The following is a 140603-nucleotide window of genomic DNA, read 5'->3' on the forward strand; positions in this document are numbered from 1 at the left end:
GAGCCCTCGCGTCCCCTTGGAGGAGCTGGGGGCTGGTGGAAGAGGGCGAGCCCCTGCACTGCACCCCAGCGGCCTCCGGCGTGGACGTGTGGCGTCTCAGGGAGTCCAGGGCCCGCGTCCCCCTCTCACTGGCCCCGATGCCCGCGCCTCTGCACTGCGGCCACTACCTGCTGTGGGCCGCGGGCCTGGGCCACGCTGGGCCTCTCTGGGAGACTTGCGGCAGCCTCTGGGCCGTCTCCGCCTGGCTCGCCGCGTCCCTCCTGGTCGCCGCTTGGCCCGCTGTGGGGCTCTCCTGCTCGCGGACCCTGGTGTACGCCTCCCCGCGCGTCCAGCTGCAGCGTCTTCGTCTCAAAGGCGTCCTGCAGGCAGCCGAAGACTCCGCCGAGCTTGGGCCGGCCCGGGCCTGCCCGTGCCCCGCATCCCCGGGCACGCGGGCAGAGCCTCTGCTGGCTCCTGCGGCCGCCGGCGAGGGGCGGCGGGTCCTGGAGCCTCCTGTGGCGGGGTCTGCGAGGTCGCGTGGCCTGGGCGGAGCCGGGCCTGGCGCTCCCCCTCCCCCATCCCCCCAGCCCTCCCCCCACCCCTCAGCCCGGCCTGGCGTCCGCTCGGAGCCGGCGCTGTCCACGCAGGGAGTGCTGAACGCGCCGGATCTGGGCCGAGGGCGCGCATTCTGTCCCAGCGAAGCTCTGCAGTTCGCCCCCGGGGCAAACCGGGGTTCCGACCTCCCGCTCAACCCGCAGAAGGGCAGGCGGGGAGCACGCACGGAAGAAACCACAGTTTTCCGGAACTCCAGCCACATTTCCAGGCCCTGTGGGCGGTCTCACGTCAGGGAAGAAGGCTCTGACTCTGAAACATTTGGCGAGTCGGGAGGGCCAGGGCGGGGGGGTGGGGGGGAGGGAATGCGCCCACGGGAGCTGCTCCTGACTGCCCTTGAAAACAAGTTCAGGGCTTCCCTGCTGGCGCAGTGGTTAAGAATCCGCCTGCCAATGCAGGGGACACGGGTTCGAGCAGGGGAACAGGGGACATGTGGTCTGGGAAGATCCCACGTGCCGCGGAGCAGCTAAGCCCACGCACTGAGCCTGTGCTCTAGAGCCCGTGCGCCACAACTACTGAAGCCCGCGCACCTAGAACCAGTGCTCCGCAACATGACAAGCCACCACAATGAGAAGCCCACGCACCGCAACGAAGAGTAGACCCCACTCGCCGCAACTAGAGAAAACCCGCGTGCAGCAAAGAAGACCCAATGCAGCCAAAAATAAAATTAATTAATTAAAAAAAAAAGTTCAAGGTTTGGGGTGAGACACGGTAGGAGGACTCTCAGCCCACCCAGAGTCATAGGGCGATGCTGTCACTCAGTCGAGCCCTGCAGGGACTGTTTTTTAAGGAAAAGACATCCCAGCCTCTCCGTTCTGTTAGTGCAGCCGGAATTTCAAAGCGTAAGTTGCGACAGTGAGAGTCAGTGCGAGGACACTCCAGTACTGGCTGGCGTGAGAACCCCTGCAGAGCTAAATCAGCACTTTCCCATCCCCTCGTCCCGGTCCCACCTTGGTTTTCCACTCCCCCAAAGAGATCAAACAGGCTTTAATCACCTGTGTGGGATCACTGTGACTAAAATGTGTTCTTGTTCATTCACAGAAATCCTCTCGCCATTCTCAGAGGTCTGACTTTTCTTTTCTGGTTCTCATCTGACAAACAGCTACAGGAGCAGTCCTCCCTGGTGGATGACCTCAGCCAGGGGCTGCCAGCACCTCTGACTTCAGAGCCTGTCCTCCAGAAGACTCCCCACGACTTAGGATGAGGCTGTATGTGAGACCCCCGGCAGCCCCTCCCCAGCGAGCGGAAGGCCCAAGTTCCCTTTTTGGTGTGGAAAGAGGCATTGTCGTTCAGAGAGTGGACACGGAACACAGCAGTGGCTAACATAGCCGATACGTCTAAACTTTAACACTTCGTGAGGAGGAGAACTTTGATATTCTAAGCCTTAAAACAACCTTTTATTAAAAACTGTACAATAATTTACAAATGAGTAAAAATTCTCTGGTATATATCATAGGAATCACAATACAAAAATACGTGTAAAATTTTGTAGTTGATCACCATACAAACCTATGTTAGGCCTCTGAATACTGTTTAGCACTGAACAGAGTTATCAGGTGTTTAGAGTGTGGTTATTAAGGAATTGCTTCACGGAACACAAATACCGCCTGGCACGTTGCTGTGAGAAAAACAAGTCCTCATTCGTTTTTGCATAAATTTACAATAAAGCTTTTTAAAAATATACAGTAAACAAATATATGATTTGATACATAAGTTACAGCTTGATTTTCCTGAGCCTAAACGTAAATCCATTACTGTGTTAAAACACACAATCCATCTTAAGGTCAATGATGCAGTAATGGTCAGTGTAGATTAATGTCACAGCGCCTCCAAACCCACCCCCGGCACACCCTCCTTCCTGACTGCCAGAGTTGGTGTCCACAGCCCCGTAAGGCACTCGGGGCCTCCTGAAGGCTACAGGTTCCTCGAGGGCAGAGCCCTTTAAGGAAGAGCCACGGTTCTTCAGCGACTGGAGCTCTAGACCATGGAAGCGAGGTACACACATCGGCGTCAACAAGGAAGCTGAAATTTACATGGATTTGTAGTTTAGACAAATGAACACCTTTGTGTTTTTCTGGGTATTTTGCACACAGTGATTATGGTGATAACTGTTATGCTGTATATGTGTCCACATCCCGGTTACACAGTAAACACTTCTGTGTTTTAACCTTTCAGGGTCCCTCCTTTTGCTCCATTAGGGAGTGACACACTTACACACACGCTTCCCCTGTTTGAAGAGCTAGCAGTAAGAGAGCCCAGACACTCACAGGGAATTCAGTCCAGCCCACTGGTTTTGAAACAAGGTACACTCTAGAATTTAGAAAGCGCATGTTATTATAAAATACTTGAATTCTTCAGATGCTCACCAGACCAGTAGGAATCAGTGACAAATGCTCATATTTGCCCCTTTCTCTCTCTCTCTTTTCTTTTCTTCTTCTTTTTTGTTTTGCAAAAGCCCAATCCTGAAATGCTGGATTTTGTAATCAGATGAAAAGAAGGTGCCTATGATACACGAATAAGAACAATATCTGCAGAGAAGAACTGGCATTGCAACTAAATGTGTGCCTTCCTGAATGTACCAAATGCAATTTGGTATGTGAAGTATCATTTAAAACATTCATTGAGCCATTTTCCCTTTCCAGTGCACATCCTTTTTTACATACAGACAATAACAACTTCATAAGCATTGGTACATATTTACATGCTTCTCTTTCCTGTAGAGTTTGCCTTCTTTTAAAAATTACAAAGCTGTGCTTAAGAGTGTCCGGGGTGTGGGGGTTGCATATGAAGAACTCCAGACATATGTACGACACGCAAAATCATGATGACCCAAATAAACTCGAGGGGTGTGAATCTGCGTTTCACACGCACATTCTGGGATCTGAAATGGCCAACCTGCATCGCTGCTGTCCCCGCGCAGGTACACATGGGGCGGGCAGGCCCACAGGGAGTGCTTGGAGCTGCGGAGTGCTTCTGCATGTTTCCATCCTACAGTCCATCAGGCTTCCATCTGGGAGTGCATCCATAGCTCCACGGTGGCTTTTGTTCACACAAGACTATTGTCTACCGTTTGGTTCTGAGTACGGCAAGTGTGCCAAGATGATGCCGTCATTAGACCAAGACTAAAGTTTGCAGGAAGGACTCAGCCAGATTTCGGACTTGAGATACAAACCCTGACTTCAAGCTCAGCTGGAGAAGCAGTGAACTGGCCCTGTTTTTTGTTCAAGTGACTAAGTGCCTGTGGCTTTAATGACAATGGAAAGGATGTGTCCTTCTTGGACAAGTGTTGATTAACAATGCATTGCCCAGCGGAAAACCTGCACCCTCTAGAGAAAAAAGCACGTCTGTCTGATCCTATAAGCTTTCTCCCAATTCATCCTGGTCTGGCTGCCACTGTCATCCGCACTGTAGTTGAACATTTCTTCCAAGACATATAAAGTGAACCTAACACTTCCAGACAACACAGGCGTACCTCCCTCCAGCCATTGGGCAATGCAGTTTGTGTTTCTTGTATACAATGTTGTCCATTACATTCTCATTGGGCTGCACTCTCATTGCGCAGCAGGTCAGCTTCTAGGTGCCTCAGAAAGCCCAGTCCTGTGCTTTGTCTTCTGATAGTGTGCACACACACTGACTCATGCATGCGCACACACATGCACACGTACCCCTTGCAAATTCAGCACTGACAGCACAACCTTAGGCCCCCAAGGGTGCGAGGTCCACAGACGAGCCACCTCCAAGCCGCGTGTTGGGCTGTGTCCAGATGCGGGAAGACTCCCCCGGGCCATGGACCACGACGCTCGGCGGCATGGAAATCACGCTCTAAGTAGGCTTCGGCGACGTGCTGCTTCTTCTCTGAAAAAGAGCGAAGACAGATGCTCTCTGTTAGTGTGACACATCTGAGCCACCGGCGGGGACTCCCGGCGGGGAAGGTCTGGAGAAATGACCAGGCGCTGGCTCTGTACGTGGACATCCGGTTACGGCGGCTCCGGCCCAGGCAGGGCACCACACTTGAGCCTCGCAAACGGCTCTTCCCAGGGGACGCGAGGCCACAAAGACGAGTGCCCGTGCCCCATGAGAGCGTGTGCAGAAGTGGCCTCAGGGCTCCCTCCCACATGTGGGAGACTGCTCACGTTTCTGCCCAGTTTTCATTTCTTCTCAGCACTCAGAAAGTGGGCCTCTGTTAGGTACTAATTCTTCCTTTTCACCTTTTACATCTTTAATACTTAGAAGAAGTTAAGAGGGAGCTTCCCAGGCTCTTTCTAACATGGAGGGCGGACCCTGGAGCAGCCGCTGGGGCAGCAGCATAGGTGGGTGAGAGGGGAGGGGGAGGGGAGGGGGAGGGGAGGGGGAGGGGGAGGGGAGGGGGAGGGGGAGGGGGAGGGGGAGGGGGAGGGGGAGGGGGAGGGGAGGGGGAGGGGGAGGGGGAGGGGAGGGGGAGGGGTGGTGGGGCACACCACCTGGGGTCACAGGCATTAGACACTCCACAGAGATTTTTTGGTTTTTAACTTTAAAACGAACTTCTCAGAGGACATTCCACCTGGTAGAATGAACGCTAAACGCATTAGAATCGCACGTGTGCTTACTTCACCAAGTAACGCACACATCATGGTTGAAATCTGCTGCGTTAAACTCACATTGTTCCTTATGCCTGTAATCTGATCCATCTCTAAATAGGTTCTAGTCAATTCATCCCCTTCTAGCGTGTTAGAAAGGACCCTCTCATTTTGCAGATGGAAAAGCTGAAGCTTGGCGATTAAAAGGCGTTTCCCGAGCTCACAGTTCTAGGCTGGCCAGAGCCAGGGCCCGGACCACGTGCTCACCGCCCTCCACGCGTCACTGCCTTCCTGAACTAATGTGATAACTGTCTGGGGTACGAGCTGCACACACGCAAACACAGAACAAGAATCTTGGTGAAAATAATGTGCAGAATTCTAAACAGTCACTCCCCAGTTTGAACGGACAAGACGACGACATTTGGCTGCCTGAGGTCACTTGATCCTCTCTTGAGCCAGTCCCACCCTACTTTGCTAATGTTCACCAACACTGTGTCCAGGACGGGTGGCTTTCTGCCTTTCTCTGGGACCGCAGCACTACACACGCACACTTACATGCACACACACACACACACACACACACACAGAGGCATGCTTCTGCTTCCAGGCTTCCAGACCTCCCAAGTCCCTACAGACCCCTCAGTCCCATGCCCTCCGATATGGTGTCCTCCACCCGTCCCTTTTCGGCCGCTGGCCCAACTTCCTGACCATCCCCCTAGTCAGCCCGAGATCTCACCACGTTGAAGCCGTGCGAGACCCAGGACAGGCGAGTGTGGGGTCACCTGGTGGGTCTGCCCTTGGTCCCCTGGCCCTGGGGGGCTCCTCATTCAAGAGCGCCTCTTTGGGCAGAAGCTGAGCTGCAGTCTGCACAGGGGCCTGCCTGCCAGGTTGGCCCTTGATTGGCATCTGGAAACCTGGCCTTTGAAACTCTCCCGGAGAGGAGAGGTTGTGCTCGTGGGCTGGCCTAGATTGTTTGTACAAATGATGTGATTTATGGCAAACATCTGCCTCCTTCTGAGGGCCGGCATTCTAACGGGCAGGCGGTGCCCAAATGAGTAGCCCCAGTAGCAACTCTGAGCTCCGAGTCTCCAGTGGACACTGCCGGCTCCCCGGCAGAGACAGCGCGCGCACAGCCGCGTTTTCAGGCTGGGGAGGGTGTGCGCCGTGTGGCCTCCGCAGGCGGGAGAGAGTGTAGGGAATCTGCCCCTGGGTCCCTCCAGCCTCCTCCTGTGTCTTCTGCCCTTGCAGAGCCAGCTGCCTAGCTTGATGACATCACCGCAATAGGTCTGAGCCGCAGCACCACTCTGTACTGAGTCCTGAGAATCCTGGTGGGCCACTGAGCCTGCGGGTGGTCTTGGGAACTGGGAGCACCCACTTCCACTGTTTTCTGGACCCTCAGGAGGCCGTGAGGCTGCAGATGGAGAAGACATGGCCTTTGGCCTTCGTGAGCGCGTCGGTCCACTTACCGGGTCGTCATTTATTTGACTGTGTGTTAGTGGCCAGGCGCGACCTGAGTGTGTACCGGGGTCCACACAGAGGATTCCACAGTGAGCGAGCTGGGCACGTCCCTGCGTGTGCAGCGTTTCACGGAGAGGCGGGAGGACAGGGCGCTGATGGAGACGAGGATGAACGCTGTGTGGGAGGAGGGATGCAGGGCGTGGAGGGAACCATGGCACGTGGTGGCGTTCCCAGCCCAGGGGGGCAGAGTCTGGTGGACTACTGCCTGGTGAGGGGTGATGTCTCGATAACGGTGGGCACCGAGGACCACACCCTTACCTTCCTTCTGGAGGGAGAGGTTACGTGATTTTACATTGGGCTGCGCTGAGGATGGGTGATGGCCCGCGGCCCAGAGCGTGGACAGGGGGTGGCGGCCAGGCACCACCACAGGCTGGGCCCCGGCTGGCCAGGTGGCGGGCGCACCACTGGGCTCCTAGTGGCGCACGAGGCGGCGGCCCTGGGGCTCCGGAGGGCAGGGGGGCGCCGAGCGCAGGGTGACGGGCCTCGCGCATCAAACCCCGGGGCTCGGCTCTCCTGTTCACGGCTGCTCAGCCTGCTGAGGGGCCTGCCCTCCACTCCCGTGGCCTCACACGCCCCTGCCCTTGGGTACCAGGAGGACCGCTCCGGTGAGGGGGTTGGGGCGGGGTGGGGGAGGAATTCCAGTGGGGCCAGGAGGGAAGCGTCTGGTGCTGTGTTCGCGGTGAAGGACCGGCCGAGGCAGGCGCTGGGCTCCCCGTCTTCCAACCGCCTGAGCACACAGGGCTCCACCCAGCCTGCATCAGCCCAGGTTACAAGGGCCAGGGCGCGGCCCCCGGCTAACGGCCAGAAAGGTACACAGAAGCCAGCTCAGCCCCTCCCTCCTGGAGAGAAGGGGGACTTGCTCTTGTTCACGTGCTGTGCGCACACCCGTCTCGTGGCTGGTGTGGGCGCAGAACCCGCTGCCCAGGCTCCCAGGCCTCCACCTGACCACACGTGCCCACCACACGCACAGACCCGCATGTGGGTGGGAGCACACCCTTTCTGTCTTCTTTCCGCTGGTTCTTGTTTTGTTTCCTGCCTGGGTCTCTAGGAGCTGCTCTCACAGCCCTACAAGGGGGCGTCCAGCTCTCTTTTGCGGCACCGACTTCTCTAATAACGGCATCTCTTATTAATGGCCTCGTGGTCGTGCTAGTGAAAAGACGCATCATTGCTTTAACCAAGATGGTGACATTACAGAGCACTAGACAGCTGGCCGCAGGCCACGAGCTGTCCCTGGACAGAACAGATTAGACAGGCACAAACCGGGGGAGGGGAAACCGTCGGCCTCCAGGCAGTTATCCCACTTCTGTCTGAGACCGTGTGCAAACCTCTCAGTAACGTCAGAGAACGGCTTTTGCCACAAGGTAAACACAGAATTCTAAACAAAGAGCAAAAAAAAAAAAAAAAAAAGCTCCAAAGCCAACATGAGCTGGAGGAGTTAGTCAGTATCCCCTGAGGTTGAGCGCTTGTATTTGGATGACCCCTGATGACCCCCAGGCGGACACCCAGAGGAAACTCCTGCACCAGCACATCCACAGACCTTACGAGAACGTTCATGAAGCATCGTTCACAACAGCAAAACGCAAACGTCCATTAGAGGTGTGGTGAAGTTCCACGAGGGAGCCCCAGACAGGGGTGAGGGGACACACAGGTCACAGGACGGGCGAGTCTAAGCACAGTGATATTAAGTGCACAGTGCGTCCAAAAGACACGGACAGCGTGACACCTCTTATGAGGACTTAAAACACAGTGACAATTGTACCTCCTAGAAACATACGCGTCTGCCACAAAGCTCTGCACAGGGCAGTTGCCCCGGGGTCCAGAAGGCAGCTACTTCCTGGAGGAGGGGCAGGTGACGGTACGGGGTCATAGGGTTAGAAGTCAGTGTAGCCAAGAAACAAGATGAGCACGTGGGCCATTGCCAGACCAGTGGCAGGAATGAGCCAGTGTCAGGATGAATGCAATTCTGTGCACCAAGAAGCCAAGAGGAAGAAAGCCCTGTGATGAGGGGCTGCGAGGGGCAGGCAGGGATGCGAATCACCACGCGCCCAGCAGTGGCCCTTCAGGCAGCATGGCCACCATGCTCCGTGCATGGGCTTGTCACCTGCCATCAGACGAGCACGTGTCTGACCTCAGCCCCGAGCTCCCCTCATCCCGCTTGGGGCTGGAGCCCAGGCTGACGAAGCCGCCCTGGCAGGGCCCCTCAGTGCCTGGGTCTGGGGGCTCCACCACCCGTCCCTCCTCCCAAGATGGAAAGGCAGCGCTCGTCCCCCACACCCCCCCACCCACCAGCACGAATGGCCTCGAGAGCTGCTGTTCACACTTGGGTGAGCCTTCTACGAGGACCAAAAACACCTTGCCTTTTATTCCTTTGCTTAAACATAAAACAATATACACAAATTAAAAAGACAATTTCATTAGGTTATGATGGAAAATATTACGGATATTTTTTTAACGAAGGTTCCCCTTCCACGTGTGCACAATGCTCGTTAACTGTGGACGTGTTCTGAGCAAGCAGCTCGTCCCTGAACCTCAAAACAGCAGCAGCTGTCATTTCTGGCCGCCTGGCCTCGGCACAGCGTGAGTAATCTGAGACCAGGCTCAGAGCAGAGGGGACTCATCGGTATTCAGTGCCTGCTCCGCCGAGAGCTGTAAATCTGAGCCGCTGACAGTTAGTCTCACACATCTTGGGCTTCCAGGCCCCGAGCTAGGCAGGCGAGGTCCCTGGAGACCCAGCCCATGACAGATAGATGACAGATAAATGATAGATGATAAATGATAGATGATATATACATAGATGATAAATAGAGATGACAGATGATAGATAATAGCTATATAAATACATAGATAGATGGTAGATAGATAGATGATAGATGACAGACGGTAGATAATAGATGATAGATAGAAGCAGAAATAAACAAAGAGGGGGGGTATGCATGCATTAGCACACAGATGTCTGTTTCCAAGCTCTGCCCCTGAGAGGGCCTAGAAATACTATCACCCCAGAAGTAGCAAACACACCCAGCCCAGAGATGTTGGTTCCTAAACACCATTCTCCAACAGAAGGAACCAGAGCTCCTTGGAGAAGTGGTTGCTTTCAGGCTTGGGGCAGGGAAAATACAGATGAGCTTGAGCATCCTGAGGGGACAGAAAGTAAGAAAGGGCTCAAGACACAGAAGGGAACTCAAAGGACAGAGGCATCAACCTGCTGGAAAGCTCAGTGGCTTAAGTTGGAACAATCTGAGCAAGAAAATAAGTAAAGATGGTGTTGGATTATAACCCATAGAATAAATTAAATACCCATGAGCCCATACTGCTATAAATAATTGGATAAAGAAAGAAATGAGAGAAGGGGGACAGGTCTTTTCCAGAGAAAAATTCTAACAAAATAGAAGGAACGTAGGGATAGAAAACCACGAGAACAGGCAGTAATCACTGTGGCAGGAAAGACCCACTCATGTCCACTAAAGTTATTGGGCAAAAGTTTGAAGAGGCTCAGGGTACTTGCTTAGTCTCAAAGTGTCTCTCCCCATCTATTTATAGTTACAGATGATACCTTTTCAGTGGAGAATCTGGCAGAACCTTGATCAAGGTTCACATCAGAGGGATACAGTGTATGGACGTCATGCCACCCTGATCAAACACACTCAGAAGGGGTCACCTGGGCTCAGTCTCGCCAAGAATGCATAACCTCAGTCCAATCATTCAGACACATCAGACAAATCAAACTAGAGGACAATCCACGAAGTAACCCACCAGCTCCTATTAGGGTGCCAAGGTCAAGGATGACAAGGAAAAGCTAAGAAAACTGTCGCCCACTGGGAGGGACCAGGAGAACGATTCAACAGAGTATGGGGTCCTGGAGCAGAAACACTTGTCTGAACTGAGTGGGTGGACCAGCTAGGCTTGGAAAGTGCGCTGTGATTACATGAGATGTGAACAACGGGGAAGCTGGGTGAGGGGTGTACAGGAACTTTATACTATAATATTTTTGCAACTTTTCTTTAAATCTGTAACCATTTTATTTTATTTTATTATTTTAAGATTTTTTTTGATGTGGACCATTTTTAAATTTATTTATTTATCCATTTTTGGCTGTGTTGGGTCTTCGTTTCTGCGCGAGGGCTTTCTCTATTTGCGGCAAGCGGGGGCCACTCTTCATCGCGGTGCGCGGGCCTCTCACCATCGTGGCCTCTCTTGTTGCGGAGCACAGGCTCCAGACGCGCAGGCTCAGCAATTGTGGCTCACGGGCCTAGTTGCTCCGCGGCATGTGGGACCTTCCCAGACCAGGGCTCGAACCCGTGTCCCCTGCATTGGCAGGCGGATTCTCAACCACTGCGCCACCAGGGAAGCCCTGTAACTATTTTATAATAAAAGGTTTTAAAAAAGCTGATGGGGTCTTCCTGGAGGTCCAGTGGTTAAGACTTCACCTTCCATTGCAGGGGGTGCGGGCTCGACCCCTGTTCGGGGAGCTAAGATCCCACATGCCTCTCGGCCAAAAAACCAAAACATATAACAGAAGCGATATTGTAACAAATTCAATAAAGACTTTAAAAATGGTCCACATCAAAAAAAAATCTTAAAAAAAAAAAGCTGATGGGAGAAATAAGATGGTTGCTTAGGAAGCTGTTAACGTCTCGTGTTGCACGCACTGCACCAGATGCACGTCTGGCCCCAAGGCTGCTGTGCAGTGTGCCGAGCCGACACGTGCAGCACAGCTCTGTCCCCGAACTGTGACGCCCACTGCCCCCCACCCAGGCCACCCCGACGTGAGCACCTGGAAGTTGGTCTGAACCACCTCTGGGTCCCCAGACCCACAAAATGGCTCTGTCCAAGGGGGACCCCATCGACGTGCAGGTCCTGGAGGTCTCCTGGCCCCCAGGGAGCCCATGCCTGCCCGGCGCCCCCTGCCTCGGGACCTGTTCTCACGCCCTCAGCCATCCTTATCTGGCTCTGGCTCCTCCACAGGCGAGACCTGCTCACGGCTCTGCGGCACGGAGCAGCCTCCCAGCCCTGGCAGGTCCCCGTGCTGGGCACGTGGCAAGGCAGACCCCAGAGCCAGGCTGGCTCGGCAGGGGGAAGGCTGCGGGGATGATCCCGATGGGGCAGACGCGACCCCGCCTCCCGTGCGGCCCCTGCGGCCCCTCCGGGCAGTGCGTTGTGATACAGGTGTTGCCGTGGCCATGTGCGTTGTTCATTGTCCTTCACCGGCTACAGGTGACCTTTGAGGTCAGGCCGTGACAGTGGACCGTCCTCGCCAAGTAATCGGAAACGCAGTGCTGGTGCGTTTGGTACTTTCCTCCACACGATACGGCGCAGCCCAAGGACCCCAGCGCAAGTTCTAAGAGGAGACCCTGAACTCCAGGAACCCCGAGCTCCGGGGACCAGGCGTGTTCGGATTTGAGGGCCCACGTGTGGACCGGGCCGGGGACCAGGCTCCACTCCAGAACCAGCCTCCAGAGTGATCTTTCTAGCCTGAGGCTGTGCCCTGCACCCCTGGGGACGCGGGAGCAGATACTGCCGAGCCTGGGCCCTGCACCAGGCTAACCGCATGCGGTTTCCGGAGATGAGCCCCTTTCGAGGAACACATGCCCAGACATGTCGCGTGAAAGAGCAAAGTGTCCCGAGGCCCCTTTGAGTGAGCGGGTGGTGGTCTCACTCTGGCCTCTGTCTCTGCATCTGCTCTGCCTCACTCCCTTCTCTGCCCAGTGGTGCATCTCCTGGGGCCCCTGCAGCCCCACTGTTAGAGGTTCAGGTGGCTCTGTGATGGGGAGGGGCGGGGGACACGGCACCCCACATCACACCCTGCAGACTCGGATACAGAACTGCATCCCCACCAGAGCCTCACCACGTCCCACAGAAACACGCTTGCCGAGGCGATTCTGCCTGGAAGGAAAGCTCACTAGCGGAGCGTGATGCCGCGTCCAGATCCTCCGTCCCCGCCGTGGGGATGACCCACCCGGCCGCCCCAGGGATGCAGGGAGAGGAGGTGACGACCTGGGGACACAGGGGGGCCCACTGAGCTGGGAGTCAGTGTCAGCGGGAGGGATGGCTCCACAAGAAAAAGTGGGACGCTCTCTCGTTTTGGAGTTTCTGGGAGCAGCAAGACGGGGGTGGGCGGGGCAGGCCAGCAGAACTGGGGGTGCAGGGCCAGGGCCCGAGTTGGCACCCCTGGTCGGGCACCCTTGCGGAGTTCTTCTCTGCCAGGAGCTGAGAGAGGCTGCCCTTGTAGCTCAGAGATGTACCCTGGGACCCACCACTGGGCACCTCTGGAGGCCTCGGCTGGCCTTGGCGGGGGGTGTCCTGGGTCTGGGCGGAGAAGACCTGTAATGGGTTCAGCGCCTCAGACCAGGGAGAAGCCCATGCCAGATGCCCCCAGGGAGCAGACTCCGGTCCAGAGGCCATGGAGGGAGGTGAGCCGCCCTCAACCTGCCCCCGCCCACCTGTATAGACCCCAGGGCTCCTGCTGCAAGGCCAGCGTCCCAGCAAATTGAACCCACATCTCAAACGGGGCCAACCTCGCCGCAGAGGAGGTGGGATCCCACAGACCAGAAGGAGGTGTGCTGGCGCCCACAGGGCCCACAAAGGGCGGGAAGGAAGACGCCATGTCCCAGGGATGACGGCTGAGCCTCACCTGCTGGCCAGCTGGGCGTCGGGCCCCCTTCTCACGTCCGCAGAACCCCGGGGCTCTGTCATCCTCGCCGGGCACTGCCCCTCGAGCGCGCAGGCTGGAGCTCTGGACGGGGTGGCTCTGGCCTCGCCTGCAGCCTGAGGGCCTCTGCGGTGCTGCACAGTCCAAGGTGTCCTCTGGCCCCTGCATCTCCGATGAGGTCAGGTCCCTTCCCAGTCGGTCCACTGCTCGGGTCCCAGCTCCCACTACCAGGCTCCCCAGTCACCCCTTCGGTCAGTCCCTCGGCGCAGCTCAGGGCGGGAAGCTGCAGCCAGAGTTCTGTTCCCACGAGTGACAGCGTCATCAATGAGGCAGGGTGGCAGGAGGTGTCGGTCAGTAAGTGCTGAGGACCCCAGTCAGTGAGTCGCAGCGTCTTCATAGCCCGTCCGTCCTGGAAGACGCGGGGCAACGGTCCTTGAGATGCTCCGTGAACCGTCCCCATTTCCCTGAACGAAGGTCACCACCGTGGCGGCAGCTTCATTGCGGCATTTTGCGGGGTGCCTGCGTTGTTTCTGGGAATCTTCCTTTGAGACACCTTTTGTCATCAAGGGAACAAAGGGAGGTGGGGGTTTGGGGCTCCTGCACAGAAGCAGCTCTTACACCTGTGCAGCAGGGGGCTCGCACGTCCCTGTAAGTAGGATTGGGAGGCTGCGTCCCAAGGAAGGAGCCCAGGGTCCACAGCCAAGACAAGGTCTTTTCAGAGGAGCCCCAGTCAGAGAACTAGTTCTAATTCTGGCTCATCAAAATGGACAGTCCCCCGCAGAGGTGCTCAAAGACCCCCTTTCTCCCTCTTCCTCGACGGGAGGGGGTATGCAGAGCCCAGATCCTCTTGAGTCTTCAGGAATGAGATGCGGCGTCTCTCTCTGCCACTGGGGCACCTGCTGCTCTCTGGTCCAGCTGGAGGAAAGGGGTCTGGCTCCTCGGAGGGCTGGAAGAAAAGAGACGCAGGACAGAGGTCAGGGAGGCTGCAGGGCGAGAGGGAAGGGCTGGAGGGATGGGGCTAGGAGGAAGAGTGGCCCTGCTCCCAAGGGGAAGCCCTCTGAGGGCGGGGGCCACAGACGGAGATGGGATGGTGAGGCCACGCCCTACTTGTCCTCTCATCTTGTTTGGGAAGGAAGCGGTGGTCAAGCTTTCACGTGCGGCCTCAGCCTGAAAGCCGCGGGCACGGGCACGATGCCACGGCTCAGCACGACTGTGACGTCGTGAACGAGCCCAGCTTGTCGGGGAAAGTGGGCATCTCTGGCTGAATCTCCAGGGTCACCCAAGCTTGTACTTGATACACGGAAAAGGCAAAAAGACACGAAACCACCAGCGCCGCTCCCTGCCGAGTTGCCCGGAGCAGAGAACAGGGAGTGGTTTTGCGTGCACATCTCTTCCCCGGGGAGGTCCCGTGGGAGGGGGTCCTTTGCGTTCCTTCCTTCTCAAGGAAGGCAAGCGCCCCTTCCCCTCTGACGATGGCCGACCCCTCCCCTCTAGGACCTGGGGGACCCCTGGCTGTCCCCTTCCGGAAGCACCTCCTGCTTACGGAACAGCAGGGGCCGTGCTGGTCGTTATGATGCAGACAAAATACTCACCACGCCAGGGTGCCCAGGAGAGCTATGACCACAGAATGAAAGCTAAGGAGAAAAATAAGAACAAAAATAGAAACTAAAAAGGAAAGGGGAGGGTGGAGACATGGAAGGAAAGAAAGAGAAAGAAGAGTTTGTAGAGTTTTTGGCAAGAAATAACGTGATCACAGACAGCGACGTGGAGATGCCAGCTGGGGGTCAGGAGCAGATCCTGGCGCACTGGTGTCCAGTGGTTTAAGGGTTGCACTGCCAGGGGCCTGAAGTGACGGCGCTGTCCCCTCCCCAGGGACCCTGCACCGTCCAGAGGCCAGGCTGCGGGTGACAGTCAGGAGGGAGGCTCTGCTGGTCACTTCGCCTCTGGGGGAGTGGCGGGGACCTGCCATCTGGACCGGTCACCAGGGCTGATGGTGAGGGCGCTAAGTGGCTATAATGATGACAGGAGTCTTACGGAAAGACGATCCAAGTGCCAGGCAAACACCACACTCCGTGACAATATTTTGGTCTCAGTCCCATTATAAATGATAAAGTACAGCCAACTTGCTGAATACATTTCACACTTGGAGCCTCACTTTGGGTCGGGGGAGGTGTCCAGCCAATTTAGACACAACAGAAAATCTGACGGTGGTACAACTGCTTGGAAAAGCAGAGCTCCTTCAGCTAGGTTAAAAGGATAAACACCCAATTTTTAAAATTCTAGTATTTAATACAAACAAATGCTCTCACTTTAAGATGCAAAAGGAAAGAGAGGTTCATTTTGGGGGAGAGACTGCACCGCTTCGAGGTTGCGCGTCCCGCCGGCCTCCCCAGGCGAGCCAGGTGTGTGTCGCCCACGGTCTGGCGCCCACGGGCAGGCACATACTTGCTCCCCAGCTGCCTGTCTGCTTTGCAGGTCTTGCTCTGCACGGTTCTAGGGGCCTGTCACCAGCTCTGGATTTGCAAGTTACCACCGAGACCGCTCGGCAGATGGCAGTAAAGTGCCCAGGGAAGGGGCTGGGTTCATCTGGAGGAGGGGTGGGCAGGGCAGGGGGAGGACAAGCTGCAGGGGCTGCCGTGGGGAGGGGTCCCCGTGCCCCGCGAGCACAGACCCTCTGCTGGCTCTTCCTAGGCAGGGCTGAGGACGTGTGGCCCATTGAGGGTGGCGGGTCCTGTCCAGACCCCAGCCTCCCGTTCTCTCTGGCAGGGACAAGCCAGGGAGGCTCAGAGGGGAGCCGGCCTTTGGTGAGATCCACCCCACAGGCAAGACCGGTCACAAGATGTGAACAAGCAGTCTGCCTGCTAGAAGCCATTGAAACAACCTAAATCACAGACCAAAAGAGCCCAACTGTCCTAGAACGAAGCACACCCTGCAGGCTTCTCTCTGAGCGTGCTCTGTGCACCCTGATTTGGGAGTTGCAGAGCCAGCCGTCGGGAGAAGAGCTGGCCAATCCTCCCCGACTCCAAGCCACACGGCCCCCAACCAGCTGCACCCCAGCACCTGCCGTTTCCAAACTGGGGAGCCACCGTCAAGGAATGACACTAAAGGGACCGCTGGTCGCCGGTCTGCAGGCACCCCGACGGCCGGGGAAACTGAGGCCATGAGAGGCACGGCCCTCGGGGTGGCACGGCTGGGTTGTCACGGACGGGGTGTTCCCAGACCCTGGGCTCCGCCTCCTTGTCCCGAGCAGACACATCCCTGAAGCCTCTTTCTGTCCAAAAATACCCCAACCTCAGACCTAGCGCTACATGGCATCCTGAGTTACCTGTTCTTCCCTCTTTGTGTGAGCTCCGGCAACAAAGCAAGCCCCCAGATTCGTATTTGTCTTACCTTTTCCTCCAGTTCCTTTATTTGTCTCTTCTGAGCTTCTATTCTTTCTTCTAATTCTTTAATTCTCTGCAATGTTAAAAGAAGGAAAATCCTCAATAATCAGAATATTTGGGAAACCAAGTGGGCAAAAGCCTTTCAGGATTTTCGCACAGGTACTTGGTGGACCAGTCGTCACAGAGCAGCTGCCGCGCTGGCCACGGCGAGGGGGCCAGCGGCCTCGGGCTGCCCTCCCTGCCGACTTTGAGGAGCCTTGGCTTCGGGAGGAGAGCCAGTGTGCCTGCCTCAGGTGCCGTTACGGACACAGCCTCCCTCCGTCTGCTCTTGGCAACAGCAAGAGAGAGGAGGACAGCTTTCCCCTCGGCCACGCTCCCTGTGCCGGGAATGACACCCTCCCACCTCCTACATCTCCAGATCATAAACCATGATGCTCGAAGCCCAAGGAAATGGTAAGGGCCCAATTCACAGTCCTTCCCAAACGCCGTTCCAGCAGTGAGAGGAGCAGCCAGAAGGGTCACAAAGCCAGTCACGGGGAGGACTTTCCTGGCAAGGCTGACCTCACGTTTGGAAACGCTAGTCTTCACTTTGGTGCACACTGCCGGGCAGATGGACATGTGTGTGCCCACGCCGGACCTGGATGCCTGGCCTGGACCCTGGAAGCAGCTGAGCTCTGATCACAGCCCGTCTGACGGGAGTGAGGGGCTGCAGGTGGCAGTCCTCACACTGACCACCCTGGATCTGGCAGCGAGGGTCCTGGTAGCTGACCAATCCTCTGCTCAGACATTAGCCCTGACATTCACAGTAAACCTGGATTCACTAGTGTAACTGAACATGGAACACAGCCACAAAGGCCATGCCAGCACACACAGGGGAGCGGAGGCATGTCTTACACACCAAGCCTGTCTAGTCTGCCAGGATCCCTCACTCCCAGTTAGAAATGAACTGGCCAGACTGGCCTGAGGGCCCCAAGTGCCTGTAGGCCAAGAGAAGGTCCCCAAGTCCCTAGCCCATGAGCCTCTGCTCCCCAGATGACACCTTCACTAGGATCTTGCCACTGAGGGAGGAACCACAGAAGAGACCCAGAGTTGGGAGGACCCAGGAGGGGGGCTGTGTCACCCAGAGGCCTGGGCGGGACAGCCCAGGAGGCTGGTCTGGAGGGACAGGCAGTCCAGCAGGAGGGCCCCCCATGGGCACGGCCACTGGAGAGCATGGCCATCGGGGGGCACGGCCAGTGGAAGGCCCTGGCCTTGGGGGCATGATCATTGGAGGGCAGGGATATGGGGGTGTGGCCACGAGAGGGCATGACCTTTGGGGGCATGGCCACGAGGGGGCATGGCCTTTGGGGGCGTGGCCACTGGAGGGCATGACCTTTGGGGCGTGGCCACGGGAGGGTACTGTCATTGGAGGTGTGGCCATCGGGGGCCAGGCCTGGGAAGCCCCGCCCCGCCCGGAGGTCGTGCGCCTGCAGCGCCCCTGCCGCGCACCTGCTGCGCCAGCTGCAGCAGCTCCATGCGCTCCCGCAGGATCTGGGCGTCCCGCTCGCGCAGCTCGCTCATGACCTGGCGCTTCCACTGCTCCACCGCCACCCTGAGCTTCTCGCGCTCCTCCTCCGACAGCGTGTCCGCCACTTTGGCCCCGGCTTCCTGCTGCAGGACGTCGTACAGCATGGCTTCCAGCTCCAGGATGTGCTAGGGGCGGGAGGAGGCGCGTCAGTCCTCGCCGCCTCCCCCGGGGCCGGCCTGGGGGACTGGGGCACCCCCCTGGGGTCACGACGCCTCCAGGCCAGCCCACAGAGGGGACTGCTTCCGCCTGGGCCGGTTAAATGATGTTCTGGAGGGTGGAAACAGTCGGGGAGTAATTATTTCAAGAGCATTCCTTCCACACGATGTTTAACGTGCAGTGAAACATTAGGGACATCGAGGTCAGCAGAATTTGAGGCCAGAGTCGGATGAGGGCCAGAGGGGCAGTGGGCCGGGCGGGTGTCCCTTGAGGAAAGAAGAACACAGGCTTCTTCCTTTGCTCTCAACCTTCGCCAAACCCTGGGCTTCTGAGTCGCTAAGAAGGAAGAAGGGCGGTGCTCACAGGGTTTGTCTGCAGTAGTGCAGAGGCGCCAGGCTGTCAGCTCTGCGGTCCCCAGTGCTGCCTGCGGGGTGACTCGTGTCCCCAAAGAAACATCAAGTCCTAACCCCCAGAACCTGTGAAATGTGGATCACTTGGAAATAGGCAGATGTCACCCAGTGCAGGTGAGGTCAGATTGGATTAGGGGCCCTCAATCCACTGATTCATGGCCTTGGAAGAAGAGGGGAACTTCTGGAGACAGTCATGGAAGATGCGGGGAAGCCATGTGACGCCAGGGCAGAGACTGGGGCAACTCAGCCACAAGCCCGGGAACGCCTGGGCCCCCAGGAGCTGGAAGAGGCAGGAGGGCCTCCCCTGGAGCTTCAGACGGACGTGGCCCCGCCAGCACCTTGGTGTCAGGCTTCTGGCCTCCAGACTGTGAGACATACACCTGCCCCACCTCTCCTCCCCTTCTCTCTCCCTGTCTGTCTGTCTGTCTGCCTCCCTCCCTGCTGCCTGAACATGAGGCCCCACGTGTCCAGCCTCTGCCCGCCTCCCAGCCCCTCACCTCCTCTGTCCCAAATGATAACCCTAAGGATGCCCACGCCCGTGGGTGCCTGTGTGTGCCTGCACCGGCTCAGGGCTTCACCTCCATGAAGCCCTTCAGTCCCGCCCCTTCCAGGAAGCAGGTGCTCTTGTTAGGCCTGGCTCACGGGTGAGGACACTGAGGCAGGCTGATGAGACTGCCAGGCTGGACGACCTGCACAGGGCCCTGCTGGTGGGGAGCGGGGTTCAGACTCCAGGGGGGCTCCAGCCCAGGGCCCTCGCGTTGCCCCGCCAGGGCTCCGACTTGGAGAGCTGGCCACGCTGCTGGTCCCCAGACACACGTGCTGTATCATCCCTTTGCTGCCACCCAGCCGCCAAAATACAGACCTTGTTATAAATTCCTAGTGACTTAGCACTTTGATCTGGAGCACTTTTAAAGCTGGTTCCTCAGGAAATTTCATAGATACAATCTTTGAAAAAGCCAAATTCTTCCCATCTTCCATCAAAAATGTAACCTCTTCAGAAATGAATGTTTCTTCTTCTTCAGGCAAAATGACTATGGAAAGCCCTTTTGGCTGAGTAGACATTTTAGGAAATGGGGAGGGGGAACCTTTGTTCCTCGCTTACATGTTATTGTTCTTGACAGCCACAAAATAAACTGTCCCCAGCTGTCACTGCCAGCTCACACACCCATCAGCTGCCACTTCCTAGAGCCAAAGAGCTTAGTGTGTTTAAGATACGCTCCAGCTTTAAAATAAAGGCAGCTGAGTGTGAGGCTTAGAATTAACATCACCATGGCTTCACCCCAAGACTGGCAGGAGATGGAGATGTTCTGACCTTCCCTACGTGCATGACCTTGAGTGACGGGCCACCCGCACGCCGGCTCTGTGTGCACAGCCTCGCCCCAGCGCTTGCCCTCGTCTGTGAATGGCCAGGCCTCTGCTCCCAGCTGCCCTAGACGGCCCTCAGCCACGCAGGGACCACCCTTCCCCTTCGAAACCCAGCTGGGGCTCCTGTGCTCGCAGAGCAGGGAGGGTGTGAGATCCGGCAGGTTCCCACAGGCCTGTGTGCCCCCCCCTCAGGGCATCCCGAGGCGGTAGGTGCCTCCCTCCTGCACAGGGCTTTGTGAATGGCAGATAAAACGGCTAATTATCCAGCAGGAAGTGCAGGCCTAACCGTGGAGTCAAGAAAACCAGGGAGAGCAAAACGTGCAGCCTTCCTGCCGGAATTGGAGGAAGGGGGCCCCCAAACAGTATCACGCAGGGAGCGGCCCTGACAGTCATCAGACCAGGAGCGGACCCAGCATCACCGGGGGCCCTGACAGCATCCCTCGGCGCTGTGTGCAGGAGCCCCCATCCACAGTCCCAGGGCGACGTTTTCTGTGGCGTGCGGGTGCGTGTGTGTTCGTGCATCCGTGTGTCATAAAGCCGTCTCCCTGATGTCATCTCCAGGACCCATCTTTTCGGCACCGATGTCGGGGTTAACCGCACACGGGGACGTCCCTTCAGGTTTCTCGGGGGGAAATGGCTTCCCACGGGGCAGGCACGCACAAAGGGCACGTGCGCACCGGTTGGTGCAGATGGACAGAAGCAGGGGTCCCGGGCGGGATGATGGACTGACAGACATTCAGCTGTATTCATCTCATTTGTAAATGCATTGCTTCAATGAATTCTATTTTCTCAGCTCATTTCAAATACCCACTTGACTTCTGCTCGTGCGCCTGCACTCCTGGGGCCAAGCGTTGCTGACGGAGCAGTAAGGCGTCCTCGGAACTCGCCGGGCGAGGGGTGTCCGGCAGGAGAAAAGCAAAGAGTGACCCCACGCTGGTCACACTGGGCGCAGGATCTTCCCAGGCAGGTCCGAGGCCACATGGCCCCCGAGACACCGTGCTGGCCGTGGGAACAACCTTCCCCGTTTCTACCCTGAATCCGCCACCCCTGGGCGTTCCGGCGGCCGCGCTTCTCTTACCTTGTGAGCCTGGTCCAAGGACTGCTTCCTGAAGTCCAGCTCCTCGTCCAGGTAGCCCTTCTGCTTACTGAACAGCTCCTGAAACGCAAGAGGACCCGCGTCTGGGCCTCGCGCAGCCGACACGGTGCGCGGGCCCGCGTGGCCAGACGCACACCGACCTTCTCGCTCTCCAGGTCCACCATCTTCCGCTGCAGGGCCGACTCCGTCTCTTCGATCTGCTGCAGCCACTGGACACAACGGAGGGTACTCAGGCGGCAAAGTCCACCTCCCCGAGCCCCGGGGAGACAGCCTGGGGGGCCTGGCCCTCCCTGCCCTTCCCACTCTTCCTCCAGGAGGGGAGGGCTCAGCCCTCGTGGGAGTCAGGCTGGGCTGGCACCGTGGGCTCCGTGTGCCCGGCGTGCGGGCCAGGCCCGGGTCCCCCCCTGCAGCCCTGCCTCGTGTCCAGGGAGTCTGTCCCCCCAGCCCCGGGAGAGGAGGGACGTTAGGCGGCCCGTTCTCCCGAGGTGCTGGCCCCTGAGCTCCTATTTGCTGGACACCCCTCCCCGCCCTGCTGGGGGCCGCTGGGAGGGGGCACTGCCAGCAGGCCTACCAAGCGGGTTCTGGCTACGAGGGTGGGACCAGGAGCAGGCTGGCGGCCCTTGGGAGCAGACAGGCTGGAGGGTGGGGAGCCCGGGTGGGCTGGGCGACCCCTGGAGGAGGGTCCCGGCAGGTGAGACAGATGCTGCCGGTTTACAGACCCACCATACCTCCCGGCCTCTGGGGGGAGGCGGAGGCAGAGTGGCCTTGGGGAAGAGGTCTGGCTGAATCTGTCATTTACAAACATGCGTGGTGGTGCTGGCTGACCTGTGCGTGTACCAGACCTCCCGAGGCAAACAGGATGCGTGGACCCCAACCCCACCTCCCGGTAGCCCTCCTCCCAGGGTGAGCGTCTTCTCTGCGCTGAGCCAGAAAGGCAGGCTTCGGGAAGCCCGGCCCTGTCCCGACAGCGTCCACAGTCACTGTTACCTTTTCGGCCAAGGTCAGGACTGTCCTGGCTTGTATGACGACCACTTGCTCCTCATTGGTCAGATTCTGCACCCAGAAGCAGAATTCGCGTATGGTCAGGGGAAGTGCCTCCTGGGGTGGCCGGGCTGAGTGACGGGCGCTTGGTGGCGCTGATGGGCCGGGCGCAGGGGAGCTGGGTTCACAGCTAAATGTCGCTTTCACTAAAGGCCCTCCCGGGAGTCTGTGATCCTCTTTCCTCTTGGTCCTGCCAGCTCTGGGGTGACTCTCTGCCTTGCCCCCTCTGGTCCTCTCACTGCTGGTGACCACATCTAGGGTAGCCAGCGAGGCAGAACGGGACAATGGGCGGCAGGACGAGCAGCCAGCCTTCCTGGTTCTCTGCTGCATTTTTATTTAAAGCCAGCTCTCCGCACAGGCGGCCTGAATTATTAAAGCGCCACTTAGGAATGTGAAGCGAAGATCAAACATTCATGGCTATGAAATGGTTCCCATCCCTGCCGCTTTGCCTGTTTTCTGCATGTTTTATTCGTGCCTCGTCCCAAAGGGCCCGCCTGGGTGGTCCTTCTGGGCAGGGTGACTCTGGCTTTGGGGCCGGTGGGCATCCTCAGAGGATATGCCACCTGCGTCAGCACCAGGGTGGAGGCAGCTGGGCTGTCCCCACTGCTGGGCCCACCGGTGGGACAGCCAACAGGGGTCACGGGGAGCAGAGACAGGCAGGGAGGAGCCCCCTGGGGTCGCTGAGCTGGGGGCGGCCCCCCACCCCAGAACTTCCCTGATTCGCGGCCACCCGCTCCGAAAGCCCTCCTGCCTTTCTCCCCCCGCAGCGTGAGCTCCCCAGGGGCAGGGGTCTCTCACCACCCCCCACCCCGGCAGCAGTAGGCACAGGTGGGGGTCGGCGGCCGGGTGCTGGGACACAGAGGCAGGCGCCGTCCTCAGGCACGCTGCGCCCTGACTCGGTGTGGTGCCCGGGCCAGGCGCCCCTCATCCCCCTGGCTTCCGGGGACACGAGCCAGGCTGTCCCCTCCCTCCTCCCAAGGCGGGGCTGGGCCTGATGGGCCGGATGGGAGTGTGGGAGGCTGAGGGGGGCCTTCGGGGTAACTGAGGGAAGCTACCTGGATGTGGTCAGCCCAGGCTGAAGGGCCCGCGATGTCCCACTTGGTGGGCAGCCTGGCTGGGCCCCTCCTGCTCCCTCCTGGAGGTGACCATGGCCTTGGCAATGTGTGTCTCCTCCACCCTCGCAGCCCTCCCTGGGTGACCTGTCCCCCCTGCAGCCCAGGTGCAGCAGCAGTGAGCGGACGGCCCACCAGGGAGGACAGGGGTCCATTCTGCCCCCCGCCGGCCCCTCTGCTCCACTCCAAGGACCCTGACTCCTGAGGAAGCCGAGGTCTGGGGCTCAGGTGCCCCGTGGCCAGCTGGGAGGCTGCAGCCTTCTGGGAAGCAGCCTGGAGACAGTGGCCGCAGCCTCAGCGTGCCCTGGCTGAGAACGGGATAGGGCCAGGCTATCCCTGTCACCTGCCTGAAGTGTGTCCATGTGCACACGACAGACCTAAGAGTCGCCCCCATGGTCCTTCAGAAACTGCCAAGGGTCTCTAGAGGTCACCTGCACGTAAAACCAGCAGTGTGTCCTCTGCCCCCGTCTCTGAGGCCGTGTGACGGCTCCAGGGCCGTCACGTGCACTGGTGCTCTGGGGTGGGCAGCTACAGGGCTGGGAGGGGCCCTGAACAGAACTAGGCAGACCTGGGCTCGTCCTAGCTGGCCAGTACCGCAGCTCTGTGACCTGGGTGGGTGCCCTCTGGGGCTTCAGTCTCTCCAGCTGTGAACTGAAAGGTTCCCAAGAGCCCATGATGGGGGCTGATACTCAGGCTGAACCCCAGAGCACATCGTGACAACGGCCATCCCTGCTGTGGACCAGCACCTCCGCTACCTGCAGCCGACGTGGAGCAAGGGGTCTGACTGGTGGCAGAGTCGGGGGTGGGCAATACAGCCAGGAGAGCCTCCCCGCTGGGAGCTGCTTTCCCCCTGCTCCCCGCCCTCACTGCTTCCCAAGTAAAGGGCAGGCGGGGAGAGGAGGGATTCCTGTCAACACAGGGCCCTGAACACCTCGAAGCTGCTGGGAAGAAGTGGCCCCAAGGATGTGCATGAGCGCCTGGGTTTTGGTATGCGTGTGAGAAATGTGTGTGTGTGTGTTTGCGTGTGCTTTTTTCCTCCATCTACTGCGTGGAGTGCACCAATTTGACTTAGTGCCTTGATCTTCCTTGAGAGCAGTCACCAGGATGTGGAGCCCAAGGTGCCTTAGGACCAGCTGTAGACTGTATACCTGTTAGGATACCCTGTGGCGGAAACGTTCTGGGGTGTGGATTGGGGCCCTCTTCCAGCAGAGCTGATCCCCCCCGCCCCGCATTGGGCAGGGGCTCAACAAGCACAGGATGCTGGATGGAGGGTGAATGGAGAATGGATGGAAGGTGGATGGACAGAGGATGGAGGACGGAGGATGGGTGGATAAAGGGTGGTGTGAAGGGATGCAGTCACTCTGCCCATTCAGCAATTAGTATTCTTTTGAGGAATCTGCTGTAGAAATTGGAACTCTGCCCTAAGTGAGATTCGGGGATTATTTATATAGGCTCTGCCCCTCCTCCCAAACTAAGTAAGCGGGAAGCCCTGAGTTTGAGGTGTCTAAGGCACTCTGAGGACCCACAGCCGCCATCCCCACCAAGGATATGGAAGAGCTTAGAGACTGAGAGGGGTTCCAAAAACTGAGAACACGGGGCCAGAAGCACCTCTGCTGGAAGAATCAAGGGTGAGAGCAGAGGCCCCGAACTCCCGCGTGGGAACAGTGTCAGAAAGAACGAAATTTCTCCTAAATGCCAGAGGGCCCGTCCCAGGCAGCTCCGGCAGTGGGAGGGTGTGGGCTGCGGTAGGGCCACAGCGGGACTCACAGGGGCCCCTGGACCGTGCAGGGCGGTCGGCACGGGGAGGCATGCACAAGTCAGGAGAGCGACCTACACTTACGGCGTTGTCCCCCAGGAGGTCCAGCTTCTTCATCAGCTCCGAGACCAGGATGTCCTAGAGGCAGGGGGACAGGCTGCTGGGAGGGAGTGCGGGCCAGGCGGCCGCGGGGGTGAGGGGCGTGCGGGCGGGGGCGCGGGGGCGGGGCGAGGGGGCGTGCGGGCGGGTGCGGGGGACGTGTGGGCGGGGCGAGGGGCGTGCGGGCAGGGGGTGTGCGGGCGGGGGCGAGGGGTGTGCGGGCGGGGGGCGTGCGGGCGGGGGCGGGGTGTTACCATCACGCCTTCGGCCTCGCAGTACGCCTGCAGGGGGCTCTTCCCGCCCACGAAGTGGGTGTGGTGGAAGTTGATGGCCGGCGACTTCCTCTCCCTCTCCTAGACAGAGAGCGGAAGTCTGGGCACGGTGTCCCCTCCCTCCTGGAGGGCAGTGCTGGGCCGCCCGGGGACACGGTGAAGACACCAAGTCTACCCAACACGGTCAGCGCGGTCCTTGTGAAAACGAAGCCCCGGCTGCCGCAGCAGAGGCCCAACCCTCCTCCTGCGCAGGGACGGCCCTGTGTGGGCACTGACGGGGGCAGGGACCGCCCAGCCACCCACGGGGAGGCCCTTGGGATTGGCCCCCGCCTGCTGAGGGGCCGGGCAGTCCCACCCCCGGGGCCGACGAGCTGATATGAGTCCCAGGGGACCGGGAGCAGTGTCCCCCACGGGCCTGGCGTCAGTGACCCTGAGGACGGAGGACAGTGGCTGGAGGTGCCGCCACCATCCTCATCCAGGACCACACGCAGGAGCCCTGGGGCCACGGGGCGACACACACGGAGTGGCCACACAGCCCTCCTGCCCCCCGGGAGGCGGGCGGGAGGACTGAGGGGCAGCTCCCTCTGGACTCATGGGGGCCCACTCCCCACGCTGCAGGTGTGCGTGGATGCCAGGAAACCAGACAGGCGTAAATGCCGGTGCAGAGACGCACCAAGCGAAGCTGGGTGGTGGCGTCGTAGGAGGGGGTGGTCATGCCCGGCAGCCAGGGTCACGAGGGACCGGGGGCGAGGGAGGTCCCAGAGCTGTGTGCGGACAATTTGTTCCGTTTTGCATCTGTTTCCTCTGAGTGACAGGGCTGGGCTCGCAGCCCTCGACAGCACCAGCTTGCGGCGACAGCTCTCTGACCCCACCCCGGCCCCGCACCTCTAGCTCCAGGATGCGGAACTCCAGCAGCTCGTTTTGGTCCTTCGCGTCCTGGACCTCATGCTTTAACCGAGCCTCTTCTGTCTCCATTTGTTTAATCTGTAAAATAAAAGATGGGTGAGGCCCTGGAGTCTCACGTGAGGCCAGCTCTCGGCTTCCCTGACGGCTGCTGGCGTCACGGGGACGGCCGCCTGGCCTAGGTCCTCGGCCCAGAGCCCTCACTCCAGCCTCGGTCTGCGGGGGGCCGCCCTGGTGAGACTAGGTGTGTCCCCTCCTGGGCTAAACCGGCAGCGGGTGGGCGGGGGACGCAGGGCCGGATGCACTGGGCGGGGGGCCATCTGAGCAGAGATGAGGAAGAGAAGGGCCGCCGCGGGCAGAGGCGTAAGCTGTCGCCAAGCTGCCCCGCGCCTCACCACGGCCAGGACAGCGCCCCTTGGAGCCCAGGCTGGCCCAGGGCCTCAGGACACTGCTGTCCGATGGCGGGGCTGTGTACCGTGGCTGCCTGGCCACCCTCCAGAGCTGACATGTGTGAGGCCCGCGCCTCCCAAGGGGTTAGCACAGTGCAGCCTGTGGCACGTGTCCTCGGTGGTCTCGTGTCCACCATGGGCACCGTCAACTCAGTCCGTCCCCCCGAGTTGAACTTGGGGGCCGAGGGGCCTGCTCTGCGGCTCGAATGGGTCCAGATGGATCCAGGAGCACCAGCGTCCTCTGAGCTAGCCGGCGCCCTCAGGGGCTGGGTCTTCCCACTGCACTGTGTGTCACTGTGCACGGCTGGGACGGCTGGGATGCACCCACGGGCCAGGAGTGTGACCCCATGGGCACTGTGCCAGACAAACGCACAGGTTTTAAGTGCACACATGAGTGTTCAAGTGTGCAAATGAGGGTTTATGTGTGCATGTGGGTGTTACGTGTACGGGTGACAAGCGCCCATGAGTGTAAATGTGTGTGTGCTCGTGAACATTTGAGTGTGCTTGTGTTCAAGTGTATATGCAGGTGTGGATGTGCACACACGAGTGTTTAAGGGTGCACACGTGTGTCTGAGTGCACATAAGCTATCACGTGTGCACGTGAACACTGATATGTGCGCAGAAGCATTTACTTGTGTGCGTGCGCATTTAAGTATACAGCCGTTCTGTGTACACACAAGCATTTACATGTGTGCACGCGCATTTAAGTATGCGGCCGTTCTGTGTACACACAAGCACTTACGTGCACAGAGTGTTTATGTGAGCGTGAGAGCACCACGGAAACAGCTGTGCTGACTTAAGACGCGTGCCGAGGGTCCACGACCAGCAGGTAGGTGTCGCTCAGCATTTAAGGTATGAATGGCACCCAAAGCGCTGCCCCGTCTGGGCCTGACGGCTTCGGGTGGCGCAGGACCGGCCTCTGCCCGTGGGCCTGGATCGGCGCCCTGGATTGGCGCCCTGGATTGGCGCCCTCAGGCACGCGAGCTGTGGCCGGCCTGGCCCTTTTCTAGAAGGGCTGTGCCTGCCGTAGAAGGTGCTGCCCCCCACTGCCCTCTGCCTGCGGACAAGGCCAGCTGCTGGTGGGGACGGGTCACCAAGAGCACCCTCGCCAGGACAGGGTGATGAGGGGCCGTCAGAGCGAGCTGTGAGGCCCCACTGGCCCCCCTGCCTCTGGACCTGCAGCCACTGCCCCCTCCCTCCTCGTGCCACGTGACTGGCTCCAGCCGTCCTGGGCCCACTCCTCTGGGGACGGCCATGAACTGCCCACACAGGTTGTCTAACCGTCACCAACCACAGAACCCATCAGGCGAGAAAACAAGAACCGAGAAGCCGCTATAGACACGGGGCTGGTGGGACCCCAGGTGCCTCCTTCCAGGCCGCCTGTCCCAGGAGACGGTGGGGGTGGGTCGGGGGGGCAGCCCCACGGGAGTGAGAAGCACAGAAGGCCCGGCTGGGGCTCCGCTGGGGAACCTCCACCCTCTCCCCACCGCTCAGCACCGCGGGGACCCCGCAAACCCCTGAGCGCAAGGGAATCCCTGCTTTCTTCGGGAGGCAGCCATACGCTCAGACGCGGCCTGGCAGGTGCGTACCTTTTCTATGAGCTCTTGATTTCTCCGATACAGCGCTTGCTTCTCTTCAATCCACTTCGTGTCCTTGGAAAGGGAATCGAAGTGGAGAAATAAATACACCGCAGGGTGGAACCACGATTGAAATCACAATTCAGCAGACAGGGGATGTGTCGAAAAGACTCAACACCCAGCTTCCGAAGTAACCAGGGAGTGGTAGCTTCTGCCCCACAGCTGATGGAAACCCAGGGTTTCACCCGTTTCCTTGGAGGGTTCTGGCTAGAAGTGGACGGCACCCAGGCTCGTGCTAGCCCAGGCCAGGCGCCCACGTGGACGTTGCAGGTCCGGGGGACCCAGACACACAGCCAGCGGGAGCCAGGGGGCTTGGGCCGGTGGGGAGAGGGCAGGTGCCAGGGTGGGGGTCCCTCCCACTTCACACCTGGGGACACGGGGCCCGAGGCAGGCTCTGAGCTCTGGTGGGACCCGTGTGGACGCCCGCTGGGCTGCCCTGGGTCAGGCCTTGGGGGAGGCCCGGTGTCCTCGACCCCCAGTTCCAGCTCCATGCCCTGGAGGAAGCTCCACCACCGGCATTTGGTCACAAAGTGAGGTGTCCAGACACTGAACTCGGCCCCAAATTTCTTCTCAGCAGAGTCCTCTGTGAAGTTCAAGTTTGAAGGACTCGTTTCTGCAACGAAAGGACTGGCTTCCTCCACCTCCTCCTCCTTCTCGCTTCCCAGCCTCTCGGCTACTGTTCTTCTCGGGTGCAAGCGGCTCGGCGGCCACAACAGACGGGGCCCAGGAATGACGCCTCCGCGTCTGGGTCGTGGAGCTGTGTGCGCAGCTCCAGAGTGCAGCTCCCTCAGGCTGAGCGCAGCCCGGGGGCGCAGGGGCCGAGGAGTGGGGATGTGGGCCGGTCCTGTGTGATTCAGGTGCCTCAGCACTGGATTCGGGGCCTCATGCGCTCAGGTGAGGATGTGGCAATGTGGCCGGGCAGTGGCTCACGTCCTTGCCCTGTCCGTCTGTCCAGCCGTCTTCCCAGCAGTTAACACATCAGGCCCTCCGTGGGTCTGCACTGCACTCGGCCCTCTCCCACCCAGACCCTCCCAACTCCGCTGGACGTCCTCCAGCCAGCCCTGGAGGTCCACCTGGAGCTGCACCATCCAGCAGGTCAGGGGGAGGCTCAGGCCCCGTGGGATGGATGCCCTCCCCCCGGGGTTTGAAGAGCCCAGAGGTGAGGGGGCTGAGGGGAGTGACCGACAAACCCCTGGGACCTGAAATCCAGGCCTTGAGCTAAGAGACGGACAGGATCTCTGATCAAGCCCAGAGAGGCGTGTACGGACGGTTCCTGCCTTGTTTGGGGCTTGCTGTGGAATTCCTTTATATATGCATTCCTTCCGCTTTTAAATCTTTTACTGAGGTGTGATGCATACACAGTAAAGGGAGCTGGGGTGCCAGTCTTCAGTGTGCAGATGAATAGTTCTCGCCGACGTACACACCCACAGACCGCCACCCTCATCGGGGGGGCACTGCAGCCCGGGGACCAGGCCACCACCCCAGCTTCCCGGGGACCCAGGCCCCTGTGCTCACCTGCCCCTGCTCCGCCAGCGCCTTCTCCAGGTCTTCGATCCGCGTCTGCGCCCTCTGCACGTCCGCCTGTAGCTGCTCACGGGTCTGTAGGATGGGAGGAGACATACATCAAATTTTCTCTAAAAGCCAGACGCGCCCACTTGGACGGGACTTTAAGGGGACTGTCTGCCTCTTGGTTCAGCCAGTGGAGAGTAGCCCCTTGGCAAGGACCGCTCTGGAGTAACGGGGAAACTTGGAGGCCTAGCGGAAGCACGCGACCTCGCTGAGATTACGGGGGATGATCTATAGATTCATTTGGAGGGATTATTAGGGAGAATCCTCGTTTACGGGATGAAAGAGGATTGCGCTGCTGGGTGCGGGCCGGAAGGGTCTGCTTTAGTCGATGGACGATAATGACCAGGACACACGCAGAGGGGCTGCTGAGCAATGTGCCAGGCACAGCCCCCGGGCACCTTCCCTCCCCTCCCCGCGCCTCTGCCCACCTGGGCTCACCTCCTTTTCCGCACTTCGCTTTCACTTTCTTCCCCAGAGCCCGACCTCCTCTAGAAGACCAGCCCCCGGCGCCCTGCTGCGTGAAAGCCCACCACCCAGCACCAGCTGGCTTCTAGGGGGTCTGAGCCCCCTTCCCTCGAGTTAATCTGCTCTCACAGGGTCCAGGCCGCAGGGCACTTTATCGTGATGGGTGCCCGGCTGCCCGGGGAACAGCTTCCAGGGCAAACGGATGACAGCGTTTGGGCCATCGGGACACAGGGTGTGAGGGTGCCTCCACTCCACTCGGGGGGGCGGGGTAGCCCGCGCTGGCCCGGGCCCACCCGCCGCTGAGCGACCGCCAGAGCTGCTTCCCAAACAACTGCGTGTCGGTCGCCCGGGTGAGCGTCACCAGGCCCGACCGTGACCGCGGGAGAGAAGGGCCGGGTCTGGAAGGTGCGAGGGTCCCTGCCAAGGCCGGGGGTCAAGCGGGGGAGCCCAGTGGGAGCCGGAACGTGGTGGCGTGGACGTCAGTTAGACCTTAACTTCTCGCTCTGCGTCCAGCGTCCCTCCGACCTGCTCCTGCAGCAGCGCATAGGCCCGCTGCAGGGCCTGGTACTCCATAGTCAGCTGCCGGAAGCGCAGCTCCGTCTCCTCCTTGGCCACGCCCTGGAGGGGCGCACAGAGACACAGCGTTAGCCGGGCCTCTACCGGGGACCCGAGAGGCACGCCCTGAGCCCTGGGATGAAAGGCCGAGCTGGCTGCTCCCAGGTCAGGGCTCGGCGGGGGCCCACCTGCCAGCCAGGCTGTCCTGACCCGGGGACCCTGCATTCCTGACCAGGCTCTCCCGAGGCCCCGCTCTGCCGGACTGCGTCGGGAAGGGACCTGGGCCTTGTGAAAGGCTTAAAGCTGAGGTCTCACCTTCCAGGCTCCCTTCCTGCACAGTCACCCCTGCTGCCTCCCCCTGGCTGGGATGTCACTTGCTGCCCCAGGGAGAAGGCAGGGGGCTGCTGGCCTTCAGAGGAGAACAAGCCATGTCCAGGAGTGACCGGACGGGAACCCTAATGGGCCCAAGCTCCCCCAGGCCCATCCTCACTGGCGGCAGCTGTGCTACCCTGTCCTGGATCTCTAAGTGGGTTCATGGTGGTGGGGCCATCCGCCAGGATCTGCCAGGGGAGGTGCGATCCGCGGCCTCAGTGCCCGCTGTGCCTGGTCAGGGCCACGGACCACTGGCCCCTCCTCATCCCGCACCCGCAGGGCTGGGCCAGTGTTTTCCTGGAAGGGGGCGCGAGGAGGGTGGGACACCTCGGCTGTGTTTATTCAGAGACAGAGCTTGTCCTCATCACCTCTCCACCCTGATGCACGAGTCGGCTGCCTCCGTGGCGTTGGTGCTGACCCCTGCTGGGTGGCCCAGACCCCCCACCCCCGTCACCCTGAGAGGGCAGGAGCTCTCTGCACCGCTCTGCAGAGGGGGCCCTGGCGCAATGACGCGGGTGAAGCAGACGGGGCGTGTGTATGAAAGAAGGGGGAGGGGACAGCCAGGAAGCCAGCAGCGGAGGGTGTTTCCCACTGTACAAAATCGTGGGTTACTGAGGGTTACAGCTGGTGAGGGCCCCCTCCGGGGAGCAGGCCTCCTGACCCCGACCCCGCCTGCCTCTGTGCCGCCCGCTGGGCCCGTCCAGAAGCCGCCGCGGGAGGGTACCTCCTCCAGGTCGTCGTCTGGGGTGCACGGGGTCTGGTCTGTCCTGTCCGTTTGATAAGAGATGGAAGAACCGTCAGATTCCAGGGAAGCCTCTTCGTCGTATCCAAAGAAGGTCTCCACGACAACCGGCTTGTGACCAAAAGGGACGGTGTTAATCCAAACCCAGACCAGCTGCCCGGCCACCCCCAAGCGCACTCCGGCCTCCACCCTGGACCGCACGCGCCCCGCACTGCTCGGGCCGCCCAACCTCGGGCCAAGGGGCCACCATCTGGGCTGGCGGACGGCAGAGTGGGAGATGGCCCTCCTAGCGGCCTTTCTGGGGGCCAGACAAGCCCATATTTGTGCCTAAGGAATCTCTAACAGCCTGTATGGGGATCACCGTTGGTTGTTCCAAAACCAAACCAAAAAAAACCCACACATTTTGTAAAAAGCAGGATACAAGTTAGGTCCTTTGGGAATGTCTCCCAAATCTCCTTTAATAAAAATCACAGGTTTATCAAAAAGGATTGTGCAGGAAAGAAACTATCCCAGGCCTTCAAATTCCCTAGGGGCGCAGGGGCGCAGGGGCGCAGGTCTGCCCGGGAGAGACCCCGGCGCTGCTGCCCGCGTCCTGGCCCGAGGCGGGGAGCGAGTCGCAGCTACCTTCTCCTCCTCCTCATTACTGTGGTGAATTCACATCTCCTCTTGGAAATTTAAAGCAAACAAGGTTGGGTTTTTTAATTTAAAATATAAAGAGAATACTTACTTTGGGTCCTGTTTTGGTTATTTCATAAGAACAATTTTTAGAAATAAGAAAACCATTTTCTTTTCACATCTAAAGGAAGAGGTTCATTCCTGTTAAGTGGCTTTTTGAAATACACGTTTCATGTACTTGTTTACCTTGGGGAGTTTTGCCATCTTCTTTCTTTGTTTCCGATATCTTAAAAGCTTATCACGCTCCTGCAAAAAACCAATTGAGATTTTTTGAGTAGTTGAACAGCTCTGTCAGTTTTAAATACACAGGTTAATATTTCCGAGTCGTCATTTGAATGGACCGACGGTGACCTTGAGACTGGTCCATTGCCTGCATTACTGCAAAGACACTGCAGTGAGGCCTGCTCAGGGCAGTTTGCCCTGAGGGTTTGGATGGACCATCTTTCCAGCTCAGGCTGGAATAGGAACGGCAGGTTTGGGTGTCTCTGAGCTCACGTCTGGAGCTTCCTCCGCTGTCTGGGGTTGGGGCCCTGTGGGGCAGGGGTTAGAGCGGCACACACATAAATGGAAATTCGAGAAGGACGGAGGGCCCAGCCCTTCTCCGCTCTCCCAGGGCAGATGTCCACAGGGTGGCATTCACACGGTGGAGACAGACCTCGCAAACACGTGAGACCAGTGACCCTGTTCTCTCCAGGGAGCTAGGCTGCATTTATGGGGCCATGAGGAAGCCAGCCAGGCCCAGACCGGGGTCCGTGCGGGGCTGGAGAAACCCATGGGGCGGGGGGGTGAGTGTCCCAGGGCGGGAGGGGGAGCCAGCTCTGAATCAGGCATTGCCAAAAGCCAACTGGGGTGTTGGCCGTTTCCCCGCGTGACCCTCATGGGTGGGCGTTCTCAGTCACCACGGCAAAGCCTCTGGGCCAGCAGCCCTGTGATCATAAAACCCACCCAGGGCGGGGGTGGATGCTCCGGTCTGGATGCGGAGGAGCCACTGGCGCAGGAGGGCTTTGGGGACAAAGGCCCCGGGACGTGGGAGGAGATGCAGCAGAGGGTGCTGGCTGGTACTTACTAACATGCTCTTCACGTAGCCGGCAGTCTCCAGAGTCTGGAAGAGAGAAGGCACGTGGAGAGTTGGGGGCACAGACCTTGCCCCGTGGGAGCCCCCGAGCCCTGCAGGCCCCCAGCCTCTGCTTCCTGACGCAGAATCCCATTGCTCTCGCCCACCCCCTGCCCTGAGAGGGAGGCTCTTACTGGACCCTGGTCCTTCCTCCCTCCCTAAGCCGATGCCCCCAAGGGCACCCGGGAGCCTGCAGAGGCTCAGGGTGAGTGCGCATCTGCAGCTGGTCAGGATGCTGTGTCTGTCCTCTTCCCCTCGTGCATTCTTATTGTGGGGACGGACGCTCACTGGTCACTGAAGGGACGAGAGCTCTGACCTCAGGCCCTGTCAGGGAAGGCTGGGTGGTGAGACCCCCTCTTGCCCACGGGGCGGGAAGATGCCCCAACCCATCTCAGTTACTTCGGAGGTGATTTCAGTCACGGAGACAAGACAGACCAGCGCTCCCTGGCCCTGCGCCACGCCCGCGACAGGACAGAGAGCGCCACTGTCCCCTCTGCTTCCCTGCCCCCCGCCCCCACCCAGGGCACAGAATGATCAAAGCAGCTTGTTCTGAACTGATCTGACCGTGGAGTCAGTCAGGGTCCCAAAAAGACGCAGAAGATGCCCTGATGAGGGTAACTGCAGGAGGGTCCGCGGAAGGACTACTGGAAAAGCTGTGCCGGGGCTGGGGCCGCAGGGGGAGGGCTACGTAGATGGAGGGTGGGGCCCCCTGGAGACATATCCCTACACCCCAAGCCCCAGGCCTGGGACTGCGGCCTTATTTGGAAACAGGGTCTTTGCGGTGTGATTATGTCATGGACCTTGAGAGGAGACCATCCTGGATTAGGGTGGGTGGGTGTCCAGAGAAGAGGGGAGAGGCCCCAGGAAGACAGCTGAGGCCAGAGGGATGCGGCCGGTGGCCAAAGACCCGTCCTCCCCAGCACCGGCTGGGGGCGCGCGGCCCTGCGGCGCCCTGACTGTGGATCCCACCCGCAGCGCCGTGAGAGCCCCGGGGCCACACAGGCCCTGCTGCTGCTCTTGAGGTCGCAGTCCTGAGCGGGGGGCAGCAGAGGGCTTCGGGGCAGGGGGGGCGCCTGGAGCCGACCCTGGGGGAGGGTGTCCCCCGTCTCCGGCAGGCCCCGCCCAGCCCGGGCGCAGGGCGCCCTGTGGGCAGTGGAGCGGGGATGGGAGGGGACAGGGGCGCGGCGGGCGGGGGGGGTGACGCCCCGCAGTCACCTTGGAGAGCTCGTCTATGAGGTGCTGTTGCTCCAGGATCTGCAGCTTCAGGAAGTCAACATCTCTTTCATCCTGGCTCTGGTCCAGGTCGTTTAAGGAACTGGGTCTCCTTAGGATGCCAGCTCTCTGTCTCTGAAAAACGAACCAGACCACACGACGCGACATGTGGGCTGAGGGGCCCGACTGGTGAAGGGTGCCTGCTGCGTCCCAGCAGCCCTGTCACCAGCCAACCCTGGGCCGTGGGTGGACGGCCTCCTTGCCGGCGAGCTCCTGGCCCCAGAGACGCCCGTGAGACCAAAGGCTCGATCTTGCTACCAAGCCTTGCGTAGCAGAGGCTGGTTACCCGAGAGCGAGGCCCCTTACCATCTCTATGTTCTCCTGGGTGATAAATTTTAACTTGTTTTCCATCCGACGTAAAGTGTGGGACAGATCTTCGTTTTTCCGAGTAAGGCGTTTGTTTCTATCCAGCAATGGCTTGTACTGACTTTCAGCTTCCCTTAAACGCTTTAACTGAAAGACAAAATGAATTACACAGAGTGATTTTGAAAAGCGTGCAGAGAACCAGCAGCCTCCAAACAGAGGCGGTAAAGTTAGCGGAATAAGCCTCAGGCTCCACAGAGGGCAGCAGCCTAGGGCCCGCGCTCTATTCAGCCCATAGGAGCTGTGGGAAGCAGCCCGGCTCGCGACCCTTCGGGGCCCCTGGGGGAGCTCCCACCCCGGCAGCGCAGGTCACCGGGGAATCTCCGTGGCCATAAAGACCAATGGCGAGGGCGCCGCTGAAGGGCGAGGTCCTCACATGTTCCCGATCACACGCAGAACTGAGGGTACTTGTGCCTCGGTGATGCAGGGCAGGGGTCAGCCAGCCAGCTCCTGAGGCCCGCATCTGGCCCCCCACCTGATTTTGTTAATAAAGTTTTATTGGAAACAGCCAAGGAGCCTGGACGCGAGGCCCACCCCTGTCCCCCTCATTCCCCCTTTCCACAGGGAAGTTTGGAAGAGGATGCCCCAGCTCCCCCTGCACAGCAGCCACAAGCCCACAGAATCCAGAGGCCCCGCTGCCACGCACCAGCTCGTTCCTCTCCTCCGACAGCAGGGCATTGCGGTCCTCGAGTTTCCGGATGATCGCGCTCAGCTCCGCAATCTTAAGTTGGAAACGCCGAGCATCCTTTTCATCCAACTGCTGTTCCTAAAACAAAAATCAACTGCAAATAACTGTTCCTAGACACAGACACAAAAACCACTGCAAATCTCAACACACCACGGAAACCAAGGCACTTCTGTGTCATGATCGCCCGTGATTCCGAACAGCTGGGGGTGGGTGTGGACCCTCCTGGGGGCCGGCAACTGCTGCTTCGAGCGCCGTGGGCACTGCAAACTGTACACTGGGGACAGGATGAAGGGGCAGAAATGTCCAGAAGTATCCAGATGTGGGGGGCGAGGGCATGCAGATACGGGGGCGAGGGCGTGCCGATGCAGGTGCCGCAGGTTTGCGTGACGCCGAGAAAACCCCAGAAACCAGCAGCATGCTTCATGTGGCCACTGCCGGCTGCAGCTTTCAGGAGGGGGGCCTGCCCTGCACTGCAGTCGGGGCATAATTTTCCTCGTGTTATGACGTGAGCCCAGGAAAAGGTGTTCAACTTAGAATTTCAAAAGTGGGTTTCCCGAGAAAAGTGGTCCCTCAAATTTAGTTTCTAAAAGGTCACTTCGGGAACCGCTAGAGCTTGATTGAAAAATCAAAGAAAACCTTTTGATCTGGCTTCCGAATTTCTCTGGAGTTCACGGAATCTATCGAATGCCAGAGCAGGAGTTGGCTTTGGTCCAGTTAAGCCATTTATAATAAGATGATAAAATGTCATGCTCTATTCTTGAAATGTCACTGTCCTAGGGCTGGCTCGGCTCAAATGCGGTTCTGTCCTCAAAGCAAACAGACACGTGTCCAGGAAGGACCGAGGAACGGTTCCTCATTCAGCAGGTGCAGGAGAGGCGAGGGGGCAGACCTGGAAGGACCGCGTCGAGGGTCCGTGGAATTTAGACTCCCTCCCGGATTCCCGGAACCCCTCAGGGGCTCTGAATCAGGAGCGGCCGTGAGGAGGTGGGTGGTGTCACAGGCCCTGCGCTGTCATGCAGCCCGAGGAGCGGAAAGCGGCATGGGCATGCGGAAAGCGGTGGGTGGGCGGCTGGTGACGTGAGCGGCAGAAACAACCGCGGGAGGGTCAAAGCCAGAGGCGGGCGAGCAGGGGGCCGCCCTGGGCCGCGAGGCAAAGCCCACGTGCGTGCGGCGATGGAACAGCCCAGCGGCAGCTCCCACCAGCGAGGGCAGGGACCCTGCGCAGCCTGGGGCCCGGCAGCTGAGGTGGGTGCAGCTGGAAGCCTGACGCTTCGGGCAGGGCCCATGGAAGGGGACAGAGGAGGGCTTGTGCTGTGCTACGTCACAAGGAAGGGAAGAGACGGAAGTCTCTGGGCCCTCTCAGCCAAGCCAGAGAAGCTGAGGGTCCCTCTGGCTTGCGGGCTGCAGACACGGTCGGTGTCACCAGGGCAGGAGGGCTTGGGCTCTGGACTCCCCAGGGAGCTGCCCGTGGGGCCATGAGCCACGGGCAGCACCATCTGTGACTCTGGGTCGCCGGGCCAAGCATGGGCGGTGCTTACAGGGCTTCCCGAGTGGTCTGAGGCGTCTCCTGCACCGCTTGCGTGAGGAAGTTCCCGTCTGGGGCTGCCCAGGTGCCGATCGGTCTCTTTGACCTGGGACAGCTGCTCATCTAGAGCCTCTTTTTGGAGCTGCAGTCTCTGAGCATGCCCGGCTTGAACCCCTAACTCTCTCTCCAGCACGAAGACTGCTCTGTCTTTAAATTTTATCTCCTCCATCTACAAGGAGAACAGAACACAATCACACACGAAGGCAGGGTACAGATCTGCAGTTACCATAGAAACAGGCGGAGTGACTCTCGTACCAGCGTCAGGAGGGGCCCCCGCAGCAGCAGCCCTGCCGGCGTCTCGGGCTCTGAGACCCGAAGCAAAGCAAGTGGCCCTGGACCGAGAGCCGTGCCCCGCCGCCCAGGCCTCACGTGACTCCCCGGCTCAGACCAGGCTCAGGGAGCCCAGGACGCCTCCCTGGACGCCTCCACCACACATCCCTCCCCAGCCTCGCCGGGGTCCTGGCGGGACTCCCCTCTCCCAGGCTGGCCTGCGGGGACCCCTTGCCCGGCAGGGTCCGGAGAGGCCACCTCTACCCTCCGCCTTCTGCTGCACGTCAGGCAGGATAGGGGCGCCCCGAGTTTCCTGTACCCCGTCAGTAGGATGAGCAAGGTTTGTGTTAAAACAGGCGGGCTGTGAACACAGAGAAGTAGGAGCCGGGGGCCCGAAAGCCCTTTCGGCCTCTTTCCCGCTGCTCTGCGGGCGCCTGGCTTGGGAAGGCTGGACGGTGTGTAGGCCCAACACGCGTGTCCTCCCCTGGCTCCAAGGTGCGGGTAGAAAGCAGGGGCGCTGCCCGACTGCTCGCAGACAAAGCCACATTTTAAATTCAGCTTCCTCTGAGCTGAGGCTTGGGGCGGGGGGTCCCTAGACAAGCAGGCTCCAGACGGGAGGACAGGGTGCCCAGGGCGTCTGGTGGCTGTGAGGGGTCTGCAGCCCGGCCCCCTCTCCCTAAAGTGTCAACCTCCTGATAGCCGCCAGCGCTTCCAGACACAGCTGCGCCTGGCCTCTGGCCCCTCCTGGCTGCCACAGGGGCGGCCCTGACCAAAGCGCAGCCCACTGCCCTGGGGGGAGGGCCAGGCGGAACAGGCCCCGTGTGGCCCATTCTTTAGACAGACAGGCTCGGGGGCTGGGGGCGTCATTACAAACGGCACCAGATTGACAAGAAGACGCGGTTTAAAACATATTTCAAACAGCAGAGCAGGGTAGGATAGCCTGCTGCTTTGCTTGCTGTTTAAGGTTTGAGTAACTTAATAAATCAGCCATCTGCCGAAGTCAGCTTGGAACAAAGAGTAGAGATGTCTAATTAGCCCAGATCACAGAATTCACAGGCAAGCGTCGCACTGAACAGAAGAAAAGAAATCCTTAATTGCTAAACTCCCATCGCCTGGAGCACACAGCAAAGTGGAAAGAGGCAACCCATTCAGTTAGTGGAAGCAAAGAGGCCGGTGAAAATAAAGTCATATTAAGAAGCAGCTATATTCTCTGGTCTCACATTTACAGTCATACACAGACACTTCAGACACATCATTTTTCCTTCATCAGGAAAACAAGTCTCCACTCTCTCGCTTAAATCAGCTATTTAAGCAGATGGTTTGGACCAGGAAGCCAACCTCCCAGGGAAGTCACTGTACATGCCACGTAATGTGGCCAAGTTAGCTGGTCCACCCCGAGGTGAAGCTCTGAGATCTGCCCACCAAGGAAATGCGTGTGGCTGCTTCCCCACCGAGGGGGGGATTTGATTTCTGAAGATGGGAACTCCTCTAAGATCCCAGGGGGCCTCTCACTCAGTGCCTCGTGGTGCCCGAGATGCCAAGGGTCTCAGCCAAGGGCACATTCCTACATCTCCCGGCCCTGCTGCTTTAGACACAGAGGCCCGTCCGTGAAGGAGGCGCGTGTGCACCACGGGCACGCCCAGCCGAGGCGAGACACGCTCTGGCGGATGCATGGGGCCCCCACCTCACTCAGGGGGCTGCTTTCAGCTCGGGGAGCACATTCAAACCCGAGTAATGGGATGGCCAGGGAAGCCTCGGCGGGCGGCCGCGGGAAAGCTGGGCTGTTCTCCTGACCTGCAAAGGATCCACGCCCCCTCACAGCAGTCTCTGTACGGGCTTAACCACGCTAACTAGCTGTCCAGACAGCTGGGGGGGAGGTAGCATCACACACCAGAGGTTTTTATGAGAAAGCTGAAGTTGGTGTTGCCTGTACTTCTTTGGTTTTATAGAATTTTTAATAACCATCTGAGCTGGTATTTTAGCAAATGCTCAACAGACATCCCCCGATTCCATAACAGCACAGCATAAATGTGCCCGAAGCTGCTCCTGGGGCCCAGAGTCACACCCCCTCCCCGCCTGCTGGGACGATGGGGACGCACCTGAGCTCACGGAGGAAGTCGGAGCGAACCACCTCCTTCCCTTCCACTCTGACAGGGTGAAAATTTGGTCAGGAGCCCCCCACCCCCACCCCGGGACCGAGTCTCTCCAGGGTCACTGTGCAGCCGGGCACGGCTGACGAGGTGGCCCCAGAGCCTTCTGTAAGATCCAGGGGGCCCTAAAAACAACAGGCCTGGGCCTCAGCAGGGAGGCCCTAATCCTGCAGTCACCTCCTGAATCCCCCCGGGCACTCTGAGGCGAGCCCCGCCGGTGAGAAGCACCTCTGAGCGCCGAGTCCTTCCTGCAGCCCTGCAGCCCACCTGGCTCCGGGCCTCCCTGGCTCTGCCTGGGCGTGCCTGCCGGCCGCCGCGTCCCCACCCTCCAGGAAGCTTCTCCTTGAGAGCTCTGTGCCCTCACCGGGTGCCACACCTCCGGCCAGCACCCAGGGTCCCGGGGTCAAAGCAGGGACCTAACTCTCCACAGCTCCCCGGCCCTTCGCCGCTGGCCCAGCCCAGCCATCCCGCTCCTGCCCACGCCTGGCCCTGCGGGGGCCCTCAGCCTCACGCCTCACCAGGGCCAGCCCGCTGCCTGCTGGCCTCTCTGACATGGCTACAGATGGCTACAGCCTCCCCTTCAGACCCTGTGAGCCGCACCCAGAGGACCCCAAACTGGCTGGAGCCGCAGGACAAGGGCCGGAAGAGCTGGGGCAAGCGGGCAGGGGCCAGGCCCCCAAACTCCAGCCAGACTGACCCAGGTGCTGCAGGGGAGTCTCCTGCTTTTGGCCACTTGGGAGTTGTCGTGTTCTTTGCAAAGTGGCCGCCGCTTGTTGAGGTCCCCTCCCTTCCTCCCTGGGCTGGGCTGCCAGCGAGACCCATCTACAGGCGGGGCTCCCGTCCCCCAGGGTGCAGGGAATTCAGGCCCCAGGTTTGCTACAAGCAGCAGTCTTTGCACGGGGCGCCGGCCACACGTGGACGCAGGGGCGCGGACCTCCCTGCACGCTCCTGGCTTCCCGGTCAGGCTGCCCACGGCCACTGCGCTCCAGCCTTGTGCCTGGGCTGCAGTAGGGCCCCCGGGCTGGCCCTCACTTGGCTGCAACCCTGTCTGGCACTCGCTGCTGCACGGCCGCTCCGGCGGTCACACATGCCCTGGTTCGGCGTCCAGCTCTGGGTGGCGCACGGAGAAGGGGAGGCCACGTCTCCCCCAGGCCAGCGCTTCCCTGAGCACTGGTGGACCTCTGACCTTCCGGAACCACGTGCCTTCCTCCCAGACCCAGGGAAATCGTCACCACACCCCGGGATGGGCCAGTGCCACGGCTGGGGAAACAGCAACTCTTTGCCTGACGTTTGTAAGAAACTGGGATTGCCAAATATCTTCCAAGGTAATTGCAGGCGGGGTCTCTCTGTGCGGGAGCCCTGAGACCCCCAACGGCCGTCAGCACGGTCATCCCTGGGGCCGCGTCAGTGAACCTCGCTGCACCGTGGCTGTGCTGGGACCTGGGACCACGTCCCTCCTCCGGCCCGCAGCGCCCTGACCACTGCTGGCCCTGCACTGTGGCTCGGGGCCAGGCCCTGCCTCTGGACAGCCCCCAGCCCGCCTCCCCTCCAAACCAGGTCCCTTCCTCAGACCTGCCCCCAGGCCCCTAGGTGGGGCCGCCTCTGGACCACATCTTCCACCCTCCAGCCCTGCTCCCACTCCCCCTCTTTCCAACCCCGCCTTCTCTGAAAATGCCCCGGAGCCCCCATTCCCAGCCAAGGCTGCCCATCCCCCCGGGCTGGGGCATCACACTTGGCCTCAGTCATGGTCACTTCAGACGTGTCTGCACAGCTGGGCCGGGTGCTACCCCTGAATCCACAGCTGGGTCTAGGGGCCAGGATGCTCTCACCAGCTAGAGCCTAAACGAGAAGGTCGAAGAGATGCTGGGCCTCAGTTAAGCAAGGGGGCACCATGGGGGCAGCGCCGCAACGGAGAAAAGGCCCTGGCAGGGAGGCTTGTGCCATGATGCTGGGCTCGCGGGTGGCGGCAACGGGCGCTCACTGTGGCCCTCGCTCTGGGAACACCTCCTGTGTGCTGGGCACGCGGCTGAGACTTCGTGTGTGTTTTTCATTATTTGCTTTAAATTGCACAAAAACACAACTTTGATATGTATTGAAATATATGGAAGCTGTTAATACAGTAGATCCTAAGAGTTCTTATCACAAGGAAAAAATTTTTTTAATTTTCTTTTGGTTTTTCTTTTTATCGTGTCTCCATGAACTGATGGATGCTAAGCTCCTGGGGGTAATCATTTCACACATAAACGTAAGTCAAACCACCGTGTTGTACACTTTAAACCTAGACAGTGATGTATGTGCATTATATCCCATAAAAACTGGAAACAATTATTTTGTATATTCTGTAATATGGTTGGGCTCTGGGAAGAGTAGCTGAGGTGGATGGAGGGGCGCTGGGCCCTGATGCTGGCGGGGCGGCACCTTGTGGACTGGCTTCCAACAGCGACACCTGGTGGAAGGGGCGGGAGATGCGGTGGGTGGAATGTGACCCCACCGCCCATTCCCTCCCCACTGGGCTAAGTGAGACAGACGCGGAGCTGTGGGACTCTTGTGGGGAGGAGGGGGTCTCAAAAGGGAAGTATTGGTCTTCTTGCTATCAGGCATGTATGTCTTCAATGATATACATCTGAAAGATATATATATGTGAAATATACACACAGAGACATATATACACATATATATATACACACATATATTGGGCACTTGGTCTCTGGAGCCAGGAGGCTGCACCCGATGAAGTTCCTGACCTGCAAAGGGTGCCGCTTTCCCAGACAGTGCACAGCTTGGGAAGGTCAGGAGGGCCTGGGGCCCATGACCATCAGCTGTGGGCCTCTGGTCTCGCCTCTCTGGGTCCAGTGAGCTCACAGACCGCAGAACCTGCTAGTTATGGAGTGTGGGACTCATGCCATCAGACACTAGCCCCTGCCTGGCTTGAGCTTAACTTGGGGCTGTGAGAAGGGGAACCTTTCAGAAGCCCTTTCCAGGAAACAGGGGGGTTCCTTTGTAGGTGCCGTGTTGTGGCCACGCTGGAAATGGGAAGGAAAGCTGGGTGGGCGGAGGGGAGAGGACTGCAGCCTCCTGGGCCCTGGGGGGGCGCTGACTGTGGTGAGTTCTGAAACGCATCCCGCTGTTTTTAGTAGCCTGGCCTCTCTGGAGTCTGCAAACCAACCATAGGGGTGTGAGGTGCGCCGTGCAGGGGACCCTGCCCGAGAGCGAGGCCGAAGCAGGCCCGCCCCTTGCCCCTGCTGCCCGCGCCCCGCGCCCCCCGCGCCCCGCCCGCACATACCAGCCGGCGGACCTCCCGCTCACACTCCTTCTTGATGCGGCAGATCTCCTCCTGGTGCAGGTGGTACACGCTCCTGATCTCTGCGGCCTTGACCTTGTCGGCCTGGACGACCATCGTCAGCGCCTCCTCCACCTGCCTCTTGGCCCCCTTCAGCTCGGAGATCTCCTGCTGCATCCGCACCTTCTCCACCTCGAAGCCCTTCCTGGCCTCCTCCTTGGCCTCGGACAGCAGCACGGTGCGCACCTTGTCGGGGGCGCCGTCACGCAGGGCGTGCAGCAGCGCCTGAAGCCGCTGGTTCTCGCCGTCCTTGACCTTGATGACCCGCAGCAGCTCGGCCTCATGCTGCCGCAGCAGCGTCTCCCGCACGGCCTGCAGCTCCTTCATCTTCTCCTCGTGCAGCTTGCTCTTGAGCTCGGTGAGCAGGACGGCGCTCTTGTGCTGCTCGTGCTCGCGCACCTGCCTGAGCTCCTGGTTCTTCTCCCTCTCCACCCGGCTGACCTGCAACACCAGAGCAACGCCTGTGAGCCAAGCTCTGCAACGCCCATTGTCTGGGAGCCAAACTCCGCGTTTGCTGAAACCCAAGGGCAAGTTTTGGAAAGGTGGTCTTTCTTGCAAACGTGGGAGCGACCGTCTATTCGAGGATGGCTCATTAAAACACGCCTCGACAACAGAATCCAGCCTTGTTGGCGGACAGCGTGAACACGCACCCAGAGGCGTCAAGCCCGGAAGCCCCACCAGCCTGGAAAGTAAAATGGCAGACACACGGGCCCCCGGAAATCTGCGGTGCGCGGGAGGGTGAAACCCTCACCTCAAATGAATCTGCCGAGTAATGGGCACAGCCCGTGGGGAGCAGGGGGGTGCGGGCTCCTGCCCTCCAGATGGCTTCGGCCCCTCTCCCTTCAGCCCAAACAAAGGGACGTCTCGCTTACCTTCTGTGACACTCTCGGCAAATGGAGAAACCGATCTAGGCAGCTGTACTGTCTGTCTACATGATGTCTGATGTCTAGATTTTGGGGGACACTCAGTTTTTTTTACTGAATGATTTATTTCCATCTGAAAGCTCTGACCTTGGCTGAATGACCCCACGACACACCATGTGGCATGAAGCCGGTGCTCAAAATCTATTTAGGGGATGAAAGAATGGCTGGGATCCGGATTTGCCCCGGGTCTACATGGGGGGCGAGGGGCAGACAATCAGGAGGAGCCCGCTGGAGGCACGCCTGAGCTCACAGCCCTGCCATCCCTCCCCAGACACACCAAGGGTGCCCCCCGCTTCCTGCCAGAACCCTGAGAAGCGCAGCCCCCTACGGACTCCTCACATTCAGCGTGTCCAAAGGGCCGCTTCGCTCCCCCCACCAGCCTCAGAGATGTGTTCTCAGTCCGTGCCCCTCGAGTGGGGCTGTCGTCCTCGGCTCACGTCACCCCAGACCCGTCAGTGAGTCCTGCCACCACCACCTGCAGGGTGCACCGCGTGTCTGTCACCTCCCTGGTCCCCCCCATGGCCCCCAGGCCTCCGCCGCCTCCTACCGCCCTTCCCCACCACCCACTCTCCACGGAGAGAGCTCAGGAAGCACGCAGCTCACCACTCTGGCCCCCGTGTGACCCTCTTCTCCGTCCGTCTCCCGGTGCATTTAGAATAAAAGCAGCGCCATCTCCCAGCCCCAGGAAAGAGGGCGTCATCTGCAAGACCCCGTGCCACCCACGGGGAGCATCCTTGCGGGAGAACGAGCCCCGCTCCACGGGGCCCCACGCCCTGCACTTTGTGTTCTTTCCCCGCAGAGCCGTGTAGGCTCTGACCCCACGACCCCTGGACGTGCGCCTGCTGCCACCCTCCTGGCTTGCTCTGCCCAGCCCGGCCCAGCTTCAGCCCCGAGTGGTCTCCCGTGGTCTCCCGTGGGCTCGGCCGGCAGCCTTTGCAGACTCGCGGGGTCAGGAGCTCCCGGGTCCACTGCATCGACCTCGTTACTTTATGTCACTTTCTTCACAGCAGTCGTCACTCCCGAAAGCGCCTTCTTTCTCTCTCTCTGCGGCTGAGTTGTCTGCCTCCCCTGCCAGGGCCGGCTTCCCCGGGAGGGAGCAGGTGGGGGCCGTGGCCACCTTGTCCTCTGTTATTTCCCCCTTTAGGGCAGACCTGGGACGCTGACTCCTTCAGCTGGTGCACCCCGACGGGCAGTCCTATCGTCCAGTGGTCTTCGGTCCCGAGCCTTCCCTTAGGGATGGCTCAGACCCTGCAATGCTTGCAGAAACTCTAATAACCGGGGCCCCTGACAAGTCCCCAGCGGCACACAGGGCACAGTGAGCCCGGCCCAGCTGTTTGGGTTTCTGCCTGGAGAGCTGGGCTATTGCTGAAAGCCTCGAGCAGACAGACATTTATTCATCTTCCATTTAAGTGAATCTCCCTTTTGTCCAGTTTAAATTGAGTTCAAGACACCCAGAAAAGCAAGATTTGGAGGGGAAGTATGTCTCAGTCGTGTGGGGTGGTGACTCTCTAGGGAAGCCCCTAGTGCCATTTCACAACCCGCACAGGGCGGGAGGTGCTGCCGTCCCTACAGCGGGTGGGGTGCGGAGGGTCGGCAGAGTGGGTCCTGAAGCTGGACGTGGTGGAGCCAGAAGCGCCACCCGCATCTGAGATCCAGAGCCCAGCTCCTCTCCCCTTGATGGATGACGTAACACCCACCTTCAGGACCCCCTCTTGGACGGGAACCAGCAGAGAAAAGAAAAATGACGTAGCATGTATCATAGAGGTGTGTTTTGTTTTTTGTTTTGTCTGGAGCAGAGAGAGAGAGAGTGGAGGAGAGAGAGATATCAGCAGAACGGTTCAGGGTTAGATGGGGTTTAACCCTGACTCTGAGCTAAGCCGTGTGGAGTGAAAATGGAGACCACGCCCGCCTGCGGTTATCCTTCGGTCCAGTGCCCGTGACCCTGTTGTGGAATAGGTGTCTGCCAGAGCCCACATCACACTTGCACGAAAGGCCTGGCGAGCCGACACGGGGCCGGCCTCCTGGCCTCCTGGCCTCCCAGCCTCCCGGCCTCCTGGCCCCCCTGCCCGTCCCCGCAGCAGCCCCGATGCTGCTGGAGCAATTGGCTCTGACAGAGCCAACAGCACGGCTGGGCTCCCTTTGGAACCCCTGCCTCCACGACGGCCACCGTGGTTACCGGAAGCTGGAGAGGAAGGGCTCTGGCAGCTGAAGGAGAGAAGAACAAGCAGAACGAGGGAGGGTCCCGGGAGACGCTTCTGCGGCTGGGAATTGGCGCCCAGCTGGGCTCACTCACTTGCAGTTCTGAGCAAAGGCACCGACCATGAGGACCAGTCCGGTGGCTTCCTGGGACCCGGCCAGGAGGCGCCCGTGAGTGCACCGGTACTTGCCTCTGCCACGCGCTCACTGCTCCTCTCCTCTCTGAGGCTCCGCCCACTGAGGGGCGGTGAATTCCTTCCCTTAGTGTCCGGGCCGAACCGACAAGCTCCCCTGGCCACGGAGACCGGCTGACGGCGGGCACGCAGGGTGTGCGCAGGTGTGCGCAGGTGTGTGCAGGTGTGCGCAGGTGTGCGGCTCCAGCGGGTGGGGGGAGAAAGGGGCAGAGTAGAGGCAGTGAGCAGAGGTCACACGACACAGCGTGCTGGGGAGGAGGGCGTCAAAGGCTCCTGGCCCCAAATAGCACTGAAAATTGAAGATAACTGACATGACCCGGATCCCTGAGCTCAAACAGTTGTCCATGATGCAGAACTTTTTAGGAGCTCCCAGCAGCTCTGTGATAACCTCGGCCTCACTGTACCCTGCTCAGAGGCTGGAAGTAAGAAAAGCACAGGAACATGCTTGCAGACCATAAACTCCTGCAAATAAGCACCCGTTTTTATCATTATCTTTCAGCACGTTTCCCCCTCGCTGCCTTGTTCACAGACTGGCCTGTCTCTTTTCCCTTTCAGAGCGAAGTTCACTTGGGTAAGGGGAGGGGGCAGGGGAGTCGGAGGGAAGAGGGAGGGAGGGGGGAGGGAGGAGGATGGAGGGAGGGGGCGGGGGGAGGGAGGAGGAGGGGGAGGGGGAGGATGAAGGGAGGGCGGGTTTGTTGTCAGGATTCCTCCTCCCTGTGGAACCCTGTCTGCTCCACAAACCTGCATGTGAATAAACAGCTTCTCCTCCAAAGTTCTCATTGAAGTTCTGGAAATTAACCCACAGTCTCCGATGCAGAAAGACTTTTTCTGGGCAAAGACCCTTCAGGCAAGTGGGTCGCACCTTCACTGCATGGCAGCACCAGGGAAGCTTTAAAAAACACGGGCGCTTGCATCTCACACCCCAACATGATGACATATTGTCGTGGGGCAAAGGGTGGCCTGGGCCTTGGGACTCCTTTTAAATTTCCTGTCCAGGTGAGTCTGAGGTGAGGCCAAGGAGGAGAGTCGTCGTGGCTGCACCCCGGGGGTCTAACAGGAAGTCTGGGGGGAGCTGGGAGGGCTGCGGGAACCCCAGGGACGCGGGGCCAGGCCCGTTAGTTCTGCCGATCACTCCAGACAGGCCCCAATACACACACACACACACACACGTACACCTGTCCTCACACATGTACACGTGTGTACACACACAGACGCGTGTACATTCACGTGCACACACGGGTTGTGGAACCCTAGCTGTGGTGTGCTCTCTGGGGCTGTGAAATGTGTGAGAAGGACAGTTAAAACCAGTTGTTCCTCAGCATCCAATAAAAGGGTTGAGGATGCCCTCCTCCCACTCACGTCTGCCCAGAATCGGGTCCCATCCCGTGAGGCCCAGCGAGCCCCTCTGCCAGGTGGAAACAGACGGCAGCCCGACCGTACGGAATGGCTGGACGTCCGGATGTGCTTCTGATGGATGTTCCTACCTTCCCCTCACGGGACCTCGGGGTCAGCCCGTGGTGGGAGCCCTGGTGCTGCACCCGTGCGAAGTGGGAGTGATGGGGGCTGGACCAGGGCCCAGCAGGCCACCACGGGCCTGGGACTCTTCAGGGGCAGAGGAGGGGACTCCAGACAGCATCAGGGCAGACCTGGAAACTGGACAAGAACAAGAACCTTGGGGCTGGAGGCGGGGGGACACTGGCGGGTCCCACATGGGGCCGAGGCAGCCTTTTCCCAGCGGGTGGAGCGCCGGCACGGCGGGACCCCACCCAGCCGACTAGCCAAATGGCTCAGACCTGCTCTTAGAAAGAAATGGCCCAGGCAGCTCGCAGGTCGGCCGTTTCAGCAGCGGTGGACACCACCGTGCTACCGTCCTTGGTCAAGACCGGCTTCAGTGCTCAGGCCAGACCACAGCCCCACGAGGATGGACCACGCCCGGCTCGTGACCAGCACAGACGTGGCACAGAGCAGGCGTCACAGGACAGGGCGGCCACACGCACGGTCCTGACCGGGACGTCCCTGCGACAGAGCCTGGGGACACGGTCCTCCACCGACAAACTGCTGAACAGAATGGAGATGCTGTTTGTCAAGTTTGTCAGATGTTATTCATGAGAAGAGAGGGTGTCAGAATCAAATCACGTTTAAAAGCTGAGATTGTGCTGTTGCTGATTTAAGTTGCAGAAAGAAGGTGCATCTCTTTAATGGCAGCGTCGGACCGGCCACAGGTGGGCCCTGCACTCCACGCTCAGTGCCGGGCAGCAGGGTGCGTTGGGCACTGCGGCCAAGAGCTTCATGCCTCGTGGTCCCAGGGATCTGGCGCGGTCCGTGCAACACCCGTTTCTGGGTGGAAACAGCCACCACTTGTAATGCCGCAAACATTTGGCGCTCTCAAAGGCCAGTTAAAGGCTTCCCTGGTGGCACAGTGGTTGAGAATCTGCCTGCCAATGCAGGGGACACGGGTTCGAGTCCTGGTCTGGGAGGATCCCACGTGCCGCGGAGCAGCTGGGCCCGTGAGCCACAATTACTGAGCCTGCGCGTCTGGAGCCTGTGCTCCGCAACAAGAGAGGCCGCGACAGTGAGGCCCGCGCACCGCAATGAAGAGTGGCCCCCACTTGCCACAACTAGAGAAAGCCCTCGCACAGAAACGAAGACCCAACACAGCCATAAATAAATAAATAAACAAATACTTAAAAAGAAAAAAGGCCAGTTAACAAACGTGCAGGGCCCTGGAGACAGCTCAGGGGCCTATAGAAGTTTAAGCTGAATGGATAAAACAGTGCCCCTGGGAGGGATCCTACTTCATTGCTCACGAGCGACTTTTAGACACATCACTTTTCTACCAGCAAGGATGTTTTCCTTCCTTAAAAAACTAGAAATAGAATTACCATATGACCCAGCAATTCCACTACTGGGCATATACCCAGAGAAAACCGTAATTCAAAGAGACACATGCACCCCAATGTTCATTGCAGCACTATTTACAAAGCCAGGGCAATGGAAGCAACCTAAATGCCCATCGACAGACGAATGGATGAAGAAGATGGGGTACATATACACAATGGAATATTACTCAGCCATAAAAAGTAATGAAATTGGGTCATTTGTAGAGATGTGGATGGATCTAGAGACTGTCATACAGAGTGATGTAAGTCAGAAAGAGAAATACAAATATCGTATATTAATGCATACATGTGGAACCTAGAAAAATGGTACAGATGAACCAGTTTGCAGGGCAGAAATTGAGACACAGATGTAGAGAACAAACGTATGGACGCCAAGGGGGGAAAGTGGCAGGGGGATGGGGTGGTGGGATGAATTGGGAGATTGGGATTGACATGTATACACTAATATGTATAAAATGGATGACTAATAAGAACCTGCTGTATAAAAAAATAAATAAAATAAAGTAAATAAATAAAAATAAAAATCCAAAAAAAAAAAAAAGGATGTTTTCCTCTGTGGTCTTACTTCTAGAAACATTATCTCCTGCCAACCTCCAACAATGACGGCTCTACAGTCGGGGTCCATTTCAGGGACAGACACTAGAGCAGAACCCACAGCCCTGCCCACGTCGGATGGTCTGCTTGGTGTTGCCCCTCCCCCTCCCTGGCCAGGTGCCCCGGCCCAGGTGCGCGTACAGACGGGACAAGGGTGCAGTCCCACTCCTGATTCACGTATAACAGAGCTTCCCTCTGAATAAATGGATGCGACCCCTGACTTCCCACGAGCCTCATGCACCCTGGCGCTGTGAGTTGCCTGTGGTCTTCCGCATGTCGGGCCAGGTTCCTGAACACTTGGTCCTGCTTCTTGGTCTCCCAGGTTATCAGCTGGAGGGGGACGCATTCTTCCTCTGGCTCATTATTTTTTTCAGTGTGTTCTTTTCTGCAGTGTTTTTGTCTACAAGGTCCCAAGTGGTTCTGTCTACCGAGACAAGAAGTCGAAGTCTGTGGCCTGCCCCCTGGAGCTGTTGCGAGGACGTAGCATTCCCGTGTGGGTGTGGGGGGAAGGAGTTTCCCACAGGAGTTTGGGGCATAACTGGGATTTGCGGATTTGGAGATCACTCTCGTGTTGTCCCACCCACTCCTCTCCAGGGACAGGGCAGACGTCCCAGCGCCCTCGGGCCCCAGCCCCGCGTGCACATGGTCTCCCACTGCCGGCGCGGAATCCTCTCCCTGCTCTCCGTCTCCCCCTCTCGGCTTCCCCGCTGTACCCCTCCTCATTGTGAAACAGGCAACACGCTGGCATCTACATCACCCACCTAGCTTTGGAAAGACAATGACCTTCACGCTTTTTTCACATGACTTACGGTAAGAAATATGCTGATCTGGTGACCAGGACATACCTAGTCTGAAGGCAGCTGTCAACCAAGTTCATGGTCCCCTGTGGGTCTCGGTCTCTCTCCAATGTCCTGGTCCAGACGGTACATTTTTAGGCCCTTCCCACCTGATGGCCCTCCGTGGCCTGACCCCTGGGCCACCTCTCCTGCCGCCCTTCCTGGCCGCCGGTTGCATTACAGGAGCCCCCCTCATTCCCACCTTCGCTTCCTCACTTTCCCTGTCCCGGCTGGTTTAAGGCCACCTCTTCCAGGAAGCCCTCCCTGATTGCTGAGCAGAGTGACCACACCACCGCCCAGCATGTCGGCTTGTAGGCTGTACCCTGCCTGGCTGCCCAGTTCCGGTTTCTTACATGTCTTCCTCCACCTGGACGTTGTCCTGGGGGCAGGGTGCTCAGTAAGTCCTTCCTGAGTGGCCGTCCATGGCCTGGAGCTGGGGGGTGGCTGGACTTCAGCACAGGGTTCCCCCCATGGGGTCCCCTCCTCCCAGTTAGGACTAGTGTGTTTCATAACAGCAGGTGTAACACTTGGGTGTGTCTGCTCTGTTCCTCACACACGGTTCCAGGCCAAGCTGGGGGCACGGCTCGTAGGAGGGACCCAGGGGTGCAGGCAGCGGGGGCTGCTCTGTGCCCAGCCTAGAGCCGGAGCCTCCTTGAGCCTGTGACAGAGACACGGGGGCGTCGTGTCGCTATGATTCTTTCTTCTTTCCGCTTCAAGGATCCCAGTACTTCCCCCTCTTTAAGACAACGTGGAGTTAACTTGGATGGGGCTTCCGAGAGGCCTTTCCCTTGGAGCTTCTCCCTGCTAAGCTCTTCCCTCTTTTCAGAAGGGTCTCCATCCGAGTTGGTCCCACTTATCTCCAGCACCCTGGCAGCAGAAGAGGACTGTTTTTATTTAAATTATTTCATTCTTTGCTGTCGAGTCTCAATTCCTGCACGTCCTCCTCGGTGATGAACTAACCATGCGCCTGAAATCCGCAATGCTTAGCCCGCGGCTGCCACGTACATTGGCGTCTCTCCGTGCTCCACAGAGACATTCTTGACCCTGGAAACCGCAACCTGCAAGACGAGGTGTTGAGTCCCTAATAAGGAAGAGGAGGGAGCTGGCGCCCGGTCCTGAGGCCGCCTTCACCACCCCTGGGGCATGAGAGCCTCCACCCCTGTTCTGTCCAGGCCCTTGGGGGCCGGGGAAGGGTCCCTCCGGCCGTCCACCCACTTCCATCATGAGGTCCAGAGCCAGGCCCTCCTCCTTGGGTGCTGCAGGAGCATCTGGAATGTGTTGGAAACTGGACGGAAGGCTGCAAGTCCACGGAGCTGGCCGCACACATTTGTCCTGTGGTTGTAACAATGACGTTAACACATGCGAAGACTTCAGAAGGATGGCGAGGGCAGACGTCGTTAGCATTTGCCGTAAAGATCGAATTCGCATCTTATTCCCCACTTGGCCAGGGCGTAGGCACCAACCATCCAACGCGTGTTTGGGGTAAAGCGTCCATCTCTAGGCTGAGCAGACAGAACCGAGGAGATTCCCCGGGAGCTTCCTGTAGTCCTGGTGCAGCCCTGCTCGCGGCCACAGCAGGAGACGCCCTCCCGGGAGAGACTCCAAGGATAACACAGACGCATCTTCTATTTACTGGACTGACGGCAGGGAGAGGAGGGAAACGCAGGTAAGTACCGAAGAGGAAACACGGCAGGCAGTTCCCACGGCGTGTACACCCTGCGCTGGGAAGGAAATCAGGAGCTGCTCCCAGCTCACCGCCCACCAGGGGGATGGAGTGATGGAAACCAAGGACCCCCACCCTGGGTACCGCGTCAGGGGCCACTGAACACCTCATGTGAGCTGAGCCCATGTCTGAGCCCACATCCTCATGATGGCTGCCCCGTGGGACCAGCGCTACTGCTCTCGGTCTCAGGGAGGCCCAGGCCTCCTGGTGGGTGTGGGGCGAGGCTGGGCTCGGACCCAGGACCGTGCGGGGGAAATAAGGGCGGGCAGCAGGTCTGCCAGCTTCCGGCTCATTCATCTTCAAATCCAAAATGACAGCACGTGCTAATGCCGGGTGGCAGGTACCTGTACACACACGCGCACGCGCACACACACACTTTTAAAAATCTAGAATGTTGGGACTCGCCTGGTGGCGCAGTGGTTAAGAATCCGCCTGCCAACACAGGGGACATGGGTTCGAGCCCTGGTCTGGGAAGATCCCACATGCCGCAGACCAACTAAACCCGTGCGCCACAACTACTGAGCCTGCGCTCTAGAGCCTGTGTGCCACAACTGCTGAGCCTGCATGCCACAGCTACTGAAGCCTGTGAGTCACAACTACTGAAGCTCACGTGCCTAGAGCCCGTGCTCCACAGCAAGCGAAGCCACTGCAATGAGAAGCCCGCGCGCAGCAGCGAAGACCCAACGCAGCCAAAAATAAATAAATAAATACAATTTTTAAAAAATCTAGAATGTTCTAAATGCTGTTTGGCTGGGAACGTGCAGGTCTGGCTGGGAGGCACCAGCGGGAGCCGGGAGGCCGGGCGGGGGCAGGTAATGATGCAGGGCTCAGAGAATGTCCTCAGGTCTCGTGGCCGGGCCTGTGTTCCTGGTCTACCTGTACCCCTCCTACTCCTTTCCACTGCCCCCCACACCTGCTCTGGGCCAGCCACAGGCCCTGGAGGCTGAGCAAAGAAATGAGGGGTCATCACCTACTACACCACCTGGGTGTGTCTTCCTGCAGGAAAGCCAGCGCTCCCTGGGATGCCACGTCCCCCCTCGGCCCCTGGGGCACTGTTCCCTCCACCCCACACCCCAGCTCAGCCAGGAGGCGGGGGGGAGGGCAGAAGGGCGGGGAGAGGAGAGGGGTGGCAGCAGGACCGGTGGATTGATGGCCACACCTGCGGGGACATAGCTCTCAGCAGCGAAGCCCAAAGCGGAGGCTTCAGAGCAGCTGGGGCTTGGAGAGCTCAATTCTGCAGAAGGTGAGGCCGTGGGCCCGTGGGGCTTTTCCTCTCTTCTCCTTTTTTAATTGAAGTATGGTTGCTGTACAATATTATCTAAGTTACAGGGGTACAATACAGTGATTTGCAATTTTTAAAGGTTATATTCCATTTATAGTTATAAAATATTGACTACATTCCCTGTGTTGTACAATATATCCTTGCAGTTTATTTATGTTATACATAATAGTTTGTACTTCTTAATCTCCTACCCCTATCTTGACCCTCCCCTTGGCCCTCTCCCTACTGGTAACCACTAGTTTGTTATCTTCATCTGAAAGTCTGCTTCTTTTTCATTATATTCACTAGTTTGTTGTATTTTTTAGACTTCACATACAAGCAATGTCAAATGGTATTTGTCTTTCTCTGTCTGGCTTATTTCACTTAGCATAATGCCTTCCAAGTGTATCTATGTTGCTGCAAATGGAAAAATTTCATTCTTTTTTATGGCTGAGTAATATTCCATTGTGCATATATGTACCACATCTTCTTTATTCATTCGTCTGTTGACGGACACTTACGTTTCTTCCATATCTTGGAAATTGTAAATAATGCTGCTATGAATATTGGGGTGCATGTGTCTTTCAAATTAGTGTTTTTGGTTTTTTTTTTTTTTCAGATATCTACCCAAGAGTGGAATTGCTGGGTCATATGGTAGTTCTATTTCTAGTTTTTTGAGAAACATCAATACTGTTTTCCGTAGTGGCTGCACCAATTTGCTTTCGTACCAACAGTGCACAAGGGCTCCCTTTTCTCCACATCCTCACCAACATTTGTTATTTGTGTTCTTTTCGATGATGGCCATTCTGACAGGCGTAAGGTGATATCTCACTGTGGTTTTGATTTGATTCCCTTAGGATTAGTGATGTTGAGCATCTTTTCATATGCTTGCTGGCCATCTGTACTTCCTCTTTAGAAGAACGTCTATTCAGTTCTTCTGCACATTTTAAAATCAGGTTGTGTGTTTTTTTGATGTTGAGTTGTACGAGCTGTTTATATATTTTGGGTATTAACCCCTTATTGCTCATAACATTTGCAAATATTTTCTCCCATTTAGGAGGTTGTCTTTTAGGGTCTTGTGTTTTCAACAAGAGTCACAGGAAACTCTGATGCACAGTGAAGTCTGGAAACCACAGCCTAAGGGGCCTTAACTAGAAAGAACCACAGGCAGAGGTAAAAAGATATCAGAGTCCTTTTCTAGCCGGGGCAACGAGGGTGCCTGTAGGAAGGAACGCTGACAGGCTGGTGCGGCCAGAGCAGCCTGCATTCGGGGAGTAAACCCAGCCCAGCGTGGATTCGACATGGATCTGAGTCCTGGAGCTTCCGTCTGCGTCCACCTCCCCGAAGGGCCCTCTGCACTCTCATGGGCCCTGCTGTGGTCACTGTCACACTGCAAGCACACACGCTCTTGCACGTGTGGTCCAGGACACGCAGACAGGGGTGTTCACCACGGGGCTGCCGCATGTGCTGGACCATGTGAGTGAGATGAAGGAACCCTCGAGAGCTCCAGCCTCCCAGACACACGGTGAAGGGAAGAAGAAAAAGGGACTCAGAAGCGTGTGTCATTTATGCTTTAAAAAGAGACACGCAGGTGCGTTCAAGAAACTGTAACTTGAACCCCTCTGGGAGGTGACCTGGGTGTGGACTCGAAGAAGAGAGCCTCCCTGATGCTGGGCCTTTTCTTCTCTTCCTTTGGAGTTTTGAACCAAGAGGTTATATCATCTTCTCAAAAGACAGTAAGTACACCTTGTATAAATAACAGGGCCTCTGATGCCAGGCCCAGGGCTTTTGTCTGCCATCACGGAGAGCTGCGAGCTCCGACCCGGCCAGACTCGGCCTGTTGGCCAGCCAGGGGCCGGCACACGCCCCCTTGGGCTGCCGCAGGACGGATGGGTTTTGATAAAGCTGCACATGGAATATGTATGTTGCTGCTGTAAATGGTAGACAGAATCTGGAGATTCGGGCAAAAGTACTATTACTTAGTGATTTCTATCACGTGGCGTTTCTTTGCATTGAAAAGACAATTGCTATTATATTTTCCCCAATAAAACAAAGGGTTTCATTATCATTAGGTTCCTAACAAGTCGGCCCCTCTCCTATTTCATCTGCAAACAGGGGAGGGGGAGGGCCAGAGTGATGCCCGAGGCTTGGCCTCGCAGCCCCTACAGTCTGGTCAGGACAAGACGCTCGGAGCGCCCACGTGCCTCTAGGGCATGGAACAGATGCTCTCTGCGTCCGGGGACAACTCTCCGTCCCAGGCCACTGATGTTCGTGCCTTCGCCCCGTGCTCCAGCCAGGCAGCGTGCCGGGGCCCCTTGGGCTGTCCTTGCTGCCTCTGCGACCACCTGGCACAGAGCAGGTGCTGCACTGATGCTCCCCAACTCCCTGGGTCCTCACCGCGGGCGCTCAGCAGGCTCTGACTCTCCTGCAGGCCCCGCGAGGTGGCCTGGCCACGGGAGCGGCCACGTGGTCACTGTGACAGCCGCCTTCTAGTGTCCGTGCTGGAGGCCCTGTGCCCGGAGCTGTCTCTGTCCCCTTTCACAGAGCAGGGGACCTAGGAGGGAGGGAGGTGACCAGGACCGGCCAGCACGCTTCTTCTGTAAAGGGCCACGCGCTAAGTATTTCAGGCCTTGTGGCTCAGCTGGCCCTGCTGTTACTAAGCTGCAGACGATGTGTAAATGAAAGGGCGGGTCTGGGTCCTAACGACTTATCTACTGACAGTGAAATCTGAATTCCATATAATCATCACGTCACAAAATACCATTCCTCTTGTGATTTAACCAGCAGGTTGCGAAGCAGCTGGCCCCCACCTCCCGTGACTCCCTCCCTGACCGGGCCTCCCAGGAGGGCAAGGCTAGGGGGCCATTATGCCGGCCAGACCACAGCTAGGGACCTTTCAAACCCTCCGGGGGAGAAGCCTGCCCTGGCGTTCTCCCCTCCCCACCTCCCCACGCCTCCCTCTCCCCAGATTTTCTCCTCTTTGCATCTCCTTCCCAAAAGCCCATGTACTCCCTAGTGGCTCCTGGGTGGGGAGCGAGGAGAGGACAGAGGTGACAGACAGGGAGGGAAGTGTGGGTCAGGGGACGGCCCCCCGGGCCTGGCCTGGCACTGAGCGGGGAGGGCATCCTCTGACCAGGACCCCCTCAGCTGCAGCACAAGCCCGGCCTTCCCTGCAGGCTGCAAGGACCCCCGAGGGCTGGGACCCACGTTTCCTAGTGGGTCGGTTAGGAAAGCAGCCTCCCAACACCTGGAAGCCTTGAGCCCAGGGCCTGGCTGTTTGCTTTGCGGCTGTTATATTTGGGTTAAATTCCACTGTGCACAGTTCAGGAGGAAGCAGCACCGTTCCAGGGACGGTGCAGTTGGACAAGGCCCCTCGGCCCACACGCTGAGGACCAGGGCTGCTCCCACGGGGTCAGGCCCATGTCCGCACGCTCCCCTGTGGGTCTGGAGCCCCTCCCCAGAGCTGTCTGTGCTCCCGAGCTGCCTTGAGAGCCGCTGGGACCCGGGGACCCCCTGGGCTGGCAGATCTGCAGAGACCTGGCTCCACCCCGCTCTGGGCAGACCCTGGGGGCCCGGGAAGGCGTGGAGAGGCGGTGGGGGGCACGGGGGGCCCACCTTGCTCTTCTCCTGCTGCAGCTCGATCTGGATGTCGGTGAGCTTGGCCCGCAGCTCCTCGTTGGCGGCCTGCAGCGCTGCGAGGACCTCTGCCTTGTCCCCCTTGCTTCGGCCGCCCGCGCCCTTCTTGGACATGGTGAGGCTGGCCCGAGGGGCGCTCGGGGCGGGCCGCTCGTCCAGGCTGGGCTGTGCGCGCCGAGCTGGGGCTCCGCTACATTTTCTCACTCACCTGGAGAGAAAGCACACCTGGTGAGCAGGCGGTGGCCGGCCTGAGCGCGGGGCCGCGGGCAGGGCGGGCAGGGCGGGCAGGGTCACGGCTGGCCCCATGCTGCCCTGAGGGTGCCGGCCTGACTGCCCGCCAGGTCACAGCCCCGGACCGCAGGGGCCTTCTGCGCTCTGCACAGCGCCCCTGACGGGGACCTCCCCCCTCAACCAAAGCAAGAGCAAGTCCCCTGCCTCACATGTAACCAGCGCTTAATAAATGTTTGCTCTTTGCCCCTTTGGAATAAGACACCGGGGATCCAAAGTTAAGGCCCGCCTTTCACACAAGGGTGTGTGGCAGCCTGACGGTAACAGTGGGTTAGAAACACCAAAGGGAGTGGCGGCTGGGACCCCTGGGCCCCTCCACGGGGCCTATAAACGTCACCTCGGAAGAGGTCACACCCTCAGCCCAGGTGCCCGAGCCACCTCAGCGGGTGAGCACGTGCCCTGGACCACCCTGGGAGCCAGCGCCCCGCCCCGGGCCGGCTCATCCATCACCCAGCCCCATGCCCGAATCCGCTGCCCCCAGGCCTGGAGCTGCCCCTCCCTCCTCCTGTGTCCTAGCGCCAGCGCAAGTGCGGGAAATGGGTGCCTCCACCAACTTTGCCTGGATGGAAAACAGAGGCAGGCTGAGTCCTGCTCTGCACTCACTCCCTGCGACACCCCGTGCCTCAGTTTCCTCACCTGCACAGAGAGATACAAGAGTGCCCCCAGTGTCCCCCAAGGCCTCCATCCTGTGCTTTAGACACCCGTGCTGAGGTGCACAGGGGGTCCCGTCCACCTGGTAAGGCTCTTCAAGGCCTGGTCTGGGAGGCCCTGGTCTGGGAGGTCCTGGGGGACCACTGGGACCCACTGGCCAGGAGTTCTGGGTGGGGGGCCGTGCCGTCAGCCAGCCCTCAGCCTTCTGGGAGTAGGGACCTGGCCCCATGGCTGCCCTGCAGTGTCCCCAGGCCCGGTCTCACAGCGACTCCCCTGGACCAAGCCCCACCCTCCCTACGTTCCCACCCCGTGACCCTCTCTAGCCTGTTCTCCACGCCATCTCACGAGCAACTGTGCCAGGACCCAGCCCCCCGGCCCTACCCGCCCGCCTCCCCGTGTCCTGCCACAGATCGCAGTGAATTCCCAGCGCCTGTGCGATTCACCGGCTGCATTCCTCCCCAGGTGCTATTTACTCGATGTTTTCTGAAAATGGTCTTGTCATTCTTTACTTAGTTTTACATGAAACTCTGCAGGCCTTTCCTGGATAGAGAGGCAGCACCCGCCGCCGTCTAACAGGTAACGGAGGGCAGGGTAAAATTGAGGGAGACGCCGGAGGCGGGGCGCCCCACGGGACGGCAGCAGAGGGGCCCTCCGCGCCCCGCCCCCCAGCCAGGCCCCTGCACCGCCCACCCAGCCTCTGGCTGGTGCAGAGCACAGGCCGCCTTTATTTCCTCCCGAGGGCTCGAAGCAGACGGCGTCAGCTCTGGCTGGCTCAGACCCCCAGGGGCTGAGCGGCCCCCGCCCCGGCCCTGGCCTCCCAGCACCGAGAGCCTTCGACGCGACGCAGCAATGGATCTTCAGCCCCAGCCTGGCAGCTCCCTAAAGGCAAGTTCACAGTTTCCTCCAACATCCACTTGGGCACAAATACGGTAAGCGTCCTGACCTCATTATTTATGGAAATGAGTGTGGACAAAGTAAATCTCCCCAGAGCCCGCTGGGAGCACGTGAGGGGTCCCACTCACCCGCAGCCGGGGCAGGGCGTCCAGGGCCCCTCCTCCTGCCCGGGCCATGCTCGTCCTCCGGGGGCACTTTTCAGGGCGACTCCTGGGGAGCAGCACGGGGGTCTCCCCCTCGCGCCCGCATCCTATTTGTACTGAACGCATCCGCTTTGGGCCTTCGGATAGCGAGCACTTCGGTAGATGAAGCCACCACACCTCCCCACGGGCCCCACCGCCCACAGCAGGGGGAGACAGGGCTCCTGTGACCTGGAGGCCACGCAGGCCCGGGCGGCTCCGGGGTCCCCTGGTCCCTGTTACGTGCTTCTCTGCACCCCGTGGCTTCGCCGCACACACACCCACACCCACAAAGCACCAGCTGCAATGATTACATACAGTCTCACGGATGCTATGTACGTAACACATGCTTCCACGTCCTTCCTGCCACCCTGGGAGACAGAAAGGGCGGACGGAGGGGAGACAGAGGCCTTGGGAGCGGTGAGGTCTCGGCCAGCACTGCGGAGCCCTCCACCTCGGGGATGCCGGGGGCTTCAGCTGGCTCGTGCCAGGGCTGTGCTCTCGTCCGAGGAGGCCCGTGACTGGCCAGTGGGAGCGCAGGCCTGAGGGGCTGCAGCGGGGCCGTCTGAGAAGGACACCATAGGCACCCACTGGACAGGGCCCTTGTGACCACCCTGTCTGCCCAGGGTGGGCCTGGATCAGCACAGGGGCTGCATTCACCAGGGCTCAGCCCCACCGCTCTCTGCCAAGGGCTCTCCCTCCCTGGCTGAGACCTTCGGGCCCGCCCGTGAAGCCCAAGCTGCCCACCCAGGGTGGGCCCTCACAGCAGCTGACCGGCCAAGGGCCGAGCACGGATCCTGTAGGGATGGGGGTCACAGGTCACAGCAGGCGGGGCCGCCTGCACGGAGCCTGGATGCTGGGTGGTCAGGGTGGGGACTGGGGGGCATGCCTGTCCCTCCCTTGGGGAAACTGGAGCAGCTTGCTAAGTGCAGACACGTCCGCAGGGGCTCCACTGCCTGCCCCCCTTCCTCTCGGCCACCTCCCTGTGATGGGGCGCCCACGCTAGGACCACCCTCCCAGCACCTGCTCTCCTTTCCGGCCAGGCAACCCCAGCCCTGAGCCCCAGCCAGCCCTGCACACACGTCCCCAGCTCTGACAGCCCCGGGTAGCCACTCACTGACCTCCATGGAGCCCTCTGCGGCCTCGGGGCCCAGCGCACGGAAGGCCCTCGGGCTCTGCTGAATGCTCTGCCGCTGGGTGGGCACTCCTGCCAGGAAGCGTCAGTGCCCTCTGGGGGGTGGGGTCGGAGCAGTGCTGAGCCAGCGCTACCACCAGGCCTCGGGTGGCCCGAGCTGTCCCCTCCACGTGGAGTCGCAGCCCACGTCGTCTGAGCCTCAGATGTGGAACCGCCCCCAGACTCAGGGTCAGGCCTCAGGCCTCCCGCCCGCTGCGGTGCTGGTGGGAAGGGGAGGGGCGATGTCCGACCGGCCACGCGTGGGCTGGTGACCAGGCTGCAGCCCGCCTGATAAAGACTCACTTAAGCATCCTTAGATCACACTGCTCCCGTAATCGGAGTCTGCGTCGTGGTGCTGGGCACCTTAAATCTTTGCCGTTGGATCAGACCCTCCCAAATACGAGTGTCGTGTGCCTACGTGGGAAGCCCAGGGGTGCAGGAGAGGGGGAGGGATTTCACCAAGTCCTCTCGCGCTCCCTGCACCAACCCAGCGCCCACTTGAGACCCAGACCAACCGCGTTTGCCGCGCTCTGGTCAGAAGTTGTTAAGTTATCGGATCCATAGCGCAGTCTGTCCACCTCTGTCTCGGGGTCTCCAAGGAGGTAATACAACAAGCAGAAGAGGTCTGCTCTGATCTCTCTGAATAAGTCATTTTGTGTTGGGAGGGTGGAGAGAGGAGACCAAGCCCGCGATCCAAGAGCGTGTTTGTAGCACGCAACAGTCGCCACGGGAAGCCGGTCCGTATGCCTGGCCCCCACCTGTCCTGCCGGCCTCCATCCCGCGTCTCTCCACGTGGAGACTCCGGGCTGTTGCGCTGCCCCCGACGTTCAGGTAGAAGGAAACCGCCAACAGGCAGACCGCAGCCAGGGTGGCGCCCAGCGATGGGTGAGCAGCCAGGGTCATACAGGGGTCTTGACCTTGCAAAGCTGGTCGTATTTACATGGACTCTTTCTGGGTTAAGCGCTTTGTCTACGGAGAAGAAAGGATGCACCTGATGCTTCTGAGCTTGTCAAGTCCACGGAAACCCAAGGTGCGGGAGGGTCAGAGGCACCTGTCACGTCCCACAGGGACCTCCAAAGGACGGGCCACGGGACCAATGCCCGGAGGAGGGGGCACAGGTCCAGGCCCCGGTGGCAGCGGGCGGACACACAGGGCGTAGGCTGTGGGGCACTCAGACCGGGCTGGGGTGCGGGTTCCAGGCGCCTTCCTCCCCAGTCAGGACCCTCGCCTCACCGCGAGCCTGGCGGCAGGGCTGGCGAGGGTCTGTGGCTCAGAGCGGACACATTTTACTCCCCGGGACAGGCCAGCCGTGTGCTCCGGAGGAGCCCTGAAGAGACGCCTCACCCATTAAAATTCATTTTTCTTGGAAAACATCAACACCCGCAGAGAGGGAAATCAACTGGTCATGCCAGGCTGGATGTAAGTGCTGATCAAAGACTCTGACCCACGCCTGGAGACCTCCAGAAAGAGGAGTTTTGCTTGGGCGGAACAGGGAGAGCATGGGGCGGGGTGGGGAAGCCCCCAGCAGGGCCCGGCCTCAAGGAGGTGGGGCTGGGGAGTAGCACGGGCTCCGGGGGCTGCGGGCTGGTACAGGGGCGCAGGCGGCGGCAGAGGGCTGCCCAACCAAGAAGCCTGGGGGGACCTCCACCCCTGGCCCTCCCATCGCCGACCCTGGGAACAGCGGACACCTGAGCATGCTGGGCCCTTCCCGCAGATGAAGGACGGGAGACGGTCCTCCGAAGGGCTATCGGGGCAAAGAGGTTGAGGCTGAATCGAGTTTTCTAGGGGCCAGAGGCAGAGGTCAGGAGTCCGAGGGGCGCGCACGAGGCTACAGCGTGAAGCTTCGTGGGGACCAGGGACCGGAGCAGCCCCAGTGCAGCCACGCCAGCCATAGTGCCTGTGCCTGCAGGCCACGACCCGGGGAGCTGAGTCACGCCAGCCTTCGGCCGAGCGCCCCAAGTTCCTGCACCCTGAGCCCCCACCCACGCGCTATCTCTCGTCCTGAGGTCGAACAGCTCTGAGCAAACAGGGCAGCGGCCCCTCTCCTCCCCCGCCCCCCGAGGAGGCCTCTGTCATCCTGCTCTGACCCCAGGGGGACACGGCTGCCCAGCACAGGGTCTTCTCGGCTCAGCAAAAGGCCCAGAGAGGCGGCGCGCACAGCACCCCATCAAGTGGCTTTTCTGGCAAACCTTCAAGTCAGGCCACCGGGTCCCCTAGGCAGAGGCGTCCCGTCCGAGGGTACAAGCAGGAGAGAAACGGCCGGGCCCGGCGGCAGGCCTGGGGGCAGCTGAGGGGGGCTCCGGGTGTGCTTCTCTGACCGGGAAGGCTGGGTGTCACATCCCACACAGCGTGCGCCCAGCGTTGTGCTCAGAAACAACTCCTCTTCCTGCGCCGACTTCAGACACATCCCAGTTTTGGGACGGCTTTCAGCGAATTCACAGGAAGGAGCATCTGACTGGCTTCATTTCCTCCCAGGAATGACATGCATCCTACTGGACACGGCCCGGAAATCGTCAGGGATTGGTGGACTTCTGCCGCAATGCCCTGCGCTTGTAACAACAAGACTTTTGCTGCTAATCAAATCAGACGTGTGAAGAAAGGGCTCGTCTCGTGCTAAACCGACAGCGACCCTTAGAAACATGCACGGTGTTTTTAATGCGTCTCCTAAGAGAGATTAGAATTATTGAGGGTTTGGGTTATAACCTTTATTTCTAACTGCAACATTCTCCAAGAAGTCAAATGTGTGTTGATCTTGCACAAACCCTGACTGGAAACGGAGTTTGCAGAAAATAGGGTGGTGGCGTTTGATAAAAGGACGAAGGGAAGGAAAGGAAACTTTCTAATACCCTCCCTCCGGGTACTGGTGGGAACTGCTGTGAAGAACGCTAGGAACCAGGCATGGCCCACCTGGCCGGGAAGTTAGGGCTGAACGGACCAGGGTGGTCCCTTTTCCCTGCCCACTCTGTCCCGCTGCCAGGCACATGACCTCACAGAGATATTTTAGAAAATGATTCTCAAGCCCCCAAAAGCATGAGACTCTCCTAAGAAAGCCTATTAAATATGGTCCAGGCTCTCCGGGAGGAACAAGTGCCCAGGAGTCCACGTGGTGGGCAGAGACCCTGTTCCTGGTCATTTTCGGGTGTAGGAAATCCAGCTCTGGGAGAGAAGCGTCTGGGTAAGGAGTCCCTTCCTCACCCAAGCGTCCCTGGTGTGGCAGGAGGTTACTGTGAAGACAGGCCATAGGGGAGGAAGAGCCAGACGCGACTCCAGGCGGGCAGCTACCCGTGCCTGGTGAGATGGCCGACCCACCTGACATGCATCCTACTGGATGCATGGGGGGGGAGTGGTTCTACAGGGCCCGGGGGATATCTGCGCTCCCACCACGGTGACCATCACAACAGATGATAAGATCCTCCAGTGGAGAAGATGCCCGCTCTTCTCACAAGGCCCCTGGTTCTCAGCCGCAAGATCTTTGCCTTGACTTCAGCACACTCGTATTTTTAGCTATAAATTTGATGGTGAGTCATCATTTCTAGTTTACAGAACTGAATCCAATGCATTTCCCTTTTTGTTGGAAGGAGATGTGTGTGATGCCAGGCTGCAGTTCTGACTCACCTGTGAATGAGTTGAAACACTGAACTTTCCTAGAGTCGCCATGACTTATTCTTAAATAAGCTTCGAGAGGATTGTAGATTCAGATGCAGCCATATGAGCTAGTACAGAGAGATCCCATGTGCCCTCAGTGCAGTTCCCACCGTGGAAGCGTCTTGAGAAACTAAGAATCATGACCAGGACGCTGACTTTGGAAATGTCAGGTTACGGAACACCCTCTCTCCACAAGGATCCCTCCTGTTGCCTTTTAAACCCAACCTTTATCCCCTCTTTAGCCCCTGGCAACCACAAATCTGCTCTCCATTTCTATAATTTTGTCATTTCAAGAATGTTACAGAAATGAAATCGTACAGTATGTGACCTTTTGGAATCACCTTTTTTCACTCAGCATAATTCTGGAGATCCATCCAAGTTGTGTGTGTAGAGTTCATGTTCATTCGTGTTTACTGCTGTGTACGTAGCACTCATAGTGCGGTCACATTATCCACTCACCCACTGAAGGACACCTGGGCTGTTTCCAGTTTTGGGTTATTACGGATAATGCTGGCATAAACATTCACGTGCAGACGGTTGTGTGAACATAAGTCTTCATTTCTCTGATACAAATGCCTAGAAGTACAATTGCTGGATCGTACACAGTTGTACGTTTGGTCACTTAAGAAACTGCGAACTGCTTTCCAGAGGGGCTGCACCAGCTGACATTCCTGCCACCAACATGTGAGGGGTCTGGTTTCTCTGCCTCCTTGCCAGCATTTGGTGTTGCTGCTATTTTTGATTTTAGCCATTCCGATAGGTGGTATCTCATTGTGGTTTTATTTTTTAAATGAGATATAGTTGATTTACAATGTTGTGTTAATTTCTGCTGTACAGCAAAGTGACTCAGTTATACATATATATATGTACATTCTTTTTTTATATTCTTTTTCATTATGGTTTATCCAAAGATATTGAATACAGTTCCCTGCGCTATATAGTAGGAATTTTCTGTTTATCCATTCTATATATAACAGTTTGCATCTGCTAATCCCTAACTCCCAATCCATCCCTCCCCCACCCACCTCCCCCTTGGCAACCACAAGTCTGTTTTCTACGTCTGTGAGTCTGTTTCTGTTTCATAGATAGGTTCATTTGTGTCATATTTTAGATTCCACCTGTAAGTAATATCATATGGTATTTGTCTTTCTCTTTCTGACTTACTTCACTTAATATGATAATCTCTAGTTGCATCCATGTTGCTGCAAATGGCATTATTTCGTTCTTTTTTATGGCTGAGTAGTATTCCATTATATATATGTACCCCATCTTCTTTGTCCATTCATCTGTTGATGGACATTTAGGTTGTTTCCATGTCTTGGCTATTGTGAATAGTGCTGCTATGAACATAGAGGTGCAGGTATCTTTTTGAATTAGAGTTTTGTCCGGATATATGCCCAGGAGTGGGATTGCTGGATCATATGGTAGTTCTGTTTTTAGTTTTCTGAGGAACCTCCATACTGTTTTCCATAGTGGCTACACTAATTTACATTCCCACCAACAGTGTAGGAGGGTTCCTTTTTCTGCACACACTCTCCAACATTTGTTATTTGTAGACTTTTTAATGATGGCCATTCTGACCCGTGTGAGGTGGTGTCTCATGGTAGTTTTGATTTGCATTTCTCTAGTAATTAGTGATGTTGAGCACCTATTCATGTGCCTATTGGCCATCTGTATGTCTTCTTTGGAGGAATGTCTATTCAGGTCTTTTGCCCATTTTTCTTTCTTTTTTTTAATTTTAATTTTAATTTTTATTGGGCTATAGGGGATGGGTTGGGAAATATCCCTGCAAGTCATGCCCCACTAGGGAAATGTCCATTCTGATTTTCCTGGGGCAGCTTTCGGAGCTTCTTCTTTTTCTTGGAGCTGCTGCTCTCGCTGGCAGCAGCCTCTTCAGGTCCACTGCTGAGTGGCTCCTCCTTGGAAGAGAATTTCCTCTTTTTCTCGGGGACCCTCTTGTTTCCTGACTCTTCAGGGTCCCTAGCTGGTTCCTCTTTGGGGAAAGATTTCCTCCTCTTGGTGAGACTTCCACCGCCGGCTGTCTCTTCAGGATCACTACTAACCAGCTCCTCCTTGGAAACAGATTTCTTCTTTTTGGGTTTGGAGGAGACAGATGGGTCTTCCATTCCATTCTCCTGAGGAGGCTCCTGGGGCTTTTGCTTTTTCTTCTTTTTGGGTCTTTCACTTGTCTCCTCACATTCCTCTGGGGTACTACTGATGTTTTCTGAAGACGCCAGGGCAATCGCAGCCAGCCTTTCATTTTCCTTCTTCAAGCGTTTCTTCTCCTGTTTCTCCAGCTTTCTAGTAATCTCAGCAGCCGCTTCCTCTGCCTGAACCATTGCCTCCTTCATGACATCCAGATTCTTTCGTGGAATCTCTCCAGTCTCATAGAAGGACAGCCGCTCCTGAACTTGTTCTCGAAGCTTCTCCCCAAATACACTAGTAGGTACCTCAGAGAAGCAATCAATTCGTGAGGCAATACTGCATTTGTTTGCCAGGTATCGGGAGATGCGTTTTGCCCATTTTTCGACTGGGTTGTTTGTTTTTTTGCTCTTGAGTTGTATGTGCTGTTTGTATATTTTGGAAATTAAGCCCTTGTCGGTCGTGTCATTTGCAAACATTTTCTCCCATTCCATAGGTTGTCTTTTCCTTTTGCTTATGGTTTCCTTTCCTGTGTAAAAGTTTGTAAGTTTGATGAGGTCCCATTTGCTTATTTTTGTTTTTATTTCTATTGCCTTGGGAGATTGACCTAAGAAAACATTGGTACGATTTATGTCTTACGGTGGTTTTAATTGGCATTTCCCTAACCGCTATTGGTAACGTCTTTTCATGTTCTCATCTGCCATCTGTACATCCTCTTCAGTAAGACATCTGTTGCTAGGCTGTTCTCGGCTGTTCTGCTGCTGGCCCTTTGGCCAGAGAGAGCAGGCTTTTCTTGGGGCTGTTTCTGTCTGTGCCTGTTGGTATGTCTGACTTGCTGGTTTCTTCAACTCCAACCCCGGAATGTACGAGGCCAGGGAAACCCAGGGAGCTCACCACGCTGTATCTTCTTGGATCTTGAGGTCCCTAGCCCGATGCCTCCTTCACGCCCCCTTTCAGAGTCTCCTTATGTTTGTTTTAGACCCAATGTCTAAAGAGTTTTTATTGTCTTGACAGGAGGAGCAGGAGAAGCATGTCTGCTCTGTCTTCCTGGAGGCAGAAGGCCTGCCGCAACTTTGTGAGCAAAGAAGGAAATCTTGGACTTGTATTTAAGACTATTTCAGTTATAATTTAAATCACAAGCATGATTTGAAATTTTCCAGCTCAAGTCTCAGGATCGAAGACAGACATGATATTAAATGATTGTAGAAACCACCCACCTGTTTGAGGAAAGGGTCATCACCCCCGCACTTGAGTGAACGGCTCTTGGGGGAAGACACGTGCTGTATAAGGCGCTTTAATTTGGTCCAGGGAGGAAGGCTTACCTGACATTAACCCCTGGATGTCCCTCCTGAGACACAAGAACTAGCAGCAGCTATGACTTTATAAAGTGAACCACTGAGCGCTGTAAATGTCTTCCAGGTGGCAGCACAAGAGTTTTGAAAATAACAGAACCGGGTTTATACACAGCTTTGCTTCTACCAAACCCATCACCTGCCCATCACGTTTAAAAATGGAGGCGTGTGGGCTTCCCTGGTGGCGCAATGGTTAAGAATCCGCCTGCCAATGCAGGGGACATGGGTTTGAGCCCTGGTCTGGGAAGATCCCACATGCCGCGGAGCAACTAAGCCCGTGCGCCACAACTACTAAGCCTGCGCTCTAGAGCCCGCGAGCCACAACTACTGAGCCCCACGTGCCTATAGCCTGTGCTCCACAACAAGAGAAGCCACCGCAATGAGAAGCCCACGCACCGCAAAGAAGAGTAGCCCCTGCTCGCTGCAACTAGAGAAAGCCTGCACAGCAACGAAGACCCAACGCAGCCAAAAATAATAAATAAATAAAATAAATAAATTTTAAAAATAAAATAAAATTAAAAAAATAAAATACAAATGGAGATGTGTAACCACCAGATTTCCAGGAAAGACTCTCAGGATCACCAGCCAAAACCTGGTTCTTCAGATGAGGAAACTGGGGTTCAGAGGCAGCGTGTCCCCCAAGCAGCGCCTGGTCCAGGCCTGCTCTCCCCACAACACACGGCACAGTGTGGCCTGGTGGGTTCCCCTCAAGGGCTTGTGATCCTGAGGCAGCAGGGAGAGACCCCAGAAGGGTGGCCTCAAGAGTGAGCCAAATTAGCCGAGACTGAAAGCTGCTCCGTTTCTGACTCAGAAAGCTGAAAGGAAAGCCTCAAAAGCAACAAACTCTTCCCAAGTGGCTCACCTGCGCCCCAGAACAATGCTCAGATATTTAAAGGAATACAAAGAATTCAGCACCAACAATATAAAATCACAATGTCTGGCATTCAATCAAAAATTACCAGGCATGCAAAGAAGTAGGGAAATAGGACCTAATGAGAGGGGGGAAAAAAAACCAACTAATAGAAAGAAATGCAGACATGAGGCAGATGTGAGAATTAGTAGACCAGGATGTTAAAACAGCCAGTATTGATAAAACCACAAGCTCCAGAAGGTAGAGGAAACAGCAGCAGGTTAAGAAGAGACATGGAATAAATTTTAAAGATCCAAATCAATAATACGGAGATGAAAATATCATGTCTGAGACAAGAAATACACTGGATGGTATTAACATTAGAATTATATATCGCAAAAGAAAAGGTTCGTGAACTTGAAAGAGAGCAATGAAAGTTGTCTAAACTAGAACAGTGATTGGAAACCTACTGTCATCGATTTAAAAAATATGTCAATGACCTTTTAGTAGAAACTTTACATTATTCCTCTTCTTTTTGAAATTCTACCAACCACACAGAGTAAGGTTATATATTGCCCCCAATGGCATATGTTTTTTGATTGAAGGACTTTCATTGATCACCCTATCACATCTTTACAGCACAAGAAAATGCATATAAATGGAAATTTAGATTTTTTACTGTGACCTTCAGCACTGAGGTTATAAAAACGTCTTTCAGGTTGAGTTATCATTGCAATTATTATGGCTGTATAACTGGTTCAAATAGCACAAATATATTACAAATTCTGATAAATTATTAAATGTAAGAAGTAAAATTGTGTTAGAAACGCATCTCTGAATAAGCTGGAGGGGGCTGATGGTCTGAGAACTTCAGTTAAAGCTTTCCTTTCTCCCCGCGTTTGGTGCCCAACAGCTGTCCACCTGGGGAGGGGAGGGTCTGCCTGGCTTTGTAGAGCCGGTGGGGGGCGGGGGGAGAAGAAGAGGGAGCTGCGGGCAGCCCACTCCCCCGCGAAAGCCCTCTAAGTGCGCACAGTGGGTGCGCGTCTTGCTGCTTCAAGACCACTGTCCCCACCACTGCACAACCAAACCAACGGGCCTTTGTGCATCCCAGGTGCTGCATAAAAGGCCCAGGATGCAGGTGCTCGGGGCCTGCCTGGTGCCTCACGTTCTCACACCGCCCCGGGGGCTGATCCTGGACAGTCCCAGAAAGGGTCCCAGGAGTTTCTGAAAGCCCAGGACGGGCTGCGCACGAGGGGAAGGCCAGGTCCCCGCAAGGGGCGTCAGGGCCGCAAGGAAGCAAAGGAGGACCCAGAAGGTCCCGGAACCCCGTGCTACGGACACAAACTGCCTTGCTTAGCATCTGCTCCAGAAATTCAGGTTTGGTTTCGTCTCTCTTGATTAACCAGTATATACTGTGTATCAGTAAAAAAAAAATACATGTACAGTTACAAAGTGCAGTCATTAGTGAGATTTTTGTAGAAAACTGACATTGTTATTGTAAACCTGAAAGTTTCAGCTCCCTGACATTTTATCCATGAAAACTATTTATTTGCTTACTTTTGTTTCTTAAATATAAGATTTCTTAGAAACATGACTATTCGTCCCAGCAAAACAGACTGTATTCATTTGGGGAAGAGGGTCCGTGGTTAAGCTGTGGGCACCCAGTGTGAGAGGCAGACGACGTCCCGACGCTGTCCACGTCCTAATCCCGGGTCCCGTGAGCACATCACCTTCCACGGCCAAAGGGGTTTCGCCAGCGTGGTGAAGGTTCAGGACTCTGAGATGAGGAGATTCTCCTGACCATCCCTGCGGCCGCATCTAAGCACATGAGTCCTGAAAGCAGAGAGCCTTTCCCAGCCGAGGTCAGGAGACCGACCTGAGGAAGACTAGACCACGCTGCGGGCCCTGAGGTGGAGAAAGCAGCCCCAACCAGGATGGACACGGCCTCCAGGGGCTCAGAATGGCCTCAGGCCACACAGCACAAGAGGACAGGGACGTGGGTCGCAGGACGACAAGGAAGTGAATTCTGCCAAGAAACCGAGTGAGCAGGGAAGCGGCCCAGGACCCAGGGGAACCACCGGCCACACTCCGGCTTAACGCCCTGCCGCCCCCTCCCCGCGCCGAGGACTCTGACCCAGACAACGCAGCAAGTTTGTGCTGCTTCCCGCGGCTGGTTTGTGGCGTCTGTTTGGGGGGCAACAGAAGATCAACACATACTAGTCCCCAAGGGGTCGAAGGGCTGCAGCGTCCGCTTTCGGGTGGTGCCCGCGTGTGGGCAGAACCACCGGTGCACCAGGCCCGCGCCCTCTCTTCCTCTGTCCCCTGGTCACAAGGAAGTCCCCCGAGGCCACCATGTGAGCAGGGCGGGAGCAGGCGGTGTGGCCGGGTGAGGCCGCGGGCATTCGGGCCACGTCCTCCTGCAATTCCCCTGCATCCCGGGCCCCTCGGGCCAATGTCCCCGTGAGGACTGAGCACGGCTGTGCACGCCTAACCTGACGGCCTGGAGGGCTGGACGACCCCCAGCTCACGATGGGCAGCTCGGGCCCCACGGCAACTCGGAGGCCATGTTACATGTCAGTCTCCACGAGGCCCGGCAGCGCGCTGCACAGTCCCAGCAGCGAGGGGCCCGAGTCCCCTCCACCACACTCCGAGGCTTCGCACCGAGCTGCCCTGACAGCAGTTTGAAATGGGCCTGGGAGAAACACGGCAAATGTTTTTCTAACAGAAAGATAATTTCTTTAGTGTAAACATGTAATTTTACTAAGAAGAAAAAAACCAGATCTCATGAATAGCCAGGTGACTGAAAAAGATTTCATGGTTCAGAAATAGGCCCTATGTTACATGCAAGAATATAATACATTATATTCAACGGCAAGGGCAAGAATATCATTCATAAGTACCGAGATGATTAGCTGAAAGGGAAATAAATCTACGGAATACTGACTTTCTAACATGAAATTCTAAATGGATTAAGAGAATTAAGGGTGAAAAATCAAATCATTAAAACTAGTGAGGAGAGTAGAAATGAGCATTTCTCAAATCTCTGGAGAGAGGATTTTCTAGGCTTAAAGAAGATGAAAGGAATTCACACAAGGAAAGATCAGTAGACTCCACTGCATTAAAATTTCACATCTCTTTATTACCAGTGTGATGCAGTCAAGAAGCTAAAAAGAAGTTGAAACACTATTTGCAGTGAATACAACAAAAAAGTTAGTGTCTTTACTATATTAGAAGATTGTGAACTCAATAGTAACATTAAGTCACAAGATAAATAGGTAACTATCAAAAGACATAATTTGCAAAAAAGGAAAGAAAAGTGATTTTAAAAACATATGAGAAAACTTCCTCTGCTTAAGATGTAGAAAATCACGAGAGAATGTTCCTCCCATCCTGAAAATGAGAAAGAGCCACCACATAATCTACCAAATCATATCTTTCTTTGGGCCCAGAAAAATTTAGGTCCCAAGAGAACCAGACGGTGACAAGCCCATCCAAGGGAACAGAGGCACCTGAGCCGGTTCACCTCTGGCAGAGATCAGGGGGAAGAAGAAATCAGCTCCACTTTCAACACGTTTCCAAGGGCTGAATGTGGGTTGGCACACCAGTCTGGAATTGCTGGAGCCCAAATGTGAGGAAGGCTGAGGGCAGGACAGAGGCTGGAGGGGTTCCGCTCCCCCCGTACCCTGACCCCGTGGTGCAGGATGCAGGAGCAGGCAGCTGCCGCTGGGAGGGAACCAGACACTCCCCAATTCCAGGCCCCTCTTCCACGCAGAGCAGAAGCCTTAAGCCACTAGGAGGAGAGCAGCAAACCCGCTTGTCCTCAGGGTCACGGGGAGAGGGTGAAAGGAAAGCCCCTCTTTCCCTTCTGCCCGGGAACTAGGAGAAGACCCCTGCCTCTAGGGTAAGAGTGGAAGCCAAAAACACCTGCTCCTGGGGAGGGAGAGGGAGGCCCTGGGGTTCAGGATCCTGCAGTGACACAAAGCAGAGCTCGGCGGCTGGGGGAAGGGGTGGGAAGGCTGAGAAGACCCCCCTCAAGTTCAGGCACATGGGCCTTGATTCCTCTAAGGCTGGACCAGAAGAATGAAGACCCCCTTCCCCCAAACAAGCTTGCACTGGGTACAAGCAACAGCAGGCCAGTGCTGGGGGAGGGGCCAGGGTGCAGAAAGAGACCCTTCTGTGGTGCAGGTGTGCAGAGCGTCAAAAGCTAAGCATGGAGCGGGAACATAGAATAACCCCTCCAACCCCCGGGCACCACACTGCACACAGCACGAGGCCGCCACCGCTGGAGGGTAACAACAGAAACAACACGCCCCGACCCACACTGCTCCTGCCTGGCTTGCCTCAAACCCACACCCTAACCCAAGAAGAGACGTGCCCGTTTCTGGGCATGATATTTTTTCCCTCAGCCCCCACTCTTCTTCCACAGACAATGTCTGACATCCAATCAAAAATTATGAGACTCAGAAAAAAGCAAGGAAAACAACCCACTGTCAACAAGTAAAGCACTCAATAGAACTAGATTCAGAGATGCTAAGTTGTTGCAACGACCGGACAGAAAATGTAAGTAACTCCAATTCTTATGTTGAAGCATCTAGTGGAAAAGGTGGACAACGTGGATGAAAAGATGGAGAATTATGGCAGAGAAACGGAAACTATAAGAAAGGCTCCAATGGAAACATGAGTAATAATAAACATGCTTTCGGAGGTGAAGAATTCTTTGACTGGCCCATCAGTGGAATTGACAGCACTGAGGAAAAGACTCAGTGAACACGAAGATAGGCCAATGGAAAGTATCCAGTATGAAACACAAAAAGAAAAAATAAAAGTCTCTAAAACTGTCAGGCAATATCAAGCAGGCTAACATACATATAGGTGGGGTCATAGAGTAAACAGGGACAGAGAACAGGTGAAAAAAATGTATAAAGAAACAAAGTGACAGAGGATTGTTCAAAATTAATAAAACAGGGGACTTTCCTGGTGGCGCGTTGGTTAAGAATCTGTCTGCCAATGCAGGGGATACAGGTTCGAGCCCTGGTCCAGGAAGATCCCACCTGCCACGGTGCAACTAAGCCCGTGTGCCACAACTACTGAGCCTGCACTCTAGAGCCCACGAGCCACAACTACTGAGCCCACGAGCCACAACTACTGAGCCTGTGCACCTACAGCCCATGCTTCACAGCAAGAGAAGCCACAGCAATGAGAAGCCCGCGCACCGCAATGAAGAGTAGCCCCTGCTTGCCACAACTAGAGAAAGCCTGCATGCAGCAACGAAGACCCAGCACAGTCAAAAATAAAATAAATAAATTTTTTAAAAACCCAAAAAAACCCAAAAGCAAACAACACAAAACAGAAAATAATAAGTGCTGGTGAAGATGCGGATAAATTGGAGCCCTTGTGTACTGCTGGTGGGAATGTAAAATAGTTCAGCTGCTTTGGCAAACAGTCTGGCAGTTCCTCACACAGTAGGATACGCTACCCACCAACAGCAGAACATGTAGTGCTTTCAAGTGTACATAAAGTATTCATCCAGACAAACTATATACGGGGCAATAAAACAAATCTCAACAAAGCTAAAATAACTGAAATGATTCCAAGTAGGTTCTCCAGCCCCAAAGAAATTGAACTAGAAATATATAATACAAAGATATCAAGGAAAAATTTAAATACTTGGAAATTTTAAAAACACACTTCTAAATAACCCATAGGTGAAAGAAGAAATTAGAAGGAAATTAGAAAAATATTTTGAACTGAATGAAAATAAAAACATGATATATCAAAACATTTTGGACACAACTAAAGTGGTAAGAGACAAAAATTATGACAATAAATGCTTGTACTAGAAAATAATAACTATCTCCAATCATAATCTAATCCTAGTGTAAACTTCCATTTTAAAAACAGAGAAAAATTACAATAAAGTAAATGCAAAGTAAGCAGAATAGAAATAATAAGGATGTTAGTAGAAATCAATAAATTTGAAGACAGATACACAAGAGAAGAAATTAATGAAAGGTTTTTTGAAAATAATAATACTAACCAATCTCTGCAAAGACTGATCAAGATAAAAAGAGAGACAGAGAGAAGACCACTGCTCACCTATTGGAATGGCTAAAACAAGGAGCCTGCCCACACCAAGTGCTGGCGAGGGTGAGGGAGACCGGGACCTCTCAGACGTGCTGGCGGGAATGCAAATGGTTCAACCCCTTTGGAAAACACTTTGGTAGTTTCTTAAAAAGTTAAACACACACCTACAATATCATCCAGCCTGGGTGTCTGCCCAAGGGGAGTGGAAGCATGTGTCTGTACAGAGATTTGCACAGGAGTGCTCCTAGTAGCTTCCTTTGTAATAGAAAAACGTGGAAGCAACCCAAAATCCAGGCGCCAAACTAGGGTACATCCATACAATAGGATACTGCTCAGCAAAAATAATAATAATAATAAAATATTGATACATGCAACAATAAATCTCAAAACAATTATGCAGAGCAGAAAAGGTTAGATCTAAACAGAAACATACTATATGACTGCATTTAAATGCAATTCTAGAAAATATAAACTGGTCTATAATGACAGAAGCAGATCAGTGGTTGCCTGGCGACATGGTGCGTTGTCAGGGGGAATAGGGAGGAAGGGATGCAAAGACGAAAGAAAACTTCAGCTGTGATGGTCAGGTTCACCATCTTGACTGTGGAGACGGCTTGGCAGGCGTATACATGTCAAAACTTATCCTATTTAACCATTAAAAAAAGAAGTTTCAAAGCCATACATAATATGCTAATTGGTGGTTTTGGTATTCCTGATGAGACAGGTTAACTGGTATGGTTCTTTTGGAAAGCAATATGATGATATGAAATTTTAAATCTTAAAAGTGCTGCTAACTTTTAACCTAGGAATTTCATATCTCGGATTCTATCCCAAAGAGGTCATTCTAAATACAGAGAAAACTTTATGCTCAGAAATGTTCAACGCTATGTTATTTATAATAGTGAAAACAACCTCAATACTTATGAATTAAGCTGCTGCACAAGGAAATATTATGCTTAATAAGAATTGTTCTAAAAGGGAAAATGAGTATCTCATGTAAGGGGAAGAGACAGAAGACAAAACTGTAATTGATAGGATGATCATAACAATGTAAAAAAAACAGAAAAAAGGAAAAGGAAGATATTACAAAATTTTAATAATTTGTCTTGTGGGTAATAATTTACCTTGGAAGAATGTGATTATTTTCTATCTTTTTTCTTTTCTAGATATTTTTAAAGTTCCCATAATGAGAATGTATTTGTTTTATGAAATTAAAAAAAACAAAACAAAACTGTTTCATAGGGACTTATCCATTGGTGGCACAGTGGATATGACTCCAAGTTCCCCATGCAGGGGGCCTGGGCTCGATCCTGGTCGGGGTACTAGATCCCACATGCATGCCACAACTAAGGAGCCCACATGCTGCAACTAAGGAGCAGGAGAGCCATAACTAAGGAGCCTGCCTGCCGCAACTAAGACCCGGTGCAACCAAATAAATAAATAAATATTAAAAAACAAAACCACAAAGCCTATTTCATAAAGAAAACACAGCTGACGGCCTTTTGGAGCTCAGAAGCCATCACTGTCCCACCAGGACATTGGTCGGCGGCGGCTCGGGCTTGTAACGGGGCAGATGCTGGGTGGCCTGGAGGTTCCCCGGATGGGGAGGAAACCACCCCTCCCTCATCAGTGGAAGGTGTGGACCTGGTGCCTGTGTTTCTGAGCCTTGCCTGTCACCGAAGAAGCCGCCTCCTCTGTCTTCTCCAGGTTTTCTCCAGCAAATATTACAGTTGCCCCAACTTGGTGCCACAACACCACCACGACGAGGATGCCCGCGTGGGGCTCTGGGGCTCTTCTTAAATTAAACTAACATCCCTGAAAACGTGAAAAGGTAGGTGCTAAGGCCAGTTTCAGAGCTGGGTTCCCCCTCCTTTGGACGAACAGGAAAATAACAATAAATGAATGAAGGAACGAAAGTCAATGGAAGGTCTTCCAGGCTAGGCAGCTCTGCTTCACAGAGCAGAGGCGATGCATGGGGATCAATGGTCGAAAGAGCCTGAAAAGCAGTAGGGCCGTAAGACGCACTTTCAGAGGACCACAGCCCTGTTTAGACCGGCAATGCTGGGTGGACACGCCCGGGGGGGGTGGGGGAACGCACTGCCTTGGCACCGCATCAGTGGGCCGTCGGCGGCTTGCCAGGTCCCTCTCTGGGGCGCTGGGCAGGCTGTGGACTCTCCAGTTGGGTCAGACTCCAACTGCCTGAGACTGTCCCCCCACCCCCATGTCCCGTGGGGCCTGATCCCACAGAGGCCCACGTGGAGAAGCGGCAGCAGCGGGCTTGGTGAACCACCCAGAGTCCCTGACTCTCTGTCTGGTAAACGCCGCCAGAAGGTCCTTCTGGCCTTGGGTTTTGCCTTTTCTGCCCTGAGATCAGAGCACAGTACAAGCCAATTCTGCTTTTTAATAAAACTCTGAAATGCATGCATCAGCTACAATACCAGGGGGCCTGCCCTCAGATGAACCTCAGACTAAACGTGCAAAACTGTGGCAACGCCCCTCTGTGCTTTAGGAATAGTCCAACTCTTCCTGAACGGAGTCCATCTCCAGAAGACAAACGACCTACAGAAAGGTCTGTCTGGGGGGACCTTGGCATGAATGTGACGGGTTCCAACGCCCTTCCTGGTCCGACCCACCCCCATCATCCAGAGGGAGTGCTGGAGCTCAGGTGACATCCAGCAGCACGACGCAGACACACGCCCCTCCAGACCACCAGCCTCCTCCCCGGCCTTGTCCCCCTGCCCCAATGCCCACTGCCCACCACCGGCGGACGCGCACACAGAGTTCTCCCAGGCAGGAAGGCCCGGGTGGTTCTTCAAAGCCAAAGTCATACTGGGTCAACCAACCACCAGGGAGGCAGAGCTCTAGGAAAGGCAGCGGCTCAGAGAGACTGTACGTCAGCTCACGGGGCACGGAAAATGCCACTCGGGATGGGATAACGCTCACCTAGCAGGGAGCTGCTGACGGGTGCGGCTCTAACCTCAAAATCACCAGCCCCCACTGCGTGAAGGTTACCTGAATCCACAAGTCTCTCGGCCTTGAACCTTCCGGACCTCCCTGTCGAGTCCCAGCCTCCATCCTGAGTGGGACAGAATCCCCAGTGCGGAACGCCTTCCCTCTGCCAGGATTGGGCTTCGCTTTGAGGCCAGGCTGCCCTTGACCCCATCCTCTGTGTCTCTGGTGTGGTTTCCCACGACTCCCCCCGTCCACCACCTGTTAGCTGTGCTGCTTGGAAAGCGACGACCACGGGTCTGTTCTGAGGTGTCTAAGGGGTGGCAAGCGCCAGCCCAGCGCCCGAGGGCCTCGCGAGCGCCCGACAGGGCTGTCCTGTGGAGGGTGGGAGCAGGGCGGGCAGCACGTGGGCCTGGGGCTCTGAAGCACAGCTGGCCACGGGGTGCGGGACCCACAGCCAGTGCTTCTGAGGCGGAAAATGCACCTGCTTGAAGGAGGAAGACTGGGGATGACAGCCTCAAAAAGAGGTACTGTCGCTGTGGCTGAGTCCTGGACTTTCCCAGTCCCTGTACTGAAGAGGGCTGTTTTGGGGTCCGAGTGCAAACTTAACATAGCCACCCACTTCACATCTGGTTTGACTGTCTGGAAACTAAGGAGCAGGGAAAACCAAAAAGGTGTGGCATCTGCCCTGAATGGGATCCCCAGTTCACAGGAGCCCATGGTCCAGGTCAGCCTCCAAGAACACCAGCAGGGTGCCCATGCTTCTCTCGCGGCAGTGAGCTCCACGATCTGGGGGCTGACGAGGAACTCTTCCTTCTTCCCCAGCTCCCTGGCTACGGGACTGCCACCCGGTTGGCCCCATATTGTCAGGTAGGATCTCAAGGTGGTGGGTCTTCCCAGGGTCGTCTGCTGGGTAACAGGACCGAGTCAGGTGCATGTGGCGCTTGGATTTAATAGGTGAGCCCTCAAAGCATCCCAGAACCAAGGAAACAAGGCTTAGATACAGATGCGCATGGCCCTCGGCCTTAGGAATGAATGCACCATCCTCTACAAGATATGCATTTATCTACTTTCTGAAATCCCCAGAGCAGCTCAGATGAAGGCTGGCCTTCCGCTGGCAATGCTGTAGAGATAAACCGAAGTCACGCCACGGCCAGCTTTCCTTTTCTGTTGTGCTGCTCTCCTCGGGAACTGGGGTAGAATTTACAACTGATCTGCTCAAAGGCTTAGATCTGCTGAGAATATCCTCAAATCTACAACTTGGATCCAGGTTTTGAACAAATAGCAGAATCAAAGGCAACAGTATTTGCAGCTGTAGCCCACTTACACAGCTTCACAGTGAGCCTCATTCACAACTCACTACATATCAAAACAGTTTATGTTTGACCAAATTACCTGTGATGTTCTTTCCACCAAACCCTGCCAGCCCCAATCAACCTCTGACTTTCTCTGAACTGGAGAGACTGAGGCACAATGTAATAACACCCGCTTCTTTCAAGGAAAAATGTTGGAAATCAGGTAATAAGCTGTAACACCTGAGTTCCTGGCATGAGAAGCAATGTCAACGGACAGATTGTGATTCTTGATTAAGTTTTAAAGAGAAGACAGCATCCCTCCAAAGGGCAGGAGGGAGCCATGAACACACCTGTTATTAAAAAAGAAAACAGGGCCCAGGAGCCCTCTTCACCCCACCCCAGCCTTGATGAGTGAGCCGGCGGGGCCTCCCGGCTGTGCCCGGGGTGCTCGCCACACCCAGCACTAAGGACGGGCACAGCCAGCATCCCTCCACCCCACAGCTGCCTGAGGCCAGGCTCCAGCTCTGAGCGCGGATCAAATAAACCCCGTGTTTAAGAAGAGAAGCCTAGTGCCCAGAGGGAGCAGGCCCAGCCCTCCCCCAAAAGCACTCGGGAGCACAAACATACAAAAGGCAGATCGAACACTTTCTTCCGTGATGCCCTCTGCACAGGTAAGATAACGTATCCCCTCCCCCGCCCCCGTGAACTTTCCGGCTACATCCGTGTGCACGCTAAATGCAGAAGCCAATTCAAATGGGATAAACCCCTGCAAAAAAGACCTCAGCCCCAGCTGAACACAGCAGAGCCCCTGCAGCGTCCAAAAGCGAAGCACTTACACCCGGAGCTCCTCAAGTCCCTGCGCCTCTCCTCCCCGTTCATCTGACCCTGGGAAGCGCTCTCAGCTGTCTTCGCTCAGCCCGGCTTGTGCAATCAGCTCGGAGGGTTCTGTGACTCAGCAAAGCGCTCAGCTCCTCTTTTCAGATGGAATTTACCACATGGTGACTACATCCAGGGGGAGGGACCAGCTCCCGGCCTTTTGTAAGCAGGACCGCTAAGCCCTCCGGAGCTGGAGATGCTACACGCACACAGGGCGAGCTCCATTCAGAGGCTGCGGGGATGGCGCGGGCGGGGCCGGGGGGGAAGTGATGCCATGTAGATGGGAATCTGAAAGCGGCTTTTCTCTGTGCTCACACAGGAGGGGAACCTGGACTCGGCTGGTCTGGCCGCATCCTCCAGGAAAAGGCAAGTGAAGGACGGACAGGTGATGCTGACGGCTCCTGCCACCGTGCTCCCCTCCGTGTCCAGCACTGCGGGACAGCACTCCGGTCCCTTTCCCTTAGAGAATCCCCTCTGGATTCCATGTAGCTGTAAAGTCAGCAATATGAACTTCCACTTCAAGGGTATTTTTGTTTTAATGGTGAGGTGATAGAAGGCATCAGTATCCATTAAACTCTGAAGAATGAAAACACAGAAATGAATCCAATACGGCCAGCACGAGCCTGATGGATGGGCACACGAGCTCGCCCTCCGTCATTCCAGCCATATTCCGTAACGACCCTGCTCGGGAGAAGCAAAGTGCAACCTCGCCGGTGCTCTCGAAAAGGCAGGTTCTCCGTGGCTTCCAGGCTGCAGGGCACTCAGAGCCCAGCTGCTCTGACTGGTCAAGGAGACAGGACTGGGGTGCGGGGGCCCTGCACACACTGCCCTGCAGGACAGACGCTGAGGCCGCACGGGAGTGCAGGGAGGGCACACGAGATCGGGACATTTGCCCACGATCACCCCACTGGCAGGGGCTGGAGCCGGGATCCACACTGGGGATGGGGAGAGGGGCGTGGCTCTGTAGACCGAGATCCAAAGCCTGCGAGGGGCACGCCTGGGCCCTGACACAAGAGCGCCCCCACCCTGTGTGGTCTGCTCAGGCCCCATCTCAGGGCGGCTCCACGCAGGTGAGAGGGAGACAGCAGGTGGTGACCCTTTGAAAGTGCGTGTGCTTTGACCCGGAAACATGACTTCTAAGAACGTATCCTGAAGAAGTGATATCGTAATGGCGTTTGTACAGGTTTTATTTAGCAGATACTTTTATAGCACTTAGCCTGTGCCAGGCACTGCTCTGAGCACCTTAAATAAAACTCAGTGAAGGATAATTATGACAACGTTGCCCATAACACACCAGTGAACAACTGGAAGCCTCCTAAATGTCCAACAGGTAATTTACATAAACAAGGGACGCACGTGTACCCCAACACAACGGCACCCTTTAACGTGGCATGAGTGTATGTACTGACACGGAGACATGTAAACAACATATTATTAAGTTTTTTAAAAGCCAGCTGTAAAATGTGTGTATGGTATGACTTCATTTCTATTTTTAAAAGTAAGCGTGTGAATTAAAGACAGACACATAGACCAATGGACTAGAATAGAGAGCCCAGAAATAGAATAGAGAGCTTGCATACGTGGTCAAATCATTTTTGACAAGGGTGCCAAGACCATTCATTAGAGAAAGGATAGTCTTTTCAACAAAGAGTGCTGGGAAAACTGGGTATCCACGTGCAAAAGGATGAAGTTGGACCTTACCTCGCACTATATACAAAAATTAACTCAAAATGGATCAAGGACCTAAATGTAAGACCTAAAACAATAAAACTTTTAGAAGAAAATATAGGACAAAAGCTTCACGGCATTGGACTTTAAAATGATTTCTTGGATATGACACCAAAGGCACAGGTAACAAAAGAAAAAAATAGACAAATTGAAATTCATGAAAATTTTGTGCATCAAAAGACACTATCCACAGAGTAGAAAGGCAACTCATAGAATGGGAGAACATATTTGCAAATCATATATCTGATAAGGGATTAGTATCTAGAATATAGAGAGAACTCCTAAAACTCAACAACAAAAACACAACTAGATTAAAAAATGGGCAAAGGACTTGCATAGACATTTCTTCAAAGAAGCCAGACAAAAAGCCAATAAGCACGTGAAAAGATGCTCAACATCACTAATCATCAGGGAAATGCACATCAAAACTGCAATCAGATATCACCCTCACGTCCATTAGGATGGCTACTAAAAAACATAAAGCAGAAAACAACAAGTGTTGGTGAGGATGTGGAGAAACTAGAACCCTTGGGCCCTCGTGGCAGGAATGTAAAATGGTGCAGTCTTTTTGTTTGTGGACATAGTACAGTCCTCTACTTACTTAGGACTTTTTAAAGTGTCTTTCAAAGAAGTTGTATCATTTTCTCCAAAAGGTTTTGCACAACTTTTGACATACTTATCCCTTAGGTGCCAAGTATCTGCGCTCCTGTCATGACAGGCATTTGTGTGTGTTATTGCCACTGTCCTCACTTAACCAGCAGAAAGAGGGCTGATAGGTACACTATTGATTCTTTTATATTGACCTTGTGCCAGCAACATGCTGAAATTTCATTTGTTCCAATAGTTGTTCATTTCTACATTCTCTTGAGAAGGGCAGTTTCATCTCTTCCTTTCCAATCTTCATACTTTCACATTGTTTCTCCCATGTTCTTGTGCTGGGTAAGACTTCCATACACTGTTAAGGAGAAGTAATGATATTTGCATCTTTCTCTTGTGTTCTTTCTTGAAGAGAAATGGTTGGTCCCCCATTACGTACCACATTTGCTGCAGAATTTTGGTAGGTTCCTTTTATCAGGTTAAAGAATGTATCTGTATTCCAAATTTGCTAAGTGCACAGTTTTTTTTTTAAATTGTGAATGGGTATTGCAATTTATCAAACGCTTTTCCTGCATCTGTTCGAATAATCGCACTGTTTTCTCCCTGTCCTTCCGGAGCTGGCCTGTGTCTGCTTCCGTCCCACCCCACCCCAGGATCACCTGCCTGGACCCATCTTTCCCTTCCTCCTGACTGGGAGTTGGGATCACATCATTTCAAGCCTCAAACGAGGGAGGGGCACAGACCTGGCTCTTCAAACTCTCCCTAAAATGTTTCCCCAGCCGGAGGGAGCAGAGCGAGACAAGGTCCCCGGTCCCCTCTTGGTGCCGGTGGGTACGGCAGTCCACGCTCAGGCGGGGTCTGAGCACTGCGCCAGGGCCGAGTCCCAGTTCCCCCAGCAAAGTCTCGCCTCCTCTTTCCTCTCCCACGTGGGCATGAAGGTGCGGTCCCCTGGCCCTGGGACAGCAGCCCCCATCCCACCAGTAGCTACAGCCCCTGGCTCCCAGCTCGGCGGGGGGAGCGGGAGGGGGCAGGGGGCAGCTTACCCTTCTGACTCCCAGATCCATTCTCCCTCCCTCCTTTCTTTCTCTCCCTCTCCCTCCCTCCCACCCTCCCCCGTAAAATGAGCCGGGGAGAATTCCGGTTACTTCCATCCTGCGTTCTAGGGCATGTGGGAAGGAGAGAGTCTCTATCTTTGTTGGCTGTCTCGCCAGCAACTCCATTTACTTCTTAAGCAGCAGCTCTACCCTGACACAAAAAGCTTTAAAAAAATGTCCACTTCCCAATACCCTCTGGTTCTCCAGGTAAAGTCACCTTTCTCCTGGAATCTGAGCCCCATGGGTGAGCCCGGCAGGAAGAGCGGACGGGTGGGCAGCGGTGGAGCCTGGGAACCCCGGCCGGGCCCCTGCTCCGAGCCGCAGCTCCGACTGCCCACCTGCCTCTGCCCTGCGGCAAACTTGCGGCCGCCACGCCCGTCCTGAGGCCCCTCTTGCAGCTTCCTGGAGACCGGGTAGCTCCAGTGCCATCCTTGAGGTCAGACCCCCCGAGGGGCTGCCCTCCAGGCCCGGGGAGGGGACAGCACAGAGCCACTGGGAGGGACAGACGCGGACGCCGGAGGCCCTGGCTTCCTCCCCAGGACAGCTTGATCACCCGCGTGTGGCCGTAGTTACCGCGTACAACACAGGCTTTCCTTCAAAGTACATGAACATTGGTGTTTTCAAGGTCCCTCCTGACTTGGACAAGTGATCATTCACACCTTCATCCTCAGTAAACCTCCCTCCAGGAATGAGGAAGACTTGGCCAATCTCAGCTCACATCAGAGGCGAGACACACCCTCCGCGGGCCCAGGGTGAGCCAGCGGACGCTTCACCCAGGCCACCACCCGACCCGCTCCTGGGATACCGACCTCTCTGCTTGCTGGGCCCGGCAGCACCAGATGCCTCCGGAGGAAAGCCGGCTGGGAAAGAAGGGCTCTGCCCCCTCCTGCGGGGAAGTCCAGCAAAACCAAAGAATGTTCTAGCACGGGCACCACAGCTGAACCACAACATGAGACAGAAGCTAGGTCATCTGGAGCTGGGCCGGCGGCTCCTCGGTGGAATTCAGGGCCGAAGTTCTGTTTCCAAGCGCTCCTCCCATCGGGACCAAACGTGTCTTTCCAGCAGCCTGTGTGTCCCCGCCCCACTGCTTCACGTGGCTGGTTTTATGAGTCTCTGCACACACACATCCACATAAAAGCCCGTGTGACACATGGAACACGTGAGGAGGATGGCAGGGAGCACCTCTGCGGCTTCACCTGGTGGATCCAGCGTCTCTGAGCGCGTGTGGGGCGCCCCCCTCCCCGGGGCTGACCTGAGCCTCGCCGCCCCCCGCCCTCACGAGGCCACGCACGCCGCGCACCTGGGGCCCCGGCACACCTGTGCCCTCTCTGTAGGTAACACAACCCCGGGCGTTAACTAGTTCCAGAGCCCCTGTCAAGCACAACATCAGACATTAACTCCTCGGCCCCCAGTTTGCATTTCCACCCACAGATGCTAAGCAGATCCTTCACCAGGTGGAAGCAGCCTTGCACCTGAAATCATTCCCAATCTGCAGCCCAGGCCCTGACCACGCCCGCCTGCCTGCTGCTCTCACGAGAGTCCGAATCCCATCGTCCGCAGACGATGACGCACACTCACCATCACGCAGCCCCAAGGCACCTGCGTTGGGCCCTCAATCAATAACCGTGGGAAGGGTGGAGGCGGGGCTTACACGCAGGCACTAGGATGGAGCTGGCAGAGCCCCTCCCTGGCCCAGAGCGGCCCGCAGCGCGGTCCTCCTGCTGGGGTGTCACTCGACCCCCTCCCTGTGCTGCAGGCCCCCCACCAACCCGTGCGCTACAAACACAGCACCACTGTGCTCGGCGCTAATGGGCGCGTTTGTCCGAAGCCACAGGAAAGAATGGGCGCGTTCACGCCGGGTCAGTGAGGTGGGCGGTTGTCCCAGGCTGGAACTGCACAGAACGCCCCTTTCATGGGGGTTAAAAACACAGGACACAGCTGCCCTTGTTCCCGCCATGGGTGCCCAGCCCCAGGGCCCACAGCCGGCCGCGTGAGGAAGAGGGAGAGATGGCCTCGTGTGAGGCCACAGACAGGCCAGGAGGGACACACGCGATGGCTGGGAGGGTGACTGCCAGCTCACCGTGCCAGCGGGGGTGTGAGCGCTGTGCTTTGTCCCCTCTGTCCTGAGACAAGCCAGCGAGGCAGCGACCGGGCGCCGCGGGTGTCCTGCCGCACGTCCCTCTGTCCATCCTCCCGCAGCTCAGCTCCGTGGGGCCCACCCAGAAGTGTGCACAGCAGTGACCAGCTGCCAACAGCCCCCATGTGCTGCCTCCCGCACACCCCTTCCCTGGCTGTCCTTCCCGGCCCCGTTCCTGTTCCCTGGGGTCCCTTCCTAAAGTACACGCCCCACACACGGGCCTTGTCCCGGGGCTGCCTTGGGGAGGGAGGACTCTGGGAGGGTCTCATCTCAGAGAGCTGGTGCCAGCCGTGGCCGTGGAGGGCAGCCTCAGGGGGATTCTGGAACCTTAGGGGGGATTCTGGAGCCCGGGGTGGGATTCTGACGCTCAGGGTGGGATTCTGGAGCTCGGGGTGGGATTCTGGAGCCTCAAGGGGGATTCTGGAGCTCGGGGTGGGATTCTGGAGCCTCAGGGGGGATTCTGGAGCCCAGGGTGGGATTCTGGAGCCTCAAGGGGGATTCTGGCACCCAGAGTGGGATTCTGACGCTCAGGGTGGGATTCTGGAGCCTCAAGGGGGATTCTGGAGCCCGGGGTGGGATTCTGACGCTCGGGGTGGGATTCTGGAGCTCGGGGTGGGATTCTGGAGCCCAGGGTGGGATTCTGATGCTCGGGGTGGGATTCTGGAGCCCAGGGTGGGATTCTGGAGCCCAGGGTGGGATTCTGGAGCCCGGGGTGGGATTCTGGAGCCTCAGGGGGGATTCTGGAGCCCGGGGTGGGATTCTGGAGCTTGGGGTGGGATTCTGGAGCCTCAGGGGGGATTCTGGAGCCCGGGGTGGGATTCTGGAGCCCGGGGTGGGATTCTGGAGCCTCAGGGGGGATTCTGGAGCCCGGGGTGGGATTCTGGAGCTTGGGGTGGGATTCTGGAGCCTATGGTGGGATTCTGGCACCCAGGGTGGGATTCTGATGCCCAGGATGGATTTCTGGAGCCCAGGGTGGGATTCTAGAAGTGGACTGTTCATCATCAAGCGGGTAAGTGCCCCACTGCTGGTGGACATGGGCCCTCGGATGCAGTAGCCTCATTGGTGGTGGATGGCGACAAGGGGCAGGTGGGAGGTGGGAGCAGCAGGGTCCCTGCGGGGACTGTGCAGTTAGCCAGCTCGGTGGCCTTGCACACAGGAAGTGACAGGGGGACAAGTGGATAAAGAGGATGTGGTTTATATATACACATGTGACGGAATACTACTCAGCCACAAGAAGACGGGTACGACTGAAACATAACTGGGAGCTGGCGCTCAGAAGCCAGAAACCATGGGGGAGAAATTGGCCTCGTCACCGGTCGCCAGCTCTAAGACACGTCCCAGACCCCCAGCCCACGTGATGAGGGGGTATCGCCACCAGGATCAGGAATAAATGTCCCCCAGTCCCTCCCCAGGGGCCTGCAGCTGTCGACCGCAGTGACCCCCGGGGGAGGCTGCGGATATGGGGTCTGAGGGGACGCTGACACCAAAGGACCCTGAACGCCATCCTGGGTCCCCAGTGCAGAGCCGCGAGGGGCACCCTCAGCAGCCACAAAGCCTCTGTGTCAGTTTCCTGGATGGAGGAGTAAGCTCGCCATTTGGGAAGGGCAAACAGAAGCCCGGGACGCTCCCCAGCCCCGCCGGAATGGTCACCCAGAGGAGGAGTCAGCATCAGAGATGGGCCCATTGTCCCACGTGACTCGCCTTGACGGCCCCTCGGTCACACTGAGGGTCGTGAGCACCTCAGACGTGGCCAGGCGGGGTCTGCAGTGAGCTGGATGCAGTCTGCTCGCTGCCAGTCGGCCAGGCCCGGGAGCTGGCACCTGGCTGCTGACCCGGCCCAAGCCTTCTTCCTAAACCCCACCGCGTGGGGGGCTCCATGCCGTCTGCTCCTGCAGGAGGGGCAGCAGCGGTCCTCCGGGGCCTCGCCCAAGGCGGGGCTGCCCTCCTGCTCTCCCCATGATGGAGACGTTGGCACCTCCTCTCCTGACGGCCCTCAGACCAGCTCACGTCCACTGTCTTGCCGGCAGCGTGCTGGTGGACCCGGCACATGCCGCGAAGGCCCCAGCATCCTACACGCGTGCGGGGGGCAGGGGGGTGGGATCCCCACCGCTACTCCGGTGCCGGCGAACGGCTGTTTCACTGCACGTCACTGATCCCCGTTTGCACTTAAAGGCGTCACCTTCTTGCTACACAACGTGATATCCCAAATCCGACAGAACCCGCTGCAGAAGGGGGCACCCATGTACCTTAACCCGACATCAAGAGACCCTGAGAAGACCGTCAATAGATCAAAACTTAGTGCCGAGAAAATACAGGACTGACTAATGCGTGAAAGGCCCTCTCCACAGATGCCAAAGAACTCCGCGGAAAACTGTACCGACCAGGCCAATGCTGACTTGCGTTTATGCAGCTGAGCGACCCGGGCACACACCCTCGGAGAGGCTGGGGTCCTCGGGCACGGAAGGGCCTCTGTCCCGTCCTGCCAGGGCCCACGGCAGCCACCCAGAGTCTCATTCGTCTCATCAGCCCCCCTGCCCCCACCCCGGGCTCGGAAAACCTTCTGTCTGCAGGCTGCCCTGCTGAAGCCTGAGAGCTTCACGCAAAGTCGGGTGGAAAGCTGGAGGAAGTGTCCCGGAAGGAGGCGTGGAAATAGGTCACTGGACAGTGACCGCCCCCGTGGACCCCCCTCCAGCAGCCCGCCTCCCTCCACACGCTGCCAGGCTCAGCCAGAGTCTCTCCTCCCAGACGGGAGCCTCCAGCCCGCACCACCTGCTCTGTGAAGCCCCCGTGCCCTCGGGGGTCTGCCCCCCTTCCAGCCCCTGACCGCACGCAGGCTGGGGACCCCGGCTCCAGGGGATGAGGCCCAGGTCGGACATACGCTGCACGGAGGGACTCTCCCCAATTCAGCGAGCTTTCAGCTACAGGAGCTGCCGTGCGGCCAAGCCTGGCGAGTCAGCCCGTTTCAGGGCAGCAACCTGGAGCATCTGCTCTCGCGTCGCGAGCGGCGGGGACCAGCCTGGGGGTCTGTGAACGGGCTCTGGCCCAGCCGGGCACCGACCACGGGCTCGGTCCTCCGAGAGCCGTACGCGGCAGAGGAAGCAGGGCAAGTCCGGAACGGCTCCTGGGGAAGAGCCATCAGCAGAATTTCATTTTTTACTTTATCTGCTGCTTTTTTTTCTTTGCTTTGCTTTTTGGCCATGCTGCGCGGCCTGTAGGATCTTAGTTCCCCAGCCAGGGATCGAACGCGTGACCCCTGCAGTGGAAGCGCGGAGTCCTAACCACTGGACGGCCAGGAGAGTCCCTTTATCGGCTGCTTTTCAAAGAAGTGTCCCTTTGTTCTTTCAAGGTTTTTTCATACGAGCTCCTCTCCCTTATCACAGGGAAGGACGGGTGCGGGCAGCTCACGGTCTGGCTGGTCTTCGCGCACGCGCGTGGGCAGAGCCCGGCCACGTGCTGGGAGTCGCGTGAACCCAGTTGGTGGCATCAGTTTAGGAAGACCCCATCCCTCCCGCTTCTCCCCACGAACCAGAGTCACCGGGACGGGCCCCCTTCCGGGTTGCGAGTCTGCTCTCTGAGGGCTCTCGTGAGGATGGCAGGGGTACAGACACTTAGGTTCTAGAGGGTTCTCTACACGAGGAGCAGGGGAGGGGCTGCCCGTGGCTGCGATTGAATGAACTAAGTGTGGACCCAGCGAGCAGCAGGACGTCGCCCCCGTCACCCCCGAGAGCCCGGCCGGCGGCACCCGCTCTTCAGAGCACACACCTGGGCTCCAGAGGCGAGAAGAAAGGCCCGGACCCACTCTGGCCACCAGGAACGAGGCCGGACCGGACGCAGATGCTTGCGCTCAAGCCAGGCTTTGAAAAGACAGGCGCTGACTGCCCACAAACAAGCAGGCGACACTGGCCGAGGACCATCAGCCAGGGCGCCGCCGACCTAGAGCTGCAGCTGACGGCGCCCGGCGGAAAACTCAGGTTGAATTATGAGCATGTGCTATGGAGAGTTAGGGAGAGAGGCAGGTGCAATCCCACCAGGGGATGTTTGAACAAGACAAGGGGGCGGGGTCTGAGGGCTGGGACCCCAAGGGGAGAAGGCCAGTTGCTGGGTCCCTCAGTGCCCCAGTGTCGGGCGGCACGAGGGACCATGCGGGCTGCAGACCCTGGTGGGAGAGAACAAGGGAGCAGCTCGCTCCCCTCCTGCAGACCGGGGTCCCAAGTTCAGACGGTATTTAAAAAAAAAAAAGAGTGAAGCCAGAGCAGGCATTAATTAAAACCAAGGCGGGCAGTTCACACGGCTTGGACCTGCCGGCGGTGCCCCAGCTTGCTAACCGCAGGTGCACTGACCCTTCCTTCCATCTGCTTCCAAACTTGACTTCATCATGGCCTATGGGCTTCTTGGCAAAGCCTGCTTTGCTTTAATTCCCTCCCAAATGTTGCCAAAAAAAAAAGATGTTGGATTTTAATTGATTCACGCCATTTCGCAAGCCAACTGCTCTGAGCGGTGCTTCTCAAGACGAGTCACCCCCATGCGTTATGGCCTGTGGGAACAGCTGTGTGACCTCTGCATGACACCCTGGGGACGTGCTCACCACTCCCGCGGAAGAAAGAACCTGCGTCAACCTCCCAGTTAAGAGTCCAATCTTCACAACTGCTGCTCTGGCTCCAGGAGAAACAGAACGAACTAAATAGACACCAGCAGTCCCAGGAAATCTGCCCCAGCGAGCCTCAAAGCAGCCAACGCCCTGCAACACACCCGGAGGGTCCGCCTGCCTTCCTCCGGGGAACGTGGGGTGCAGGACCCTCGGAGGACCTGGCCCGGGAGCGGGGAGTGAGAGGGCGCGGCCTGCTTCCCGCGGTGCCGTCTAGGGTGCTGCCCTTTCTCAACTCTCTCCCCGACGGCAGCTCCCTGACCACGCCTAGTGATGAGCTGATCCCACCTGAGCGGATGCTGCAGCCAGCCCTGCCTCTACCTGACTCACACCCGGCTTTGGGCGTCAGCTCTGCAGGGCTTCTCCACTCATCGGGCTGCCCGCTGGTGGCTCTGTCTGGACTCATCCACGCCCTGCCAGCCCAGTCAGCTCGACAACTCATCTGCCCTGTGTCCACCAGCGCCCTAACCGCTGGCGGGGCCTCCCGCGCTGGCCTGAGCCCCTGGGATGAGAGGCACCAGAAACATTAACCCAGAAGCTATTCCCTGAGCTCGTCCACAGAGGAAGCTCCTTGGTGACTTGCCCCGCATGCCCCCACTTCTAAGATTCTTGGTGGACAGCGTGACCAGGAGAGAGAGAGGTGTCCAGCCTTTCCCAGGCATGCCCCTCACATGAACTGAACCCTCCCCAGAAACCCTGCTAGTTTCTCCAAGCTGTGGTTGGCACTGGCGCTGGCACTGGATGAGAAGTTGTTTTAGGGTGTGGACACCTCGTTCCACAACCTCTTTCAAGTTCACAGGGTAAGGTCCCCTGGTCCACCTGTGGTCATTCCAACTATGGCCTTGAAACCATGACAATGTGGCCTCAAGGTTGCAGCCCCACTTTAAGGCAGCTTCTTGCTCTCACTGCCCCACCCTGGATGGAAAGCAACATCTCCAAACCATCTGCAATACTCCATGGGAGCAAAGAAGAGTTTCAGAACTCTTTTTCAGGTAATGGTGGGCTGGTTAGGTCAGAACTCACTCACTCAACTCCCACCTAAAGGCAACAAAGATGCTGAGACGCCAAAGTCCCGGGACCGCCTGGATGGAGAGATAGCACATTATGGGAACACCAAGGCAGCCTTTGCCTAAAGCCAACACCTCCTGTGGACAAGACGGGAGCGCGTACTTGCTCCAGTGGGGAGTTCCACCAGTTACCCACCTGGGGCTAAGCTAGGACCAAAGGGCTAACCCTCGGGGGCTATTCAGCTGTGCTCACCCCCACCGCATCCGCCACCCCATTCCACGGGACTGCAGAGAGAGCTGCCATGAAGGGAACAGCGGCAGGAATCCCAGCTCTGAGAAGCGCACACAGCAGTCGGTCCTCGCACAGCGGAGACCAGAGGGGAACAAGGGCCTCCAGGCAGAGAAGCGGCCTGGAGTGGCTCCCAGCCAGGTGCCCCAGCTGCCCGGCAGGAGTAAGTGTGACCCTCTCCTAGAGGAGCACATTCACCCGAGGTCTCAGCAAAACCCACAGACAATTGTTCAAGGACAGCTAATGACACCAGGGAAGGCAGGGGACACGGCAACTGAGCAAGAACCGAGTTTAAAAAATAGAAAGAGACCCACACAAACTTCAGCACAGAATTAACTACCGATTACAAAACAGCAACCCTTGCTATGTTTTAAATAGGCTTTACTTTTGGGGGCAGCTTTGGGTTCACAGCACATCTGAGCAGAGTCCCCAGAGACCCCTTCTCCCCCCTCCCCACGGTCTGGTTCTATTTTTTTTTAAAGAAATAAGTTTGAAGCTTGAAAACAACTTCAAGGAGTAGAAAACGACAAGACGTAATATCTCAAACCTGAATAAAACAGAGAGCACTTTAAAAAAACAAATAAAATAACTGGAGTTAAGACACAATGGACATTGTGGTAGCATAAGACTGAACTAGTGACTGGAAGATGACATCGAAAAAATGACCCAGAAGTGAGCACAGAAAAGGCAGCACACACAAAAGAGAGGTGAGAGAGGCAGAGGTAGGATGAGAAGGTCGCTTAGAAGGAAAAATAAGGGCAAAAACTTGGATGCAAAATTTGCAGATGTGACTGAGAATTCTCTGAAATTGATGAAAGACAACCATCCAAAGATTCAAAGTAAGTCAAAATCTAGACACATCATAATGAAACTTGAGGAAAAAAGAAACAAAGACAAAGAGAAAATAATAAAATCTGCCAGAGGAATAAAAGCTTATGTTCAAAGGGAGGGCAGTTAGACTAACGACTAACTTCTCATCAGAACAACAGAAGCCATAAAACAATGGAATAAAGGATTAAATGCACTTTAAAAAATACTTGCCAAAGAGGAATTCAATCCCTAGTAAAAATATATTTCACCCTCATTATTGAAAGAAAGAAATTTTCAGACCAAAAAAAAAAGAAAAAAGGAACTGAGAGAGTGGATGCCAGGACTGAACAAAGGAAACTAAAGGATTTGCCTCAGGCAGAGGAGATGGTTCTAAAGGGACCTCTGAGAGGCTGGAAGAACACGGAAAGGCAGCAAAGTGCTAAATATGTGAGGAACTATAAAAAATAAATGCGTAAAGAACTAACAATGATTTCTAGTGGTGTTACAAAGTAAACAAGTTAGAAACAAAATGCCAAACAACAAAACATAAAAGTTAGGAGAGGGAGAAACTGATGTAGAGTATCCCAAGTCCTTGTATTACCTGGGAGGAGGGTTTTGGTTCACTGCAGCCTTGAAAAGTTAATTTTGCCTGCTGTTTTTTAGTGATGGTCATGAAGATGATAGAAAATAGAATATACAATGTTTAAATAGAAGAGAGGAGAAAAATCTCAGTCAATGCAAACGAAGGCAAGAAAGAAGAAAAGGGTGCAACAAATAGGAAGCAGAAAGTAAAAGAGATTTCCACCCAAATACATCAATGGAGCCATTAAGTGGAAATTAAGAAATACACTTCTGAGCTGGAGGCAAAATGGCTGTCATCATTTTTGAACCTCCCCAAATTTCCTCTCAATACTAAATGAAGCCACCAGAAAAGTAAAACAAAACACAAATTAAAAACATCTTCCACAAAAAGATGACAAAGCGCTGCCTCTCTTCCGATCACTACTACTTGCCAGCTTAGAACAACCGTCTTACTTCACTGGGGTTGCGTGGTCAGAAAGGTGGGCAAAGCTTAGCGGGAGGCTCATTCCTGCCCCAGGTGGTGTCTGGAGCGGCTGCACCCAAGCTGGGCTCCTGCTCTCACTCCCTGGGTTCTGGGGGTTCTGCTTCGGGCGGGGGCTGGGAGCTCAGGGTCCCTCAGCCTCTTACCTACGGGGGCTGTGCCGTCACAGTGGGCACCCCCAAAGCGAGCCTGCCAGGAGGTCTCTGCAGAGGCTAACTGCTTCCTGACACCCAGCCCAGGGCCTCACAGCATGACCACTAAACCCCACAAAGGAGCCCAGACTCCAGAGGAGGGGCTTTGCAGCCAGCTTCACTCTGCCAGCCACTACTTCCAAACCACCCCCACCAACCCCCTAAGAAACCGTGCAGGAGCTGGTGAGCATGGGAAAAGGGATGTGTGATGGTTCTGAGAACCGGGAACTCAGAAACCACTAGCAAGTGTGCACCTCAAAACGGAGTGGTCCCCCCTGAGATGGAGGCTTGGTGGGATAAATGTTTACGTGGTCTTGCATGGGAAAAACAACAACAACAACAAAAGAAAACCCTACCATAAGCAAAGTTCAATGATAAACGACAAAATAGAGAAAATATATGCAACTTATATCATAGGTCAAAGGCTAATATAGGATGAACTTCCGAAATTGAGAAGAAAAAGCCACACAACCCCAGAAAAGAAAGAAAAAAATGGGCAAGACTTATGAATAAACCGTTCACACAAAACAAAATGCAAAAAGCCTTTAAATACATGAAAAGATGCTCAACTTCACTCCTGGTAAGAGAAATGCAAATAAAAATACACTGAATTTACCGTTTCTCCCCTACCTGGCAAACCCCCAAAAGTTTGACAACATTGTCTGTTGGCAAGGCTGTGAGAACCAGGCTCTCATGCGTTGCTGGTAGAATGCCATACGATAGTGTAACTCCTGGGGAGGGGATTTTGGCAATATACAGCAAAAGTACACAGTCATTTTCCTTTTGGTCTAGAAATCCCACTTCTAAGAACCTAGTCAGAGATGTACTTGAAAATATATAAAAACCATGCGTGCACAAGGATATTCAACTGGAAACAATCCAAATGTTCGTGGACAGAGAGCTCGTTGACTAGGTTAAGATCCAGCCCCTCGGGGAATACTAGGCAGCTGAGGACAAGAATGAGGGCAGTCTCTGCACAGCAATGCTGAGACCTGGTACTAAGTGAACACAACAAATACTACAACAGGCTCATAGTAGGTTACCCTTCCCCTAAGATGGGACAGGGGAAGTGGAAATACACATGCATTTGCCTATATTACTGTTAAGTAGAAACATAAATCAAAACCTACTTTAAAAATATTACCAACAGAGGAGAGAGAAGAGGGTTAAAAAGACAAATATGAAGCTGGTCTGCTCGTAAAGTACTTTGGTTTATAGCTCTATATATGTGTTAGCATAAAACTATAACAAAATTAAATCAACATGAAGGAAAAGCAAAGCCATTCTTAAAAAGTGAAAGTAAAGTGAAACAAATGAACTTAGTGAATTAAAGACAAAAAGAAATCAAACTTTTTTTTTTACTAACCACACTCTTTTAACACATTGATATTATTTTGAAACTAATAGAATAAAGCAAAGAAGTAATCTTATGAATGTCATTAGGAGCCAAGAATCTCAGCCTAAGAGAAAGAAGATGGAAATATAAAAATAAAGAAATAATTATCTATAGTCTTAACTTTGAATTAAAATTTTCAGTATAAAATCATCATGCATTTTCTCTTAAAATTGTTTCTACTGTTGTCCTCTGAAAATACACAAAGTTGAGACCAGTGCAGAAGCCATGAGTTCTGCTAGCACCCAGCCGTGTGGGTCTTCAGATAACATTTCCCCAAAAAGACCTGGAGCTCCCGGGGCACGTGGCGATTCCAGCCTCTGCAGGACACGGGCCAGGCAAGCCTCTCAGACCAGAACACAAGGAGACTGTCCAACACTACTGGGGTCCTGTCAGAAGGGCACAGGGAGAATATGCAGGAGAAGACGGTTGGGACGTGGAGGAGGGCAAGTTTCTTTGACAAGACACACACAAAAAGAAATAACCACACACACACACACACACACACACACACACAAACCTGATCAATTAGACTTTCTCAAAATGTAAAACTTCTGCTCATCCAAAGGTCCACTTTAGAAAATGAATAAGCGAGACACAGATGGGGAGAAGATAGTCACAAGACCTATTTGACAAAGAACTGGCATCTAGGATATATAAAGAACACCTACAACTCAATCATAATAGGACAAACAACCCAATAAAAATAGGCAAAAGATTTGAACACGCGCCTCACAAAAGGAAACATACAGACGCCCAACAAAGATGTGCTCAATGTATTAGTACCGCGGGAAACGGAAGTGAAAACCACAAAGAGATGCGACCACACACTCCCCAGTGAGACTAGAGTTAAAAAGATCAAACGCCAAATGTTGGCAAGCACTTGGAGCAACCGGAATTTTCATATCAAATGGTGCAGCCATTTGGGGGGAAGTTCTGACAGTTTCTTATAAAACAAGACACACACCTACTCTGTGACCTAGCAGCTTCACCCCAGGAATTTCCATAAGAAATGAAGACAAACACCCACAAAAGACTTGGACAAGAATGTTCCTCAGGAAGATAACGTAGGCTGTACAAGATTCAAGTCCCCCCAAAATCTCCTCACTAAATTCCACAAAAGAATTTCACAACATCAAAGATTCTTTGCCAAACTACACCCTTGGCATTACTTGAAGACAGAGTAGCAGAACCTCCAAGTAACCGTGAGTAAAAGGAGAAAAATCAACAAATCCCGGGACCACCATCCTTCACGCCCCCATCCAGCCCCACTCAGCTCCCACCCAGCGCCAGGAGGACAGACGGGGCTGGCGTGGATTAGTGGATGGCACTGGAAAGATGAAAGCCACTTTCAACACGAGAACCCCTTCCTGACTACAGGAAGGGAGCTCACAGAACTACAAGGCCCAGACCCCATCAGAGGGCATGGCATTGCTAAGAGGGCAGATCTTACATGTTCTCACCACAGAAAACAAATGGTAACTATAACAGGATGGGGATAGTAGCTAATACTATGGTGGGAATCATGTTCAATTTATAAATGCATCAAATCAAGAGGCTGTACATCATACATGGACACAATTTTATGTGCTGATTAATCTTGATAAAGAAGGTGGAGGTCAGGGTGGGCTGGGGAGGGCAGACAGACGATGTAAAGACAGATAAAGGGCCAAGTGAGCTATTCAAAGTTAACAGATTCAAGTTAAGAGGCCAGAGTGATGTGAAAGGACAGCATGATTTGAAAGGTCAGCTTTCCAAACACAGAGCTTCTGAGGAGAAAAAGGGGAAAAAGGAAGAGAGAAACTCCTATTAGTAACCAGGTAAAGAAAGAGAAAAGAAGAAAAAGGAAATGCCGTCTTCAAGACAAAGACCCCCATCACCACAGCACACACACAACTCACTAAAACATCTGGACGTCCCCAGGATGACACAAAAGGGGGCCATTAAGCTAGGACTCTTGTAAAACACCCCAAAATCATAAATACAAACAAAAGAAAAGAAAGTCCACAGGAGACTATTGGAGAAAATCAGGAAACAAAATTTCACACAAAAGAATTGATATGATTTCCCCCAGTTTAAAAGCAACCTGAAGCAGAAGAAAACTAAATCCATACAGAATTAAGCATCTTCAAACAGCCATCTGAGGGTGTGTAAAACCACCCTGAATTAGAAATTCGAACACTAAAGCGAACCAAAAATGGGGAAAAGTGAAAAGACAGTTGATCAAATTCAAAGAAGAAGGAGAAGGAGAAGAAGGAGAAGGAGAAGGAGAAGGAGAAGGAGAAGGAGAAGGAGAAGGAGAAGGAGAAAGCCAAAATCATCTCATAAATGAGAAATAGGGTATAAGGTGCCCAAGGAAGAATAAACTTAAATGAAAATCTAATAAGGAGCATCGAAGATTGAAGACCAGGCCAGGAGAGACCAAGAGAAGGGAGTGACATAAAGAAACAGTAAAGAGTCAGAGAGAAAGAAGGGAAGATAAGCAGAGGAGGGATAGTATTCATATCTTCAGGATCTCTAAAGAAGAAAAACAAAGCAATGGCACAGACCAAGCTAATATTTAAAGCTATAATCCATGGAAACTTTCCATATACAGAAAAAGACCTGAATCTGCACATCTCAAAAGGCCCACTGGGTACCTAGAAAAACAAACCCAGGCCAATCAACTCTGAAACATTCCTAGTAAAACTATAAGATTCCAAAGATAAAGATAAAATCCTCAAGGCCTCCAGGCAAAAAGAACAGAGTCAAAAGAATGAGACTAGCATCAGATGTTTAAAACCAACACAGAAGCAAGGAAACGATGGAAAACATTAAAAAACAAACAAACAAACAAAAACTCAGTGAAAGAAACCACAAACCAAGGATTTTTGGAACCAGCCAAGCCTGGAACATCTTGTAGTTCCAGAAAGTAAGACAATGAGAAAAAAAATATTTTAACTTAAGAGAAAGAAAAGATGGGCTTTTTGAGAGAGTCCAGCAGCAGCCTGAGGTTGTCCCTTAAGCCAGCGGTGGAACCATCTGCTGGACAAAATATTGTTACCACTGGATTCTAACCCATGGAGCAAAGCCATCATTCATGTGTCCCGACAGATAGGAACAAATAATCAAGTAAATGGATGAGGAGAGGACACGGCTTTCCCTTCCAGGAGAATTCCAACCGGCAATGAGAAAGGAAAGGACAGGGGAGGCCTGACAGCAAACACCACAGTAATAACTCAGATGCAAGATGTGCGAAACACCGGCACCGGTGAGTGAGGGTTCAAGGAAAGGAAAGATGGCCACTTCACACGGAGAAAGCATCGAGGCAGCCCTACATCACTGTCAACAAGCGTGTGGACACGGCGACTTCCTGAAGCAGTTCGTGAAGACAGGCACATGGGTGCTGGTGGTGGGGAGGGTGGGGGGTGCAGAGGGGGTGGGGGGGTCTGGCCAAAAATGCATCACCTCGTTCCCAGCACGAGAAAAGAGCAGATAAACTCAAATTGAGGGGCATTTTACAAAACAACTCATCAGTACATAGTTTCTAAAAGTATCAGTGTCATAAAAGACAAGGAAAGACTAAGGAAGGGTCACCTACTGGAAGAGACCAAGGAAGCAGAACAGCTGGGATCCTGGTGGGACAGAAAAAGGGCATCAGTGGGGAACTGGTGAGAGGAAGGCCGGTCATCCAGTGAATAGTGTAGAGGTGCTAATTAATGTGCTGGTTCTGACCATGATCTACAGGAAGATGTCACAGAAGACGTTAACGCCAGGGGAACCTACAGAACTTGGTGCTATTTTTGCAACTTTTCTGTAAGTCTAAAATTAGTCACTTGTAAAACTTTAAAAAAGTGTTTGGGGACTTCCCTGGTGGTCCAGTGGTTAAGACTCTGTGCTTCCAATGCAGGGGGAGCAGGTTTGATCCCTGGTTGGGGAACTAAGATCCTACATGCCACATGGCATGGCCAAAATAAATAAATAAAAATTTAAAAAATCTGTAACACATACATCACGGAAGGCTCCTCAGAGAAGGGGTGAACTCCTCAATGTGGATGCATCTCAGAATCCCTACATGGCAGAGGGAGACAGAGACAGAGACGGAGACAGAACAAGCTCTCTGATGTCTCTTATAAGGGCACTAATCCCATCCTGGGGAACCCACCCTCATGACCTCATCCAACCCTAATTACCTCTAAAGACCCCACCTCCAAGTGCCATCACATTGGGGATCAAGGCTTCACAAATGAATTTGGGGGACATAATTCAGTCCACAGCAGCATCTATCCATGTGCAGGAGTTACCTATGCAGGTGTTAATTAGGGGTTAATTGATTGTCTTGATTGCACTTCTCTATAATTTTAGAATTTCCTTTATAATCGGGGGAAAAAAAAAGGCAAAAGTCAGAGGTAAAGGGGCCCATGTGCTTACCTAGTGTACTGGTGAAGACTTGGGAGGGGGAGTCCCTCACACACGGTGAGACTCGTACAGAGGGTCCCAGCCCTTTGGAGTGGTGGCAGAGGCACCCCAGAGACCTGCCAGAGCTGAGCTGACCCAGTGCTCATCTGAGTCACAGGCTAGAGGTAGAGTCACGGAAGAGGCCAGCAAGGAAGGGCCCCCCGTCTGCAGGATCTTTGCTGGATGCTGCTGCAGGGGACCTAGCCAGCCTGACAGCCCAGCGGCAGGGAGGGAGCGGGGGTCCCAAGGCTGCTTACCTGGAGTGCACAGATGTGACGCTGACTTAAGAGGTCTATTCCAGGGGCGAATCGGCTGGGAGGCTTGACCCTTTCACTGAGGTCTGCCGCAGGCAGGTCACCCTCAGCAGGAGATCCTGGCTGGGTGCGAAGGACAAGGCCTCACAACTTTGCACTGGACTATGGCAGAGCACGGTCGCCGGGGGTACGGCTCACAGCCCACCGACCCCTGATAGGAAGGGTCTAGGCATTGGGCCCTGCCCAGGAGCAGGGTGAGTGTGGAGGCAAGGCAGCTCTGCTGGGAGATGGGATCGTCAGACCCCAGGGTCGGGCAGGGCAGAGCTGAGGACACAGGCCTGGTGCGGGATCCAGGCCCCAGTGGAGGTCCCTTAAGCCCCCTGACTATGCCTAAGAGACACGGGGCATAACGCTCGTCTGTGACTTGGGACGAGGACCTTCCCCTCCCCAGGTCTCAGGCTCCTCACTTCCGGGTGATTCACTGTGAGACCATCACTTCCTCCCTTTCAGGCTCCTGGAGGATGTGCTCCGAGCCTGGTTCCCTGAAGTCCCACCTCTGTCCTCGGGCCTCTCCTGGGCTTCCTGCAGGGTGGTATCTACATACCCGAGCACAGGTAGAGAAACCAGAACAGTGCCTGGCATATAGCAGGTGCTATGGAACGGGTGACATTTTGATTATGACTCTCCTTTTTCTCATCTTTTTCTGTCTTATAACAGTTTATTTATCGTTATGCCATGTTCACAGTCGCCTAGCTCTCGCGGGCATCATGAATGCAAACTGGTGGTGCCGAAGCCCCAGACCCTGGGACTTGCTCACAGTGGTGCTGTCAGCTGCCCTCCTGAAGGCACGGCGGCGTTCTGGTCACGTGTCCTGGAAACACGTTAAAGGAGGAACTTCGCTCCTTAATACCGAAGTTTATGAGAAGGTAGGGAGGGATCTATCTGCCGTGAATGTGGGGAGAAACTATTGCAGGTAGTTGCCAGATCGAGTCTTAGTTCACGGGCACAAATCAGCTCTCAGAAAGGTGCGAAGGGCTAGGAGGGCCCTGAGCCCTGGCAGACGGCCTGCCCGGTACCTTTTCCCTCCACCCTCCCCAGGGCAGGGGAGCCTCCGGCCAGGTGGGCAGCAGGTCCTCCCAGCCCCTGACAGCGCCCGGCTCCCGGCGTGGCAGCCGAGGCCGAGAGGCAGTTCCGATTTCCCGCTGTTCTCCTGCAAGCCAGCGCCTCGACCCGCGGGTCCGTTCCTTGCATTTGCAGACAAGATGCAACAGAGAAGCTTTACCGCATTCTGTCGCGGCAGAAAGAGGATAATGAATCAAAACGTAAGACGCCGAGCGGGAGGGAACTGTTGAGAATCGGATCCGCCTCTCCCAAGATGCAAGGTCAAAGGGAGGGGCAGGTTTTTCCAGGAAAACTGGAGGCCGGTGCCTCCTCTCTGACTCCTGACACCCAATTAAACCCCTTATTCTGTGGCTTCCGATTCTGTGAGCATCCGACAGCTACGCCACCACCCCCCGGAAACGCAAACACGTGAGATTAAAAACTGGACACCAAAAAAAAAAAAAAAAAAAAAGAATCGCAAGGGCCGCGCCTTCCGGAGGGCGGCTCGGTCGGCGACGCGTAAATGCCGGAGTCGCGCCCCCGGCGAATACCTGCGCGCCCAGCCAGGGCCTGTGCGCCTGCCGCCGCGCCCCGCGGGGTCCCGGGAAACCAGCGCGATCCAGAGGGGTGGCCCATGGCCCTCGGGGGCGCCTGGAGAGGCAGAGAGGACTCCCGCCCCCAGCAAGGGCGCCTTGGGGGCGCGGGACCCCGGCCTGCGGGATGTCACCCCGCCACCTTCGGGCCACCCCCGACCATCTCCGGGTCAGCTCAAGGCCACCTCCGGGCCATCCCCGACCAACCCCGAGCCACCTTACAGCCACCTACGGGCCACTCCCGGGCCTCTCCAGGCCACCCCCGGGCCACTCCCGGGCCATCTCCGGCCAACCCTGCCGCGCAGGGCGCCCCGGCCCGGGACGCACGGTGCCAGGCGCGGGCGCAGCGCGGAGGCCCGGCCCGGCCGCGGCTGCTCACCAAGGCTCCCCGCGAGCGGGCGGCTCAGGGGCTCCGGGCAGCGGCGTCCGACGGCCCGGCTCAGCCATTGCAGTGGCGCTGCGGAGGGCGGGGGGCGCGCGTCACCGCGGGCGGGGGCGCCCCAAACCCCGGCCCTCCCCGCCCGCCCCTCCCCGCCCCCGCGCGCGTCTCCGAGACACCCCACCCCACCTCCTCGTCTCCTTTTCTGCCCATCCGATTCTTTTAAGGAGCAGGTTTGCGGTCTATTAAAATCAGAAAACCGTGTTGCCAAAAATAACCGGGCTGCGGCGGGAGGGCGCGGGGCGGGGCGGGGGGAGAGGCCGGCCTCCGTGCAGCGCGCACGGCCGAGCGCCGGGACCACCGGTTACCAGGGACGATCCCGGTGAGAATTACTTACCCACACTTCATGTCGGAGATTAGCAGCCGTGAGGAAGCACGGGATTGTTGCACGTGTGTGTTTTAACCATTAACTCTTGGCTTCCCATCTCCAAATGCTGCCTTTCTCCGCCCTGATGAGAGAGAAGCGCTTTTGGGAGCCTTGCGTGGAGCAAATTAGTCCTTGCTCTGGATTCAGATCCACAGATCCATGGTTAAGACGCGTCCCTGGGGCCTGCTGGCGCCAGGATCCCAGCGCCACCGCTGCTGCATCCTCCGGGGGTCTGCGTGCTCATCTGTAAAGTGGGAAGGATTGCCCACTCCCACTGCTTAGAGCTGGTGGAGGAGGTACAGTTATAGATGTGGCAGGAAGGAAGGGCAAATGCTGTTTAGGAAAACCTGTGTACAGGGCAAAAGCTTCCCCCGTGGAATACATTCCTTCCCAGATACCAAGACTTAATAAACCAGCAGATCCCAGAGTTCTGAGCACAGACAGCAAGTGGGGACCCTTAAGTGTGACAGTGACAGGGGCCTCGCCCACTTTGCCCTGGACCCATGCTTTCTGGCCACAGGAAAACCAGTGCTGTTTATTGATTGCTGGCTGAGAACACATCTGAGAGCGCAGAAACTCAGCCTTCAAGGTTTGTTCTCCCAGCTGGCACCCTGGGCACCTTATGTGGGCCATTCCTCCTCTCGGCCCTTCTAGATGAGAGACACGGGGAAGACTCAGAGGCCCCATGGGTGTCAGGCCTTGAGGCTCTCCCTTGGTTCCTTGGTCAGAGGCGATCGTGGATAGGTTAGTGTGAAAGTGAAGCGGGCACTCAGGAAGGATCCAGATGGGAAGGAAAACCACGCCCAGGATAAGCATGTACTCAGCGAGGTCGGATGGGATGGACCGACTGCCGGGTGGCTGCTGGGAGCCCAGGACATGGTACCACGTCACCACTCCGTGTCGGCCTCAGCTGCTGAGAGGCTGAGCGCTGGACGGCGGCCAGACGGGCCTCGGTGGGGAGAGACCTGTGTTGTTAATCCACAGATTGTCTGCAGCCATGCCGCCACTGGCACTTCTTTCATGGGCTTTTTGTGCAAAGACTGGGATGGCTGGACAAGGCAGCCGGCCAACGTCTGCAGAATGGGCCATCATCTCCACCTGACTGTCCAGCGCGTCCTACACAACAGCAACATCTGGTGAGATGCATGTGGAACGCAAATATTCTCACATCTGGCCCTACTCCAAAAGGTCTGTCCATCTCCCTAATTCCTCCCCAGATCTCCTTAACCCTAACCCTCCAAACCCATTCCTTCTCAGTCCCTGATCATCAGTGTAGACAAATATCTCCGTCAACTCTCCTTCCAGGTAAAGCAGATAACATAACCAAATCTATTGCTCAAAAATGGCCCACTGAAAGAGAGCTCAATCTAGTATTTATTTTAACCAGCAGCAACTTGTAAAGTAAATGTATTTGCATTCTTAATGATCAAATATTTAGAATAGTTATACTAACATGAACATATTTTTTAAATGTAGAATTTAAAGTTTAGACCTGTCCAAGCATTTATCTACAGGATTTTAATTCCGTATAAGGCATTGTTTCAAAGCTATTGCCCCTGCAAATCTTATTAACTCCAGCTTTACATAGACTAAGAAAATGTTAAGTCATTAAAATGAATGCTGTTCAGTCCAGTCATCACAGAAATTATTTCTTGCATTTTCTCCATTGTAAAAATTCTCCACAGAATGTCCTAAATGTCCTTATTTGTGAGTTTAATGTAAAGTAGTCAAGAACAGACTCTGGAGCCAGAATACTTTGATTTGAATTCTTGTTCTGCCATTTAGAAACTGTATGACCTTAGGCAAATCACTTTACCTCTTCTTGGCTCAGTTTCTTCATTAAACATGGTTGTGGTTAAGATAAAATTAATTTATATACATAAAGCTTTTAAAGCTGTTCTGACAAACAGTAAACAGTGCATAAATATAGCTAAAATTTTCAACTTTCCTATTTTTTCTTCCTCTGTTATAATGCCCATTAAATTTATTTATAATAAATAACCTTATATTAAAAAAATAATAATAAAATAAAAAAAAATGGCCCACTGGCCACTTGGGCCAGTCCAGTAGGGCTGGGATGCCATCAGTCCTTTTCCAGCCAGTGCCAACTTAGCGTGACTGCAGCAGGCTCTGTTTTTTATTGCTCAGTCAACTCGTTTTAGGGAACTCCCCATAAAATCAGAGATGCAAGTGGAGGGACCTGGAAAGGGCGCCTCCAGAAGACGCTACCAGCTCCTGCAGCTTCCCTGGGTGTCTAGGGTGAGCTTGAGAACAAGCTCATGTTAGTCTGCTGGGGCTGCCAGAGCAAAATCCCACAGACTGGGGGGGGGGGGGGGGCGGGGGTGGGTTAGACAACAGAAATTTATTTTTTCACAGTTCTGGAGGCTGCAAGTCCAAGATCACGATGCTAGCAGGGCTGGTTTCTGGTGGGGTCTCTCTCCTGAGGATCAGTGTTGGCTCAGAGTAAATGTCCGGTGATCCCCTGAAGGTCCGAGTATTTTCTCTCCCCAGGGCGCCATGCGGGAAATGTGGCTGCAGGTCCTTCTCAGAAAGGCTAGGAGAAAAATTGTTGCTATTGTTGTTTTAATACCTATGGTGCCAGCACAGGATCCGTCCCCATGAACACCCATCTTTTCCTTAATTAAAAGGACTCTCTGGGACTGGGAACTGATTCAGGTCTGACCACTGAGCAAGTGGCTGTGAATTCTAGCGCAGTGACTCACCAGCTGGCTGTGTGTGTTCATTAAAATTCCAGTTTGTTGCTTCAGTCAAATGTATCAAGTCAGCCCTTCGTGGGTTTCCTATCAATTTCAGTCCCGGGAACCACGTGATAGTTCACTGCCACCCACAATTCCTGTGGGTCAAGCCATTCTGATGACCACCCAACTCTTCTGCCGGATGAGGTAACCGCACCCACTCTGCCCTTGGCAGTGGAGCTGCTGCTGTACCTTTGCACTACAGGATACAAACTCTCCCCTGGAATCAGGAAGCCCGTTCATGGCAGCCCCTTTATGCCTGACCCGCGGAGAACAGCCACTAACTGCACTGCTTCCCCAGGAATCAGGCCCTTGCCCCACCAATGTCTGTCTTAATGCACGTGATAAATCCATCCAACATGCCCGGCTCCCTAAGGCTTTAGATTCTTTCCAGCACATAAAGGAATCGCTTGCACCTCAATTTCATTCCACACTGAGTTCGGGTTTCGCTTAACCAAAGGACAAGACACTTAGACCCATTCAGATTGCTCCAGCTAGCCCAGTGGATCCAGACTCTCTATTTACTCATGGATAGGCAAACCCATGTTGAAAAATTAAGACCAATTTAACACACATTTTAAAAAGGACTGGTAGCTGAAAGTCTGATGACAAACAGCATTTGTGGGATAGATAAGTAGTCTCGACGTATCTCTTCCCAAGATACTTAGTAATCACAAAGGGGAAATAGTGTGTCTACAGTGGAGAAACCAGGCTGACTCCAAAGGAACCTAAAAATGAAAGTTAACGTCTGCAATGGAACAAATCAAAATCAAGTGCCTCAAACGATGAGAACTGAGAAAAACACAATTTCATTTCTGCAGGATGCTTGCCCAGATTCACACCTGAATCTAATCGTGAGCAAACATCTGAGAAACCCAAACTGAGGGACCCTTCTACAAAAATAACTGTTATCCTACAATAAAACTATCATGGAAAACAAAGGCTGAGGAACTATTCCAAATAAGGGAGACTAAAGATCTCAGGACCCAGGGCTTTCTTTCCCTAGAAGAAGCATTGTTAGGACAGAGGGGAAATTTGATGAGCAAGTAACATTTCCATGTTAATTTCCTGACTTTGATAGTTACACTGAGATTATGTAAGAGCTGGTCTTTGCTTTTAGGAAATACACATTAAAGTATTTGGGGTGGTGGGGGGAGGTTTCATGCTTACAGCTTACTCTCAAATGGTTCGGAAAAAAAAATGTATATATATATATGCACACACATACGCGTACATGGAGAAAGAGATAAAGCAAATGTGATAAAATATTAATATTTGGGGAATCTAGGTGAAGGGTATACAGTAATTCTTTGTAAATATCGAAGTATTCTTTGTAGTTCTTTGTATTCTTGCAATTCTCAGTAAGTCTAAAACTGTCAAATTTAAAAGTTTATATATATATGTATAACTGATTCACTTTGATGTACACCTGAAACTAACACAATATTGTAAGTCAACTGTACTCCAATAAAAATTTTAAAAAATAGGACTTCCCTGGTAGTCCAATGGTTAAGAATCTTCCTTCCAATGCAGGGGACACAGGTTCGATCCCTGACAGGAGAACCAAGATCGCACATGCTGCGGGGCAACTAAGCCGGCACGCCACAACTACAGAGCCCACGTGCCCCAACGAAAGATTCTGCGTGCTGCAACGAAGACCTGACGCAGCCAAATAAATAAATAAATATTTTAAAAAATGATTAAGAGGATACACCTTTCAAAATCTTAAAAATAAATAAATAAAAGTTTTTTAAAAGTTGTATTGCTCCTGCCATGATCTGGTCCCCTTAGAACACACTTCCACACATATTCCCCACTATTTTGCCAAAATAAATTAGCAAATTCTGCAATTCCTTTGATGTGCAAATCTACTCTTCTCAGGTTTGACTTTGTTTTTGGTTTTAAAATTTATTTTATTGAAGTATAGCTGATTTACAAGGTTGTGTTAGTTTCTGGTGTACAGCAAAGTGATTCAGTTATATATTTACATATAAAATAGCTTGCATCTGCTGACCCCAAACTCCCATGCTACCCCTCCCCCACACCCCCCTCAACCACAAGTCTGTTCTCTATGTCTGTGAGTCTTTCTGTTTCATAAATAAATTCATTTGTGTAATATTTTAGACTCCACGTATAAGTGATACCATATGATATTTGTCTTTCTCTGTCTGACTTACTTCACTTAGTATGATAATCTCTAGGTCCATCCATGCTGCTGCAAATGGTATTATTTCATTCTTTTTTATGACTGAGCAGTATTCCATTGTCGAGATACATATATATATATCTCACATCTTCTTTATCCATTCATATGTCAATGGTATTTAGGTTGTTTCCATGTCTTGGCTATTGTGAATAGTGCAGCTATGAACATAGGGGTGCAGGTATCTTTTTGAATTATAGTTTTGTCCGAATATATGCCCAGGAGTGGGATTGCTGAATCATATGGCAGCTCAATTTTAGTTTTTCGAGGAACCTCCATACTGTTTTCCACAGTGGCTGCACCAACTTACATTCCCATCAGGTTAGACTTTGTCATTGGTCCCTGGCAGGCAGGTATCTTACTGTACTTACAGCCTAGAATCAGGAGAAGGTATCAGGAATGCATTGCCGTCACCTACCTGTGCCTGCCTCCTGTGAGGTCACAGTGAGCCTTCACACCAAGTGGGACCAATCTCTTCAGACCATAAGGTTATGGGAGGGACTTCCCTGGCGGTCCAGTGGTTGAGACTCTACGCTTCCAATGCAGGGGGTGTGGGTTCGATCCCTGGTCGGAAACAAGGATCCCACGTGCCATGTGGTCAAAAACAAAAACAAAAACAAACAAACAAAACCATAAGGTTGTGGGAGATGCAGTAGGGCCTGGGGGCTCAGGGCACTTAGTTATCCAAATGCTCCCAAGTGCCATCGTCCCAATTCACCGTGCTTGCACAAGTCCTGTGCCTATAATACTGTGTGCCAAGTTTACCATGTTTTTCTTCTCAAATTTCCCCATATGGCGTAAATTCATCCCCAGACCTGCAAGCGGGCACAGCACGGATGGAGCTCATTCCAGGAGAAGCCTGAGTTCTGGCTCCAGGACGAAGAAAGGGCTCTCCCGGCGCTTAGAGGGAGTGGGGTACATTCCCCGCTCCAATTTTTCCTTTTCTCCATTCTCTTTTGCCCCTGCCCCTCGTAACCCAACGGTGGTGGCGGGCGCACCAGGGGATCCAGGAGCCTAAGATTCTAAGGAGGAGTGGCTCGCTCTCTAACCGGGGGGCTCTGCTCCCAAGAGGGTTGAGCCAATTGCTGTTGCTTTTCGTCCTCCTCCTCCTCCTCCCACGTGGCCCAAGATGCAGGTGCAGAAATCAGAAGTATGCAGACAAAGCAGGGTAAGTACGTTCTAGCTTTCTGGCAAAATAACCAAAAGGAGATGCTCCAGGAAGCTGGGAAGCACTGGGGAGATTGTAGAAAGGGGAGGAGCTAAGAAAATTGACTTAAGAAAGTTGTTGTGAATGTCTGGGATCGCTGGCCCCAAACAGCAACCACAGAGTTAGAGGGTGCATGATGGGCTAGACTGGATCCCACTGGGTGGTGCACACAAGGGACAGAGCCTAACAGCCCTGCAACGGTTGGATGGAGCTTTCAGTCTGAACTCACCTGCGTCAAATGCCTGATAAAATGAAATATATCAACAATCCCCATAGAACCTAAACAGTACTAGAGTCTCATAACATAATATTCACTATGTCCAGGGCACAATCCCAAATTACCCAGCAAACAAGGGATCAGATCTCAGCTGGAATGTGGAGAGAGAGCAGTCAACGATAACAATGCTGAGATGACAGAGGTGTTGGGTTACCTGAGAAAACTGTTATGTGACGAGGCAAGGGTCACAGAAACGCTCCAGCGAATAAGAGTAAACACTCTTTTTTTTTTTTTTTTTATAAATTTATTTATTTATTTATTTATTTTTGGCTGTGTTGGGTCTTCGTTTCTGTGCGAGGGCTTTCTCTAGCTGCGGCGAGCGGGGGCCACTCTTCATCGCGGTGCGCGGGCCTCTCACTATCGCGGCCTCTCTTGTTGCGGAGCACAGGCTCCAGAGGCGCAGGCTCAGTAGTTGTGGCTCACAGGCCTAGTTGCTCCGCAGCATGTGGGATCTTCCCAGACCAGGGCACGAACCCGTGTCCCCTGCATTGGCAGGCAGATTCTCAACCACTGCGCCACCAGGGAAACCCCAAGAGTAAACACTCTTGAAGAAATGGAAAGATAGAAAATCTCAGCAGAGAAATAGAAAATACAAAGAAGAATCAAATGGAAATTTTATTTTATTATTATTATTTTTTGGCCTTGCCACACGGCTGGCAGGATCTCAGTTCCCTGACCAGGGACTGAACCCGGAACCCGGCAGTGAAAGCCTGAAATCCTAACAAGTAGGCCACTAGGGAACTCCCTCAAATGGAAATTTTAGAACTAAAAAATATAATAACCAAAATAGAAACCTCACTAGATGGACTCAGTAGTAAAATAAAGACGACAGAGGAAAGAGGCAGTGAACCTGAAGAGAAATGATCCAGCTGATACAACAGAGAGGAGAAAAAGATTGAAAAACAAATGAATAGAGACTCAGGAAGCAGTGGGACGATATCAGAAGATCTAACATTTGTGTTATTGAAGTTCTGGAAAAAGAGGAAAGTGTGGTTAAGAAAAAATATTTGAAGAAATAATGGCAGAAAACTTGCCAAATTTGGTAACTAAGACGGAAATAATCCTGAAAGCAGCCAGGGGAAAATGACTCATTACATGTAGGGAAATAATCTGAATTAATGCAGAAAACATGGAGGACAGAAGGCAGCGGAACGATTCTTAAATGCTGAAAGAAAACTGTCAGGATTCTATGTGCAGAGAATGGAAGTGCTACAGGCTGAATGTTTGTGAATCCCAGATTCATATGCTGAAACCTAATGCTCAGGGTGAGGGTATTTGGAGCGGGAACCTTCGTGAGGTCATGAGGTCCTGAGGTGCAGCCCCGTGAATGGGACCAGTGCCCTTATAACAGAGACCCCAGAGAGTTCTCTTGCCCCCTCTCCCATGAGGACACAGGGAGAAGACAGCAGTCTGTGAACCAGGAAGGGGGCTCTTACCACACCCTAAGTCTGCCGGCACCTTGATCTCGGACTTCCAGGCTCCAGAGCTCTGAGAAATAAATTTCTGTTGTTCATAAGCCACCCAGTCTATGGTATTCTGTTACTGTCCTGAACAGTAAGACAGAAAGTGAAATAAAATACTCCCAAATGAAGAAAAAAATCAGAATCTGTTGACAGCAGACTTGCTGTAGAGCAGGGGAGAACATCACAAGGGAGCAATAACTGAACCTAGAATATGGAAAACTATTTAGGAGCAAAGACACATCCTAAAACTTAAGAATGGAGAGAGCTTGAAAGTGAATAGATAAGGAAAAAGCACACCACACAAATACCACCCCAACCCCCAAAGCCAGTGTAGCTTTATTAATAGATGATAAAATAGACTTTATGGCAAAATGAATTACTAGAAATAAAGATAGTCACTTATAATAAAGTGTTAGATTCATCAGGAAGATATACGAATTTTAAATGTGTGTGCATATAATAGCATAGCTCTAATGTATATAAAACAAAACTTGGCAGACATATAAGGTAAAATAGAAAAATCCAGGGACTTCCCTGGCGGTCCAGTGGTTAGGACTCCATGCTTCCACTGCATGGGGAGCAGGTTCGATCCCTGGTCGGGGGACTAAGATCCCGCATACCCTGTGGTGTGGCCAAAAAAAAAAAAAAAAAAAAATCCGTTATCAGAGCAGAAGAAATTAGCACTCCTGCCTCAATGATTATTAGAATAAATAGAAAATTAAACCATAAGCATATAAAGATTTGAACAACTTCGTTAACAAACTCGATCTAATAGACCTATATAGAAGACTGTATTCTACAACACGCAATATTTTCAAGCCCAAACAGAACCTTTACAAATATCAACCATATTCTAGGCAAGTGTCAAAAATGTTTAAAGAATTAAAATCACACAGAGTATATTCTCTGATCGTAATGCAATTAAGCTAGCAATCGATAATAAAAAGATAACCAGAAAATAGCCATACGTTTGGAAATTAATAAACACATTTCTAAATAACTTATTGTGGTCAAAGGATAAATCATGATAAAAATTAGAAAATGCTTTTAAATAAGCAATGATGAAAATACTAAATATCAAACATGTGGGATGCAGTGAAAGCTATACTTAGCTTTTTTTATGCCTGAATGTATATATAACAGGGGAAAACAGCTGAAAAGTAAGGAACTAAGCATTTATCTCAGGAACTTAGAAAAATAACAAACCAAACCACAAGGAAATAAAAGGAGGCCCTAATAAATACAAAGCAAAACTTAATGAAATAGGGGGGAAATATCCAACAGAGAGGGTAAGCTAAGCCAAAAGTGGGTCTTTGAAATACCCAGATATTTAATTAGCCCCTGACAAATTTATTTAAATGCTTCAGCTATTAAAAAAAAAAAGAGAAAACTATGTAAATTTTATGCCAATAAATTTGAAAATTTGAAATGAAATGTATACATTCCTGGAAAGGTAGCAAAATTAACTCAGAAAAAAATGGATTCTTGAAAACGCTGAATCAGTAGTGAAAAAAATCTTCCCCCAAATAAAACTCTAAGCACAGATGGCTTTATTGGCAGTTTCCACCAAATGTGTAAGGAACAAAAGATAAAATCTTATACAAACTCTTCCAGATAACAGAATAAGGGGTAACAACTCCAACTCACTTCATGACAGTAGGAAAACCTACGAAGAACAGTGAGAGAAGGAAAGTCATAGGTCAATCTTACTCACATTAGTAGCTTAGGAGCTGTGAGTGGGAAAATAAATGCAGGAAAAGTAATTGGATGAAATTCAATATTGATTCATAGTTTTTCAAATCTAAGCAAATTTGGAATAGAAAAGAATTTTTGAAGCTGGTGAGGAGTATCTACAGAAAGAAAGAAAGAGAGAGAGAGAGAAAGAGAGAGAGAGAAAGAAAGAAAGAAAGAGAGAGAAAGAAAGAGAGAAAGAAAGGAAGGAAGGAAGGAAGGAAAGAAGGAAGGAAGGAAAAGAAAAGAGAAGAAAGAAAAACAAAGCTACATCAAACATCTTCATAGTGGAATGACCATCACAATAAAATGATAAAGTTTCTGTGAGACGAGAAATAAGACAAGCATGCCCACAATCATAATTTCTATTCTACACCTGTATTTGGGTCCTAGACATCATAGTACTGGATAATAATAATAATGTATGCCAATTTAAAAAGAAAGAAAAAACTATTTCTTTTATATAGTACCTTGTGTATACTCTGGTTTCTCTTCAGATCATATAAACCCTTCACCTTTTACAGCACATGGTACAAAATTCAAAACTAAGCCAAATTAAACATTGGTGAAGTATATAAGGTGATAAAAACGTAAAGGAAAGTGAGGAAATGTTTACTATCGGAATCAGGATAGTGGCTGCCTTTGGGGGAAGGGCTGTGGGGTGGAGCGGGGCGACTACAGAGGGCTTCCATGTTCCCTTCTAGACTTGGGTGGTGGTCCCATGGGTATTTATTTTATAATTCTTCTTTAAGCTGTACATATATGATCTACAGACTTTTCCGTATCACATTCAATATCCCAATTTTTTTAAATGCCAGTGGAAAACCAGGAATCTTCCACACGAGCAAAGACTCCCCAGAATGGAGGGAAGCGTAGAAAGAGCCCCACCCCCTCACTTTCCAGCCGTCCAGCCGAGGCCCAGAGAGGGGTGACCTGCCTCCAGCCCCACCCCCATGGCGCTTCTGCGTCCAGCCCAGAGTCTTTTCAACACAGGAAGTACTGGTTCGTGGTTATGAAGAATTTGCTTGCTGAAACCCATTAGCTTGAGTGCCAGAGTCTTGACAAGGAGGACCACGCCCTACGGAGCAGCGCCTGGGACAGGAAAAGCGCCTCCTGCAGGGCCGCTGGGCTGGGGAGCCGGTGCCGGGGCTGACGCAGCCTGGGAGGTGAGGGCTCTGTGATCTGCGGTCACCCGGGCTCTCCGGCCCCGCAGGGCCCTGGGCTCCTGGTCCTGGGATACAACAGCTGGACCAAGAAGCCACGTGGTGGGTCTGTGGGAATCTTTCAGTTGCGTCACGATTAAAAAGCCAACATGCCTGGCAGTGTGCGAACCGGCAGGACGGGCCGTGGCTGAATCCAAGTGCGCTGGACGCTGTCCCTCCCCCGCCCCCTCGGCTCTGCTCTCCCTCCGGCTTCTGGCCGAGTGGGCTCTTCCAGGTGGCAGGACAATGGCCATTGTAGCCCCTGGACGCCCGCCACTCCAGGACACCAGCACAAAGGCTCCTCCTCTCTCCACGGGTCCTGGGACAACGCCTGTGAACGTGGCTGAACCGCTCAGACCGAGAGCAGAGAGCGTTTCCAGAAGAAATCCGGGAGGGGGCCACCAAAAGGAGGGGCAAGAACGGTGGGGAGCTCAGGACAACAGGTGCCCACCGGGGCTGACGTGGCAAGTCACACACATGTTCCGTCTGTTCCAAAACCAAATTTCAGTGGCTCTGGATGATCCATTTCCCTGTGCAATTCACTACCATTAACACAGGTGAGTGCGAAATGGATCAGCCCCTCTGGAGGTCCTGGTAGCCCCACCGTCGCATCACACATGAGACCCGCTTTCTGGGAGAAAACACTTGCCTGTCCGGTCATTGCAACATTCGGCAAGTGCGTGTGGGAGGGACGAGGGGTCAGGCGCAGTCCCAACCTCTGTCCTCATGGGGCTTACACTCCAGCGGGAGGGACAGAGCAGCCAGTGCAGAGGTCCTGAGGGAGCCAGCCGGGTGTGCTGGGTGGCCAGACGTTCTTAAGGCGTCAGCTGATACGTGCTCTGCAGAGAAATGAATGCAGGGAAAGCAGGTTAGGCAATCCCAGCAAAGGCAGCAGGGAGAGGGGCTCTCTGTTTCGTATGAGGAGGTCAGCTGACCTGGCAAGGTCACCTCTGAGCGAGCAGGAAGGAAGAAGGAGCCATGCGGGGATCTGGAGAGAGAGCATTCCAAGCAGGGGGCACCGAGTGCAGAGACCTGAGTGAGAGCGGCTGCGTGTCGTGACAGAGTCCCAGTGGCCCAGGAAAGCTGACACACGCAAGCACAGCCAAGGCACACAGTGGCGAGGCTTAGCGGTCGGGGTCGAAGACTAAACACCCCAGGACCACCACCAGGGCCGGAACACGGTGGGTAAGAGCTGTAAGCCACACCCGGATGGGGCCCCGCTCTCCTGCTTCGCGTCGTGTGGTCTCAGAGCAGGTTCTGTCCATTCCAAGCTTCTGTTTCCTCTCCTGCAAGTGGATGTGGTGCCTTTCGCTCCTCCCAGCCCAGCGCCAGCGCTGTCTGCACCGGCCGTCCGCGCGTTCTCGTTTTCCACAAGGCGCTGAGGTTTCCCTCCGGCCGCCCGTGTGCCCAATCACTCCTCTGTCTCTACCCAGCTCGGTCTGTCACCACGTTGCCTCCACCCTTCCTAGCCCATCAGTCCCTGCATCCTGGCCTGGACACCCAGGGCCTGAGCTGTGTGGACCCCAACACCCCCACTGCCCCTCACCCCCCACCCAGGCTGACTCACTGCTCCTCCAGCCTGTCTCTTCTCCCGTCTTTCCCACGGCAGTAAACTCTTCCCACTGTGCAGACTACAAGCTTGCAGTGTTGCTGACTTCCTTTCTTTTCTCACCCCTGTGTCTAATCCATCAACGAATCCTGGTGGCTCTGTGTAAAACCACTGTATCATCAGATCTGACGGTTTCCACCTTTCTACCCAGCCTGGGACCAGGCCACCGTCCTGGATGCTTGCCGTCCCCTAAGAAGTGGCCCACTCCCAGTCTTGCCCCTAAAATGTGGGCATTTCACGCCACGCCTCTGTCCAGTGGCATCCCTCTGGCCTCCAAAGTCCCCCTGGTCTGGCTTCCTGCTCCCCCTTGGCCAGTCTCCCCACTCCTACTGCCCAGCCGCACTGGAGCGTGCCTGGCCACCCAGCACACCCGCTGGCTCCCTCAGGACCTCTGCACTGGCTGTTCCTTTCCCCCAAGGCAGCTGTCTGACTCCCTCCTTCGCTTCCTTCAAATCTCTGTGAAGATGTCACCCCTTCACACAGCCTCCCCTACACAGCCCGAGTGAAATGGCCACCCTCCCCATCCCCACCTGTGTCCTTACTGCACTGTGTCTTTCTCTGTTACACAGTCTAGCCTCTGAGATGTGATGTGTTCATTTGAGCATGTGTCTTTACGTGTTTCTCCCCACAAGACTGCAAATTTCACGAGGGCACAGGCTGTTTTGGTCCTGCTGGTGCAGTGTCCCCAGGGCCTAGAGCAGTGCCCGTCTCTAGCAGGACAAATGCATGCAAGGATGAGACAAACACCTGCCATCCTGTTCCTCCATTTCCTCGGTGGCCCATTTTAGTGGAAGATATGCATCTTCCAAAAATGCAAATCGGATCACACCCATACCTTAGGGTAGCCTTTAGGAAGCATCGTAAGCATCGCATTTTCCTCAAGTTAAGTCCAAAATGCCTCATGTGGCCTCGGAGGCTCCGCGCAGTCTCACCCCTTCCTACCGCTCCAGACTCCTCTTCAGCAGCCTGCTTGCTCGTTCTGCTGCATGGTGAACAGTTAGTTCTCTTTTCCTTAAATCCTCCTAGTTTTTGAAGCCTCAGGACCTTTAAATTTGTTCTTCACTCAAAGAGGAACACTTTTCCTCCCACGTTTATGACTCCACTTAATGTCACTTCCTAGGGGAACTTTGGATGGATGGATGGATAGATGGATGGAAGGAGGGATGGAGGGAAGGAAGGATGGAGGGAGGGATGGAGGGATGGATGGAGGGAAGGACGTATGGAGGGATTGATGGAGGGATGGACGAATGGAGGGAAGGAAGGGTGGATGGATGGATGAAGGGATGGATGGATGGAGGGAAGGAAGGATGGATGGATGGACGAAGGGATGGATGGATGGATAGATGGATGGAAGGAGGGATGGAGGGAGGGAAGGAGGGAGGGAGGGATGGAGGGATGGATGGAGGGAAGGACGTATGGAGGGATTGATGGAGGGATGGACGAATGGAGGGAAGGAAGGATGGATGGCTGGACGAAGGGATGGATGGATGGATAGATGGATGGAAGGAGGGATGGAGGGAGGGAAGGAGGGAGGGAGGGATGGAGGGATGGATGGAGGGAAGGACGTATGGAGGGATTGATGGAGGGATGGACGAATGGAGGGAAGGAAGGGTGGATGGATGGATGAAGGGATGGATGGATGGAGGGAAGGAAGGATGGATGGATGGACGAAGGGATAGATGGATGGATAGATGGATGGAAGGAGGGATGGAGGGATGGATGGATGGATGATGGGCAGGTGAATAAATGAATGAAGCTGCATTTAATTGCACTCAGTTTCTTAGAAATGCAGACACTGCCTCTGGATCAGGCTCTTGGAGATATATACACACTCTGGAAGTCTGGTAACCAGAAGAGTCCACAGAGGTCAATGAGCTCCCAGCCGCCACCTTGCCGGCTAAGCAGTGCAGACCTGCCCCTGCCAGCACCTCTCTGATGGCCCCAGGGACCAGCAGATCCACACTCCCCGGCTCCTAAACCCAGAAGTGGTCACCATAGTGCTGAGAGACTCAGGAGCCAGGCCAGCCACCTCTACTCCCAGCTCTGCCACCTCCTCCTGGTGACCAAGATACTCACCCCCACTGTGTGTTGGATTCCTCATCTGTAAAATGGGGTCACGAGGACCAAATGTCTACATGGAAAGACTCAGATATACCACACAGCTTCTGGTGCTTCTTGTGGTTACCTGGGCAACACCAAAATATTGGCATAAAAACGAGGACATGAGTAAACTGGTCCCAACCTCCCCTTCTAGCCTCTAGTTATGGGCTGACTGTGTCCCCCAGATTCACATGTTGAAGCCCTCCTGGGCATGACAGTGTTGGGCGGTAGAGTCACGAGAGAGCTGGCTTCCTGTCTCTCCTTCCTCCGCGTGAGGACACAGTGAGAAGCCCGGCCGTCTGCAGCCTGGGAGACGGCCCCCGCCAGAGCCCAGCTGGACCTCCAGCCTCCAGATGGTGAGAAGTCAAGTTTGCTGTGTAAGCCGCCTGCCTGTGACAATTGGGTACAGCCGCCGAGCAGACGTCTCGAGCAGACGAGCACCGCCTCTGCACAGACACATGCCCTCTGCTCCCTTCACTGAAACGTCTACGAAGCACCTGGCGTGTGTCACGCCACCCTGTGTGCACGTACGTGTGCCGAGGACACACCCGACCCTGTGCTTCCCTACCCGCGTCCACTCACAGCCGGGCCACGCCTGGACGGAGCCTCCGTGCCGCCTCCCGGGGCTCTGCAGGCCCCACCGTGCACACGGTGTCTGCATGCCACGTGCTACATGTAAACACCGGCCAACCCTCCGCGGTGCTGCGATGTCCCCCGTCCCACCTCCCCCCACGACCGCAGTTGCTCCAGAGTCTAGGTTTTAGCCACTTTTGAATCCTGCCCTTTGCAAAGCCAGACCTCAGCTAGGCTGGGTGCGTAATAAATAGTGGGTCCTCCAAAAGGTGTCCTGAGTCAGTGGATGAAGCAGACGAAGGTGTGTCAGGCCAGTGGCTAAGCAAGCCCACGTCTCCAGGAAAAGGCGAGTCTTCCCGGGAAAGGGCTCTTTAAGGCGCTCGCTGGCCCCAGGGCGCCTCCTTAGTGCGGGCTGCCCCTGGCCCCTCCAGGCAGCCCTCACACCCACCCTGTTCCTCTGTCCCCAGAAAGCTCAGATCGGCTGTACGTGCTCACAGCACCTTCTGTTCTTTCCCTTTAGAGCCAAGTTCAATACTCAAAGGAATTCTGCACTTGCCCTCACTCTTCCTCCACCCTGATGTTGTATTACAAAAATTTCCAAACACACAGGAAAGTTGAAAGAAGTACGTGAGCCTGCACACACCCACCATCTGGGATCTTTGATTAATACACCGCAGTCTCCACCCCTCCACCCACCTGTCAGCCCACCTGCCTGCTGACGCATCTCCGGGTAAGTTCCAGACCTCGGTGCCCATCACCCCACACTGCAGCTTGCTCACCAGTCGCTGGAGTTCAGTGTTTGTTTCTAGCTTCTTTCTCGGGAAGGAGAGATAAAGTTCAGATTCGGTGAAAGGCACAGATCTTACGTGTACCGTTTGGTGAGTTTTGCCGATGGGCTGCATCTTTGTCACCCAAACCCCTAACAGGACACAGAACGTGCCCACCTCCCCAGAGCGCCCCCAGGGCCCCTTCCCTGTCGGCGTTGCCCATGCTCCCAGAGGCCACCGTCCTCTGATATTGTTCACCATCGATGAGCTCAGCCTGGAATGTCACACAAGTGGACTGGTTTGGTATGAGGCTTCCAAAGGACGGCACAGATCAGCGGTTTGTTCCTGATGATTGCTGCATAGCATTCTGGTGTGTGAATTTACCACGGTTTGTTTCTCCTGTCCTGTTGAGGGCCACCTGGGCTCTTTCAAGCGTGGGTCTATTATGAATAAAACCGCTGTCAGCATTCCTGCCCCAACTTCTCATCTCGGGCGCGTGTAGGATTCTGTGTCTTGGACAGCAGGGGGTGTCCGCGAGCCAGCGGATGGAAACTCCAGATGGCTTCTCCAGGAGGAGAAAGCATCCCCCGTACAACCATCCCTCACGGGCGATCTCAGCGAGACAGTCGTTATACCGAATATTAATGAATCTGTCAGGAGGACGGAGCTTAGTTATCAAAAGCCGGTTCCAACGGGTGTGACTGGTGCCCAAGCGTGGAGGGTCCTCGTGGTCCAGGGAGGCTGCCCAGGGGGACAGGACGAGGGGAAGAGGCGGGGGAGAGACGGATGAGGCCCCCTCAGCACTGGGGCCTCGCCTGTGGGCATCTTCCCCAGGGCCTGGCGTGGATGTGCCCGCTGGTGTCCTCATGCCAGGCGCCGGGACGGGCATCCTTCCTGGTGCGCTCTGTGACGGAAGTCCTCAGGGAGACCCTGCAGGGCCACCACTGCTGCCCCTCAGTGCTCCAGTGACCTCTGTGTTTCTCACGCATCGTGTCCCGGGTGCGCTGCGTCTTCCCCGAGACGTGTCAAGGGCTAGAAGCCCCTGGAGACAGCTTCACCTGGACGAACAGAGTGAGGCTTGAGGCTTGAAGGAGTGAGACGCAGCGTGGTGCAAAATCTCCGTGCAGCTTTCAGAGTCACCGGGAGTCTTGTTTCAGGTGCTGAGTCCTCGCCCCGTCCCCAGGCATCAGTAGGTCTGGGGTGGGCCCTGGGAATGTGCCGCTCGATGGGTTTGGAAGCCGCTGGTCTGGGCAGCTGGCGGGAGTGAGGCCGGGGGTGCAGTATCAGGGCCTGAGTGACCCTGTGACCTATAAGGTCCCTATGCTCTCTAGGGGCACAGGAGTGAGCGAGGAACGCCCCCTGGGCACCGGGACCCCCGTCTGCACGGAGACCAATCTGACCTGAGAAGACGGCCCGAGAGAGGCAGTGAGCGGCCTAGAGGTGAGTGTGCCCTTGGGGCAAACCCGGCAGCTTGTCCCAGCTCCCCAGGGCTAGGGGTGCTGGTGCCTCGGGCAGGAGGGCGGGGCAGCCTCCAAGGTTGACTCCATCCCCTGTGGGCAGATGGTGCGTCCAGGGGTGAAGCGGAAAAGTCACAGGGGCTGGGGTGAGTCTGCCGGTGGTCCAAGGCTAGAACGTACTTGTGGCTTCAAGTGCCCGGCCTTGAGCTGAAGGACGTGGCCCTTGCCAGAGTTCTGGGCCAGCTGTGCAGGCGGCTGGGGGACCTGGCCCACCCCCCTCTGCCCACGTGTGCCTGGGCCCCTGGCTCAGACCCACACCCCCCTTCCCTGTCCTGGTCTCTCGTCCACACACGTGCCCTCTGGACCTGTCGCGTCCAGCGGCTGTCCTCCCGTCCAGCCTGCCGTATCCTAGTGGTCCCCAAGTCCGCATCCAGCCTGCACTTGGATGTGTGCTCCGAGACACGTCCAGCATCAGCAGCCCCAAGGGAAGCGCCCTGCCCACGCCCCTCCCGCTCAGTGGCTCCTCTGTATTCCAGACTTGGCAAATAGCATGCCCCGCCCACCCCGGTCACCTGAGTCAGCCCTGTCCCCTGCAACTTGGGCTCAGCATCTCCCGCTGAGCAATGTCCTCGTGGCCTTCTCTGTGCAGCCCCAGCTGGGTCCCTCTGGCAAATTCCAGAAAGAGCCCCATTGTTCCCCAGGATTCAGGGACCAGGCTTCACTAAGCAGGGCAGGGCTCTGGGGGCAATGTCTCAGTGCTTTGGGTGAGAGCTCTGCCACCCTGGGTGCAGCCAGGGGCTTCCAACTAGGGGCAGAGCCACTGCCTGGTGGCCGGGTTCCGCCTGCTATTCTGGGACCCACCCAGCTCTGGCCCTTCAGTCCCTGGTCTGACGGATGCAGCCTGGACTTCCCCAGCCAGCGGTCCCCAGGCTTTTCAGACTGGTCACCTTAGCTGTACCACTGCCCCCACAGGCCCTGTCTTTTTAGGGATAAGAACGTGCGGTGAGACCAGGCCTTGGAGCCTGGAAGGCCTGTTTTCAAATCCCAGCTCATCACCGGACCTCTCCGGGCCTCAGTCTCCTTGTAAAACCTCAGGCAGGGGGCGCCTTTGTCCCCCTCACCGCCAGCAAAGGGCAGTACTCCAGGCAGCCCTCTCCGATCAAGGGAGGGCTCAGCATTTCGCATCCACGTGATGGCCTGACCCGGCAGCTGCTCCCCGCCCAGCGGTTCAGGGCGTTTGCAAGCGTCAGCTCAGCCCCTTAGAGGCCCCCCTAGTCCCCACAGTCTCTTTCCCTGGCCCCTGGTGTGCTGGGGAAGGGGGACACGGGGAGGGGGCCGGGGGCTGAGCTCCTGGACCTGGGCTCACGGTCTGAGCTGCGCCTGCTGGGCCTGAGGGCTGAGATGAGCTTCTCCCCACGGGCGGGGCCGCAGACATCATGTGTTTGGTGTGTGGGCCCCTGGCCACCGTGCTTGTCATTACACACGGCGCGGCCTGCCATCCCTCCCAGCTGGGGAGCAGCTGAGCTAGTGCTTCACGTAAAAGGGGCAAAAAAACAGCCCCGCCCGGCGCCCCCAGGACGGCCGTCCAGACTCGGCAGGAGCACACCTCCCTCCGGAGCCTCTCCCTGTTTTGAACATTTCAGGCATAGGCAGGCTCTTATCAAAGTGCAGCCTCTCCTTGGAAAGGATCCCGTTCCTCCACCGCCACCGGGGACGGGAGCTGGAGCGGACCAGACCCGGTGAGAGCGCACGGCGAGAGCACACAGTTTACAGCTCTAAGCGATTCATCACGCCGGCCGCTCCTGAAAGCAGCCTGCTGCAGCCCGGCCATCGCGGGGCCCTCGTGGAAAAGCCCACGTTTTACTGGAAGAGGACGGGAAACAGAGCCGTGCAATCGGAGCCCGGCTCTGCGTCCCAGGATAGCATGTCCGCGAGGACGCCCGAGTCCTAGAAGGTGAAGGATAAGCCCTCCCGAAAGGTTCTGGCCCTCGCGGCCAGGCTCGTGCACTTCTCGGATGGCCACCCCCCACCGGCAGCACCCAGGGCACTAGGGAAACAAATGACCTGCATATTCCGTGCCCAGGGCAGCTCTTCCGTGTCCCTGTGAGACCCCACCTGAGGCTTTTTAAAATCATTTCCGGGTCACGCAGAATGTCCTCCATCGGTCCTGGCCAGGGCCACCATCAGACCTCCTCCTCCCCAGTGACAGCCCCGACCTAAGGGGTCAGCGCAGAGGGGACACTGCCTGGGCTGGAGTCACACTGACTGTCCCTCGGGGCTCTGGGGACGCTGGGCCTCTCACCTGAGGTCCCTGGCGGTGGGGTCACGGCTGCTTGCTGCCCTTTCGGACGGTACCTCCAGCCTCCTGCTTGCCTTCCGGGGCCCTGCTGGCCAGACCTAGACACCCCCAGGCCCCCCTCCACCCGCCAGAGCCCACCTGGGCCTGGGGAACGGACACTTTGGCCTGCTGGCCACGGGCGTCTGCGTCCTCCCGATCTCATCCTCTATCCAGAGCTGGGTGGGCGGCATCACCCCAACTCCTCCTCCCCGTGCAAGGACTGCACAGACGCTTGGGGCCCAGGGGCCTGGGGAACGGAGCAGTGCCCCCAGGGCCCCTTGGAGTGAGCGGTCACGAGCTGCAAATGAAACCAGTTTGCATGGCGTGTCCCCTCTTCCACCTTGCTGCTTGGATGCAGGCGTGGTGCCCTGTGTGTGGTGGGGGGGGAAGCAGGTGGGTGCTGTGCTGGGAGAGGGGACGGGGCCCTGAAGCCATTTGCAGGGATGACCAGGTGACCAGAGGAAGGAGGTGAAGGCAGTGCGGGGCCGTGAGGGTGGAGGTGAGCGGTCTGGGGTGGGGATGCTGAAACACAGACTAGAGAACCCGCCAGGACCGGCAGCGGTCACAGCTTGAGACGGAAACGGTCTTCATTGTCTCAGCTGGAATCCCGCTCCACGTGTGAGCTGGAGCGTCTTCTCACGTGTTCACTGGCCTTTTGAGTTTGTCGTTTGTGAGGGCCCATTCTTGTCCATTTACCGGTGGCTCGTCTGTAGTTTGCCGGGATTTACTGGGCCATTTACACATTCCCGCACTCATCCTTCGCCTGCCCTGTGGCTTGCAGGTGGCCCCTTCCCGTCCTAGTCACCTTATGTCCCCAAATTCCCTTCACTTCGGTAAACTGTACCCTCCTCTTATTAAAAAAAAAAAAAAGAGCAGTAACCCTCCCACCTGACTGCGTTGTTGTGAGGTCAGATGGTACCTTAAATGTCAAGGCTCGGAGCTTCGAGCGGCGCACAGTAAGGTGACAGAGGTTGTCATATCAATTTTTTCTTTTAAGGACATGCTGTATCTTTAAAATCATTAATAATGCCTTTTCAAATTTTCCTGCAAAATTAAACAATTTTCTTCGTATCTTGAACAATTCTTTTAAAGTTTATTCTTAGATATTTTGTTTGTTGCTCTTACGAATGTTTTCCACTTTCAAACTGCTAATCTGGAAGAAAGTAGTGGATTTTTCTGTGCTAACCTTACTACACACATTTTACTGATTCTTATTTGTTCAAAGACTCTCTCCCTTGGCTGTCTTCAACTTTCTAGGTAAACAACTTTATTATTCTTTGTTAATTCATTAATTTAATTAACAAATATTACCTGAACACCTGCCAAAAGTCAGGCCTGGTTCTAGGTGTTCATCGTACATTGGTGAACCCAAAAGACCAATGGAAGTTCCTGCCCTCATGGAACTTACATGGGGTGGGGATGAGGGGGGGGTCAACAGTGACCGTTTTGCATATTCCTTTTTGACATCTTAAAATGTTCAATTCTCAGGACTTCCCTGGCGGTCCAGTGGTTGAGACTCCGTGCTTCCAATGTAAGGGTTGTGGGTTCGATTCCTGGTTGGGGAACTAAGATCCCACATGCCAGATTTTCATTTCTCCTTCCTGCCTTCCTGCATTGCCTCAGACCTCCAGACCAGAACGGTCACAGGTGCCCTGGCTCGTTACTGACTTCATGGAAATGCACTAGCATTTCACTGTTAGTACGATGCTTGCTGTAGGTTTCAGGTGAGTCCCTTCATCAGGAAGACTTCTTAGTTGAAGTAAAGGAAACCAGCTCCAGCTGATGTCCGTGGAAAAGGGATTTTTCTGAAGGAATATTGGAGGGTACACAGAATTGCTGGAAAGGCCCAAGGACTAGCCATGAAAAATGGCAGGGACAAAGGGCAGCTACACAGCCAGCACAGCAGAAGTCAGACTGCACACCTGGTGCAGTTAGGAAACCGCTGGACGAAACAGAAACGCTTGTTCCGTTGCCAGGCAGCACCAGGCACTGGAGGCTGCCGCTACCACAGGTACTCCAGGAAGCGGAGAGCTGCTCTTCCCCTACCCAGCTGGGAGGGAGGCTAAGGATGCGAGACCCAGTGTCTTAAGTTCCTATAAATGAAAAGTTGGGAATTCAGGCACTGAGCAGGGCTTCAGGAGTTGAGCAGCCAACAAAAATTATTAAATGTCTCCTACACATTAATTAATTAACTGAGGACCTCCACCCCCTTCCCAGCTCACCAAGCTTGTCTTTGGTGTGTGTGTGTTGTCATGAATGCATACTGAATAATTATTTGCTTCTAAAATGATTATTCTTAATCTTTGATCTGTCAGGTATTTCATAAGATGATCAAGATATTTTTTCTTCTTTAATCTTTTATTAAATATACTATTACACCATCCTTACATTCCCAGGAGAGACCCTCCTTGTTGTAATGTATTAATCTTCTTTAGAACTCAATTTGCTATCATTCTACTCAGTATGTTTGCAGGTGTATTTCTTTTTTTTAAAATTAATTTATTTAATTTATTTATTTCTGTCTGCGTTGGGTCTTCGTTGCTACGTGCGGGCTTTCTCTAGTTACGGCCAGCGGGGGCTACTCTTTGTCGCTGTGCGCAGGCTTCTCATTGTGGTGGCTTCTCTTGTTGCAGAGCAGGGGCTCTAGAGTGCAGGCTCAGTAGTTGTGGTGCACGGGCTTAGTTGCTCCGCGGCATGTGGGATCTTCCCAGACCAGGGCTCGAACCCGTGACCCCTATGTTGGCAGGCGGATTCTTAACCACTGTGCCACCAGGGAAGTCCCAATACTGATGTATTATTATTAAAGTGCATGTTTTATTCTTATCTTCTTCGTGTTTACCTGAAATCCTTTTTCTGCCCCAGGAGGCGACCCTGGACACCACATTTCATTTAGTCGAGTCCCCCTTGGCTCCTCTTGGCTGTGACTGTTTCTCGGTGTTTCTGTATTTTTGATGACTTGACGATTGGAGGAGCGGGGAGTTTGTAGAATGTCCCTCTGCTGGGCATTGTCTGGTGGCTGAACTGGGGTGGTGTGTTTTTAGAAGGGAGACACGGAGGAGGTGCCCTTCTCATCACGTCCTATCAGGGGTACGTACTCTCAACACGATGCATTTCTGCTGATGTTGACCTTGACCCCCTGGCCGCGGTCGTGTCTGTCAGGTGTCTTCACTGTCCAGTGGCTCCTTCTGTGTCCACACTGTACTCTTTGGGAGGAAGTCACTCTGCACGGCCCACACTTAGGGGGAGTCGTGCTACACTCCTGGGGGCACGACATCTATGTCACTTACTCGGGATTTTTCTGTGAGGGAGATTTGTCTCTTTTCCCTCGTTTACTTGCTTATTCAATCATTTAATCTACGTTAACACGGACGTGGGAATTTCATTCTTTGGGTGATAACCCACTGCTACGTCATTGCTCACAGAGCTCCAGCTGGCCCCCGTGTCTTTTCAACACCCCCTTCTCACTATGGCTTCAGTGAATATTTTTAAATCAAAATAATATACACCCAGACAGAAAAATCAAAATCATACAGGTCACAAAATGAAGAGTGGAGATCTCTTATCTCACTCCTGAGAAGCAGCCATTTTTAACCACTTTTGCTTCCAGTTCTTCAGGTAATAACCAACATAGCTTTGAAAAATAGATGTGAATAACTCTTTTTTCAAGTTAGGACAGCATCTACTGACTCCCTCATGAAAAATAAGAGATTAGCTCACTTCCCTATCGATTTATCCCTAGTTTTGATATTGGAACTAAACATGTTTTCTATTTAGGTCTTTTTAAAAATAATATACTTAAGTATCTATTTCTGGTTCTATAAACTTTAGACAGCACCTCCTGGTGTCTGCTCCCCTAGACGGCAAAACAGAGCCTCAACGTTGCCCTTCTCCTCGGGCCCCTAGTCTCCCCACCTTGTCAGGGCGCGTGAGTGGGGAGACCTGCCCTGTCCACCTCCTGCTCCCCCTCTCCACCAATGCCAGCACGAAAAGGGCTTCTGTTAATATCGTCAGCAGGGTGGTCTCAAGCTGGGGTGCACCTGGGTACACAGGAAGACTTTTCAAGGAGGGAGAGGCAGGATAGTTTGAAATAAATTGTCCTAAAATTTTCCTAAAATTGATCTGCCTGTGAACAGTTTCTCCCCACCCCCTTCCACCATCACCTCCTCCTACTCGCATCCCTTCAATGCTGTGGAGCTTGCTCCGGGCTGTGGAGCTTGCTCTGGGCTGTGCAAACCATTACGTTTACAGTGATGCTGTCAAAAGGCTAGGCCTCAGGCCTCTCTCGCGTGGGGTTCTCCGAGTGCTGGAAGTTGCTGGGAGTTGTAGAGGGTTCCACACGGGGAGGGAAAACCAGGTGCAGTAAGAAACATTTCCATTTAAACACTTTCAGGTAATTGCCTATAGACACTTCAGAGGACTTGGAAAATCTGTAAGTTTCAGTGAGCTTAGCAGGTTGCAGGATGCGACAGTACCCAAAAATCCAGTATGTTTCTATATGTTATCAGTGAGCAACCAAATGAAATATAACCATAGTAATCACAATAACATAAAAATACGAACACTTAGGGATACATCTGACAAAAGATGTGCAAGCCCTGTACACCGAAGACTACAAGATATTGCTGAGAAAAATCAAAGAAGACCTAAATAACAGAGAAACACACGGTGTTCATGGGCTGGAAGGCTCCACGTGGGCAGCTTCCCGGGTGAGGGGGACCGAGGCGCTGGGAGAGGCACCAAGGCAGGGGTGCATTGTCCGGGGGGCTTTGCAGTTTGTCCTCTGCGGGGACGCTGCTTGCTGTTTTCCCCGGCTGTACCCCCTGGCGCAGGGCTGGGACAGGGCGCCGTTTGGTAAATGCGCGTTGACCAAGTGAGAACGAGGGTCCGGCTGAAAGGAAGGCCGGCGCTTCCACATCCAGAGAGAAAGCTGAGAAGACCAGCGCCTCTCCCAGGAGCAGCCTCATCCAGAAAGGAAACCAAGACCCCAAACGTGCACAGCGGCGGCTCCGACTCAGAGCTGCTGAGCGGCGAGCCCCACGTGCGCGTGTCTGCAGAGACCCAGGGCGGGCGGGGGACGGAGGGGAGGGGAGGGGAGGGGAGGGGAGGGGAGGGGAGGGGAGGGGAGGGGAGGGGAGGGGAGGGGAGGGGGCCCCCCGGGGGAGGGGCTCAGGTGGGCCCACGGAGGCGGGGCCCGGGGGGGGCGGCCCACTAGAAATGGTGATTGGTTGGGGGACCGAACGTTGGTCATATTTGGCTTCCTCTGGTTGGTCCTGAGTGGGAGGCACGGGCAGGAATCGCGGAAGCTGTCAGTCAGCGACCAAGTCCTGGCCGCTTGGGCTGATTGTTCCAGGGGCTGATGTGTGGCTTGCTGGACCAGCTGCTAGAGATACTGTCTGACTTCCTGCCGGTCCAATTTACAGCAGGTGGTCTCTGCACTGCAGGTGAGCGGCGGCCTCGCCGCCGGCCGCAGGGTGCGGGCCACAGTCCCGGGCCCGACTCTACACGCAGCCCCACTGTCAGCCCCCCGTCCCTTCCCCGGCCCTGTGTCTGAGGGGGCGCAGTCAGGCCTCAGGCAGCGTCGCGGAGACGACTCACCCCGCCGGGCCCCGCCTCCCGCCCTCCTGTTTCCAGGCGGTGCCGGCACGTCCCGCGCGCACCTGCTAGACGCCCGCGCCCCGCCCCCGCCCGGCTGCGCACGCGCGGCCCCCTCCTCGCGTCCCGACCCGTGCACGCGTCGCACGCGCGGCACGCGCCGCGCGCCCTCGCAGGCCCCGCCCCACGGCCAGTGGGCGGTGCCGCCGCTTATCCGCGGAGCTCCGGCCGCCAGCGTCAGTCATTCGGAGCCGCGGGCCGACCGGGCTCTAGCTGCTGCGCCGCTCCTGCTCCCTCTCCCTCCTGGGGCGCCCGCCGACCCCAACCCCGACCCGCCGGCCGCAGCGCCCTCGCCCTGCCGCCATGTCGCAGAGCGAGACCCCCGGGCTGCAGGAGGAGAGCCTGCACGGTGAACGGGGGCCGGGGGCCGGCCTGGGTGTGGGGGGCCTGCGGGGGAAAGGCGCCCGGCCTGCACAGGAGGGGCCTGCGGAGGGACCCCCGTCTCCGGGTCGGGGCGACCGAGGCGCCGACGGCGTCCCAAGCCCGCGCGGTGCCTGGTCTTCCGAGGTGCAGCCCGGTGCCGCTACCGGCGAGCAGGCGCCCAGACTTGCGGTTGGCCTCGTGGACTCGGGTTGTGAGCCGTCCGCGGCTCGGTCCGGAGTGGCTGGGGAGGACGGGGTCCCGGGATTCGGGGCGAGTCGCCGTGAGAGGAAGAGCCCTGAAAACGCTGGGCCGGGGGCGCGGCTGGCCTTTCCTTAGTTACGTTCGCTCGTCCGGGGGTCGTTCAGAGCCCAGCTCGGGGTTGACCTGCGGGGGGGGGGAGCACGAGGCCCCGTGGCCGCGGTGCATACACCCCGCCCCCTCCCGGGAAGCCGGGGCCGGTGGCGGCCTTGACCCACCCGGCTCTGGCCCCGCGGGGCCGCCCCTGGGCCGCCGCCTCCGGCCCGGGTGAGGAGCCCGAGGCCCACGGGTTGGAGGAGGGGCCGGGCGCCGACCTTTATTCTCTGGAGCAAGAGTTCAGGCGGCGGCGGGAGCTCGTAAATAAGTTTTGGAGAGGGCCGTTGAAGCCTTAGAGAGTGAATTTTAAAGTTTCGTTAAGATTTAAAAATCTTTATACTGTCTGGATTTGAGCTGCTAGTTTCTCGTATTCCTCAAAACAAGATTTCACTAGGCAAGACTTGGTCTATTGCGTTGTATAATTTAAAACTACAACCACAGCTTAAAAATCCTGCAATCGCTTAAATTTCGACAGTGACTGTTTTCTTTGAAACAGATTAAGGGATTGAATCTTTGTCTTACAAAAGACCCAAGGAGTGTTTTGTGAACTGTCTTTTAAAGTCAGCCCTGTTATCAAACTACTTAGTTTCTAACACGGTCTGTTTTATTAGTGGGTCAGATTTGTCGGGAAGAGTTCGGAGTGTCCTGAACGGCTCCATCTTCGGTCCTCGATTGGCAGACCAAACTGCTGAGTCATTGGCAGTGCAGAGTGCCAGCTCGTGGGTTAAAAGATTTTTCTGTTTTGTGTATTCTATAAAAAGACAGTTACACGCTGAGTGGAAAGTGTCGAGGGTTCTCCGGGCTGCGCTCTCCGGGATACGTGCTGCGGGGCACTCGCTGCCCGGCCGCCCGGTGTGGGAGGAGTCACGTGGGTCCTCGGCCGCCCTGGGAAACTGAATCCGAGCAGGGATTGGTGGCTGGGGCGACACTTGTCCTCTGCTCTGTGTTGATTTGATTACCTCTTGTTTACCTCGTTAAGAACTGAGAGCCTTGGTAGCTGAGCCCGCAGACAGTGGCGAACCTTTTCCCCTTTGCTTGTATCCTCGGACCAAATGTTTCCCCTGAGTTCACAGCGAAGTTGATGTTGCCTCTCGGCCCCCTGGTCCCTTCTAGTTAAAGCTGTTAACCAGCAGCAAGATGTCGTATATGCCTTTCTTGTCCTCAGATAAACAAGCCCTAATGTGCAGGGAGAAGATGGCGTTTTGTGATACTGTGTCACAGCATCATGGGAGGGGATGTGAACCTTACTTCCCAGAAGACCCCCCCCCCCAGCCCCTGCTGTGCTGGGAGGGGGGGTTCAATGCAGTCGGTGCTCCTGGTTTACCCTGAGACAGCGCCTGCCCCTTCACGCACTGCTCTGTCTGCAGCCAGAGGGTTCCGCTGTCCCAGGCACCCACCGCGGCTGAAGGTATATGAAGAGGAAGAGAATTCGCAGTTCTTGTGTCATGCAGTTTGGAAGGGAAGGGGTTTCAGGCATCTAGATCCTGGCCCAACCTCTACTTTTCACAGATGTTCACAGTGAGGCCCAGAGGTGAAGTGAAAAACAGGGCAGGCAGGCGCGTCGGTGACAGAAGGCATTAGGCAGAAGGATGGGTGCGATTTGCCAGCTCCTGTTAAGATCCAGGAACCTGAATGACTTACCTGCTTGACTTTATGTTCAAAATCACTTGTCAGTCAAGCCTCTCATTCCTGTCCCATCTAACTTGAGAAGCTTTTAAAAACAGTAATTTCTTAAATCCCACCTCTCCCAGGGAAGAAGCCCTCTGATGAGGGTGGTAGTTGCTCTGCCCCAGGGCTCTCCTCAGGGATTCCACCTTTTCATTAATCCCATAGTCGTGTAGGGCGTTCCCCTAGTAGTTTTCAACCCCGGCTGCCCGACATCACCGTTACGGCTCTTTCAAAATAAATGTACCAGGGTTCCATCGCAGCATTCCCAATCAGGATTTTCAGGCCGCTGGGTTAGACTTCTGGAGAACGGGGAGAAAGCAGCACAGGTGGTCCTCCATAGCCAGGGCTGAGACCTGCTACCCCGGACTAGGGTGTGGAGCCTCTGCCAGCTGGGGCTGGAGGGGAGTGTTTGCCCCGGGATGTAGGAGGGCCTGGGGTCCCACAGTGGCAGCAGGAACTTTGAGAAGCTTTGCGCAGAATATTTAGGATGAACAGTGTGGGTGCTATGTTAAAGTTACATGATAGAGTAAGGGTTTCTTCCGTAGGTTGAAAAAGTACTGCTGTCGTTATCTCTGTTTTCAAGCTGGGTAAATCAGAGACAGCTGCAATCTATTCCGCCACCCAACTAACCAAGCAGTGGCTCAGTGAACTACGGTTAACACTTCTGCATGTGTTCCTAGCTTGCACTCAGTTAACAGCAGTTGAGTTTAGCTGGATTAAATGGCACCTGTGGCTTACCCAGTAAGTAGCTATGTGTTTGGGTAATTCCTGTAGCCTCTCTAGGGCTCTAAGATGTGATAACATGTTGAGTTACAAATCTTGGGGCCCACAAGTCATCAAAGTCAAAACATGGTCTTTATTTTCTTTGGGACCAAGGATTGTGGAGGTCACAGGAGATTTAAAAAAGAAAAAAAAAATGGGTTAACTCTAAGGCTAGTCGGTTTTCTTTCTGTGATGATGTAATATTGGTAGCCTAGGCTTTCGGTCCATCTCATCTGCCTTGTTTGCGTGCCCTGTGTCTTGTTAGCGTAAATTACAGGTCTTTGTGGGCAGGGCCCGGAATCGGGGTGCAGCTGGCCCGGATCAGCAGCTTCGCCACCTGTTTCTTTTAACGAGGCCTAATTACACCAATTACCTGATAGGTTATTTGGGATTCTGAGGAAGTGTTATAAGGTTACCCTTGAGCAGCCGGAATCGCGTCCTTCTTGCTCAGAAAGGTGAGTGATGTTAATTGCAGATGCAGGTCGATGAATGGCGCACTTTGCCTTCATTTCCCAGGGAGCTGCCGTCCCTACCCAGTTGCTGCAGGTTAATAATAAAGCTGTTGTCCTTTAGTAAATCATTTCTTAGAATACAGCTTTTGGACCCAAAGCTTTTGCTGTAGACACCCCAGAATGGGATTTTTTTCTGAAGGATGCTTGAGACTTTCTATGAGATGATTCTAAAAAGCATATATATTTGTCTCCATGGAGTTCTGAGTTGGCCCTTGTGGTATAATATACATACACCTGAAACTGAGAATGTTGTATGTCCGTTATATCTCAATTTGAAAAATATATTTCATCTTTGTCCCTGGTTCCTGACCCAGACAGAGCTCAGCTCTAAAAACCCTTGGAATTTCCTGAGAGATGTTGTTATTCATAAGGAGCCCCTTTGGAAAACACTTGAGTCTGCTAATGAGGTAACTCACGAGGCCCTGATAGCCTCAGGGTGGGGATGGGAAAGCGCACTGGAGCACGAGGGTGGGAACTCAGCACACACTACCCACCGCCACCCGCCACTCTCCACCCTCCAGGAGGGGAGGGGCGGGGCTGCAGCCTGGGTTATAAAAAGCTTTGAAAAAGGCTGCTGAACCCACTGAGGGCCTGGGAGAGGGTATGGAAACTGTCCCCCTCCACTCCCGCCCCCCCCGTACCCTGCCCTGTGCAGCTGGCTGTTCCTGAGCTGTAATCCTTCTGAGACTGGGGAAGTGTAAGCAAAGTATTTTCCCGAGTCCTGTGAGTTCTAGTGAATTATTGAAGAGGGAGGGGGTTGTCGGAACCCCTGAATTCTTGGTCTACCAGGCATTTGCGGCTGTCTGATGTGGGGACAGTCTTGTGGGACTGAGATCTTTAACTTGTGGGATCTGACACTAACTCCAGGTAGTGTCAAAACTGAATTGTTGCACAGCCAGTCGGTGCTGGAAATTGCTTATTGGTGTAGGCCTCCCCCTGCCCCAATTTCATGTCAGAAGTGGTGTCAGAGAAGACATTGCACCGCAAACTCCATTTATGCCAGACACCGTAAGTAAAAGTGATCTGGGCAGCCAGGCCCAGAACCTGACTTAGAACCGAGAAAAATGGAACTGTGCCCAGAGCAGGGCGCCGTGGTCCTGTCCCATGCCGTGGGGGCCAGAGCTGCCGGGCCGGGTGTCACCTTGCTCCTGGCAAGGAAGGAGGGCTAGTGAAGGAACCGCACGCTGGAGCCTCTTATGGTTTGCTTCAGGGCTTTCCTAACCCCTGCGTAGCTACCAGAGCAGGTGGGAATGGGGTCCCCAGTCAAGACGGGCTGTCGCAGGAATGACACGGAGTCCTTGTAGCTTCTGCTGACCTGCAGAGGCTGAGTGGCCCTGGCTTTTGTCCAGGGAGCCCTGGGCTCCCAGACAGACCCCGGCCTGCCTTGTGCGGGCCAGGCCAACATGAAGTGACGTGAGAGGCTAAAGTGAGAAGCGTGTTAACATCTGAAAACTGGTGATCCTTTTGTTAGCAGCCAAGTGGGAGGCGGGACGTGGTAGAAACTGTACGTTTACGTTTTATTCCTGGACCCTTGATTTGCTGTCTTCTGACGAATGTGACCTATTCTGCAGCAAGCTGCTGTTGAGGGCAGGCCCGGGCTCTCAGGGGAGGGGGCGACGTGTAGGGGACGGGCCCGAACGAGTGGCGCTGTGTGGCGCCCCTGGGGCCCTGGTTTCAGCGCAGAGCAGCAGCTCTGGGTACCGGTTCCTGGAGCGGCCGTACAGTGACCGCCAGCCTCGGTCGGGGTTTTCAGTCTGGTCTGCCTTTGTGCCTCCCCTCCTGCACCCACCCTGGAGAGGCCTGGACCCACGACACACAGCAGAGGAACGGTCCTGGGCCAGGAGACCTGTGCGCGTGGCCAGCTTGGAAGCAGGGCGGGGCAGAGGGGACCGCAGAGGCCGTCTTGCCAGTGAACGCAGCCTGGCAGTGGAAGAGTGAATTGAAAGCAAGAACTTTTATGTTCGCCAGAAGGCTTGAGTGGAAAGGCTGTCTTCCCACAGCGAAAGTTACCTGCAACACATTCGAATGAAGAAAGGCTTGTGTCGGGAGTTCCCTGGCGGTCCAGTGGTTAGGACTCGACGCTTTTACTGCCGGGGCCCTGGTTCAATCCCGCAAGTCTCGCGGCGCGGCCAAAAAAAGAAAGGCTTGTGTCTTGAATGGAGAAAGATGGACCGCTCATTTGGAAAGAGGAGCAGATTTCAACAGCTACTTCAAAAAAGATGCTCTCCACATGGCCAGTAAGCAAGTGAAGAAATGTTCAACCTCAGTAGAAATCGGAGAAATGCAGAATAAACCATATAACCCACCACCACACACCCACAGAATAGCTATATTTAAAGACGGATGCCAAGTGTGAGGCAACAAAGATGCTCACGTTGCTTCGGCTGCATCGGAAAGCAGCGGCGTTGCAATATGTTAAACGTACGCCTAGGACTTTTCCACCCTGGAACCCCGCTCCGAGTGTGGGTTCACAAGTGAGAGCCTGGGGACGCCGTGAAACGCTGGAAGCCAGCCTTGGTCCACGGCTCAGCAATGACAGGATGGGCCCCCCCCCCTCTGGTCCAAGCCCCCAGGTGTTGCTTCAGGGCCCTGACCGCCTGCCTTGTCCGCACACCTGTGGGTGTCCCAGCCCCGCCGCGCAGAACGTGTACGTTCACCCCTTCGGGACTTCTCTAGGGTTCACACCTGTCCTCCTGTGGGAATTGCCGAAGTTGATCTCACCTTCCAGCTCTTCACCTGTCAACCCCCAAAACACACGCAGCCGAGCGCGACGGCACCTCTTCCCCTGCCTGTACCCACCTGGACCTCGGCTGTGCCTGGACTGGGGACACCTCCCCTCACAGGTGCCCCTGGAGGGGCTCTCCCCGGTCACTCCCGATTCCGGAGCCCAGCACGGCTGGTGCATCAGAGTGCCCGCTGGGTCAGCTGTTGGCTGCCTTGGTGGATTTATCAAGTCAGCTCCCAAGTCGTGGGGCTGGAGAGACAAAGCTAAGCTTCGAATGCTGGCTCGTAGGATGTGGGGTGGTAGCTGCTTTGTGCTACATTTTGGTAAGCAGATGACCTTGGTGCTAAGGAGTTCTCTGTTTCGATGACATCTGGGTGGATACATAACATGTCAGTTTTCAGTTCAAGTGAAAGAATGCTGAGTTTACTTGCCGTAAAGACTTGGCTAGATGAACACTTGGGATGGTTTGCTTGCTCTGGTTCATCAGGTTTAGTTACCTTTGTTCTATTCATCTGATGTAAGATACAGAGCAGTAATCGGTCATGAATCCTGTGGGACCTCAGGGTCAGAACGTGGCGCTGTTATGTGTAAATAGGTTGTAAACCTTTCCTTAGTTTGTAAATCCCTAAGGCTCTTGCTGACACCCTTTGCTTTCTAAGAGCTGAGTGCAGGAGAGTGTCCTGGTCACTGGGACCCCACTGACTGAGCAGGTAGTCTGGGAGTGGCAGCAGGTGCACTGCCTTGGCTCCCAAGGGTCCCTGGGGAGGGTCACTGTAGTGCAGGTGCCAGAGATGGGCCTCAAGGGCGTTGCAGCGTGACTCAAGGCGACGGTTCCTTGCGAGTCCCCGGCGCGTCTTGGAAATGAGGGGTAGCTGGTTATTTGTTAGGACCAGACTCCAGCGTGGGTGGAAAATTGCAGCCATGTCCTTTTTTTATCCCCATCAGGCTCCTGGGTGGAATTACACTTTGGCAGTAATGGGAACGGGAGCAGTGTTCCAGACTCTGTTTCTATTTATAATGGCGACATGGAAAAAATCCTGCTGGATGCCCAGCACGAATCTGGACGGAGCAGCTCCAGGAGCTCCCACTGTGACAGGTGGGCGTAAGCGTGTGCATCGCAGCGCTGGCAGGCCAGGCAGGAGCAGGCGCGGCTGCAAACGCCTGCCTAGCCTCGGCCCAGTCCTCCCGAGACAGCGGGCCCTTTGCCTTCAGGTGGGAGGAAGCGACCGGGGCCTGCCTGTGTGGTGCTGGGCCCCTGCTTCTGCTTGTCGACGGCGGGGCATCAGAGCTCAGCTGCGGAGATGGAGGGACGCTTTGGCCCTGGTCTGGCCCCAGGTGCTGGCGGGAGCACTCGGGCCCTGGAGGCTGGCCCCTGCCTGTGGGGTTTTGCTTCTCCTGGTGGAAAGAAGGTTAACATGTTGTGTTTTCCCCAAGCCCACCTCGCTCACAGACCCCACAAGATACTAACAGAGCTTCTGAGACAGACACACACAGTCTTGGAGAAAAGAACAGCTCCCAGGTAAGGTGTGCACGTGCACACATTTGCGATCTGTACAAAGTTCTGTGGAATCCAGCCCTCAGAAGCAGTGGGGGGGGGGGCACGCCCCGCTTTTCACGCTGGACCGGAAGTGGCAGGGGCTTAGGTTGGGTAGGCTGTGCGGCCTGGGCGCCTCTGCCCTCACACGCTGTCCAGGGAGACACTGGGAGTGGCCAGTGGGAGGGGAGCTGGGAGCCAGGCGGCGGGTCTGTCTGCTGGGCAGTGTGTGGGTGGGAGAGAGCCTGGGGCCCTATGTGCTGCTTCTCCGGTGGCCTCGGTTGGGCCGGAGCCAGAGCGGCCTTGCCAGGTCCTTTCCGGTCGTGATGCCTGGGGAGTGTATTTTAGGAACCCATGGGTCCCCGACTCGCTGTGAAAGCTGTCAGGAACCGTGGGCTCGGTCAGTACCACTTGGTCCCCCCCCCGCCTGTGCTGGTCTCCCCTCAAGGCCTCCCTCACCAAGGAAACCAGGAGTCCTTGGTGCTCAGGCTTCCTCAAGGGCGGCGCCCGGCCTGCCCCCAGACACGTGGGGTCCACCCCCAGCTTTGGTGCGCCCAGGCGTTTGGTTGGGTTTGGTACCGTGTTTTAGAGTATTCCCAAAATTTGAACTAATTTTTTCCCCCCCTGATTTTAAGGAGGAATTAGATGATCAGGTACAGAGTTTTTCAAATGTAGAGAAGTAGGGCAGAGCACCTATAATCCAACTTGAAAAGCGCTTTAATGAGGGTATTATGTAATTTACAACTGTAGCTGCCGTCAGGGGTGCGCCTAAGTGTTTGGTGTTTCTCTCCCGTTAACTCGAAAGCGTCTCGCTTTCATTGCCCTGCTTGCTTAGGCACATCCCTGTTTTGGGCCATTTTAGATGGTTTCCGTTTTCATCTCTGGACGTCTGTCCTCATTCGGCATCGCTTCCTTGGGGCCGTGTCTGCAGCTCTTCGAGTCTGAGTCGGGCCTTCAGCCCGGTGATGTGTGTGGAGGAGGGAGGAGAGCCGGGGGGTGCGGCCCTCGCCTCCCCCCTTGGCTGGGCTGCGAGCTCAGCTTGCTGGTCTGATGCTTGGGTGGGAGGTGAGATTTCTGCTGTGGGTGCAGTAGGCTGGCTTTCTTTTAACATCTGCTCTACCCCAGTCTGAGGAAGACTATATGGAGAGAAGGAAAGAAGTCGAAAGCATCTTGAAGAAAAACTCAGACTGGATTTGGGATTGGTCAAGCCGGCCGGAAAACGTCCCCCCGACCAAGTGAGTCTGTTTGCACTGGGGGCCTTCCTTGGCCCGGCTGGCCCGGCACGCCTGGCATGCCTCCGCTGACCAGCACTTTTCCCCCAGGGAGTTCCTCCTCTTCAAGCGCCCGAAGCGCGCGCCCACGCTCAGCATGCGGAACACGAGCGTCATGAAGAAAGGGGGCATCTTCTCCGCAGAGTTTCTCAGAGTTTTTCTGCCGTCTCTTCTGCTGTCCCATCTGCTTGCCATCGGGTTGGGGTAAGTGACTCCCCGTGTGGACGGCACAGCGTGGGGTCCTTCTAGGTCTTAGAAGCACGGGCGACGTGGGCGTGTGAAACAGAGCCCAGAGCCGTGAGCCGGGGCAACGCTGCCCCGAGTGTCCGGCAGCAGAGGCTGGTTTCGCCCGCCTCTTTGACGCGCAGGGGCGCTCGTCTGGCTGCTTGACCTGGACCGCTGCACGCAGGTGCAGATCAGCCTCTCTCCTTGCGGGGTGGCTGCGGGGGGGCAGTGTCGGTAACTCGGGCTGCACGTGTCTGCCGGCGTCCACTCAGCAGTGAGAGAGACGAGGGCGCCCGTTCTGACGACTGTGCGGAACGCAGAGGGGCAGCCTGGGTCGTGGAGACGCTGAGCCCGGATGGTGCTGAGGAGCGGAGCCCGAGGCCGCCCTCGGTGGCCCCTCCCCAGCCTCTGACCAGGTGGGCTGGGGGGTCTCACTGGTCCTGGTGCAGAGGGATGGCTTCTGTGGCTGCAGCTGACTGGACATCTGGGTCGTCAGGATGGCCTTCGGACGCGGGCTGCTGCCACCGCAGGCTCCGTGCACGCGGCAGAGGAGACGCCGGCCCGCCTGCTCTGGGAGGCGAGAGCGGAGTCCTCCCGAGCCCCAGCCCACGGTCCTGCCTGCCTGGGGAGGGGCTCCCTGGCGGGGCCAGGCCCCCAGCCTCTCCCTCTCGGTTCTGCCTTTCCGCTCAGCACAGTGCTTTTCAGAGTCAGATTCTGCCAGTCTCACGCAGGGAGGTACTGATTTCTGGAGCTTTGTCCAGAACTAGCAGTCAGATGCTGTGGGGGCCTGCCGGGTTGAGGTTTAGGCCTTCATGTCAAGATGGATTTCTGCAGCCAGCCCCCAACAGGGGTGTCTGCCCTTCTCACCAGCCTCCAGAGTGGTCAGGATAATAAAATCCATGCCGCCAGTTGCTCTAAGGAAGCTCCCCGTGCTGGGCTGCAGGCTCCTGAAGACATCCTCCCCAGCCCCCTCTGCCCGGACAGCCCTCTGATGCCCACGCCCCTCAGTTCTGGGCTCCTGGGGGCGTGGGCTTCACTGCTCAGCAGGGGTCTTTGTGAGGTTGGTGCTGATAAACTTGGCGATATCACCTGTCCTGCAGGCGACTCTTTCTAGCAGCGTGTGGTCAGTTCAAAAAACTGACGGGAGTACGAGCGTTTCAGGTTGGGTAGAATCCTCTCCTCGGCGCTTGAATTGAGTTTATCCACTGCAGGGCTGTTAGAGCACAACTGGATGCTTCTAAATTAGATGCTGAAATGTATACACACTGAGGAAGAATAAAACACAGGTTTTAACCGTGGGTATAAGAGAGCCAGTCCCCTTAACGTAAATATGCTGGGACCAGCGTCAGCTGCCCCGTCTCAGCTGTGCAAACCTGCCCGGGAGTTGCGAGACCACGTTAACTACCAATTCCTTTTTCTGTTAAGGATCTACATTGGAAGGCGCCTGACAACATCCACCAGCACGTTTTGATGAAGAATTGGCGTCCAGCTTTCTCCTGTAGCGGGGATGTGTGTTGTCCGCAGCACAGCGTAGAGGAGGCTGCCTTGGTCCTTGGGTGGCTGCACCACTTGTGTCATTTCTTCTGTAAATGCCACGTTCCTAACTCAGTCAAATAAAGACACTAAGCCCATGCTCTCCCATAATCATACTTATGGGATAAAGTAATACGCCTGTCACTGATTAATATCTGTTAATAATTTGGTGGTAATCTTTCTTCGGATATTATATTTAAGTATAATTTTAACGTATCCATGATGTATGTAGTATTTTAACACATTATCTGCAACCTTGATTGAGTTAAACACTGTATTTTGAAAGAACGAATACCGTTGACATTAAAAGGACTACATGAGGGTTTATCCCGAATAAACACTGTGGCCTTACCCCCCGTTGTAGACCATATTTAAGTGGATGCATCCGTCTACTACAGACGCCGCTCAGCTCTCACTGTGCCGGTGGTTCTTTGGGACGTGACACATAGGCGCCAGGCCGCAGCACGGGTGGGCCAGGTGGTCCCCACACCGGCCCCTTGTGCACCACAGGGAGTCCCGCTGAGGCTGTTACCACCACCCTGGACAGCGCCCACCGGCTGATCAGTGTCTTCTCTCTGCTCTCGGGATTGCTAAATTTAGTCTGTGTTCAGTTTTTGTGTGCTCTTAGAATCAGCTTTATTCTAAGCTATTCTGTGTCTACTTTAAAAGCCTGGAAATAGATAAAAAATGAATCTTTGCCAAATACTTGGTTACGGTATTTACATATGGTTTAAAACCAAACGTCACACAAGCTTTTTCATTAAACCAGGTGTATCCCCACTGCATGGTTTTTAAAGGCTGCCCCTTTGATATACTGTATAAATGCTGTTGTATTTGTTTCACTTTTCCAGACTAAATTCGGTGTTAAATAAATGTAACATTCTAATTTTTAAAATCTTTGTTTGTATTTAAACAATTACCTTGGAGGTAGAGGCCTACAGTCCTTTCATTTGGAGACAGCTGATGGAATGGTATCAAGATTCTTTATGTAATTTATCCCTAAAACGTTAAGCCTGCATCCCACTGACCCACTCTGGCCAAGGGGATGATTCCCTTTTAACAGCAAATGCTGGTGGTTCAAGTGTCATGAGCACACCAGGCTGCACTCAGGACCTTCCAGCAAGGCCAAGTGTCCTCAGAGCCAGCACCCCTTGGACAGCTCTGTGAATCCATCACTCAGGTGACCTGGCCCATGACGAAGGCCTTTGTGCATTGAGACATACAAGGCATCCCCCAGGTTTGGAGAGTTCTAAGCTATTAAGTGTAATCTCTGCCACCCCCCCCCCCACCCCCACCGGCCCCCGCCTTGCTCCCTTCCTTTTCTGGAGCACCAATTTTAATTTATGATTGATTCCAATAGCTTTCGTCTGATTTCTTCACTTTTAAAAATCAGAGTTCTCTCTCGTCTTCTAGCTGGATCATGACTCTATTCCTTTCCTCCGTGTTACGTATCCTTCCTTCCATCTCCGCCCTGTCACTGACGCTCCCCAGGGCACAGGCCAAGCTGCGTGATGGTGGCCGGAAGTGCCTGCTGCAGCCGATCACAAGGTTTCCCCTCTCACTGCAACATTACAGTGGACGTTTGATTCTTTTAAAATGTGTGACTATATATGTATTTTTGTTTTGATCTTTTGGGCAAGAGGATAGCAGAATGGTGACAGCCTTTCCACACACCCCTTATGTTAATGCAAATAACACCATCATTTTATTCACGGAATAGCAAGTTTACAGAATATTTAATATCATCCAGACAATTTTGGATTAAAATAACACCGATCCTGGGGTCGAATCCATTCTCCCATAAACCAGAGCTC

The 140603-nt window shown here is 55.1% G+C and overlaps 3 protein-coding genes across 7 annotated transcripts; 1 reads left to right on the top strand and 2 right to left on the bottom strand.

The window, feature by feature from the left end:
- Positions 1 to 4214: 4214 nt before the first annotated feature.
- Positions 4215 to 102172, bottom strand: JAKMIP3 (Janus kinase and microtubule interacting protein 3). Of its 5 annotated transcripts, none has more exons than XM_057531590.1 (23): positions 102081 to 102172; positions 57963 to 58191; positions 43664 to 44161; positions 37914 to 38129; positions 36334 to 36453; positions 35631 to 35777; positions 35268 to 35399; positions 34005 to 34040; positions 33125 to 33184; positions 32246 to 32374; positions 31084 to 31212; positions 30076 to 30159; positions 28513 to 28575; positions 26457 to 26555; positions 25554 to 25652; positions 25285 to 25338; positions 22279 to 22344; positions 21432 to 21500; positions 21274 to 21351; positions 18186 to 18389; positions 16705 to 16770; positions 13297 to 14260; positions 4215 to 4446 (listed from the first exon to the last, which is right to left on the bottom strand). In XM_057531590.1, the coding sequence occupies exons 2-22, from the start codon at positions 58095 to 58097 to the stop codon at positions 14102 to 14104; spliced, it is 2643 nt and encodes an 880-aa protein (XP_057387573.1). In that variant the 5' UTR covers positions 58098 to 58191; positions 102081 to 102172; the 3' UTR covers positions 4215 to 4446; positions 13297 to 14101. The 5 variants fall into 5 exon arrangements, with proteins under 5 accessions (XP_057387573.1, XP_057387577.1, XP_057387576.1 ...); XM_057531594.1 differs by lacking the exon at positions 4215 to 4446 and adding an exon at positions 14907 to 14979 and having other exon boundaries at positions 14176 to 14260; positions 36334 to 36447; XM_057531593.1 differs by lacking the exon at positions 4215 to 4446 and adding an exon at positions 14907 to 14979 and having other exon boundaries at positions 14176 to 14260; positions 25279 to 25338; positions 36334 to 36447.
- Positions 66608 to 67165, bottom strand: LOC103012750 (nucleolar protein 56-like). Its single transcript, XM_057531372.1, has one exon. It carries the CDS (start codon positions 67163 to 67165, stop codon positions 66608 to 66610), a length of 558 nt encoding a protein of 185 aa, XP_057387355.1.
- A 25838-nt stretch (positions 102173 to 128010) lies between the features above and the next one.
- BNIP3 (BCL2 interacting protein 3) lies at positions 128011 to 139684 on the top strand. Its single transcript, XM_057531121.1, has 6 exons — positions 128011 to 128191; positions 135172 to 135322; positions 135661 to 135745; positions 136886 to 136995; positions 137083 to 137235; positions 138682 to 139684. Exons 1-6 carry the CDS (start codon positions 128146 to 128148, stop codon positions 138725 to 138727), a joined length of 591 nt encoding a protein of 196 aa, XP_057387104.1. The 5' UTR covers positions 128011 to 128145; the 3' UTR covers positions 138728 to 139684.
- The last annotated feature ends 919 nt before the right edge of the window (positions 139685 to 140603 follow it).

Source organism: Balaenoptera acutorostrata, chromosome 16, assembly GCF_949987535.1.
Source record: "Balaenoptera acutorostrata chromosome 16, mBalAcu1.1, whole genome shotgun sequence".
Taxonomy (NCBI): domain Eukaryota; kingdom Metazoa; phylum Chordata; class Mammalia; order Artiodactyla; family Balaenopteridae; genus Balaenoptera; species Balaenoptera acutorostrata.

Bases quoted from the DNA above. Each gene is read 5' to 3' on its own strand.
- JAKMIP3 (XM_057531590.1), bottom strand. From the start codon at position 58,097: ATGTCCAAGAAGGGCGCGGGCGGCCGAAGCAAGGGGGACAAGGCAGAG. The intron at 36,454-37,913 runs GTAAGCACCGCC...TTTTTGTTTTAG, and splicing joins CAGACCACTCGGGAAGCCCT to GAACAGCAGTTGGATGAAAA. The intron at 22,345-25,284 runs GTAAGTGTAGGT...TTCTGGGTGCAG, and splicing joins ACCTCCTGGGGGACAACGCC to AATCTGACCAATGAGGAGCA.
- LOC103012750 (XM_057531372.1), bottom strand. From the start codon at position 67,165: ATGAAGGAGGCAATGGTTCAGGCAGAGGAAGCGGCTGCTGAGATTACT.
- BNIP3 (XM_057531121.1), top strand. From the start codon at position 128,146: ATGTCGCAGAGCGAGACCCCCGGGCTGCAGGAGGAGAGCCTGCACG. The intron at 135,746-136,885 runs GTAAGGTGTGCA...GCTCTACCCCAG, and splicing joins GAGAAAAGAACAGCTCCCAG to TCTGAGGAAGACTATATGGA. The intron at 137,236-138,681 runs GTAAGTGACTCC...TTTTCTGTTAAG, and splicing joins CTGCTTGCCATCGGGTTGGG to GATCTACATTGGAAGGCGCC.